The 144,179-nt window shown below is 43.1% G+C and overlaps 1 long non-coding RNA gene across 1 annotated transcript; it reads right to left on the bottom strand.

The window, feature by feature from the left end:
* Positions 1–35,013: 35,013 nt before the first annotated feature.
* LOC131184072 (uncharacterized) lies at positions 35,014–102,160 on the bottom strand. Its single transcript, XR_009151907.1, has 4 exons — positions 101,954–102,160; positions 98,232–98,361; positions 64,881–65,147; positions 35,014–36,299 (listed from the first exon to the last, which is right to left on the bottom strand). It is a non-coding gene; the product is annotated as an uncharacterized LOC131184072 (long non-coding RNA).
* Positions 102,161–144,179: the final 42,019 nt, after the last annotated feature.

Raw genomic sequence — 144,179 nt, 5'->3', positions numbered from 1 at the left:
TCTACCATAAAATGTTGGGGAATTCCAAGGGCCATGTCTGAATTTGGGACTCCAGATTGACCGCTCCTGTTCTTCATTTTATTCCTTTGTAAACCTCTACTCTGTTAGATCCACCAGTTACACTCTGCTGTTAAACAAAAATGCTACACCCATAACCTTATTATAATAAATCATGTTCCATATCTGAGCTGAAATCAGCTGGATTTTCCCTAGAGTTTCTTTTAGGATGCTCCTTAGAACTTCAAAGCAAAATTGGATGGTCTTAGTGCAGCCGTAATATAGAGCCAGTCTCATCCAGTATTTCTCAACCTTGCCAATTTTAAGTTATATGGACTTTAGTTCCCAGAATTCCCCAATCAGCCATGCAAAAGTCACCACTCCCTGGAATTAAGTTCATCTTCACTTTCCATGATTCCACGATAAGTAGACTCTACAGAGTCAGAAATAAAGCAAATTTACTGGTACTAAAATCTGCGTCAAGAACAAGAAAATTTTATTAGCAAAATATTTTAGGTTAAGACAACTCAACCAGATGTTAATTTGAGCTCAGCAAATGCTACTGGCAGTAATTTATTAAGTTCAGAAACAGGCTTTTCCTGCATCTGGTTCATAACTTGGTGGTTGTGAGAATTCAAAATCCTTTCCAGATTTTACTTCTTAGTTATTACCCTGGATCATGTTCGCACCAGAGTTAGGAAATCAAACACTGCATGTATGCCATTTTGGCTGCTCATCAACCTACTCAGAAATAGGCCCGTTTCTTCTGTGTGAATGTAAAGAAAAGCATTCACTTGCGAATAATTAGTGAATTGCTCATAACTGAGGTCATTTCTCTTTCAAGTCAGAGCTAAAGGTTCACAGGAAAAGCTGGAACACAATGTCTTCAAGTTTTCCAAATCTGTAGGCTTTTAAAAAAAATTTTTTTTAAAGTATGTTCTGGATAAGGAACTAACTGAACTGAACACAAAGTTGTCTATCACCCATGCTTGTAGAGGTCTGTTTCAGACCAAAAGGCTTATCAGCTCCAACATCCACATGAGCCAATTTGTTCCCCCAGTGATTCGAAAGAAAGACAGGATGGAAATAGTTTTCTATTACCGTTCTTGTATTGCAGTTTACCGTACTAAACCGCAATAACAGAATGACAAGAGTTAGAAGGGACCTTGGAGGTCTTTTAGTCCAACCTCTTCTTAAAAATTTCCAGTGTTGGAGCCTTCACAACTTCTGGAGGCAAGTTGTTCCGCTGGTGAATTGTTCTCACTGTCAAGAAATTTCTCCTTTGTTCTAAGTTGCTTCTCTTCTTGATTGGTTTCCATCTATTGCTTCTTTTCTTGCCTTCAGGCGTTTGGGCGAATAGGTTGACCCCTCTTCTTTGTGGCAGCCTCTTAATACATGGGCTTAACACAGGGGTGAAATCCAGCAGGTTCTTACAGGTTCTGGAGAACCGGCAGCGGAAATTTTGAGTAGTTTGGAGAACTGGCCCAGAGTGGGGTGGAAATGGAGATTTTGCAATATCCTTCTCCTAGGAGTGGAGTGGGAATGGAGATTTTGCAGTATCCTTCCCCTGCCATGCCCACCAAGCCATGCTCACCAAGCCACGCCCACAGAACCAGTAGTAAAAAAAATTGGATTTCACCATTGGCTTAACATATATAATACAGTTAGTATGGCGTTGATATTGCTTATTGCACGAACTCAACCATTATAGTTTTCTGGTTGGTGAAGCTTTGGATTATGGCTTAGTGTACTGCATTCAACTAACCAAAGCTAAGCAAGCATCAATTAATATATCTGATCCTAATAGTTTTCTTTCATTATTGATGAAAGCTGTTGGGGTTAGAATAGATCTATTAAATGACGGTTACTTAATCACAATGGTTTCATCAATAATGGAAGGGATCAGAGGTGGGTTTCAGCAGGTTCTCACCAGTTCTGGACAGTTTTGATTAGTTCAGAGAACCGTTAGTAAAAATTTTGACTGGCCCCACCCCCATCTATTCTCTGCCTCCCGAGTCCCAGCTGATCTGGAGGAAATGGGGATTTTGTAGTAACCTTCCTCTGCCACGTCTACCAAGCCACGCTACACCCACCATGCCACACCCACAGAACTGGTAGTAAAAAAATTTGAAACCCACCCCTGGAAGGGATGAGCTGCCACTCTCTTTTAAGGGATGAAATGGAATGCTGGGGGTTTCTTAAATCCAATACTGATGCTAGATCACGATGGAAGTCTAAAGCAAGACCATCTTTTCATCAACTTCAGCTGATAAGCCTAAATAACAAAAGGTTCCAATTCAGCTGATTTATTGCTCGTCAGCTAACAGTCAGCACCCAATTGGCACGAAATAAGAGTTAATAGAATTCAAGAGGGTTTAAATATAGACCCTTTGTGGGAATGCAATGACTCCAGGCTCATTCCTCTCTTGATGCCACCTCCAGCTTTGCCTGTCCTTTTCCTAGAAGTGTACAAGAAATGATGGAAACAGGGAAGATTTGTAAAGATCTATAGAGCAGGGGTCTCCAGCCTTGGTTTCTTTAAGACTTGTGGACTTCAACTCCCAGAGTCCCTTAGCCAGCAAAGCTGGCTGCGGAACTCTGGGAGTTGAAGTCCACAAGTCTTAAAGGGACCAAGGTTGGAGACCCCTGCTATAGAGGTTTGGTGAAGGTCAAAAAGAATTACAATACGGTTTAGAACAATCTCTGAATCAAGCTATTCCTTTTAAAAAAAATTGCTTTTAGTGTTTTGTAAACCTGTTGCAAGGTGTCCAAATTAGATAAATGTGGATTACATTCATCCTGTTTTCCATCCACTTTCATGTTCTAGTTAACGGGATTGCAAAAACCCTGGGGAAAGCTATTATTTTTACATGGGAGGGAAAAAATCAAGGTTACTCCTGCTGTGTTCTTGGAACAAAATTTTTACCCGCTTCGGTTTTTTTAAAAAAAAGATAACTATTGCATTATTAGCAGTTATTCTTTGACCTCTTCCTTTCTGACACTTTTAGCCCTTTTATTTGATGGCCTTTAAAACAACTTCGGTTGCATGCAAAGGGATTATTGGAACAGTCACTTAATATTTATAACCATAGAGTTATTAGCTGTTAAAGTGCACGCAAGGGCCATTGTGTTTTTTTGTTTTTAATTTAAAAAGGGAAGGTTAAAGAGGGATGTCTGTTTTTCATAATTGTACTGGGCTCCCAAGACAGCTGTTCAGCCATCTTGAAAATCAATGTTTTCACGACCTTTGACCTCTCTCTTCCTGTTGAGTGTCTCTCCTACAGGTTGTTCCTTGGATGGAAACAAAGCAAATATATAACAGTAGAGAGGCCAGGGTTAATGTCTTTAACAAGATAATGTTACTTAAGGGAACCGTAAAGCAAATCATTTCAAAAATTCCAGTTGGTCCTTGAAAATCTAAGGGATATGATGAAACCATATGTGTGTTCCTTGCCCCCCTCCCCAACCCACCTCCAAGTTCCTGACCAGCAATTGGAGGGCCAGGAGGGGGGCTAATTTGGACCTACACATATCAAGCTGACAGTTACAGAGAAACCGTTCAAGGTCATTACTCAACACACAGGGTGCCGTTTGATGCTTCGGTTAGGAGAAACACATGTAGCAAGCTTTGCTTTCAAAAGCAAGGAGTTGAGATATAGAAGGGTTGAAGCAAATTCCTTTCCCACAAACCAGCCCTGATGACACTTCCAAGGAAGCAGGAGTTGCGGGAGAACCCAAAAAAGCTACTGCTAGCAGATCTCCAGGGCCCCATCTCAAGAACTAAGAGGAGATAAAGCAGTAGAATCAGTGGTGGGATTCAGCCAGTTCGCACTACTTCAGGAGAACCGGTTGTTAACTTTCTGAGCAGTTTGGCAAACTGGTTGTTGGAAGAAATCATTAGGGCAGAGAACCGGTTGTTAAATTACTTGAATCCTACCACTGAGTAGAATCCGCTGGGGTCTCCAACAGCTTAGTCCCATCTGCTGCCTCACTGTTAACTCCTGTTTTCGTAGCTGGCTGACGATTTCTGGGAGTTGAGGTCCACACGTTGCCAAGGTTGGACATCCCTGATCTAGCCTAGCTAGTCTTACCACCGTGGCGTGGCCTTCATCTAGGAAGTTGCACATTATTTCCCCTTAACGCTTACAACCCCCCACCCCAAAATTGCTCGCACAACGGCTTCATTTTTTCCTTCTTGGGCAGCTCTGCTTTTCTCTTTTCCATGCCTTATAAGGTCTGATCATAACCCGCTCGGAGCAGGTTTCCTACTGAACTGGCAGGAAGTTGCTAACCCCACCAGTTTCAAGAATGCTTGTGACATAAGCCACCTGTGGAATGCCACCACATTCCGTGCTCCCCCCACCCCCCACTGCAATGAAGTTTTACACCATTTTAAAAGAGCCATAAAACTCTCAAGCTCCGATAAACCTGAATTTATCTAAAGCGAACTAGAGGTTGTTCCATGGAAGAACTTTAATAACAGCATGCCCCAAGTGAACAATTCGGACATAGATCATTCTTTGGGTCTCCATTTCTATTTGGGCAGCTCTTCCAACGCCCAAATACATTCCTTAATCCAGCAAACAAAACAAAACAAAATCTTGTTTAGGATTGTGCAACTTTAAGATGAGTGGGCTTCAGCTCAATTGAACCTGCATGCTGGCTGGGGAATTCTGGGAGGTGAAGTCCACACATGGTAGAGCTGCCAAGGTTGAGGAATTCTTCTTTAGAACCTCACTCCAGATGTGGAGACTCCAACTCCCAGCATTCTCAGTGATGAGCTGGGGAATCCTGGGAATTAAATTCCACTCAACTGGGGAACATACAAATCAATAATGATTTCTCTTTTTGTTGTTGTTAGCTGCGAAGTTGTGTCTGACCCATCGTGACCCCATGGACAATGTTCCTCCAGGCTTCCTGTCCTCTACCATCCTCTGGAGTCCATTTAAGCTCACACCTACTGCTTCAGTGATTCCATCCAGCCACCTCATTCTCTGCCATCCCTTTCTTCTTTTGCCCTCAATCTTTCCCAGCATTAGGCTCTTCTCCAGGGAGTCCTTCCTTCTCATTAGGTGGCCAAAGTATTTGAGTTTCCTCTTCAGGATCTGGCCTTCTAAAGAGCAGTCAGGGTTGATCTCCTCTAGGACTGAGCAGTTGGATCACCTTGCAGTCCAAGGGACTCGCAGGAGTCTTCTCCAACACCAGAGTTCAAAGGCCTCAATTCTTTGGTGCTCAGCCTTTCTTATGGTCCAACTTTCACAGCCATACATTGCAACTGGGAAAACCATTGCCTTGACTATCTGCACTTATGTTAGAGGAAATTTGCAAAAGGAAGAAGGTAGACCTCTCCAAACCTCCTAGTTCACAATTATTTACCAGTGACAAATGCTGGTCTGTGACCATCACAAAAATTATCTTTCTAACCAGTGGCAACCACAACATGTGTCTCCCCAAATGTTCTACTGCTAAAAGGAAGAAAACCTGAGATGACCAAGAATGGATATTTATCTAGAAGAACTAGGGCTTACCTCAGGGCTGATACCCAAAATAAACTTTGAAATTGAGTTATTGAATCTGAGATCTGTGTCTTTACATTTCAGGGAATATTGTCTTCTAGAAAGAAGCCTGAAATTTGCCCAATTTTGATTTAAAGGCTCCACCTTTTAAACACTTCAGATTTCAAGGCTAAGGCGAAGTCCATACTTAACCTGGAATATTAGATGGGAAGACTGTTAGATCTATTAGAGATTATGCGATAGCTCTCCTAATTGAAAAGAGGAAATAGAGGTACTCATGATAATAATAAATAATCTGAAACGGACATGATATCACCTATAGCAGCTTCTCAGTTCTTTTTTTTAAAGAAGCAGAAATCTAAAAACAGAAATTAAAATAAAGCTAATCTTAGATATTTTGTTCCCCTTCATGCCTTGGGGAATAAAAAAAAAATAATTTCCAACAGGAAGCCTTTGATTTCTATGTGTTCAGAAAGTTTGTCACGAAGAAACAGTTCCAGTCCCTTATAATTAACATGAAGGAGAGACGGATCATTAGAAACCCCTCTGATTTCAGAGACCCTAAAGAGTTCCCACCATGGATTGGACGGGATCTTCACCTGACTGATCAAGTGAATCATCATTTCAGTAATAATTCAAGAATGAGATGGACTTTATATTTTGATTAGTTCTTATTTTCTTTTTTAAAGGTTTCAATAAATTTTTTAGATGGTTGAATGGATGGAGATAGATATAGATAGATGGTGATGATGGACATACAGGTATGTAGATGTTATATAGATAGATGACAAGCTAATTAACTTTCAAAGGAGGTGAGCTTATTATTTTTAATTATTTATTTTATTAATTTATTTGTCAATCATATATAAGATAACAGGTAAAAGCATAAACATGATTTGGATACATGAAAAGAATAAGTAAAAAAGGAATATTAGGACAGGGACGGTAGGCATGCGGGTGCACTTATGCACGCCCCTTAAAGACATCTTAGGAATGGGGTGAGGTCAACAGTAGACAGTTTAAGCTTAAAGTTTTGGGGGTTTGGGGAAGAAACCACAGAGCCAGGTAGTACATTCCAGGTATTGACCACTCCGTTGCTGAAGTCATATTTTCTGCAATCGAGTTTGGAGCGGTTTACCTTGAGTTTGTATCTATTATTTGCTCGTTTATTGTTGAGGTTGAAGCTGAAGTAGTCATTGACAGGTAGGACATTGTGGTAGATAATTTTATGTACTATGCTTAGGTCAGACTGAAGTCTGCATAGTTCTAAGTTGACTAAGCCCAAAATTTGGAGTCTGGTGGCATAAGGTATTTTATTGTGGGTAGAGGAATGGAGGACTCTTCTTGTGAAATATCTCTGGACTTTCTCGATTGTATTAAGGTCTGATATGCAGTGTGCGTTCCAGACAAATGAGCTGTATTCAAGAACTGGTCTAGCAAATGTTTTGTATGCTTTAGTTAGTAGTACAATATTACAAGAGAAGAAGCTATGCAAGATTAGGTTCACAACTCTTAGTGCCTTTTTGGTGATGTTGTTACAGTGGGCTCTGGCACTTAGATCTTTAGAAATGAGTACTCCAAGGTCCTTGACAGAGTGAGGGTCATCTACAAGGTCATGTCCGTCTAATTTGTATTTTATGTTTTGATTTTTTTTTCCACCAATGTGTAAGACAGAGCATTTGTGGATTGAGATTTGAGGTTGCCACTTTTTTATACCAATCTGACATATAGTCAAGGTCTTTTTGAAGGGTAGTTGCATTGTCTGTGGTATTGAATAGCTTAACATCGTCTGCAAAGAGAACACAGTAGCTTTTAATATGATCGCAAAGATCATTTGTGTATAGTATGAAGAGTGTTGGACCTAAAACGCTGCCTTGGGGAACACCACTATTAACAGGTACAGGATTTGATAGAGCGCTTCCTATTTTGACCACTTGTTGCCTGTTTGACAGGAAGGCAGCTATCCATTTATGTAGGAGTCCAGAAATGCCATAGGATTTTAGTTTTAGAAGTAATTTGTCATGTACCACTGAATCAAAAGCTTTACAGAAGTCTATGTAAACTGCATCTATTGCTTTGCCCTGATCGAGATGTGTAGTCCATATGTTTTTGCAATGTAGTAGTTGTAGATTACAGGATATTTTTTTTTCTGAAACCAAATTGTTTGATAGAAAGTAGGTTGTTTGTCTCTAGGTACGGGGTAATAGATTGGTTAATGATTGATTCCATGACTTTGCAGGTGACGCAGCATAAAGAGATTGGTCTGGAATTTTCAACTAGGCTAGAGTCTCCCTTTTTGAAGATAGGTATGACCTTGGCTTGTGACCATTGGTAGGGCAAAGGGCTGGTAGTGAAAGATTTTTCAAAAACAATTTTGAAAATTTTTCGAAAACTTGGTGACCACGTGTTGATTAAATGACAAAAGCAACTAGAACAAAATAGATCGTTTGGATTACTGCAGAATCGGCCCTTGAAAAGCCGTAATGGAAAATGTTGCTCAAGCCAACACTCACTCAGACAAAAGCAAAATCAGAAAAGAAAGAAATTGGAGATTTGCTGTCCATTTTTACCCGGTTGGCAAATGTAGGAGACAGCTTCTCACTTGTCCTCTGAGGTGAGCAGGTCTCCTGTAGAGTTGTGTACAGTTCATAGAACATAGATTTTAAATTGGAGGGGAAGGCTTTGCATTCCTGCTTCCTTAAAGCCATGAAGCTGACTGGGTGGCCTCAGAGCATCCAGCATAAGGAAGCTCTGAAAGGAATGGAGGGGCTATCGAGTGTAAACATTAAAATGAGGAGGAAAGGAAGGAGAAAGAGGATATGGTGTGTGTGTATATGTATATGTGTATATATATATATATATATATATATATTTGTTTTCTGAGGTTTTCACGGGTGTTTGTATATAGGTCTTTGGTTGTTCGGGTTTTCTCCCGTGTAAAATTGGAAGTGTCTTGGCGACGTTTCGACGAAGTCTCATTCGTCATCTTCAGGCTTCAGCTTCGTGCTTCTGGGAGCAAAAGCACGAAGCTGAAGCCTGAAGATGACGAATGAGACTTCGTCGAAACGTCGCCAAGACACTTCCAATTTTACACGGGAGAAAACCCGAACAACCAAAGACCTATATATATATATATATATATATATATATATGAGAGAGAGAGAAGGAGAAGAAAGAAAGAGAAGGAGAAGGAGAAGGAGGAGAGGAGGAGCAGGAGGAAGAAAGGGAAGGATAGGGATGAGGAGGAGGAGGAGGAGGAGGAGGAGGAGGAGGAGGAGGAGGAGGAGGAGGAGGAGGAGGATACTGTGTGTGAATTGTATTTTGGAGAACATCAAGTATGTGCTCAATAATGTATATAATGAAATGCATTCCCCACCCCCACCCCACTCTTCCCCAAGCGAGACTGTGTTTATTTCCACATGATCAAGTCCCCCCCCCCTTTTTTTTCTTTTTCTACTTTATGCTTTCATGAATGGGAACATTTTTCTCTCCCTGCAAGCATCATGAATGGCTCTGGGCACAAATTTCCTTGGAAAACTAGCATGGCAGACTTTCTGCTTTTTTGCACATTCCCTGCGAGGGTTGAGAAAACCTGAACTGAGCAGAGCAACCAGGCAATTCAACCCCCTGTTTCTTCTTCTTCTTCTTTTAACCAGCATGCAATGTCTGTAACGTGTTGGGAAAGGGCTGGGCTCTTCCCGCCTGGCCACAACCTTCATTCTGAAGTTTTGTTTTGGGTGGAGTTATGCCCAGGTGCCAATGTATAACATACATTTGGTTACATCTAAAGCTGACAACAATAACCTACAAAGAGAAACAAAAGTACAAAGACCTGTAAATAGAAATAGCGATAGGATAGGATAGGATAGGATAGGATAGGATAAGAATAGAATAAGAATAGAATAAGAATAAGAATAAGATGGAATGGGATAGAATAGAATAGAATAGAATAGAATAGAATAGAATAGAATAGAATAGAATAGAAATAAGAATAGGATAGGATAGGATAGGATAGGATAGGATAGGATAAGAATAGAATAAGAATAAGAATAAGATGGAATGGGATAGAATAGAATAGAATAGAATAGAATAGAATAGAATAGAATAGAATAGAATAGAATAGAATAAGAATAGAATAAGAATAGAATAAAAATAAGAATAGGATAGGATAGGATAGGATAGGATAAGAATAAATAAGAATAGAATAAGAATAAGAATAAGATGGAATGGGATAGAATAGAATAGAATAGAATAGAATAGAATAGAATAGAATAGAATAGAATAGAATAGAATAGAATAAGAATAGAATAAGAATAGAATAAAAATAAGAATAGGATAGGATAGGATAGGATAGGATAGGATAGGATAGGATAGGATAGGATAGGATAAGAATAAATAAGAATAGAATAAGAATAAGAATAAGATGGAATGGGATAGAATAGAATAGAATAGAATAGAATAGAATAGAATAGAATAAGAATAGAATAAGAATAGAATAAAAATAAGAATAGGATAGGATAGGATAGGATAGGATAGGATAGGATAAGAATAAATAAGAATAGAATAAGAATAAGAATAAGATGGAATGGAATAGAATAGAATAGAATAGAATAGAATAGAATAGAATAGAATAGAATAAGAATAGAATAAGAATAGAATAAAAATAAGAATAGGATAGGATAGGATAGGATAGGATAGGATAGGATAGGATAGGATAAGAATAAATAAGAATAGAATAAGAATAAGAATAAGATGGAATGGGATAGAATAGAATAGAATAGAATAGAATAGAATAGAATAGAATAGAATAGAATAGAATAAGAATAGAATAAAAATAAGAATAGGATAGGATAGGATAAGAATAGAATAAGAATAAGAATAAGAATAAGAATAAGAATAAGAATAAGAATAAGATGGAATGGGATAGAATAGAATAGAATAGAATAGAATAGAATAGAATAGAATAGAATAGAATAGAATAGAATAGAAAAGAAAAGAAAATTCAACGTGGGCCTTTATTCTGAGAACCAAAAGAAGGTATCACAATATTGAAGAAAAATCCCCCTTCGCCCCCCCCCCAAATATTTGAGATCCGAAGGAAGTTCTCAAATGAACTGGCAACTCTGAATTCCCTGAGGATTCAGCACCCTGAAAGGCTAAATAATGTTACTATCTGCTAGGAAGTAACCCTGGGATAAGGCAGGGACCTGCTTAAATTGTTTAGGGACCATATTGTATTGAAATTGGGGTGGAGGTAACAACTTTATTCCCCTTGTATGAGTAATGCATTGAACTTCTTTAAAAATCTAGGAATACACACACACACATACAAACACACACACACGCATACACATACATGTACACATATATTTAGAGATACGTTCCCAAACTGGTGATGCTAAAGATAGCTGCCACTGTAACTTGATATATAGCATTGATTGAACCTTGGCAAATACCTAGAAAACTATTGTATGCAGTAACAAAACGCATCTGTTTCTTTTCACCTTCAATTATTTCAGTTGCTCAGTAACCCGCCCGCCCCTTCCTCCCCCCCAAAATGTAATTTGGCTAGAAATTTCTGAAGAGGTCACACAAAAGATAAGCTTCAATTGAAAAGAGGGAACTCCCTTTAAAATAAAATTTAAAAAATCAGATTTATTGTAGCGGCGCACCGTTGAGTGCCAGTATGGTAAAATAATAATATGGATGGTTCACATCCATCAAAGAGAGAGAATAGAATAAAATATTTGCAAAATAAAAAAAATAAAAAATAAAAGGTGGCAAGCACAATGGAGTGACAGGTCTCCCTCTCCCTGGCCAAGACTTTGGTTGAGCCATTGTGACCGGACTACCTGTATTTTGATCTTTATCTGAAGAGTGATTCTGCCTGGAGGATCTCTCCTCCTCCTCCTTTCCTTTTTTCCATTATTTTTTTCCTTCTCCTTCTCCTCCTCTCCTTCTCCTCCTCTTCTTCTTCTCCTCCTCATCTTCTCCTCCTCCTCCTCCTCCTCCTCTCCTCTTCCTCCACTTCTTCTCCTCCTCCTCCTCCTCTTCTTCTTCTCCTCTTCCTCCTGCTCTTCTTCTTCTCCTCCTCCTCCTCTCCTCCTCCTCCTCCTCCTCCTCCTCTTCTTCTTCCCATCCTCCTCCTCCTCCTCCTCCTCCTCCTCCTTGTCCTACTCCCTCTCCCCTCCTCTTCTCCTTCTCCTTCTCCTTCTCCTTCTCCTCCTCCTCTTCCTTCTCCTCCTCTTCTTCTCCTCCTCATCTTCTCCTCCTCCTCCTCCTCCTCCTCTCCTCTTCCTCCACTTCTTCTCCTCTCCTCTTCCTCCACTTCTTCTCCTCCTCCTCCTCTTCTTCTTCTTCTCCTCTTCCTCTTCCTCTTCTTCTTCTCCTCCTCCTCCTCTCCTCCTCCTCCTCCTCCTCCTCCTCCTCCTCCTCCTCCTCTTCTTCTTCATCCTCCTCCTCCTCTCCTCCTCCTCCTCCTCCTTGTCCTACTCCCCTCTCCCTTCTCCTCTTCTCCCTCTCCCTCTCTTTCTCCTTCTCCTCCTCCTCTTCCTTCTCCTCCTCTTCTTCTCCTCCTCATCTTCTCCTCCTCCTCCTCCTCTCCTCTTCCTCCACTTCTTCTCCTCCTCCTCTTCTTCTTCTCCTCCTCCTTCTCTTTCTCCCTCCTCCTCCTCCTCTCCTCCTTCTCCTCCTCCTCCTCCTCCTCCTTCTCTCCCTCCCCCTCCTCCTCTCCTCCTCCTCCTCCTCCTTGTCCTACTCCCCTCTCCCCCCTCCTCTTCTCCTTCTCCTTCTCCTTCTCCTTCTCCTCCTCCTCTTCCTTCTCCTCCTCCTCCTTTTTTTTACTTTTCCTTGCCCTATAGATGACCTTGAGAGCTCCATGTTGCCTTTGGTGGGGGATAGGAAAGGTCTATGCAATCTTCCAGCGCTGTCATCCTTAACTCTGATGAGCACTTAAACATAAATAAAAACAGCTTTTCTCTCCTGACTCGTCCTAACAAGGCCTAGCTGGGCCTCCTCTTAATCTGGGGGATTTCTGAAGCTTTTAGTTCTAACTAAAGTAATTTGTAAGACCGTCTGTGATGCTGCCAACTCCGTGGTGACTGAAGTTTTTTGGTGGGTTCCCAGCCAGCTAATTAAAACCACGGGTTGGAAGAAACCATTCAAATGGAGGTGTGTGTGTGTGTTTGTGTGTGTCAGCATACACACACACGTGCGAGCATCAGGAAAAGAAATCTCTTTGAATCGCACGTTGACGAAATTGTTTCCAAAACTGCATTTTGGAAGGACTTAACATTGGCAGGCGGATCCTGAGAACCACAATGCAGGATAACACAATCCTTACCCATGCCAAAAACGGACACCCTACCTTGTAAAGGACGGGGAATCTGCTCCCCAGCCGGAGCAGAAATGTCAGCCTTTTCAAATTCTCTGAGGCAGTAAAAATGAGCAAAATGCAAATGTTCTTCTCTTTTTTACACTGGCCAAATCTATTAATTGTTTGTCACAGGAAACTCAAGATTAGACCCAGAAAGAAAAGGTTAACGATGGATTAAGGATGTATGATTAATTCAAATTCCAAAATTAAGCAATCCTGAAAAGCTTTATGGGATTTCGGACTAATTCAGATGACTGGACGGCAAGGTTGGGTTGGGTTTGAACCCAACAAATAGACCTTATATGATAATTGCAACAAAGCTGACAGAGGCTGTATAACTTATGTGAATGAACAAATGAGCATGCCCAACTTCTCAAAAATAATAATAATACCGGTGTATTTTTTTTTTCTTTTCCCTCCCACTTTCCAACCACAGTCCGCCAAGTTGTGGTAGATAGCTAAAGATGATTGTTTTCTTCAGCCAAAAGAATGCTTTTAAAAGTAGGGGGGGGGAAAAGCCTCTGACGATCACGCAGCTCAGTTGGGATCGTCAGAGCCTTTTAAAAGCATTTTTTCTACAACCTCTTCAGCCGAAGAGGTTGTAGAAAAAATGATTTTAAAAGGCTCTGACGATCCCAGCCAAGTTGCCTGATCATCACAGGCTTTTAAAAGCATTTGTTTACAACCCCTTTGGCTCAAGAGGTTGTAGTAAAAATGCTTTTAAAAGTAAAAAAAAAAAAAACCGGTTGGCCACTCCCACCCAGTCGCATTACCTCCCCTACCAAGCCATGCCGACAGAACCGGTAGTAACAAATTTTACATTTCACTACTGCACAGATGCCTCTCAGCTCATTTTCAGATTGTCACTGTGATTCAAATCAGGACTGGATCAGTCCTTCACCCACCCATGGATAGTCATCCATGTGCAGAGAAGACCATATAAGATGATTAAGGGCTTTGACACTAAAACATATGAAGAACGGTTGGCTAGTTTAATGAAAAGACGCACTAGATAGAGGCATGATAGCAGTGTTCCAATATTTGAGGGGCTGCCACAGAGAAAAGGAGGTCAACCTATTTTCCAAAGCATGAGAAGGAAGACGAGAAGTAAGATGGACTTCCAATGCAAGATGGAATGTTTGTATTAAAAGAAAATTTAAATATATATATTTAAGCAAGACAAGAAGCAATGGATAGTAACTAATCAAGGAAAGAATCAACCTTGAAGTAAGGAGAACAGTGAGAACAATAAACCAGTAGAACACCTTGCTTCCTGAAGTTGTGGTTGCTCCATCACTGGAAGCCTTTAAGAAGGGACCGGACAGCCATTAGTCTGGAATGATATAGGGCAGGGGTGTCCAAACTTGGCAACTTTAAGACTTGTGGATTTCAACTCCCAGAATTCTGGCTGAAGAATTCTGGGAGTTGAAGTCACAAGTCTTAAAGTTGCCAAGTTTGGACACCCCTGATATAGGGTCTCCTGCTTGAGCTGGGGATTAGACTAGAACAGGGGTCTCCAACCTTGACAGCTTTAAGACTTGTGGACTTCAACTCCCAGTATTCTGGGAGTTGAAGTCCATAAGTCTTAAAGTTGCCAAGGTTGGAGACGCCTGGACTAGAAGACCGCCAAGGTCCCTTCCAACTCTATTATTCTGCATTCTGCACTCTGTTCTGTATTCTTCCAACTTGAGTGGTCTTTTTCTGTTCTGCACGGTAGGTGGACAGGAAGAAGTGAGAAGACTGGAGGAAGACACCAACTCAGACCATGGTTGAAATATGATCATCGGAAGCTTTCCAGGTTAAATGGTAGAAGTTTCTCCAGCCTCCAATGCAGATGCTGGAGACCAGATTCAGAACTTTTTGCATACACACCAGATATTCTATCCCTGAGCTAAGCTGTTACTTCTCCTTAGTAAGCCAACTCAGTTTTTTCTATATAAGAGACACAAGATCCACAGTGGGGAACAGCAACAGGAATGTTGTTAAACGGCCGTGCAAACTCTTGTTGCCTTTAAAACGAATGTGAGCTAATGACGAAATGAAACACAAATATATAATCCATGCAACGTGATTCATTCCCATCCTGCGGAACACATGTTTAAACAGATGTCTGCTAAATGGAAAGTACAACAGAGTTTAAGGGATTATTTAAAGCAGCAGCATCGAAAAGGTGGGGAGCGAAGCATTTGGGTGGAGGGCTGTGAAGAGTTGAAGGGAATGATTTATTGACCTTCTGCTTAGGTTGGTGTCTTCCATCTGTCTTTGGGGCTGGCAAAACGGCGTCGCCTCTTCAGCTCAGTTCTTGACGAGGATGAGGTGAGATGCTCTGCTGCTTCTTCCTCCATGCAGGAAGATAAGAGAGAGGCAAACAACCAGTAGTGAAATCCAATTTTTTTTTTACTACCGGTTCTGTGGGCGTGGCTTGGTGGGCGTGGCAGGGGAAGGATGCTGCAAAATCCCCATTCCCTCCCCACTCCTGGGGGAAGGATACTGCAAAATCAAGACGCAAGGGGAACATGCCCAAGCTCCTTTGCAGAAACGCGAGTGGCCAAAGGCTACTTGAATGATTTTCTCTCGGCGTTCTTATTCAGGAGGGACACTGAGCGGACTTATCTCTGGACAAAATGTGGTCTCGGATGTCATGAAAGGGCAGCGAATTGTTTGCGACTCAGTTGGCGGGAGCTGCATTGTTATTGCTGGGGAAAAGGAAGGGCACTTCGGCTGCCAAAATCACTTGGCTGACTTTAGCCATGATGCATTTGGTCAGTGTGTTATCCTTGAATTCTTCCTTCCTTCCTTCCTTCCTTCCTTCCTTTTTTTCTTCCTCTCTTCCTTCCTCTCTTTCTACTTCCTCCCTCTCTCCTTTCTCAATTTCCTTCCTTCCTTCCTTCCTTCCTTCCTTCCTTCCTTCCTTCCTTCCTTCCTCCCTTCTTTCTTTCTGGAACTGCCTTCCTTCCTTCCTCCCTCCCTCCCTTCTTTTCTTCCTCTCTTCCTTCCTCTCTTTCTACTTCCTCCCTCTCTCCTTTCTCAACTTCCTTCCTTCCTTCCTTCCTTCCTTCTTTCTTTCTTTCTGGAACTGCCTTCCTTCCTCCCTCCCTCCCTCCCTCCCTTCTTTTCTTCCTCTCTTCCTTCCTCTCTTTCTACTTCCTCCCTCTCTCCTTTCTCAACTTCCTTCCTTCCTTCCTTCTTTCTTTCTGGAACTGCCTTCCTCCCTCCCTCCCTCCCTCCCTTCTTTTCTTCCTCTCTTCCTTCCTCTCTTTCTACTTCCTCCCTCTCTCCTTTCTCAACTTCCTTCCTTCCTTCCTTCCATCCTTCCTTCCTTCCATCCTTCCTTCCTTCCTTCCTTCCTTCCTTCCTTCCTTCCTTCCTTCCTTCCTTCCTTCCTGTTTCCCTGCCTGTTTTCCTGTCCTCCTTTCTTCCCTCCCTCCCTCCCTTCTCCCTTTCTCTCTTCCTTTTCTCTTTCCCATATCTACCCAAACTCTTGGAGATAAACATTGATTTTTATGAACCATATTTTATTTCAGAAAGAGGTGATAAGCTTCCTCTTCATCTGGACACTTCAGCGCTGTCCATACAATCAAAGTCAGCTTAAGTGAATGGGGACCCTCACCATCAAGAAGGGGGGGGGACCCATAAAGTGTATCTCAGCCGTTCAGATGGACGTTGTTGATTGATTGATTGATGATTAATTAATTAATGAATTAATTAATTAGCAGCTGTTATTGCCAGAGGCAAACTCCTAGCAAATCTTCCCTCCCCATCCCAAGGTGCATGCAAACAAAACAATCCCTTGCACACGAACCTTAGTTCCACTGCCTAAAATAATAACTCAACCTTCTGCCAGGGGGAAACAGCACTTCCTGCGAGTGTTTCAACTCAACAGGCTCCCAAAAATAGCCCAGAGACTCTTCGCACCTGCACTGTTCCACATTTCCTTGCTCACAACAAGGAGATTAATGGATTCCATTCAGAGTAGACCTTTTGTGACCCCATTTGGGAAGAGGGGGGATCCTCAGGAAATAGTTTGCGAATCCAGATCTTGATAAACGCTTGATTCTTTGCGATATATTCCAAATGTAGGATCCTACAAAAAAAAAAAAAATGAAAGGGCTTTCCGTGTTTCTCGAAGGTGCAATCAGATATTCTGAGTGGTGTGTCTACAACGACTCACCATGGCCAACTTGCCATGGTCAACATGGCCAACTCATGCTGGGCAACTCATATCTTTCCCATATCTACCCGAACTCTTGGAGATAAATATTGATTTTTATGAACCATATTTTATTTCAGAAAGAGGTGATAAGCTTCTTCTTCATCTGGACACTTCAGTGCTGTCCATACAATCAAAGTCAGCTTAAGTGAATGGGAACTTGCCATAGTCAACTCGCCCTGAGCAATTCACCGTGGCCATCTCACCACAGCCACTTGCCTTGGTCAACTCACCATGGCCAATTCATCATAGCCAACTCATGCTGGCCAACTCACCATGGACAACTTGCTGCAGGTGCAAAAGTTAACTAGTATCGAAGAAACAGTGGAATAGAATCATTTAAGAAAGGATGCCAAAGGAGGGACAAAATGAAATGTGAATGACTGAAATTAAAAAAAAAATTAAAATTATTTTCAATAATTGAATTGTTCAATTGTCTCATAGCAAGTTGGCCATGGCTAGTTGGCTGCGGTGAGTTGGCCATTCCCTTCTGAGTGGGGGCAATGGATTGTAGAAGACTCTGAAGACCAGAAAAGAAAGGGATGGTGTTGGTCGAGCTCTTCTGCACAAAACAAGTCATGAAACCCTTAATGCCACTTAATGTGAACCAGGATAGGTCTGTCATAACTTCAAAGGTTGCTAAGAGGTCACTCGTAAGGGGCCGGAATAGCTCAGGCTGGTAAAGCCTGTTATTAAGAACACAAAGCCTGCAATTACTGCAGGTTCAAGCCCGGCCCAAGGTTGACTCAGCCTTCCATCCTTTATAAGGTAGGTAAAATGAGGACCCAGATTGTTGGGGGGGCAATAAGTTGACTTTGTAAAAATATACAAATAGAATGAGACTATTGCCTTATACACTGTAAGCCGCCCTGAGTCTTCGGAGAAGGGCGGGGTATAAATGTAAACAAAAAAAAAGTCAAGGACTGTTTGTAAAGGTGTTTGTGCAAGGAAGGTAGCAAAGAGACGGGCTGGGACCATAGGTGATGCCTGTAAAAGGATTCATGGGTTTTAGCACTGATGATGTTACCTAGTTAGGTAATGAAACATCTGCAAGAAAACAACCAAGGTCACACAGCACCAAGGACCCCACAATCATGGTTTATGTAGTCACCATGTTAACCTTTTTGATCCTCCTTCAAATGCCCCAGCAAAAGGTGTGTCAGAACTGTGAGGATCAATGTTTGGTTATATTAAACCTAGATGTCCTTCATCTGAGACACTGTCTCCAAAGGAGAAAGCACATTGTCCTGTTTCGGGCTCAGTTCAGAAATCCTCTCCTTTTCTTGAGACAACCAAGCTCTTCCACTTTTGTCTACTGCTATGATTTTAAACATCCCTTCTATGCCTGCCTGGTATATATACATCCATTTATTCAACTGTACGTCTCTGTTAATGTTACACTTTATTAGCTTATGGTTTTGTTTCACCAACCTGTTAACCATTCAGTGGGAACGTAGAGGTGTACTTTTTTTAAAAAAAAATGTAAGAAATAAATAACGCTAAAAAAGAAAACAAACTAAAAGGAACTTGGGCAAAGCCCCCGCTGAAGTGGTTGAAAATAAAAAGAAGGCTTTTGAGGCAATTGGCAAGACTCCCTTGCCCCCAAAATGCTTGTTTTGGAAAATGTGGCTGAGGTCCACCACAGATCTTGAAGGCCGATGGGCTGGGAATTAAGTCTGCCACCAATGGAAACTATTTTGGAAACAGCAATATCTGGAGCTAAAAAGGAGAACTTCACAGCTGTCTTGACTAAGGAAGTCCAAAGCACCTTCTGGGATGATGGACATTTTAGATCAGGGGTCTCCAACCTTGGCAACTTTAAGACTTGTGGACTTCAACTCTCAGAATTCCTCAGTCAGCTTTGCTGGCTGAGGAACTCTGGGAGTTGAAGTCCACAAGTCTTAAAGTTGCCAAGGTTGGAGACCCCTGTTTTAGATCATCCTCCAACTATCCAAGCTGGCTGTTGGATTTTTCCAAATGGGAACATCTATAAGGATTCCCCACAAAACCCCTCCTTTCTTGGATATGTTGCTCTGTGTGATTTCACAGAGGGAAGTATGAACAGCAATCAACATGGGAGGCCTCTTTTAATTCAAAATTTAATTTAAGGAGCAAGTCAGCTGTTGTTTGGAAGATGCAGACCAGAGGTCCAGAACAGAGCGCAATATATTTGGAGATACAGCCATCTTAGGGTTGATTACCCCCCACCCATCCTTAACTACTTTTAAAAAATCTTTGGATTGAAAAATAACATGGATGGGAAGTTGAAAGCCTTCTTTAAGCTTAGTCTTTGTTTCCATGAATTCCTCAGGGATCCATGTTGACATTCTTGGAAAATAACAAGGGTTGAGTAAAACACTGGCCAGCGCTTTGTCGAGAAGTGTGTCCATCCAGCCAAGAAAACAAAATCTAAAAGTAAGTTGAGATATTAAAATATATCCTGGGAAACAAGAGTGTGCACTTTTTTCCTTAGCTTATGGCATAGAGTGCATGGATTGTAGTAGTAAAAATATATAAAAGGAGCACACAATACTGTGGTACATGTATGATGGAAATATGTAGTCAATTTTGTAAGGTATGAGACTGTGCAATCCAGATAAATCTCTGAATCGGTCTTCTGGTTGTTGTGTTTTGTGATTAGCCACATCTACCAGAGAAATAAATCTGTGAACAGATGAATTCTTCCCATGGCAGCCAATTCTAAGAAAGTGTCTGGGACAGGGCTTCAAAACTGGCCAAGCCCATCAATGAAAATGGCCATGGAGCGTCTCAATCATCCAAGTCATGGTTGTCCCAAAAACTGGACTTTTTTTTTCTTTAAAAACAACTGAAGACAAACACAACTCAACCGTTGGGTTGTCTGGTGTCATATTGGATATCACTATTGTTGGATCATCAGTTTAAAACTTAAGCAAAAGGGCCCCCAGACCCCGAAAATAAGTCTGTCCAACTTCTGAAAAAGTATGAGTCATTGCTTAGAAGTGGAAAAATTTGGCCCATAATGGGGCAATGGAGCCAAGAGCAAAGTCTCCACCCCTCAAAGGCCTAACTAAATATTTCTCACTAATTATGAAGTCTAAAGGAGATGGAATTAAAGATTGTTTTGCAGTTGAAAGCATCATTTGCAAAGGATAAACTAGCTTCTCCCAACCGGATGCCTGCCTCTTCTTATTTATTATGAGTTTGTTACTCTTCATGCCAAGCTAAATATGTATAATTAAGTTTAGGAGGCAGGGGCCTATTTAAAAATAAATAAATAAAGGCACACTTGAGTTTTAGATAAATACAGTAGAACCGTTTCTTGATACATTAAAAACAAGTGGTAATTAGGGGGTTGATAAAGCCACGTCAACTTACAGTAAAAACAAAGCACAGGTGATAACTGAGGAATTTGTTTATGTTTTGAAAATTGATTTATGAATATGATACAAGCTAGAACAGGTTCATTCAACATAAAAAGGAAGGAAGGAAGGAAGGGAGGGAGGGAGGGAGGGAGGGAGGGAGGGAGGAAAAGAAAAAAGGGAAGGGAAGGGAAGAAAGAAAGTTGCAGGGAACAATTTTGGGTACGCAGCTCTGTTCTTCATTTCACATCTTCTCTTTGATTAAATCTGACCTACTGAAATTAGGAACAGCAAATATAGGAATTTGTCTCCATTGTTAAGGTGAGATTTCACAAAATGTTGTTTACAGGCCAAGTAGAAATAGAGTGGGATAAGGCCACACTGAAGAGGGGGAAATCACACTTCCGTAACTAAACGCCAGAAACAGATCCTGAACATGGGGTTGCAGTTTCAAACACAGGCTCAATGCTTTACAATCTGGATGCCCTTCAGTTCAAGCCATGATGGCAAACGTCAAGGTTACCAAAAGAACAGACATTCATGGCACTGAAACTAGGTTTGACCCAGAGACAATTTGCCAGGCAGTTACGGATGTAGGCCTGGTGAGGATGTTATATCTGCTCACCAGAATATTTGCTCATAGAATAGAATAGAATAGAATTTTTTATTGGCCAAGTGTGATTGGACACACAAGGAATTTGTCTTGGTGCATACGCTCTCAGTGTACATAAAAGAAAAGATACGTTCATCAAGGTACAACATTTACAACACAAATGATGGTCAATATATCAATATAAATCATAAGGATTGCCAGCAACAAAGTTACAGTCATACAGTCATAAATGGAAAGAGATTGGTGATGGGAACGATGAGAAGATTAATAGTGCAGATTTAGTAAATAGTTTGACAGTGTTGAGGGAATTATTTGTTTAGCAGAGTGATGGCCTTCGGGAAAAAACTGTTCTTGTGTCTAGGTGTGCAGTGCTCTGTAGCGTCATTTTGAGGGGAGGAGTTGAAACAGTTTATGTCCAGGATGTGAGGGATCTGCAAATATTTTCACAGCCCTCTTCTTGATTCGTGCAGTATACAGGTCCTCAATGGAAGGCAGGTTGGTAGCAATTATTTTTTCTGCAGTTCTAATTATCCTCTGAAGTTTGTCTTTCTTGTTGGGTTGCAGAACCAAACCAGACAGTTATAGAGGTGCAAATGAATATTTGCTTATCAGAATAGAGTTGGAAGGCACCTTGGAGGTCTTCTACTGCAGGAAATCCTATATCATTTGAGACAAGTGGCTGTCCGTCTCTTCTTAAAAACCTCCAGTGATGGAGCGCCCACAACTTTTCTGGAGGCAACTGGTCCACTGGTTGATTGTTTTAACTGTCAAGAACTTTCTTCTTAATTCCAGGTTGTTTCTCTCCTTGATGAGTTTCCAACCCTTGTTTCTTGTCCTGCCTTCTGCTGCTTTGGAGAATAGGTTGACCCCCCCCCCTCTTCTTTGGGGCAGCCCCTCAAATACTGGAATACTGCTATCATGTCACCCATTACGGTCAAATCTTCTCCTTGGGACCCCGACTGTCATTCCAAGGTCATAATCATTGGGTGGCAGACCACCTAATGGTCTCGGTTTAGAGGAGATTCTCACAAAAGCCCAATTTTCCATTCTGATTTGCCAGTTGTATATTTTCAAAGTTCAATTTCAAGACATATCAGGAGGCAAAGGAAGGCCCACCAAAACAATCCTACAATGATTGAGCGGGTCCAACCTTCTTGCAAGGGATTGTTTAAATGGAATGGCTACAAATGGGGTGCGGCAACCTTGAACAACAGCATCCTATTTTTAGGATGGTGAACAAAACACAACCCTTTGTTACAGTTCCACACTTGCTGTGATTAATAGCCGTTTATAATAGCCCAATGCCAATTATTCACAAATTGGTCGTAATTCCCTTTCAAAGCTAGTAACCACATGTGTTCCACCTCTGATGAGCTGGGATGGAACCCACATGTTCCTCTTGGGGGGGGGGAATTGAAATTGGGCTCAGTTCAGTAACTAAGTACAGATCTAAACTTTATCGGCCTTTTGTACTATAAACCACATTTTGGGTTACTTCGTCTTGTGTATCTCCTTGGGATTTAAAGAGTTGTCTCCTTCAAACAGTAACCCTCTCCAATTAAAACTGTGATGCTTGTACAGCACAGATGGATGTGGTCTGATGCCAAGAGAGAGGGAGGTATGGACTTCTCAGAAGCTCTAAACATCCTCAACTGTGACATTTAAGGGCAACTTATTAACATAACATAACATAACATAACATAACATAACATAACATAACATAACATAACATAACATAACATAACATAACATAACATAACATAACATAACATAACATAACATAACATAATAAAAGAGTTGGAAGGGACCTTGGAGGTCTTCTAGTCCAACCCCCTGCCCAGGCAGGAAACTCTACACCATTTCAGACAGATGGTTATCCAATATTTTCTTAAAAATTTCCAGTGTTGGAGCATTCACAACTTCTGCAGGCAAGTTGTTCCACTTATTGATTGTTCTAACTGTCAGGAAATTCCTCCTTAGTTCTAAGTTGCTTCTCTCCTTGACATGAAGACAGATGAGACAGAACTGAGGTATGTTGGCTGGGTGTAGAACCAGGGTTTGATGGGAAGCATGCCCCAACGTCAATTATTTATTGACATTCTGCTTAGCTTGGTGTCTTCCATCTCTCTTTGTGGCTGGCAAAATGGTGTCATCTCTTCAGCTCAGTTCTTGATGAGGATGAGGTGGGATGTTCTGCTGCTTCTTCCTCCATGTAGGAAGATAAGAGAGAGACAACCAACCAGTGGTGAAATCCAATTTTTTTTTTTTACTACTGGTTCTGTGGGCATCGCTTGGTGGGTGTGGTGTGGCTTGAGGGGTGTGGCTTAGTGGGCGTGGCAGGGGAAGGATATTGCAAAATCTCCATTCCCACCCCACTCTGGGGCCAGTCAGAGGTGGTATTTGCCAGTCCTCCGAACTAGTCAAAATTTCCGCTACCTGTTCTCCAAAACCTGTCAGAACCTACTGGATTCTGCCCAACGTAGCTGTACAATACCAATTAGAGGGAGGTGTATCTGTTGAATGAAAAATGATAAGTGATACGTCTCAATATATACAGATTGTTCTCAACTAACAACAGTTCGTTTAGTGACCGATTGAAGTTGCAACAGCACTGGAAAAAAAAAGGATTTGGGACCGTTGTTTCACACTTATGACTGTTGCAGCATCCTCATGGTCGTGCGGTCAAAATTCAGATGCATGGCAACAGGCTCATATTTATGATGGTTGGACTGCCCCGGGGTCATGGGATCCCTTTTTGTGACCTTTTGACAAGCAAAACCAGTGGAGAAGTCAGATTCACTTAACAACCATAACTTAATAACTGCAGTGATCCACTTGACAACTGTCTCACAACAGAACTTTTGGGCTCAATTACAGTCGTAAGTTGAGGATGATCTGTAATATGGTTTTTTGACTCTGGAAAGTAATGGCGTGCAGCTCCAGAGGGGCCCAACGTGAGCACCAGCAAAGAGACTGATGATGATGCCAGTCCCGCTACCGCCAGCACTGCCGTGGGAAAGGCCCAGGCTCCTTCCAGAAAGCCGGAACCTGTTGTGACTCCAGCCCCCGAACCTGGCCCCATGCCTGAAAGTGACTCCAAGAGTGAGGGGGAAGGGCCGGTAAGGCTTACCTCGGGAGCACCGATTCCTTTGGCTTGGCTCCAGGAACCAGAACCAGGCCAGTTGGAGGATGTAATGAGGCCGTCATCCCCTGATTCCTCCCTTCCCCAGGCTACGCCTTCAGACCCAGCTGATAATAATAATCAAGTTTGGCTTGACCCGTGCTTCAGAAGATTAGAGAGGCGGCGTCATCAAAAGGAAGGGTGGGCAGGAGCCCTTCCCCACAGGATATATAAGGAGCTTTGGGACTGCTCTCACTCCACGGGAAGCAAAAGTTTAGCTGATCCGTTTCAAAAAGAGCTGAAAGTCTTGCTACATGAGTCATTTGCTTGAACTTTGGCAGGCAGCTGCGATTTCTCTGCCAGGACTGATAAGAGCCGTGAATCCACTGGCTGAAGGCCAGCTCGTGGGTCTGAAGTGGAGTAGGAGACAGAACAGAACCGGTGGCCACCCTTCTCCTGGCTCGTTGCTGTTGCTGCCCCCACCGCTGCGACGGAGGCCACCATGACATCGAGGCCGTGATGGCTGTCGCCCCTCCTTTCCTCTCAAGGTTCCCCTTCCCATCGAAACGAATGGCCCGTGTCTGTCCCATGACATCCAGCTAGAAAAAGTTCTAAAAGAACCATGATTGGGTCAACAGAGGTAACCTTGATGGTCAAAATATGCAAAGATCAACAGAGACAAAGATGTTCGTTTTGCGGAAAAAAGATTTCGAAGAGTTTCACGATGTGCTTTTTTTTTTCTTTTCCCTCTCAACTCGATCCCTGTTTCCGAACTTGAAAACAAAGTAGATTTGGCTGGAAGCTGGTGACATTTTTCTCTTCGACAGCTGAAGGAAGTGTGCTGACCACCAGTCAGGATATCTGGAAATTGGCAGATCCTTTCCCTTCCTTGATTTTCCTCCGCCGAAAGTCAGTTGTTTACTCTACAAAAACCGATTCCTCCTTGACAAGTATCCTACCTAGAGAAGCAATTGGCTTGACTAACCGGAGATATTCCTACAGAGAGAAATCTCTGGTTTTCTTCTAGGGGAATGTTTGAGTTGTACCTTCCCTGCCGGAATTGAGCAGCGATGGCAATATTAATTCTGTGCGTAGATGCTCACGTGTGTGTTTAGAACAGAACAACTGGTTGACCATGCAACGTACAGACCGTTTTAGAGAATCAGTAATGCTGGAGAGAAATTCTAAGCTAATCATGAAGTTATATGGTCCTAATAGTAGCTGCGTGGCAAACAACTTAACTGCAGCAGGAATAAACTTACTCTTCAGAGACAAAAACATACGTCTGAGTAGTGAATGCCGTTCTCTGTACAGTAGTGGCCAAAATTGTGGAGACCTTTTGGGAAAAGTATATTTCTGAGGTTTGATGGCTAATAACACCATATTTTTTTTGGAGTTTTAAGATAATCCTATTCCATTGCTGGAATAGCCTGGGAATAACCCAGATCTTAACCCAATTGAAAATCTATGGAGCCGACTATATAAACTTGTTCGTCAGAAGTGACCCAGCAATAAAACCCAGTTTATAGAAGCCATCCTTCAATCTTGGTTTCACATGATAACAGCTGCAGAACTAAAAGACTTGGTTCACTCCATGGGAAGACGTTGTAAGGCCGTAATTCATGCTAAAGGTTATCCAACTAAGTATTAACTGACATAGTGATCATTTTTGTATATTTCATTTTTCTATGGTGATAATTTTTGTATATCTCGTTTTTTCTATGTTTCACTTTTCTTCTTTATACTGCAACTGCTATTCTAATAGCAAATCCTTCATAAAAGTTAGTGCACTACATTCTTGATTAAATGGGGCCTCTTGTGGCTCAGACTGTTAAGACAGTCTGTTATTAACAGCAGCTGCCTGCAATTACTGCAGGTTCTAGTCCCACCAGGTCCAAGGTTGACTCAGCCTTCCATCCTTTATAAGGTAGGTAAAATGAGGACCCAGATTGTTGGGGGGGGCAATAAGTTGACTTTGTATATAAATATACAAATAGGATGAAGACTATTGCTAACATAGTGTAAGCCGCCCTGAGTCTTCGGAGAATGGTGGGATATAAATGTAAATAAAAAAAAAAGATCTTTCCATTGATATATAATTTTATGGTACTACTCCCCAAAAAAGTGGTGTTATTAGCTAGTTTTAGAAAATACACTTTTCCCAAAAGGTTTCCACAGTTTTGACCGCTTCTGCATGTTATGAGATCCAAACAGATATTTTGAATGTAAATCCGGTTCAAGTTCAGCAGCTGTCCTTTTGGGTGAACAGTTTACCGCCTGTGTGAACCACTTTTACATACACCCAACCTTTCCTACTAGGCTTGACAATCATTTAACTTCATCGGGCTCCAACAACAGATTGGCCGCAGCCTATAGAATCTGGTGGCAAAAAATCTGGCTCGATGCAAACTCAAACCACCAGTCAGCAGTTGCTTCCTTGCGCTAATTGCCATTACACAGTGTCTTTCAGCAGCTCAGTGTAAACACAGCAGGGGCACTGGCTTGTATCTCTTGCGCCACTAATAAAACTCATCTCCTTCCCAGAACTGATTATCTGACGGTGGTCGACCGCTTTCCAAATTGTTGACTCTCTTAGAGAGTTATCACGCTGGGCTTTCAAGGCATTCAAGAAAGAGAGAGCGAGAGAATGAAAGAAAGGCAAGCAGACACTTTGAGAAGACACATCAGTGTCTTCCAAAGGGTCTTTAGGATCATTCAATCCCCAGCTGATTAAATCACTTACAAGAAGCAACGGTTGCTTATACGTCACGGAAATGGATCACCCACTTTCAACGGCTTGAGTGCGACTCGTCTCATCCACCCATTTCTTTTCTCTCTCTTTTTTGATTTTTTTTTTTTTGAATTTTATACACAAACAAACATTTAATACATCAGTCATTCCTTCCATGTGACATCTCGGTGTTTTCTCCATGACTTCATCTTTTTGTTGTTTCTTCTGTCTTCATTTTCAAGGGTGTCGCGAAATCCTTCTGAACCGATCGGGGCAGTCATATCCAGAGAGGGCAAAGATACAAGCCGAGAAAAACAGAGAATCCTTATAACTTTAATTGAGCCTGGGATTATGGTCGTAAAGTCATTGTGGTTGAAAGCTGAGGCATCACGTGACTGAACCTGAATCATTTTTGGGATTATTATTTTTTTTGCAGTGGTCCTTAAGCGAACACCACAGTCATTAAGCAAACGCTTCAGTTTTCTCTTTAATGGAGATCTCGTCCAGCTTCATTCCTCTTATGAATTGGGTGCTGGTAGAAATTGTCTATTCGGGCTGGAGTCCCGAATAGGAGACTCCATTGGAGTCAAAAGGTTGGATTGAATTTGGGAATCAGAAGACCTCCAGAACAATATCAACCCACCCACATATACACACCCCTACACACAATCTATCCAAGAGCTCCGTTCCATGAAACTCTTAACATTTTGGCTTTGCAAAAGACTGTTCTTTTTCTCTCTCTCCTCAAAATGCATCTTTTTATATGTCTTTTTCAGCCACTGGTGAACTTAGAATTCAGTTTCCAGTTCATACACCAGAGCATCAGCATTATCGTTTTAGGAATGTGTTCATCTGCTTTTAGAATTTATAATTGCATTCAAGTTTTGTTTTTTTTAAAATATATGTTTATCTAATTCTCAAAGAGCGGCCGGATAGTTTTCTTGGCAAAGTTTTTCAAAAGTGGTTGGCCATTTCTAGTTTTCTAGGGCTGAGAGAGGGGGAATGGCTTGAGATCACCCATCTGGCTTTGTGCTTACAACTTAGAGTCCCCAGGTTTTCATCTTGGTGCCTTCACTACCCCATCATGCTGGCTGGCTCTCTATTCAAATGTTACTGTCACTCTGAAGCAAACCTGGCTGAAGCTATCTTGTGCTGCCTCATAGTTGCCGTGAACTCTGAGCGGGGGAAGGGAGGGGAACTAGATAGTCAAAACAAAAAGTTTTCTTGTGGGAATCAAGGTCATCCCAACAGGTGGCAGTTGAAGGAGGGGAGGAGTGACCAAGCAAGCCTGCCAGCTACTTTCATTGGACAATGTGACTGGGGACATCCAAGGAGGGAAATATTTGCTCTTTTAATTAGCGGGAAACTGCAGGAACTTTTAGAGTTGGCTTTCACTGGCTGAGCCAATATGATGTATCCGATAAACATGTTCTTTGAGGAATTGACCTGCCTCAAAGTTCTGATTTTTGCAAATGCGCTACATGGCATTTCCATGCGTTACATGGAACATTGACAGTTCCATGCAATCAGATGGAGATTTTTACCTCCTCTTTTCTCCTAGTCCCACCTACTCCTTGGAGGAAACTCCCAGTTCCCCCACACAGAGGCCAGAAAAACTCCCTCCTGACCTTGTCCAACAAACCTCAATCAAAGTTAAATCACTCCATCAAAAACACTCCTCCACCAAAGACCCCACTGGAAGACCAGAAAAACTTGTCCAACACATCTCCAGCAAAGCTAAATTGCTCCATCAAAAACTCTCCTCCACTGAAGACAATAGATTCATGGCTAGGTTTTCCTCTCCCAGGCATAGGCTTCACCTTTCAATTACCATCTTCGCTGCAGAGAGGACTACAAAGGGAGTTCGCTGCATGAACCATTCGCTGGCCTGAGAGGAGGCCAAGAAGCCGCTCAAAATGCCTTCTGCTTTCCAACCACAAGTTTATGAATCCCAGAACGTTCATCGGCTCAGGTCAGACCGAGAGCTTGGCTGAAATCTCAGTCCAACATTTTTCTCTGTCAGGCAACAGAAAGCAGTACAAAGCATCCAGCTGTTCGCCCTCAGCATGCAGGCCCCTTAATTAAAACAGTGGAAAATTAGATAACTTCACAGATTCATCACTGCCACCACGAGCTGTCAAAAAGGAAGGAAAGAAAGAAAGAAACTGGGGGGGGGGACCAAAAGAAAAGAAAAGGCAAACCTTTAGCGTTACCACCCAGGTTCTTGTTTATATTGGTAAGTAGTTGTCTCCACGTCGTGGGTATGAGACGTTTTATCTTTTTGTTAGCGTTTGAACCTTATTCATGCAATATTTTTTTTAAAAAAAATCTGGGCCCAGAAACAAGGGAAGGAAAGGAAGGGAAGGGAAGGAGGAAAAAAGGGAAAGGAAAAAGAAGAGAAAAAAGGAAAGGAAAGGAAAGGAAAGGAAAGGAAAGGAAAGGAAAGGAAAGGAAAGGAAAGGAAAGGAGGAAAAAAGGGAAGGGAGAGAAAAAAGGAAAGGAAAGGAAAAGAGGAAAGGAGGAAAAAGGGGGAGAAGGAAGAGAAAAAAGGGAAGGGAGAAGGAAAGGAAAGGAAAGAAAAGAAAAGGAAGAAAAGAAGAAGGAAAGGAAAGGAAGAAAAGAAGAAGGGAAGGGAAGGAAAGCAAATGAAAGGAAAGGGAAGGGAAGGAAAAGAAAGGAAAAGAAAGGGAGGAGAGGAGAGGAGAGGAGAAGGGAAGGGAAGAGAAGAGAAGAGAAGAGAAGAGAAGAGAAGAGAAGAGAAGAGAAGAGAAGAGAAGAGAAGGAAAGGAAAGACCCTTCTCCACTGCTATTTAAAGAAATAAGTCTTTATTTGCTAGGGTAACTTTCTCTGTTAGAGAATTCAGGTATAATTTGTCCTTCTAGACCAATGATATTAATATTGTCTTTGGAGGTCTTCATGTCCCCAAAAACTGCCAAAAACAAAAACAAAAAAAGCACCAAGGAAGCCTTTCACTTTTACACTTCTGATATATAACAATATCCACAGATTTTCCCCCTTTCCTATTTTTAATCCATTGAAGGCTGGAAACTTCCTTTCATAACTCAACTTTAGGGGGTTCTGCAGGATCTTAAATCAGTACTGTGTGTCCCTGGGAGAATGACTATGCATGGGAAGCTGTCTTGGGCAAAAGTCTGCAAGAGTGAAATAGTTTGTGTGTTTGTTATTGTGTGTTTGTGTGTGTAACGTTGATGTATTTGGGCTACCACAACATTTGGTGGACAACAGCAGCTTTTGAAAGATGAAGATCCTGTTCCATTTAGAAGGTAGGTGGTTTCCCAACATCTAAGTGTTGCAATATCGAAGGGGCTGCCATAAATAAGAATGGGTCAATTTATTCTCCAAAGCACCTGAAGGCAGGGCAAGAAACAATGGTTGGAAACTAATCAAGGAAGAAGCAACCTAGAACTAAGGAGAAATTTCCTGACAGTCAGAACAATTAACCAGTGGAACAACTTGCCTCCAGAAGTTGTAGGTGCTCCATTACTGGAGGTTTTCAAGAGAAGATTGGACAGCCCTTTGTCTGAAATAGCATAGGGTCTCCTGCTTGAGCAGGGGGATAGACTAGAAGACCTCCAAGGTGGTTCCTTCCAATTCTGTTATTCTGTTATTCTTCTAGTAAACAGGACCCAATCCTACCCTTTTGTTCTCTGGTATGGCAAATGAGTAAGATTTCCTCCACATATACACCATTTTTGACCAGAGACCCAAAAGGTAAAGGCATTAAGCGCTTCTGACCTAGGTTGCCTTCTAAATCTTAGCTATTCCTTTGTACTTTTGACAGTCATTTTTACATGCCAAGCGTGTTTCTTTGAAGTCCCTTCCTGCCTTTGTAATGTGGCTTCCGTTGTGGGGGTAAGGGGAGCAATGGAAGCCTTTCTAGATCTGAAAAAGACACTTTCTGGCATCCAGTACACGTTAGATATATTCCATGGACCTTCAAGTTTCACTGGGGCTCATTGTCATTGTTGTTTTCAGTGATTGTTTTCTTCTGAAGCCTTTGAAGGCTTCTGGAGACTTCATCTCAACCACCTTTGGGATTGCCCATCTGGAAAATGCTAATTTAAACCACAACGAAAATGCAGACGGGGAAAACACGCAATGACTTTGTGTCCCTCACCGTGAACCTTTGATACTTGGAAATAACCTTACCTCACAAAAATCTCTCCCAATACTTTAACAACGGAAGGTCTCTGTTAGATCCGATGATGGAAGAGACGGACACAGCTCCTTCAGTAACAACAGCTCTTTATTAGTAGACCAGTACAACCCAACAGAGTGCTAGTCTGGCAGCGTCCTCTTTTATAGAGGGCTGCCAGACGGCTGAACCAATGAGCTTTAAAGTATTTTCCCGACTTTTTGGAGGACCTGAGTGAAAACTATAGCACACTCCTTTTATGGTACATAACAGATCTCCTGCTCAAGCCCAGATCTTGTAAACCAGCACTCAGGAACAGGGTCTTCTTTGGTGTGGCCCCCGCTGTGTACCGAACAAGCTTCCCCTTGAGATAAAGCAACAGGGGACCTCCTAATAATTTGTATTTATTTACCTTCGTGTTTGAGACCTCACGCAGCAGGTATCCTCACCTCTATTCACACCTGTTGATTTATTTCTTCAGTCTGGTACACTTGTATTTTTTAAACCGAATGTAAGGTATGTAAATAGGGAACTCTGTCTGGCCACGTGTGAAGAATTCAGACGAAGAAACAAACCGCAGGCCCCATTTGCCAACGAGAAAAGACTGAGTTTTCAGCAAACAGTTCTGCTTTCCTTTCGGGGTTTTTTTTAATCTCCGTTTGTCTTGCATGAGGTTTGTTTGCTTTGCAGCCGCATTGCAGAGAAGTGATTCGGCAAGGCCTTGATGGACTTCACTTTATTTTATCTAATTCAACAAGTGCATGGCTTTTTGTTTAAAAAAAAACAAACACCCACAGAGGATTAACGTAGAGATTAGAATAAAATGGAATTATAGGTTATGTGCCATTCTCTTCCTCTCTCTCTCTCTCTTTCTCTTTCTTTTAAATCAACTTTCACTGTGCAACAACCTGACAAGACAGGATTACTAGTGGGTTGGGAAACCATACCATATTGCAGAATACTGAGAAAAAAAATGAATTGCAAAAAAAAAAAAGTACATATATTTAACATCCCTATTTGCAACCTCCTGGAAAAGAAATATAGTATTCCAGTATTCGTGCACATACATACACATTCATTCTCATTCTCTCTCTTTCTCCCTCCCTCCTTCCCTCCCTCCCTCCCTCCCTCCCTCCCCCCCCCACACACAGAGTATATCTGGGAATATTTAGAGTATTCATCCCAGTGGTGGGTTTCAAAAATTTTTACTACCGGTTCTGTGGGTGTGGCTTGGTGGGCATGGCATGGCTTGATGGGCATGGCAGGGGAAGGATACTGTAAAATCTCCATTACCTCCCCAATCCAGGGGAAGGTTACTGCAAAATCCCCATTGCCTCCCAATCAGCTGGGACTCGGGAGGCAGAGAATAGATGGGGATGGGGCCAGTCAGAATTTTTACTACCGGTTCTCCAAATTACTCAAAATTTCCGCTACCGGTTCTCCAGAACTGGTCAGAACCTGCTGAAACCCACCTCTGATTCATCCTCAGCTAGACACCTTAGAGTAATTGAACAGAGAAATCGCATGCAAAAAATAGAACTCAACCTCTTCCTAAAATTTTTACCTTTTCCCAATTCTGACAGTGTCTGTGCTTTCTGAACGGTTTATCCATTACCATGAAGAATTTAGAGGGGCCTGGAGTTTATGTGAAGCCCAAACAATCTTTTGTGTTTTATCAGATTTTGAAGACAAATAGAATGCCACCAGAATTAAGAATGCAGAAAAACTTGAATCTCACTTTTCCTCCTTATTTTACTCATAAATATTCATCCAGAATGAAAAAAAAGACAAGGTTTATTCCTATCTGGACAATCCATCATGCATTACATGGAGATCGAGATAAACCAAACGGGTATTTGGCAAAAAGATGCCTTCGAGTTGCATAACAAAGCCATTTCCAGAACACCTAACCAACACAGCTGAAGGAATTGCTGTCTCCAGGTATACGAACATCAACTTGAGAGATATTGAAGGACTAGATGATGCTACCAACACCCTTTCCTCTCTTCCAAGCAAGCTGAGAGCTTGGAAGACGTTAGACATAATCTGGAACTGTGTTTCTCAACCTTGATCACTTGAAGAAGTATGGACTTCGCTTCCCAGAACTCAGGCTGACAGGGGAATTCCGGGAGTTGAAGTCCACACATCTCCAAGCTGCCAAGGTTGGGAAGCACCAGTCTGAAAAGAGCTGGCAAATACTCCTGAGTAGGGGGGCAGGAATTCTGCAGCACCATGGAGAGCTCCTAATGGATGCTATCGAAACCAGATTGACACCCAATACAAGGGATCCCTTTTATTCCCTGCAGACCCCTGGGGGAATCCCCAGGTCAGCCCTGTCCCTTAAGTGAAGCTCAGATGAAGGCCAACAAACCCCACAATTATAATAGAGAGAGCTAGAATATGTGAGAGGTAGGTGATGGATCCAGCAAGCTCTTGCAGGATCGGGTGATTTAGGGACCAGGGATCAGGCTTCTGCCTCTGCCTTTGCCTTTATAGGTGACCAAGTCATCTTAAGTGAGGGAACAAATGTGCAGGGCCCAAGGATCAAACTGGAGTCACAATAGCTACAGAGGCATTTCAACTTGCAACCCCAGCAAGGCTAGGCTACATATATCACGTATGACGGCATACATCAGCCCACCCAGCTTCCCTACAGACCTGCCTGCTTGAAAGAATGTCATGCTTTTGGGCTGCAACGAGACAGTAATCCTTTCTGGCAGGAAGCCCTGACCACCACACCCATCGCCATAAACCCTGATACGATGCGAAGGCTGAGCAACCAGATTGAGTTCAGGAGGTGAGACTGTGCAGAGAGGACAAGCCCCCCCAAAGGGTCAGGAAGGCCATGAGATGAGGATCCTGTAGGGCCACTTCCTCCAAACTAGCCTCTTCCCAATGTTCTGGGTCTTCAAATGTCAGGAAGCCATAATGGAAAATCAAGGAAGGGAAGGAGGGAGGGAGAAAGGGAGGGAAGGAGGAAGGAAGGAAGGAAGGATGGAAGGAAGGAAGGAAGGAAGGAAGGAAGGGGAAGGGAAAGGAAGGAAGGAGAGAGAGAAGTGGAGGGAGAAAGGAAGAAAGGAAGATAGAAGAAGAGGGAGGGAGGGAAGAGGGAGGGAGGGAGGGAGGGAGGGAGGGAGGAAGGAAGGAAGGAAGGAAGGAAGGAAGGAAGGAAGGAAGGAAGGAAGGAAGGAAGGCTCAATCCACCAGCCAGTCAGTGAAATGTGAAGAACTAATATGGGAAGTTAGAGGTGGAAAAAATGAGTCAAGGAAGGATCCTCTAAAGGGCAGGAGAGCAAAGCAAACAACTGAGAAACCTGTTCCTCCCTCAAGACATTCCCAGTCAAAAAGCAAAACAAAACAAAACCCCGAACCCTGAGCTCCATGTTCCAACTCAAACCTTCCTTATCACAACACCTCCCTGCACGGCATTTGCATCCCAGCCCTTCCCTGAATTAATCCAGGGATTAATAATTCTAAGCACCCTCCCTGAAAAAAACAGCCCTCCCCAAACAAATCCCAAATTGCTTAGGACTCTTCTCAAAGTCAAGCCCCCTCCCCCATGCAACCTCTTGAAAGATATTTGCTTCATCCCTGGAAGTCCATGCCCAGCGAGGTTCTGTTGTTGACCTGGGGGAGAAAAAAGGGAAAATAACACTGCAGTTCAACCAGGATGTTTTCCTCCCCTTTTCCTCGCAGGCCCCTAATCCAGGCATTGACAGGAGCCTTCCCCGGGGCAGCTGTTTGTCCTCTTTGCGTCAGACGTTTGATCGATGCTCCAGCATGGATCCTGCCGCCTTTGACAACCGAAAAGCTGCCTGCCGATTGACAAACGAGGTGGTGGCTGACAAATTGAAGTGTAGCCTTGACGTTTAGTGTCAACCTTCCGAGCCCAGCAGATAAAAATAGAAACTTCTGGGGGGGCAGGAGGGTGGGGGTGGGGGGTAGATTGGATTCAAAATGTCTGTGCCTGCAATTTGAAAGGGTGGCCCCCTTTTCCACACCCACCCACCCACCAGCTTTTCCAAAACCTTTTCAACTGAGCCTTGGGGGCAAGATGGAGGTGATGTTCTACAGGTTGATTCATCTCCCTGGGATGCAGAGAAGATCGACGTGCGTAGGTGGCTTCGCTTGCTTTTGGGACAGTAGAAGTAGAGTCTCAGTTTTGGGACATGGGAGAGCAAAGTGCAAAAATCTAAGAAAGAGATAGGACATCTACAAGCCCCCACATTATTTCAAAGCAAGAGTAATTCTGCACAGCAGCATTGAAGCTGCAGCCCCAAAACAGGCTTACAGGTTGTTCTCAACTTATAACCATTGGTTTAGTTACACCACAGTTGCAACAGCCTTGAAAAAGGGGGCGTTACAACCAGTCCTTGCACTTATGACCATCCCAGCAACCCCCATGTGATCAAAATTTGGGTGCTCGGCAATTGGCATGCATTGACGATGGTTGCAGGATCCTGGGATCACGTGATCATCATTTGCAATTTTCCCAGCCACTTTCTAACAAGCAGTCAATGGGGTTAACTGATGTTCTGTCTGCCCTACCTTTTTGAAAAAATGAAGTGGGTTGGGCTTTGACTTTAACATGCCTTTAATACCTCTGGCAACTTTTGGACCATAAGAACAGTTCTGCTTGATCAGCTCAACGCTCATCCTATTCCTTTAGTTCAGGGGTCTCCAAACTTGACCACTTTGTGGACTTCAATTCCCAAAATTCCCCAGCCAGCTCTCTTTTCCCCCCACCCACTTTGCTAAAGTCAAGATATATTATGCTTACTGCATACCCACCATCTATTAAGTAAGTTACCATGCATGGTTGGCTGGAGAATTCTGGGAGTTGAAGTCCACCCATCTTACAGCTGGCAAGGATGGAAAATACTGCTCTAGCCAATCGGGTGCCTCTCAATGTTTGCAAATAATAGACAGACCTACTACCCCTCACCTACCCCTACCCAAAAGGTACTTGGAGTAGGCATTCCCAGCCTGGATACCACACTGTGTTTCCTAAATCAGTTGCTCTTGGCAAATTTGCCTTCTGTGAATTGATCCATCTTTCTTTCTGAGCCATTCGAGTTCACAGGTATCCACAAGCGATATGCAACTAAACATCCATTTTCTCAGAAGATGAGAGGTCTCTTTGCAGGTATTATTTTACAGCAGGGTTGATCTTTGGAACTCTCTGCCCCTAGAAACCCTGGCAAACACAACAGTGGCGGCTGTTTTTCTTTTGGCTATCTGCAAAAAAAAAAAAAAAGATAATTAAAAATTCCTTGGATTTTCTTGCATTTTGGAACAGAATCCAATGGAGATCATCTATATCTGGAACCAGAGGATTAGCTCAGCATTTTTACTCAGCAAAATTCTCTTCATTCCTCTTGCCCTGAACAGAAAGCGAAGCACTGCAGAGGGTGCCAATAGCTCTGGCAACGTTCATGCCCTTTTCAGCAATTGGCCTTTAATTGTGAATGCACTGGAAAAATACTATAAACATGTGGGCCTAGTTTAGAAAGATGCTGAGATTAGGGAAAAGCTATTAGACCGAAGGGATAACCCGTTTCGGGTTTCATTGCACAGCCGAATTTTGTGTTTAGCTGCCGCAATCAACATACCAGATAAAGGCCCAAACAAATCTAAGACAGACCAGATCCAAGGAGCCCACATGGAAAGCCCATATCGGAAACTGTCCCTGGAAACTTAAGGGCTAGAAGCATGCGTTGATTTAAACGAAAAGTGGCACTGATGGGAATATGGCATTGGGCAAGAGACCCGGGTCACAGGGTCCTGTATGAACACAAATTTGGTTTCTCCAAATCGGTGGCGTTTGGAAACCTCAGAATTCCTCCAGGGAATTCAGACCGTGAGGTTTTTGGGAGGGGAAACCCTTGACATCTGGAGGACATCCAGGTTAGGAAGGCCCTTGACTTACAATCATTCGTTTAGGGACTCCTTAAAATTATTACGGCGCTAGAAAAAGTGGTGTACCATTGGTCTTTGTAGTTACAACTGTGGCAGCATCCCCCGGTCACGTTTTTAACATTCAGGTACTTAGCAACTGACATGTACTTATGACGGTTGCAGTGTCCCAGGGAAATGGGATCACCATTTATCACCTTCCCAGCTGGCTTCCAACAAGCAAAGACAATGAGGGAAGCCCTTATATACCACTTTACAGTGCTTTTACAGCCCTCTCTAAGTGGTTTACAGAGTCAGCCCCTTGCCCCCAACAATCTGGGTCCTCATTTTACTGACCTCAGAAGGATGGAAGGCTGAATCAACCTTGAGCCGGTTAGGATTGAACTCCTGGCCCTGGGCAGAGCTAGCTTGCAATATGGCATTCTTACCGGGAAGGAAGGAAGGAAGGAAGGAAGGAAGGAAGGAAGGAAAATAGCATTTAGACTTATATACCACTTTACAGTGCTTTTACAGCCCTCTCTAAGTGGTTTACAGAGTCAGCCTCTTGCCCCCAACAATCTGGGTCCTCATTTTATCAACCTCGGAAGGATAGAAGCAGAGGTGGGTTTTAGCAGGTGCTGACCAGTTCTGGAGAACCTGTAGTGGAAATTTTGACTAGTTCGGAGAACTGGTAGTAAAAATTCTGACTGGCCTCACCCCCATCTATTCTCTGCCTCCCAAGTCCCAGCTGATCGGGAGGAAACGGGGATTTTGCAGTAACCTTCCCCTGGAGTGGGGTGGGAATGGAGATTTTACAGTATCCTTCCCCTGCCACGCCCACCAAGCCATGCTATGCCCACTAATACACACCCACAGAACCAGTAGTAAAAATTTTTGAAACCCACCACTGGATGGAAGGCTGAGTCAACCCTGAGATAGTGAGATTTGAACTGCCAAATTGCAGGCAGCTGGCAGTCAGCAGAAGAAGCCTGCAGTACTGCACTCTAACCACTGCGCCACTGCAGCACAAGATATAAGATATAGAAAATAAATGCATCTTGTCTTCAACATCAGAGACAGATGTGACCGGTTGCTTTTCTGCCCCCCTCCTCCCCTCTCGGCAACCCTTCCCATCCCAGCAACCACTGGCTGGAGCCCCTTGGGGGAACCTGGGCACCGGGGAGCCCTGAACTAAAATTTGAACCTCATAGGAAAACGTGCAGTGCCTTGAAACTGAACCCAGGGTGAATTCCTCTAAACGGGCTAGCCCACATGATGCCAGACATACAAGCATCATCAAGACCGGATGATGTCTAGGCAAAAAAAAAAAGAAAAGCCCAGCTTTTGTCTTCATGCTTCAAGAGTTGCTTGTTCAACAGCCCTCACTCCTGGCCCTTGTTCACCTCTGACGTCTGACAAGTAAGTACAAGTCTACACCAGAATCAACAGAGGGTGCTGCTGTTCCTGGGCGAAGTTCACGGTGCTTGACCACTGGCTGAGAAAACTATGCGGCATGCGAAGACGCCTCTTTGCCAGGTGCAGCTTGGAAAATGCCATCCCACTAGTTCGCCATGCCACCGACACCCAGCAGCTGCATTCAAAAGAATGGGTTTTCTTTTGGTCAAAGATTGGCCTTTGCACAATGTTGGAAGAACGCAAAGATGCCCTCCGATGAAATAGAATAGAATAGAATAGAATAGAATAGAATAGAATAGAATAGAATAGAATAGAATAGAATAGAATAGAATAGAATAGAATAGAATAGAATTTTTTTATTGGCCAAGTGTGAGTGGACACACAAGGAATTTGTCTTGGTGCAGATGCTCTCAGTGTACATAAAAGAAAAGATACCTTCATCAAGGTACAACATTTACAACACAATTGATGGTCAATATATCAATATAAATCATAAGGATTGCCAGCAACAAAGTTACAGTCATACAGTCATAAGTGGAAAGAGATTGGTGATGGGAACGATGAGAAGATTAATAGTAGTGCAGATTTAGTAAATAGTTTGACAGTGTTGAGGGAATTATTTGTTTAGCAGAGTGATGGCATTCAGGAAAAAACTGTTTTTGTGTCTAGTTGTTCTGGTGTGCAGTGCTCTATACCGTCGTTTTGAGGATAGGAGTTGAAACAGTTTATGTCCTGGATGTGAGGGATCTGCAAATATTTTCACAGCCCTCTTCTTGATTCATGCAGTATACAGGTCCTCAATGGAAGGCAGGTTGGTAGCCATTATTTTTTCTGCAGTTCTAATTATCCTCTGAAGTCTGTGTTTTTCTTGTTGAGTTGCAGAACCGAACCAGACAGTTATAGAGGTGCAAATGACAGACTCAATAATTCATAATTTAATAACTTAATTTAATTAATTTAATAACGATTAAAAAAAAATTTTGCGCTGAAATGGGCAAACCTACATTGGAATTGAAAGGAATGACAGACTTGGAGTATTACGTATCGTGGGAGAAATGTTCGTACAAATGGATTGAAAACAGAAAAATAAAGCAAGACTCAGACATAGTAGAATTAGGTGAAATAAAATATATAGAGTATAAGAATTTCGTAGTGATATGCTCCCAGGGAGCCGCTATCGCCATGGGGGCGCCATGAATATCTGCGCTGGGTCTGGCGCTGATGCGCCATTTCTGGGGCGTCTGGTGCGCATGCGCAGTTGCAGGTCGGATTTCCGGGGGAGCCGCGGGCGAAAAAGATTGGGAACCTCTGATATAGAGTATAAGAATTTCGTAGTGATATGTCATGTAAAGGGGGATGCAGTGGCTCAGTGGCTAAGACACTGAGCTTGTCGATCGAAAGGTTGGCAGTTCAGCGGTTCGAATCCCTGGTGCTGCCGTGTAACGGGGTGAGCTCCCGTTCCTTGTCCCAGCTTCTGCCAACCTAGCAGTTTGAAAGCACATAAAAAATGCAAGTAGAAAATAGGGACCACCTTTGATGGGAAGGGAACAGCATTCCGTGCGCCTTTGGTGTTGAGTCATGCCAGCCACATGACCACGGAGACGTCTTCGGACAGCGCTGGCTCTTCGGCTTTGAAACGGAGATGAGCACCGCCCACTAGAGTCGGGAACGACTAGCACATATGTGCGAGGGGAACCTTTACCTTTACCTTTATGTCGTGTAAATGGTCACAGTCTTGCCGAAAAAAAATTTTTTGTTGTATTTTTGTATTTATGTGTTTGGTTTTTGTTTGTTTGTTTAAAAATCAATAAAATATTATAATAATAATAATAATAATAATAATAATAATAATAATAATAATAATAATAATAATAATAATAATAATAATAATAATAATAATAATAATAGAATGGATTTTCTGTTGAAGTGCAGCGGAATGAAGCATTCCTAGAAGGAAGAATGTGCTTTTGGAAATGGGCTGCTTCAGGAAATCTTGTTTGGAGGCGATCCTGGTTTTTAGTGAGAGGTTTTCCTTGTTCTTTTGTGGCTTAATCGAGATTAGGAGGGGTCCTTGGTGGTCTCTGAGCTTGGTTGCCTTCTTGCGGATGTTTCTAGCACATCTAGCACTGTTGATGTTACCTTGTTGGGAAATGAAACATCCGCAAGATCGCCAGGCTCAGAAAGCACCAATATTTGTAGCTCAGCTTTGTTCAAACCTGAGCTACAAATATTCTCTTTTAATAATCCAGAGTACTTTGGTCACTTTTGTACCTGGTTCAAATTGTAAAGGGTATGATCCAGGGGAGAAATCTACTTACCTTCCTTACCGACTTGGAAGTATGCATGTTCATCCCATGCGCAGAAGGTAAAAACCACATTATTTCCTGGTTTAAACCAGGAGGTAATGACACCCAGGTGGGTGGGCAGAGCTTTGCTCCACCATCGCTTCTGGATTGCCGAACTGCCGGCCGTGATAGCTACTGGATCATGCAATCCGGTCTGATCCGGTAGCATTTCACCCCTGGTATGATCCAAAGAAACACATTTTGATTTAATTTATCTTGGAATGCAACTAAAACAAAAGAAGGGGTGAATTAAGTAGCTCATTCCATGCGCAGAAGGTAAAAACCACATTATTTCCTGGTTTAAACCAGGAGGTAATGGCACCCAGGCGGGTGGGCAGAGCTTTGCTCCACCATCACTTCTGGATTGCCAAACTGCCGGCCGTGATAGCTACTGGATCATGCAATCCGGTCTGATCCGGTAGCATTTCACCCCTGGTATGATCCAAAGAAACACATTTTGATTTAATTTATCTTGGAATGCAACTAAAACAAAAGAAGGGGTGAATTAAGTAGCTCATTACTGATCATTTAGGTCCTCTGCAGATGCGTATTTTGTAATCATCCTCTTTGGGGACATTAAACATTTCATCTTCTGGAGGTGCCTGCAGTTTTTGGCTGAAACGTTGAGTTAATGTTTCCTGCTGCTACTTGCAATGGGAAAAATGGGAAAATGTGTTTCAAGGACAAACCAGAGAACTGTTTTGGGCCATGAGAGTCATTTCCAGATGGAATCTGCATGAGTTTGTTTCTCTTCAGTCACTTGATCTACTGGAAACTGTAGAGGAGGAAAGAGGTTGGGGAGATGACCTCATCTTGGAGACCTCTCTTGGCTGCACTAAGTCAATGGAAGAAGGAGAAGAGGACCATGCCAAGTGGGTGGGCTGTCCCACCGATTGCTGGTTGGGACAGCCAGAGGGAGGATCTGAGTGATAAGGCTGAGGACCTCTGAATCATCTTCTCCAAAGCTAGATCATGCTTGGTAGTGTCCTATTTATCATGAAATGATTGTCAACATTTTTATTTAAGGGCAGGATGAAGCACATATGGTCACGTCTAAGCCAAGTTATATTTGGAACCTTTGCTCTACAAGGCAGTTCTTTTTTTTTAAACTTTTTTATTGTTTTATTGTGATACACAATCTGACAAACACACAACATACAACATATAAATATCTCCTATTTTTAAACAATGTTTCTTAGTGGTCTTTCACTTTTATACCTTTCCCCCATATCTCACTTATTATTTTATTTTCTTTATTTTCCCATTTTCTTTATTTACATTAAAATATCTAATACTACTAGCTTAACTTTTCTAGATTCTTTTATATTTATTACTCACATATTGTACATTTCTAATTTCTCTCCTTTATTTTTTTCCCTTTATTTCTAGTCTCAAGCCATTCATACCATTTGTTCCAGACTGTATAATAATCTGTCTCTTCTTTCTCTTTAATTTCTTGTGTTAACTTGTCCATTTCGGCACATTCTAAAACGTTCCCTATCACTTCTTCACCTGTTGGTGTCTTTTCCTGTTTCCAATTTTGTGGCTATAAGGCAGTTCTTGAGTTACAACCATAATGGGGCCTGCCCATAGCAGTCCTAAGTCATAAAGGTTGTTAAACAGATTGGTCATGTGACCAAGCCATTTTTAGCCCTCTCTCTCTCTCTCTTTTTGCAGCGGTTGTTACATGAACTTGGCTGTCGTAAAAAAGTTCATTGAACGCTGCAGTCATTAAGCAAACCCACCGTTTGTCATGGCACGGTTTTGACATAAACTGGAAGTAAGTGCCAATTTTTGATAAAACCATCGTAAAACCTCTCGCCTGACTGCAGGACACTGCAAACAACCACAAATGTTACCGTGTGGTTGAGTGTTGGAACTTAGATCCAGGTGGCACATTCCTTTTTTTGGGTCCATCGTAACTTTGAATAGTCGCTAAGCAACTGGTCATAGATCAAAGATTATCTGTACCCAAACGGAAAAAAAACCACAGGTTAGTCAGGTAGGTATATACACACATATATTTCTTTTAGTAAAGTTTGATAGCCCATGTTTAAGTAATGGAATAGAATAGAATTTTTTTTTTTAGTGGCCAAGTGTGATTGGACACACAAGGAATTTGTCTTGGTGCATATGCTCTCAGTGTACATAAAAGAAAAGATACCTTCATCAAGGTACAACATTTACAACACAATTGATGGTCAATATATCAATATAAATCATAAGGATTGCCAGCAACAAGTTATAGTCATACAGTCATAAATGGAAAGAGATTGGTGATGGGAACTATGAGAAGATTAATAGTAGTGCAGATTCAGTAAATAGTTTGACAGTGTTGATGGAATTATTTGTTTAGCAGAGTGATGGCGTTCGGGGAAAAAACTGTTCTTGTGTCTAGTTGTTCTGGTGTGCAGTGCTCTATAGCGTCGTTTTGAGGGTAGGAGTTGAAACAGTTTATGTCCAGGATGCGAAATATTTTCACGGCCCTCTTCTTGATTCGTGCAGTATGGTGCTCTGATTCAGCGCTGGGGGAGGGGTATGTTTTGGCTAGCAAATAAAATCAGCTGAAATAAAATAGGTAAATAAATAAAATCCTCCCCCTCCCAATCTTAATCTATATATATAAAAGCAAAATCCACTCATGCCGTAATCACGAAATCTCCAGAACCATAAAGCCTACAAACTTGAAATTTGCCACGTATGTTCCTCTTAGCTTCTAGGTGCTCACTAAGAAAGGATTTTTCGAAATGACCATCAGATCATTAGTGTTTCCTATATTATTATAACATGGTCTGATGCTAAGGAGTTCTACTCCCCCTCCCCACCTGAAACGAACTCTGTTCCAACTGCCAGTTGTTTTATATTAACACACTCTGACACTACCCCTTTGCTAAACGAGGCGTGGGTGTGGCTAGCGCATGACTTATCTGGCCTGCGGCCTGAGACACTCTACTCCCCCTCCCCCTCTGTTCCAACTGCCATTTGCCTTATATTAATACGCTCTGGTGCTACAGAGTTACACATTCTACATTAAGTTTAAGGTGTAAGTGTCAATTTATCACGCCCGATCACATAGTTTCGTAGCAAAGCATGGGCGTCCAGCTTGTATATTTATAAAACAGAAACAGAAAGGGAAGAAGAGAGGAAAGAAGGGATGATAGAAAAAGCCTTGATATTTTTTAGCATTCAGGACATTTTCTAATTCTAGTATGCGCTCTTGTGAGCTTTAGCAGATCAAAACACATCTATCAACGTGCCCGCACTCATGTTCTTAAGCACAGATCGTAAAAGGCCAGACAAGTTAGTCCTTTGTGACTGCCAATAGACGGGCGCTAAGAAAAGTTAAGAGAGTTGGTTGACCAAAGAGGAAATTGACAATTGTGCCATCCATGAATTGTAGCTAGAAATCTTAAGATTTCACCCTTGGTCTTCTCCATTTCTGGAGTCCTTGCTTTGGAAGCAGAGTCACTCCTGGAAACTGCAAACAAAATCTTTCTTGCCAGAAGATATGAAGTCAGAGTTTTTATAAACAAGAGCTGTCTATTTTAAGAATCCAGCAATGGCTCCACAAAGTAGTAACGCATTAATATTGCATTATTAGAGTAACAATTTCCCCAGGCAGATGTTCTTCATTTATTTATCATAACGACCCCCCCTCCCACAAAAGGGCTGGTTGATTAGACATGGACAGAACAATGTAAAAACATATTCAGATTATTGCTGTTGTCGAATCTGGAGCCGGGTGCAATCAATTGATTAGCTTGACAGTAACCAAGGATGCCTTTTAAAATAAAAATGGAATGATGAGAAGATAATTCTTTCATAAAAAGCCGCTATGTCACCCAGTGACAGTTTTTCCTCCCAGTTGAGGTCACCGTGGTTGGATAGACATAGCTGAGATTTTTAAAAATATCTATGGATGATCAAATAAGCTTAACGCCCAGCCCAGAAATGTGACACTCTATGGGTCCTTTTGAAGGACCTACTCAACTTCAAAGCAGAGAAGCATGCTTAATTCTATGGTGGTTTCGTGGAAATTCTGCCAGCCGTGTATGTATTTGAGATCTCAAAGAAGATTTACTGAATCAGGAAGCCAATCTAAAGAAGCAAATTCTGAGAGAAGGGTGAGGATGCTAAGAGCACCGCTGGCCGCCAGCTGAAACCGAGTGAGTCCTGAGATTGGAGCGAGATTAACATTGTGTCGTTAGATACAATAAATGATAAATTCCTGACTGGAATTTATCAATCTTCCCAACAGCTTCATTTGCAGAAGCAGCTAGCAATGGAAGGGTGGCCTTCTTTGTAGGTTCCTTTGGATTCTACATGGAGGCCAGGGTGAGGAAAAAATCAGTGGCGAAATCCAATTTTTTTTTTTACCACCAGTTCTGCGGGTGTGGCTTTGTGGGTGTGGTTTTGTGGGTGTGGCAGGGGAAGGGTACTGCAAATTCTCCATTCCCACCCCACTCCTGGGGGAAGGATACTGCAAAATCTCCATTCCCACCCCACTCCTGGGGGAAGGATACTGCAAAATCTCCATTCCCACCCCACTCCTGGGGGAAGGATACTGCAAAATCTCCATTCCCACCCCACTCCTGGGGGAAGGATACTGCAAAATCTCCATTCCCACCCCACTCCTGGGGGAAGGATACTGCAAAATCTCCATTCCCACCCCACTCCTGGGGGAAGGATATTGCAAAATCTCCATTCCCACCCCGCTCCTGGGGGAAGGATACTGCAAAATCTCCATTCCCACCCCACCCCTGGGGGAAAGATATTGCAAAATCTCCATTCCCACCCCGCTCCTGGGGGAAGGATACTGCAAAATCTCCATTCCCATCCCACCCCTGGGGGAAGGATATTGCAAAATCTCCATTCCCACCCCGCTCCTGGGGGAAGGATACTGCAAAATCTCCATTCCCACCCCACTCCTGGGGGAAGGATACTGCAAAATCTCCATTCCCACCCCACTCCGGGGCCAGCCAGAGGTGGTATTTGCCGGTTCTCTGAACTATTCAAAATTTCCGTTACCGGTTCTGTAGAACCTGCTGGATTTTTCCCCTGAAAAAAAATATCCCCCATAGGTAATCTTGTTCTCCTGTTTTAAGAGCGCATTGCCAAAACAGTCCAGTTTGCATCATTGCTGCCTATAACAACTGGCTGGCAGGCTCTGCCGAATGGATAGCCAAGACTTGTTAAGTAGCTGCTGGGTTGCAATCCAGAACCCTGGGCTGGAATCTCTTGGCAATCCGACTTCCCCATAGCCTCTTCTTGGCTCAGGGCCTGCCTTCTACAAATGTTCTCAATCGCTTGCTTTCACGGCCATTAAAGAAATCAAGAACTTTTTTCCCCTCCTCCTCCTTTAAAAAAAAAACAAAAAACACCAGAATCAGAACTCCGAAAGGAAATGCAAATTTAGATCAGGGTCAGAGGCATACAAGGGCTCTGTAACTCCAGCTTCCTTTGATGGAAAGTCTTGAGAATTTTCCAAGGAACTGAAAAGCCGAGACTTGAAGCTGAATGCTAGGAGAGTCTCTCTCTCTCTCTCTCTCTCTCTCTCTCTCTCTCTCATCCCCCTGGTTGTTTCTTGAGGCTTGTCGAGGGCACCAAGGAGGACAATTATCTGCCCAAAGGACATGTTCTAATTTAGAAGCCTAGAGTATCTACTTAAATCGTGAGGAGCTGGAGTCTGCTGGACAGCTTAAATACCTGCTTTTCCTGCTTCTCACCTTAGATAACCTTTGTCTTCAAACTGGAATTGGACAAAGCTGCTGGACGCAGTGAGAAGTTTGAAGCCACGTTGCAATTCTGCTGCTTAACAAGGATGTTTCTCCCCTGCCCGTTTTTCTACTATACATATTCCATGCAGTCAAATACAAACACCATCATTTCATTTTATTTTCTAAGAGGGTGGAAACAAAGCTTCAAGTTTCTCATAGAAGAAAGAGGAGGAGGAGGAGGAGGAGGAGGAGGAGGAGGAGGAGGAGGAGGAGGAGGAGGAGGAGGAGGAGGAGGAGGAGGAGGAAAGGCCAAGAATATGTGGGGAAGATAGATAGATAGATGATAGACGTTAGATAGGTAGGTAAGTAGGTAGACAGATAGATAATAGTTGATAGAAGATAGATAGACAGATGATAGATAGATAGATAGATAGATAGATAGATAGATAGATAGATAGATAGATAGATAGATAGATAGATAGATAGATGATAGTTGATAATAGATAGATAGATAGATAGATAGATAGATAGATAGATAGATAGATAGATAGATAGATAGATAGATAGATAGATAGATAGATAGATGATAGACAGACAGACAGATAGCTGACAGATAGATGATAGTTGATAGAAGATAGGTAGATGATAGATGATAGAAGATCATCAATAGATGATAGATAGATAGATAGATAGATAGATAGATAGATAGATAGATAGATAGATAGATAGATAGATAGATAGATAGATAGGTAGATAGGTAGATAGATGATAGTTGATAATTGATAGATAGATAGATATGGATGGGCGGACAGAGATGAGAGAGAGATGAGAGAGAGAGAAGAGAGATATGAGGATGTTGATCTTGGAAAGGAAAACATTTCTTCCTGATATCCTTCTATTAAAGAAAAAGGTTCCAGAAATCACCTTAAACACTAGATAAATATCTACTTTGAAGCTGGTTTTCCCCATCTATGTACCTCCAGTTGTCTTTGGAAGAGGGCTAGCTGGTAGGAGAAATCACCTTCCTTGATAAACTCCCATTGGCTGAATTTGTACAACACACTCAGCCCCAAACAAGCCCAATTCCTTTTCGCTTCACATCCTGCCTGACCCAGCCAAAGTCCTTTCTGAAGGTTAAAAGCCGATGTCCCCTGAAATTTACCCCCAACTCTGGAATTTTGTCTCCTCCTTTTGAGTCCCCGTTTCACACAAAAAAAACATTAAGCGAGCAGGAGCCTAGAATCGCGTTGAACTCCTCTTACAATCTCTTGGCGATTTTGAACTTCAGAGCAGCCCAGCTGGGTTTGCCAGCCCCACCAAACCACAAACCATAGCTAATAAATCACAATGGTTGACCTTAGACAACATGCTAAGCCAAAACAAGCAAACCACATCACATGGAACAATCCGGTCCCCACAGCAGACGACGACATGATGCGGTTCGGTTGGCTTTCAAGTTGTTGGCGCAATGTTTGGCCGGGGTTTTGAATTCTTTAGGATCCCTTTTATTGTCCTGAATGATGTTCGCGATTGCTTTTAACTTCAGCATCTGCCTTTCACCTAGACTCTGCCTAGATGGAGGACAGCAGAGAAACTTCATAATGAAATAGAAATAAACCCTGACTCACACAGCCTTACTATCCCATTCGACTTAGAACAGTTCATTTAGTGACGGTTCACACTTATGACCGTTGCAGCATCCCCCCCGGTCAAGTGATTTCGGATGCCTGGCAATTGGTTCATACTTAGGACGGTTGCTGTGTCCCAGGGTCATGTGATCCGCTTTTGCAACCTTCTGACAAGCAAAGTCAACGGGGGAAACTGGATTCACTTAGCGAACATGTGACCAATTTAACAACTAATTTAATAACAATGCACCAAGACAAATTCCTTGAGTGTCCAATCACACTTGGCCAATAAAAAATTCAATTCTATTCTATTCTATTCTATTCTATTCTATTCTATTCTATTCTATTCTATTCTATTCTATTCCATTCCATTCCATTCCATTCTATTCGAATTCTTTTCTATTCTAAGTGATTCTAAGTTTGTTAAGTGACTCGCTTAACAAACATGGCAAGAAAAGTCGTAAAACGGGGCCAAAACTCACTGAACAACTTGCCTCGCTTAACAACATAAATTCTAGGCTCCGTTGTGGTTGTAAGTCGAGGACTATCTGTACTGCCTTAAGTTTTAAAGAGGAGGGATGTTACTAAAATAGAAGATTTAGTTTGAATGGAAAAGGAGCTAACATGATAATGCTTTAAAATGGAATAAACGTTGGAGAACTCTCTGGGGGGCTATTAACCGTGCCTTGAAAATTGAAATTTCCAACTCCAGAAACAGTATATCTTTAATAGAAGAAATATGATTCCAATGTGTTTATTGCATAAATTTATAGTTAGGCAGGAAATCCTCCACGAGTGAAAACCATCTATCTCTGCAATGCCAGAAACGTGGGCCTTGGGAGGAGAGCTGGGATTTCCTTCTGTCTTCATTCTTTCCAACTCACTTTAATCAAGCTTCTATTTTCTCTTCTTTCTTTCTTTCTTTTTATTAATTTCCTTTCCTTTTCTTTTCGCCAAAAGAACCCCCGGGGTGGCTTGAGTTTTATTTTTCTTTCAGACAGCGCTTTGCACCAAAAAAGAAAGAAAAGAAAAGAAAAGAAAAGAAAGGAACAAGAAGAAAAGAAAGCAACAGCTTCCTTTCATGCATGCATCTGTGACAATTTGTTGAGCGGGTATCAAAAAGAATTTAAAAAAATAAATTAAAAAAAGCCCATCGGCGCTCCAGGGCTGCTCCGTAGCCTGCCAAGTTCATGGTATGAACTGGATATTTTGAGCCAAAGTCTTACGCATCGTGTCATCAAGGGATCACGTTTACAAATAAGATTAAGAAGTGATATAAAATCACTCTAAAGGGAGATAACTCACTCGCTGGCACAGAGCTAAAGACCGAATTGATCTCTTGGCATCGGCGAGCTCGTTGCCATCTGCCAATAACACCCAGCAATTAGTCAGAATTCTGGTACATGGTGTTTCTTTGCCAGCATCCTCACGAAATCAGGCTCTGCTCCTCTTACAAAGCCAACTTAACCCCTGTGGGGGCGGGCAGTTCGTTCAGAGGCTGGGTGGGGAAAACATGCAATGGAAAAATGGGTAGGAGCTTTTGGTGTAAAACAAAGGAGCCAGATTTTTTTTTTATCATTTTGCTAGCAGAAAAGGCCCTGTCACTTGTTCTCGTACACAATTACACATACGTACTGTAGGAGAAGAGCTGGCACAGCTGGGGCAGAGTTAAGCAAGTCATCAGCTTAGAGTCATTCCATTCCCGCAAGCAACACAAGTCCAATCCGTCTTGAATTCTGTTGAATCTTATCTGGAGCCAATTTAGCATTGAAGTTTAGTTGAGAAGAACTGGGACAGCGAGGGGCGGAGTTAAGTGGGACATCAGCTTACAGTCATTACGTTCCCACAAGCAATATAAATCCAATCCCTCTTGAATTCCGTTGAACCTTATCTGAAGCCAACTTGGTATTGAAGTTTCATTGACCAGATTCCTGTGTATAGAGCAATAAACCTTCTGAACTGCAACGTAATGTATAGTCCTGATCCTTTGCGCCTGACCCCAAAAAGACAAATACTATGGCTTGTGACGTCATTGGGTTGAGATGGAATCCCAAAAGATGGAAGTTAGCTTCATTTAATTGGATTGTTGTTATTTGCAGTCATGAAGTAAAGGTCTCTCTCTCTCTCTCTCTCTCTCTCTCTCTCTCTCTCTCTCTCTCTCTCATCCATATCTATCTATCTATCTATCTATCTACCTATCTATCTATCTATCTATCTATCTATCTATCTATCTATCTACCTACCTACCTACCCATCCATCCATCTATCCATCCATCCATCCATCCATCCATTCATCCATCCATCTCTCCGTCCGTCCGTCCATCCACCCATCCACCTACCCATCCACCCACCCACCCATCCACCCATCCCTCCCTCCCTCCCTCCATCATCTATCTATCTCAGGGGTGTCAAACTCGATTTCATTCAGGGCTGCATCAGGGTTGTGTTTGACCTCAGGGGGCCGGGGTGGGCATGGCCAGGTGGGTGTGACCAGCTCAATGTCACTCATCTCAGGGGCGCCTGTGGAGGCCCAAGAGCTCTGCCAGTGAAAACAAGCTTCTGAGCTCTGTTTTCAGCTGCAACAGCCTCCTGCAACCCTCTGCCAGTGAAAATGGCCACACGCAGCCCTCCCAAGCTCAGTTTTTAGCTGGCAGAGGCACCACGGGATGGCCTTTTGCTGTTTCCAGGGCGGCCCAGCAGGCCAGATCTAAGCACCCTGCAGGTCAGATCCAGCCCCCAGGCCTTGAGTTTGACACTCCTGATCTATCTGGTTGTTAGGAGTTGAATAGGACTTCATGATTTCCACTTAGAAAAAGCTTCCTAAGCAACAAATCTAAGCTGCAAGACCACAGAACTTGCTATTCCTTCTTTCTTTTTCTCTCTTGCTTCTAAAACACTTTCCCCCACACACCCCAAAAAAATTCCACCATTACATTTTGGTTACCCACAGTGCCACCTGCTGTCTGGACCATCACTCAGGCTCTTTCAAATGGTGCTGCCATCCATCCCATTGTGTGTAGTGTTATAGAGAGCCTCAATCGTGTGTCGGAATGCCATGGTATTTTGACTGCAGTTTTGTTTTCAGAATTCAAAGCTTCCTGGGAGTTGGAACAATTTGGCGTAAGGACAGGATGGCGAGAGGGTACTCTTTCCCCCCCCCCCATATCCTCTCTTTCCGTGGTGTCATTTTCATCTCTACCTCCTTTCATCCAGAGGAACAAACAGGGAAAGATGCTCACCCCTCATTACGTCCACGAAGACTCAATCATCCAGGCCAAAGGTGTCCAAAGCTGACCTATTGACAAGCCATTTTGGGGAGAACGCCTGAAGTTGGTGTGGCAAGGGTTGGTTCCTTGCCGGGGTGAAATGCTCCCGGTTCGGACCGGATCATGTGATCCGGTAGCAATGGCGGCGGATGGTTCAGAGAACCGGTAGCAAAAATCCCTAGCCCCCCCGCCCATGCCCAGCTGAGCTACGTGATCATCAGAGGTGTTTTTTTTTTAAACTTTTAAAAGCATTTTTTCTTCGGCCGATAATGATGATCGCATGGCTCAGCTGGGATCGTCAGAACCTTTAAAATGCATTTTTTTCTACAACCTTTTCAGCCAAAGAAGTTGTAAAAAAATGCTTTTAAAAGGCTTTGACGATCCCAGCTGAGTTGCCTGATCGTCAGAGGCTTTTTTTTTCTTTTAAAGGCAAAAAAAAAAAGTTTTTAAAAGACTACAAAAGCCTCCAACAACCAGGGCAACTCTGCTGGGGATCATCAGAGCCTTTTAAAAGCAATTTTTAAGAACCTCTTCGGCTGAAGAGGTTGTAGAAAAAATGCTTTTAAAAGTAAAAAAAAAAAAAGTGAAAATTTGAGTTCGAGAAGATGGACTGTAATTTGAGAAATGGACTTATGAAATTTGAAGGAATATACAAGTGGGGAAAAAAAATTGAATTTGAGAAGATGGATTAATTTTAAAAATGGATTGTAAGAAGAAGTAATATGTGAAGTTGGTATTGCTTCTTTTCTTTTTTTCTTTTTATTATTCTTTCCTATCTCTTTATTTTTATTGTGAGGGGATCTAAAGTTTTAAATTTTTAAAGGTGGGAGGTTATGTATATTTTGTATACTTTAGCTTGTGATTGTTGGTCATAATACCCGGTATTTGCTCTGGGAAGTCTGGGGGAAGGGGAGGAGGGGAAGGGGGAAATGATACATGGATTGATTATTAATGTACAGTAATTTTGAAGATATGAAAATAAAATTTAAAATGATATTGGGGATGCTCGATTGCCATTTCAGAAAGAAAAGGAGAGAGAGTAGAAGGAGGAAGAAAGTAGGTAGGAAAGAGTAGAGAAGGAGGAGGGAATAAGAAGGTTAGATAGGGTAAGAAGGGAGGAGTGGAGAAGGAGGAGAGGAAGTAGTTAAGTGAAGGAGATGAAGGATGTGAAAGTAGTAGAGGGTAGAGAGGGAGGTTGTGAAGAAAGGAAGTGGCAATCGGGCAGGCCTGAATCAGTAATAAATGAAAATTAATGATTAATGATGGATAATAGTTTGCACATAAATATGATGTTGGGAAATGGAAATAAAAATTATTTATAACAAAAGTAAAAAAAAAAGTTGGTCACACCCACCCAGTTACATTACCCCCCCACCAAGCCACGCCCACAGAACCGGTAGTAACAAATTTTACATTTCACCCCAGTTGGTACTTTCCAACGACTGCCTGCCTAATTTATTTTTTTACCCTGGTGAACGTAGTTGCTCGGATGAGCAACGAAATGTCTCAGATGAACGAAGTTTGATCCAGTTGCCACGATTCAACCTTTAGACTTGCTCGCCCCTTGAAACTCTGTGAGTGGAAAAGCCATTGGAGGTGAACTGAAGCCAAAGGAACAAGAGAGAAAGGATCTGCTCACAAGCAAACACATGTACACACACCCATTCATGCACAACCTTTGCCAATTTCTGTCCAGATTATTTAGAGCTTTCCAAAGAAGAAAAACCTGAAATGAAGGTTGTTTTGACTGGTATCGATTGTTGCCTATTGCTGGTAATCACAGCAACCTATTACTTGCCTTGTCTTTAGAGCTGTTTAATCCCCAAGCCATACAATCCTGGTCCCGTTCCATCATCTTTTACAGTACAAGGACACCTCCCAAAATTTTATCAGGTTTTGATGAATCATTCACTTCTTTACATTTTTTTAAAAAATTGCAGACGATGGAGAAGCATGGAAGGGCCAAAGTCTAAATAAGTAAGTAAGAAGATGGAGACCTTCCTAATTTTTCTTTCTTTCTTCTTTTTTGGTTAATCCCAGAATCTTTTGTGATTTTTATTTCTCCTGCGTTTGAAAGAAAAAGCCGAGGCAGATGTCAGAATGAGCTTAGGAAATAATAAAATACATGCATTATATTATAAAAAAATTTAAAAAAAAACCACAGGAGGAGAACATCTGAACCCTGCCAACTAGGTTGTTCAAGGCATTGCAAAACCTCGGCCTTGTTAGCTTGCAGAACTGGCCTGCGACACTTTCTTCTTTGGCCTATGACTCCAAGGCGGTAGAGATTCCTTGTGAATAATGAAGTGGGAAGGTCAAGAGAAGGGTAGCAAATGAAAGGTGGGACATAAAAGCCAGCAAGGGATGACCTCACTTCTTGGAGCTCTCTAGAAATGAGGGGTTGGTGGGGCCCGAAAGTGAGGAAGAACCCGGCTAGAACAAAGATTGCATCAGACTTGGCTTTCTTCTTCTTAAAAGAATCAAAGTGTTGGTGATTTGGAACAGAGCAGAATAGAATAGAATAGAATAGAATAGAATAGAATAGAATAGAATAGAATAGAATAGAATAGAATAGAATAGAATAGAATAGAATTTTTATTGGCCAAGTGTGATTGGACACACAAGGATTTGTCTTTGGTGCAGATGCTCTCAGAGTACATAAAAGAAAAGATGCATTCATCAAGAATCATATGGTACAACAATGATAGTCATAGGGTACAAATAAGCAATCGGGAAACAATCAATATCAGTATAAATTGTAAGGATACAAGCAACAAAGTTACAGTCATAAATGGAAGGAGATGGGCGATGGGAACGATGAGAAGTAGTGCAGACTTAGTAACTAGTTTGACAGTGTTGAGGGAATTATTTGTTTAGCAGCGTGATGGCGTTCAGGAAAAAACTGTTCTTGTGTCTGGTTGTTCTGGTGTGCAGTCCTCTATAGCATCATTTTGAGGGTAGGAGTTGAAACAGTTTATGTCCAGGATGCAAGGGGTCTATAAATATTTTCACAGCCCTCTTTTTGACTCGTGCAGTATACAGGTCCTCAATGGAAGGCAGGTTGGTAGCCATTGTTTTTTCTGCAGTTCTAATTATCTTCTGAAGTTTGTGTTTGTCTTGTTGGGTTGCAGAACCAAACCAGACAGTTATAGAGGTGCAGATAACAGACTCAATAATTCCTCTGTAGAATGTGAAGCTGTAAGGTCAAAGGGAGGAAAGAGAAGAAGGATCCCACAAAACCTGGAAGCCCACAGAAGGTAGAACTTCAGGGATATCTCCTAGAAGAATCCTGCTCCTTATCCAATAGTACAAATGATGAATGGAAACTTTTCTATATTTCTTAATGATTTCCATATTCATTCATACATTAAGCAGAAGAACAAAGATCTTGTCCCAAAGATTCCTTGAGGTCATCAAAGGATATAAATCCTTCCATCCTCCATCCATTTAGTCAGAACTGAAGAAGCTTCCTGGATGAGAAGCAAAATGCCTCCAAGGAAAAACAAAGTCCAGTTGTCTTTTGGAAAAGTGCATTTGGATCAACCATGACCCGGATGGCTGAGACTCTCCATAGACATGAACTCAACCATTAGCACTCTGTGCATGGAGAATTTTGAAAGTCCAAGCACGCATGATACCCCAGCCAGGTCCCACCTACCCCAATATAGTAGAGAAGACTTGGGTTTCAGTTAATCCAAAAGACTTTGAGGGGTCTTGGGTCTTTTTGTCTGACACAAAAACTAGATTTCTGTTTTTTGTTCAACGTGTCACCGAAGTCTTCTGAGAGATTCTTGGAGATGAGCTGGTTCTTGATGGACTTAGCCAATGCATTTGAGAGGGGAAAGATGATCTCAAGTCTGTCCAGGGCATCAACTTCAGCTTGGCATCAATATTTCTGCCACCAAAAACCCTTTTCCAAAGCTTCAGTAGATTGTTTTCATCTCGTAATCATGGCCAATTATACCCCAACCTCATTAGCTCTGCCTTCCTCCAGTTCAATGCATAAACATTCTGCAAATTAGCAATCAGCATAAAGCTGGCTTTGGGGAGGGATCATCCGATACAGCGCAGACACAGATGGACGTGCATCCTTCAAAACAAACATACCTGTGGACCATCACACGTGAATTTCTTCCATACTTTTCTCCCGTAGTTGGAATGACTCAAATAACAGCCCCAGAGGGCTGCACAATTGGGCACTTTGGGAAGAGAATAGCTGAAGTGGCAATACTATAAGATGCTTTCCGTGAAAATAAGATGCTTCTTTCTTAGAATAGATATACAACATCAGATTGCATTTTAAGAATACTCATATGAATTCAACAAAACAGAATTAGGGAACTAAAAGTTCCTTTTGCTGGGATCCTTATCTTTCTTTTAAAAGGTCAAATTTAGTAACTAAACTCTCTTCTAATTTCTTTTTGTCCCCATCCCCATCGCCCTCCACCTCCCTCTTCCCCCCTCCTCTTCTTATCCTCCTCCTCCAGGAAATCCTTGTGGTTTTTCTATTTTAATATGCATTAAAATGTGTATTAAAACTGATCTACTTGTTCAATGATAGAGGAATTTATTTCCCCACGTAATGCAACTCTTAAGGTGATAAGGGACCTTATTATGTCCAGTTAAAAAAAATAGAATAACAGAGTTGGAAGGGGCCTTGGAGGTCTTCTAGTCCAACCCCCTGCTTAGGCAGGATACCCTACACCACTTTTTATCCAACATCTTCTTAAAAACTTCCAGTGTTGGAGCATTTGCAACTTCTGGAGGCAAGGTCCAGCAATGATGGCTCGCCAAGTTGCTTCGGGGGTAATAAATCTGTTGGTCTTTCTGGTATCACAACCTTGTGGTCGCTGAAGCTTTGGATGAAAACAGAAGCAGGTTTGATGTTGAGTATCTCTGCAGTCCTGAAAATTTTAGCTGGTCACTGTTATTGAGAGAACAAACTGCCCTACTAAATATTGCTTGTGGATAAAAATTACCTTTTCCACTTGATACCATCACAACTTCATCAAAAGGGACCTGAGGTACTATCCTCCTCAAAAAAAAATAAAAAAAAACACACAAAACCTAGCAGTCTCCAAGGCACCTCCTCAAACTGTGGTCTTTTTCAGGATTCTGTCCTTGTAAATCAGGGGTCTCCAACCTTGGTCCCTTTAAGACTTGTGGACTTCAACTCCCAGAGTCCCTCAGCCGGCAAAGCTGGCTGAGGAACTCTGGGAGTTGAAGTCCACAAGTCTTAAAGGGACCAAGGTTGGAGACCCCTGCTCTAATTCCTTGCAGTTCAACCCTTATCACTGGGCCTAGATTTCAAAAAGGAAAAAAAAAAGAGAGAGAAAGAGACAGATTCTTGGAAAAGAGATCCATGGGCAAATACGAGCACGTCCCTGCCCAACGCCCAGGTTCTTCCAGTGGTGAAATGTAAAATTTGGTACTACCGGTTCTGTGGGCGTGGCTTGGTGGGGGTGGGGGTAATGTGACTGGGGTGTGTGTATGCTTTTAAAAGCATATCTCTCTTTTTTTTTTTTGCCTTTTAAAGAAAAAAAAAAGCCTCTGACGATCAGGCAACTCAGCTGGGATTGTCAGAGGAGCCTTTTAAAAGCCTTTTAAAAGCATTTCGGCCGAAGAGGTTGTAGAAAAAATGCTTTTAAAAGCCTCTGACGATCCCTGCTGAGCTGCGCGATCTTCAGAGGCTTTCTTTTTTACTTTTAAAAGCATATCTCTCTTTTTTTTTTTTGCCTTTTAAAGAAAAAAAAAAGCCTCTGACGATCAGGCAACTCAGCTGGGATTGTCAGAGGAGCCTTTTAAAAGCCTTTTAAAAGCATTTCGGCCGAAGAGGTTGTAGAAAAAATGCTTTTAAAAGCCTCTGACGATCCCTGCTGAGCTGCGCGATCTTCAGAGGCTTTCTTTTTTTTTTACTTTTAAAAGCATTTTTTTGGCCGAAGAAAAAAATGCTTTTAAAAGCAAACAAAAAACAAAAAACACTTCTGATGATCGTGTGGCTCAGCTGGGCATGGGGGTGGGGCAGGGATTTTTGCTACCAGTTCTCTGAACCATCCGCCGCGTGATCCAGTCCGAACCGGGAGCATTTCACCCCTGGGTCCTTCCCCTCGCGCTTTGTCTGTGGTCCTTATAGAAGTTTCCTCTACAAGCCAAGATGGAGATTCCCACCCTGTCCAAAGAAGAGAGCAGGACGGGATGTTTGCAAATCGTTCTCTGGACGTCCTCGCTGCTCAGATCTGCAGGCGTGCTAATCGTGGTGATGCCAGCATGCTCTGCTTCGGCACCTCTCGGCATGCTGCTTTAAGTAGCCTTTCGTATGCTTCCAGCTCTTTCATCCCATCTATTTGTCTAAACTTTCCCATCTTGCAGAGAAGTTTTGATTCTTTAGGGTTGTGGTTGTTGTTGGGAGTTGTTTTGGGTTTTTTTGTTTTTTTGGCCTCGGGAGGAAATGACTGTCCTTTATGGAAACTTTCCTGCAGAAGCCAATAAAAGCTGACTGGGAGGGGAGGGGGAGAGAGACAGGGGGAAGTGGGGCGGGGGAGAGAAAGGGCTGCACATGCAACTTTACAAAATGGTTCAAAGCAGTGGTGAAATCTAAATTTTTTTACTACCGGTTCTGTGGGTGTGGCTTGGTGGGCGTGGCAGGGGAAGGATACTGCAAAATCTCCATTCCCACCTGGGGGAAGGATGTTGCAAAATCTCCATGCCCACCCCACTCTGGGGCCAGCCAGAGGTGGTATTTGCGAGTTCTCCAAACTACTCAAAGTTTCCACTACTGGTTTTCCAGAACCTGACAGAGCCTGCTAAATTTCACCCCAGGTTCAAAGCCGCCCTTGCCCTGGCATTCTGTTTTTTTTTGGAGGATAATGGAGGATGGGGATATATATATGTTCTCTGCCATAATGACCAGCTAAATAGGCGTGGCTTGGTGGTCATGTGACCATGTGGGCATGGCCAACTCAACGTCACTCACGTCGATGAGCGCTTCACCTTAGCTGTTAAAACGTAACAAGGGCTAACCAGAGAGGCAGTTTCTGTAAGAGGGCAATAAAGATGAGGCTAGAAATAACACCAGAATGTTTCCTTCCTGCCTTCCTTACAGGATTAGCCCTGTAAAGTGGAAAAAAAATAAAATAAGATTTCTTCCAATAACTAGTTCTCCAAACTGCTTAGAAAGTTAACAACCAGTTCTCCCGAATAGGTGCGAACTGGCTGAATCCCACCACTCTGTGTGTGTTTATGTGTGTGTGTGTGTGTGTGTATTCATTTTGCATGATACGATTGCAAGATTTGAAAAGAAGGAAGGAAGGGGGCGAGGGGCAGTTGATTTGTACAAAGCGGCTTGCAGACTTTGGATGTTAACATATACACTGAAGAATGAAAGCTGCTCAGATTTTCAAAGAAGAAGAGGAATGCTGAATGCCGCACTGTGCCTAAATGGATCTAAAACTAAATCGTCTTACTGCAATTGTAAAAGCAAACAATAATGAGACGGGCCAGACTTCAAGCATCTTGAGTATCCACCTGCCTTCCTTATAGTCTGGAAAGACATGGAAAGTGGAAACTCAATCAACCGCTCAGCTTCTGGGCCGGAGTCAAGAATGGCGTCTCTGAATCACGCTGCGTTTAGTTCTAATCATGGTTAGGCTGAGCTCCCTACGCATTTGCACAAAGCCGTGATTGGTTTAACCATAGTTGCCTGGTTCTGCACAGCGCAGTGAACAATAAACCATGCTTTGACAAGCCAAAAGGGTTGGCTGCACCCCCACAATGCCAGACTAATTCTAAGCAAACTGTGAGACCCAGCGTGCCTTAGGATTTGCCTTTTGTTGATCCATCTTTATATCATTTCCAGTCTGTTTTGAAGCTTCGGGATTGGATGAACCATCCAAGATTTATTGTTTTAAGTCATTCCTTAATCTTTTTTTAAAGAAATCAAAGAACCCTGCATATTTAAACTTCGGTTACTCTCTTCCTAACCTGCCAGTTTTGAGAACAAATCTATTTTTCCCCCCATTAATGAAAGGAAGCGAAGTTATTCCCTGCTCGTTTTATGCAAAACTATCGTGGCATGTCCTGGAATCCAGCTTGTATTTTGGAAAGGCAGATCCTGTTAGAGTGACTGCCTTCTGCTGATGGGCAAAAACTTGGTGATCTTTCAGTTGTGGTATGCAAAGCCAAACACAAACCAGCATTTTCCACCATGGTTGTAATTTTGGCCTGTAATTTTATCACTCAAATCTAAATCCACTTCAGAAACACCATAAACTAATTGTCACTGTATAAACTTAAACTTTGCGAGCGGTTTTGAAGAGTGATTTAATAAAAGGAAAATAAAAAACAAATGTGAGCTGCTTTGGGTTTTTTTGGCAGAACAGAAAATAGCCAAATATTCCTTACAACTGTTCTGCGTTTGATTGCAGATATCCAGCATTTAAAACTCTGTAAAATCCAGCAGGATTCACTTATGTTTGGACACAGAGTTCACTTATTCAACATTAAGCCACCATATGTTGATTGATTGCTTCTTTCTTTCTTTCTTTCTTTCTCTCTCTCTCTCTCTCTTGCTTTCTTTCTCTTTTTTCTTTCTTTTTCTCTTTCTTTCTTTTTCTTTCTCTCTCTCTCTCTGTCTCTCTCATCCTTCCTTCATTTCTTTGTTTCTTCCTCTCTTCCTTTCTCTCTTCCTCTCTTTCTATTTCCCTTCCTCCCTCTATCCTTTCTCAACTTCCTTCTTTCCACCCTCCCTTCTTTCTGGAACTGCCTTCCTTTCTTCCTCTCTCCCTCCCTTCTTTTCTTCCTCTCTTCCTTCCTCTCTTTCTACTTTCTCCCTCTCTCCTTTCTCAACTTCCTTCCTTCCTCCCTTCTTTCTTTCTGGAACTTCCTTCCTTCCTTCCTTCCTTCCTTCCTTCCCTCCCTCCCTCCCTCCCTCCCTCCCTCCCTCCCTCCCTCCCACAGCAATGTGTCAGTTCAAATTTGCATGCCACAGAGATACCAATTTCTTAATGCTGGGCGAATATTTATCGCTCCACATTAACACTACGGATTGTTGTTTTGGTTACTCAGCTCTGCTTTCCGCTTGCAAAACTTCCAGCCTTCAAAGCCCATTCGAAGTTTATGTTAGACAATAATCTGAACAACTACCAGTTAGCCTGCTTCGCTTCATTCATATTAAGAAACAATATACAGAGGATATAGAGTGATTAGTTCTGTTTACGCTGAAGAAAAGGGGCTTGAATAGGCGGTAAAAGGCCCAGCGCAGCAGAAGCATCAGCCAGCTTCTGGTAATTCACTTATGAATGAAAATTGTTTTTATTATTTTTCTTTCTTTCTTGTTTCTTTTTGCAAAACTTCTAAGCTCCAGCAAATCTAGGCATGTCAAACAATTGCCATTTCTTACTAACAGTCTGCTGAGCAGTAAATAACAAGAACAAAAGCCATGAACAAATTCTTTTCTTCCAGTGGATTTGTTTTTTAGATCTACTCATAAAAATTAACAGGGGATATAAAGGGAAGCAGGTTCGGGCTCTTTCTGAGGATAAATATTGGATGGAGACCATGAATGAAACAACAACAGAGCAGATGAAACCAAAATCCTTTAACCTCCAGACATGAGGGAAGCCCAGGATGGTCTCCTGCAGACTTCTATCCAGGGTTAAGCAGCAAATGAGTCTGGGTTGTAACCAATGCTAAGGTCTCCTGTATAGAAGAAGGTGCATCAGAGCGACAGTAGGCAGAGTTAAATGTAAGAGGTGGAGCCAATTATTCCTTTCCTTCACTAACCCACAGCTGCCAGAAGATTGAGGGATGGATGGTCACCATAGGACCACCCATAATAAAATAGCTTTTGACTCTTGCTGGTTCTCAAAAATCTCCCATTTGGAAGCTAATTGTGAGCACAAAAATAGGGATTTGCCACACATACACTATTTAACATAACATAACATAACATAACATCAGAGTTGGAAGGGACCTTGGAGGCCTTCTAGTCCAACCCCCTGCCCAGGCAGGAAACCCTACACCATCTCAGTCAGATGGTTATCCAACATTTTCTTAAAAATTTCAAAGGCTTCAGTCAAAAAATGCTAAAAAGTAAGTTTAAAAAAAAGCACGGGTTACGTATGAAGGAGCTTCTTTGGTTCATCATTCAGTTTGTCAAATAGACAAACAGCCATTCACAAATTTTGCATTTATTCGATCGCCAGTCTTCTTTGAGCTGTCAAAAATTGGAAATGATCGAGCGCCAGCAACATTCCAAGAAGAACTCTCACTTCTTTCTTCTTACGGTTCTTCCATGCCAGGTTCTTACAACCACCATCTCTCATTCCTGGTTCATTTAAGATGGGTTGGGCGGAAGATAACAGAAGAGACTCTACACCAGGGGTGAAATCCAGCAGGTTCTGGAGAACCGGTAGTGGAGATTTTGAGCATTTCGGAGCACCGGCAAATGCCACCTCTGGCTGGCCCCACATTGGGGTGGGAATGGAGATTTCGCAATATCCTTCCCCTGCTACGCCCACCAAGCCACACCACAGCCACCAAGCCACACCACAGCCACCAAGCCACGCCCACAGAACCAGTAGTAAAAAACTTTGCATTTCACCACTGCTTTGGAGGTCTTTTAGTCCAGCCCCCTGCTTAAGCAGGAGACCCTATTCCGTTTCAGACAAATAACTGTCCAATCTCTGCTTGACAACCTCCAGTGATGGAGCACCTACAAGTTCTGGAGGCGAGACCTTCCACTGATTGATTGTTTTAATTGTCAGGAACTTTCTCCTTAGTCCTAGGTTGGTTCTCTCCTTGATTAGTTTCCATCCGTTGCTTCTTGCCCTGTCTTCTGGTGCTTTTCATTTACTTATTTATATTTTTTAATTTATTTGTCAATCATATATAAGATAACAGGTAAAAGTATAAATATAATTTGGATACATGAAAAGAGTAAGTAAAAAGGACAGGGACGGTAGGCACGTTGGTGCGCTTATGCAGGCCACTTACAGACCTCTTAGGAATAGGGTGAGGTCAACAGTAGACAGTCTAAGATAAAGTTTTGGGGGTTTGGGGAAGAAACCACAAAGTCAGGTAGTGCATTCCAGGCATTGACCACTCTGTTACTGAAGTCATATTTTCTGCAAACGAGTTTGGAGCGGTTTATCATGAGTTTGTATCTATTATTTGCTCCTGTATTGTTGTGGTCACAGGACACGGTGGCTCAGGGGCTAGGACGTTTAGCTTGTCGATCGAAAGGTCGGCAGCTCAGCGGTTCGATCCCTAGTGCTGCCTTGTAACAGGGTGAGCTCCCATCACTTGTCCCAGGTTCTGCCAACCTAGCAGTTCGAAAGCAAGTAAAAAATGCAAGTAGAAAAAATAGGGACCACCTTTGGTGGGAAGGGAACAGCGTTCCATGCACCATTGGCGTTGAGTCATGCCGGCCACATGACCACGGAGAGATCTTCGGACAGCGCTGGCTCTTTGGCTTTGAAACGGAGATGAGCACTGCCCCCCCCCCCGGAGTCGGCAACGACTAGCACGTATGTGCGAGGGGAACCTTTACCTTTACTATTGTTGTGGCTGAAGCTGAAGTAGTCTTCGGCAGGTAGGACATTGTGGTAGATAATTTTATGTACTATGCTTAGGTCAGGTCCTATGCTTAGTACTAAGCTTAGGTACTATGCTTTGGAGAATAGGTTGGGGCAGCCCCTGAGATATTGAAACACTGGTATCGTATCAAGATATTCCTGCTGGATTGTATTTCCCTTCCCCCTGCCCTGCCCTGCCATCTCCAAGGTAGTTAGTTTTCTTAAATCAGCAGCTGAGAACCATCGGTTTGGTGCCTCCTTGTAGCAAGGAAGCACATACCAGGTGGTCTCTGTCAGAGACTCCTGATTTATGCTCCTTCGCTCTCTCTCGTGCTGCTTTTATTTAGTTAGCGAGAGTTTAGCAGTCCAAAGGTCATGGACCCCTCAAGTCACCAGTGTTTTTGCTGCTGAAAGGGAACAATGTCTTTATAAGGAGAAGGAGGAAACACGAAGGGAGAGCTGGGAGAGGTTGAAGGCATGTAGGCAGGCCGCTAATTCTCGTCTCCACAAAGTGGAGGGTTTGGGGTTCAGAAAATGGGTGGCATTCTCCCCATCCTAACCTCTTGGGAACCTTAAGCTGTTGTCCTCCGTGGTTGCATCTGTTTTTATGGCCATCCTTTAGTCCAATGGTGGAATTCAAATTTATTTTTACTACCGGTTCTATGGGTGTGGCTTGGTGGGCGTGGCAGGAGAAGGATACTGCAAAATCCCCATTCTCACCCCACTCCAGGGGAAGGATACTGCAAAATCCCCATTCCCAACCCACTCCTGGGGGAAGGATATTCCAAAATCCCCATTCCCAACACACTCCAGGGGAAGGATATTGCAAAATCCCCATTCCCAACACTCCAGGGGAAGGATACTGCAAAATCCCCATTCCCTCCCCATTCCAAGGGAAGGATACTGCAAAATCTCCATTCCCACCCTACTCCAGGGGAAGGATACTGCAAAATCTCCATTCCCAACACACTCCAGGGGAAGGATATTGCAAAATCCCCATTCCCAACACTCCAGGGGAAGGATACTGCAAAATCCCCGTTCCCTCCCCATTCCAAGGGAAGGATACTGCAAAATCTCCATTCCCACCCTACTCCAGGGGAAGGATACTGCAAAATCTCCATTCCCAACCCACTCCAGGGGAAGGATACTGCAAAATACCCATTCCGAACACACTCCAGGGGAAGGATACTGCAAAATCTCCATTCCCACCCTACTCCAGGGGAAGGTTATTGCAAAATCTCCATTCCCTCCCCACTCCAGGGGAAAGATGTTGCAAAATTTCCATTCCCACCCCACTCTGGGGCCAGCCAGAGGTGGTATTTGCCAGTTCTCCAAACTACTCAAAATTTCCGCTATTGGTTCTCCAGAACTTGTCAGAACCTGCTGAATAGCACCTCTGCTTTAGTCCATCCAAGGGCCGCTTCAACTGGGCATTGTCTATCTCAAGGAGCTTTTTGACATCTTCTACCTTGATCTTCAGATCTCATCCCAGCGGAACCAACCTCAGCAGGCTATCAGAGTCTGGTTATCCAGGGAAATTGGCAGTTTGTGCAAGATAACAAGTAGATATGGAAACATGGGGAGCTTCTAAAATGGACACAATCAAAACAAAAAAATCCCCCCCCCCAAAAAAAGAGAGTTTATGTTGGAAGACTACAACTTACATCTGACTTGCATCAGTAAGAAAGCTAATAATATTCCCTGCCAACGTTCAGAAGAGAGGAAGAAAGAAGATCTTTGAAGCAATTTACTCAAATATCCTTGTGTTATTTAGGTTAAGTTAATCTCTTTCCATCTGATTTTCTCTCCTAATCCTGTATTTTATTTTATTTTTTCCTCATTATGCTTTGTTGTTTTTAACTTGAAGCAATGGGTTTTGTGTTCAGGTAAGACTTCAGAAGGTCCTGGAATTAGTTTGGCTAACATTTGACAAATAAGTTATACCAGAAAATATCACCCCCCCACCCCCAAATTCTTACTTTTGGGCTTCCATCTCTTCTTGCAGAAACCACTGGCATCCATTGTCCAGCGATGATGCCTTTCGGTGTTTTTCTTTCCTTGCAGGATTAAATTAGAGGCTCCCTGACGGTGGCTGAGAAGCCAAGCTTTCTTTAGGTGACCTCGGCAGAATTATTTGTAGCTCAAATGACAAGCCAATGCAGCAATTAAGTCTATTTAGCAAGAAGAGGTGAAAGGTCAAATGGTCCAGCAAAACCCGCCTCCGATGCTTACCTGGGTCACCAAGCCTGCAAAAAGCAAAAAGAAAAGAAAAGAAAAAGAATTTGGGATTAGGGAGATGTCCCAAAGGTGCTTTTTCAAGAGGCAACTGGATTTTCTGGGGTTTTTTTTTCTTTGAAGATGTTTCGCTTCTCATTCAAGAAGCTTCTTCAGCTCTGACAAGATAGTGGGAATGGAAGGATTCTCTGACCACCATCTAACCATTATTTCCGTTTAAAGTTATTGTAGAAACTCACGCTTTCCAAAGGCGAGGTATATCATGATGGGTCTTTAACGATTTTAACGATTTTAAAAATATTATTTTGTTTGTTTGTTTGTTTGTTTGTTTGTTTGTTTGTTTACATTTATACCCCGCCCTTCTCTGAAGACTCAGGGCGGCTTACAGTGTATAGGGCAATAGTCTCATTCTATTTGTATATTTTTACAAAGTCAACTTATTGCCCCCCCAACAATCTGGGTCCTCATTTTACCTACCTTATAAAGGATGGAAGGCTGAGTCAACCTTGGGCCGGGCTTGAACCTGCAATAATTGCAGGCTTTGTGTTCTTAATAACAGGCTTTACCAGCCTGAGCTATCCGGCTAAATAAATATTTGACATATGCCTGGATATTCCAATTACATGGGTTTAGGAAAAGGAAATTAGAATTGTTTTGCCAATATTCCCAAGGCTCCAAATTCAGGAAAGTTTGAACTGAAGTCATAATACTGAATGTGAAGGAAAAGCAACACCAGTAACAATGGTCTGTAGAGATTCTCAGCCATCCAGGTCATGGTTATTCCAAAGGTGCTTTTTCAAGAGGGCAACTGGACTTTCTGGTTTTTCTTTAAAGATGTTTTGCTTCTCATCTAAGAAGCTTCTTCAGCTCTGACAGGATAGTGGAGAATGGAAGGATTGTCTGACCACTATCCTGTCAGAGCTGAAGAAGCTTCTTAGATGAGAAGCAAAACATCTTCAAAGAAAAACCAGAAAGCCCAGCTGCCCTCTTGAAAAAGCACCTTTGGGACAACCATGACCTGGAATGATGGAGAATCTCCATAGATGATCATGGAAATGGTTTTACAATAACCTGACAGAGCCTGGTCAACAGATCTCTTCTGTAGCAACTGGAAAAGTCTCTGAGTCTATTACCTTCCGACAGTTGGGCATGATCTATTGGATTGATGCCATTTTAGAACATTGATTTATTATCATTTACACAGCTTGTCAGCTATTTCTGATGGACTTTTCTCCTGGAAGGTCAGATGGAAGGTAATTATGACCAATAAATAAATACCCCTCCCCTCATTAATGCCCAAGAACAAACATGCCTGTTATTTCAGCTTAATTATTTTTCGGTCACACATCACTTTTTCCAGTGATGTGTCTTTGAACGGTCACTAAATGAATTGTTGTAAGTCAAGGACTACCTGGATTCTGGAGACCTCGCTGGCTATGGTGGCCTTGAAAGGCTGTTAAAAGGAAAGACAACACCAGGAGTTTGTCCAAACGTTCACTGTGAATTCTATCCACAGCCGTTTTCCATGTGTCTCCTGGCCACGTTAAGATGCAAGGATTGGTTTGGATCAAACGATGGAGATTAAAAGATAAATCTATTACACAGAGTTCCGCTTTTTTCAGTCTTCGGTAACTGAAACCAATTAATAATGGCTCTCGGCCTCGAAGCTCCGCTGGGATTCATGTCAGTTTTCTTCACCCTCTAAGCTGGAACCTCCATCAGCAATTTGATAAATGGAACCTACGAGCAAAAGATTCCTGAGCCACCAGAACTAATCAAATTGATCTTCCCAGGTTCAGTGAGTGTAGGTATTTTAAAAAAAGAAAAGAAAGAAAAGAAATTTAGCAGTGTTTTCAGAATCAAAGAATCAAATCCCAGATCAGGAGGAGTGGTGATAAGGAGAAGGACGATAGAGAGACCAATACCAGATGCTGACTCGATTTGCTGGGAAGTTGTTTCTTAAATCAAATTTAAAGAGATGACTTGATGTCTGGGGTGGTAGCTTTGCTCTGTGAAATATATGTGTGTGTGTATGTGTGTGTGTGTGTGTGTGTGTGTGTGTGTGTGTGTAGGTCTTTGGTTATTCGGGTTTTCTCCCGCGTAAAATTGGAAGTGTCTTGGCGACGTTTCAACGAAGTCTCATTCATCATCTTCGTGCGAAGCTGAAGCCTGAAGATGACGAATGAGACTTCGTCGAAACGTCGCCAAGACACTTCAATTTTTCGGGAGAAACCCAATAACCAAAGACCTAAATACAAACACCCGCGAAACCCTCAGAAAATATATATATATATATATATATATATATATATATATATATATATATATATATATATATATATATATATATATATATATATATATATATATATATATATATATATAAATAATTTTCTTCATCCTCCTTTGCCCTGTGCAGAAACTCGATGAAGATGGGGAAGTCCATTTTGGATGAAACAGCGATCAATACGTTATGTTACAGTTTGAATCCAGATCTTTCAAAGTAGTTTGCAATGGTCTTCATCTAGCATATTTGAAGTGCAGTCACTTAAGATTTAAAACAACAACAACTGGAAAATCCATGGCTCTGTTGCTGAAGATTATAGCTCTCCCTTTTCCCAGAATTTGATTCAGATTGAAAAGTCTTCTAAACTGGTGGGTCATCACTGCAACTATTCTTGGACTGAGAACAAAAATGGGCTGGAAATCGTTTCCGTAAGTTCTAGGTGAATTTTCCATCTTTCCATTTTTCCATTTTTCTACCAACTGTGAGTTACAAACAAACAAACAAACAAACAAACAAACAAACAAACAAACAAATAAATAAATAAATAAATAAATAAATAAATGGGGATCCTGTAGCAAAATCTTCAGTTGCTCTTTTTTAAAAAAAATAGCAGGGGAAAGGGAATTAATTAATATGTTTCTGTGATTCTGTGAGCAAATGTTTCTTATTCTTCTATACAGCAGATATGTATTGTTTTTAATGAAACAGGGTAAGGTAAGGTTAAGATAAGGGAGGGGAAGGGAGGGGAGGGAAGAGGAGAAGGGAAGGGAAGGGAAGGGTAGGAAAGGAAGGAAAGGAAAAGAGGACAGGAGAGGAGAGGAGAGGAGAGGGGAGGGGAGAGAAGAGAAGAGAAGAGAAGAGAAGAGAAGAGAAGAGAAGAGAAGAGAAGAGAAGAGAAGAGAAGAGAAGAGAAGAGAAGAGAAGAGAAGAGAGAAGGCAACAGTAATTCTTTTGGCATTAGCAGCCTTCTCTTGCTTAGATGCAAAACTTGTGACTTCAAACTCTTGGATGGCTTGGTGTGGAGACCACAGATCTAAATTTAAATCTTCATTTGCTTGAGTTTCTTTTCTCCCTTTTTAAAATAGGGATGGGAACCATTCCATTTCATATTGTTTCAGCAAACGTGGAGAATTTTGCCTCAGGAAAAAGTATCAGGGAAAAAGCCAATTGTGCTGTTTCCTTTCAAAGTGCAAACGGAGCCAAATCCCAGCCAGATTGGAGGTGTCCAGCAACCCTGTTGCATAAGGGAGGAAGCTGACGAAGACGTTGCCCGGATCCGGTTCTTAATTCAGTCCAAATGCTCAAAGTTCCAGATTCCCGATCTTAAGGAAACATGAGGGAGAGGGGAGGCGGGGAGAAAAATGAAAGAAACCTTCAAACGTCTTCTGAGAATTGGGGATCATTTCAGATAAACCCTTTGGAGACCTCAGCCAGGAGTTGAACCAGGTATGGTCACAGGAAGTGAAGGCATAAGATGGGTGGGCCACCATTTTAGTGACATTAAAACCATTTTATGATTTTAAAGAAGTGTCCCGCACAGGACTGAACCCTGTCCTAGTAAGACCACTGTAAGTAAGTTATGGGAACCCACCATTGAAAGCTCTGGCTGATGGCTTAACTGCCAACTATGGACTCATCTGACTAAGCTTTATGGAATAAACCAATATGTCAGCAACCTCTAGTTTAGCAAAATGAGTCATCTTGGTGTAAGACTCCTGAGATTAATCAGCAATATCTCTTTGCTCTTCATCTCTTCATATCTAGGCTATCTCTTCTTCCCTAAAAGTTGCTAGTTCTGTATCTTTAAAAAAAGTCACACATCCAAAATTTGCTTAGGTAAACCAGGGCATATCTGACCCAAAGATATTTGGGCTGGTGAAGTAAAGCAGACGAGCATCTGCTCTTCAATTCCAAGCTGTAGGAATCAAAACAGTGAGTCCAAGATCCAACTATCAACAGAACTACTATGACTTAGAGTGGTCATTAATATGCACGATTACCCTTTAATTCACACTAGTTTACAACAGGGGTGAAATGCTCCCGGATCAGACCGGATCACACGATCCGGTAGCAATTGTGCCTGGTGGTTCGGTGATCCGGTAGCAATGGCAGAGCAAATCTCCACCCACCCGCCTGGGTGTCATTACTTCCTGGTTTTAACCAGAAAGTAATGTGTTTTTTACCCTAACCCTAACTGAACTGGTAAGGAAGGTAAATAGATTTCACCCCTGGTTTACAAGCTGTGCCCTAAAGAACATTCTAACTAGATGTTGTATTACACAATTAGATCAACCATATTTGTTTTGGCTTAGTTTGCTGAACGAAGCTATTTGTCATGATTTGTAAACCATGATTGATGTCTGAATGTGTAAACAATGGTGATTTCCTCACAAATCATAGGAAAAGGGGATGAGTGATCCAGATTGCAAAAACCTCTTTTTTTCTGTGATACTCTGAGGCTCACCTTAGCCCAACATTTCCATTTTTTTTTCAACCCATGGAAGAGAAAAAAACAACCAGAACAAACTTTTTCTACCATATTGCTGGAGGTGGAGTCGCTGCATTTAGAGGCCCATCAGGCACTTCCAGCTGCCAAGATCACAAGCTGTGGGTCCCTTGGTGGCACTGAGCTGCTTCAAGGACGCCCGAAGCACAGGAGGAAGTTGTGGCCGCTGGCTGAAGGACTAAGGCATTGTGAGGCCCTGAGTCACTGCTGTCGCTGGTTGGCAATGAGTTTATAAAACAGCCATTTCCTTTTCTAGCTGACCTTTGGTTTCCTCTGGAACCTGGGACCGACCTGCCCCAAAGCGAGCCCTCTGCTGAGGGAAGCCCCTCACCCCAAGTCGTCCCTCCTGCCATACACTGTGGAGGTCTTTGGGGAGGAAAGACATCATTGGGGCTGAGCCAAAAGGAAGAGTTGTGGAAGTTGAAAAAAGGTCAAGAAGCAGCAAGAGAGAGTCACAGAGGAGAGTAATTTGAGGTGGATTACGGCAAAAGAGCTATAAAATGTTTAGGAAACTGGGGCTGGGCTCTGTCATCTCACAAAGCCACAATTGCTTTAACCATGATAGATTGAAGAAATCTTAAGTGCCTGGGGTTCATATATCACACGAAACCATAAAACAGAGGCTGCCAACTACAAGGACTAGATCTGACCAACCAAAACAAGCCAAAAACCAGATAGTTTATGATCCTAACCCTTATATTTAACAGGCTTGTTTGCCTTCCTAACTCATGGAATCAGATGACAAATTAAAGACATTCTAGGTTTTTTTTTATTTGTCTTCAGTGATGTCACTATAGATGTGACTTCTGATTGGCTGTGGCTTTTGTGAGATCAATACGCCCATTAGAGTCCATGATCTCTAATCCCTTGGAATTCCTCCTTTGGAAAATAGGAATCCTAATTGATAATATTTTGAGGGCAGACAGTGGCTCTTACAGAATATTGTGTGAATATGTGGATATAGCGTGAATATTGTAGAATATATGTGGCCACAACATTGTGTGGCCTAGAATCTCTATTGGCCACCCCTGTACTAAGCCACACAGAATGTTGTGTGGCCTAGAACAGATCTCAGAATTCTTGACTTTACATCATTCTTGATTGTGATTATGATTATTGCATTATTGATTATGACTTGGATCTACAGTATTGTCTATCTGGGTCTTTGCGACACAGCAAACGTTGTGAAACCTATTGTTGTGGGACTGTAAATCAGAGTTGCATCCCCGGTAGAGGTCAGAAACATTTCTTGGGTGGTCTAGGCCAGGGGTCATAACATAACATAACATAACAACAGAGTTGGAAGGGACCTTGGAGGCCTTCTAGTCCAACCCCCTGCCCAGGCAGGAAACCCTACACCATCTCAGTCAGATGGTTATCCAATATTTTCTTAAAAATTTCCAGTGTTGGAGCATTCACAACTTCTGAAGGCAAGTCGTTCCACTAATTAATTGTTCTAACTGTCAGGAAATTTCTCCTTAGTTCTAAGTTGCTTCTTTCTTTGATCAGTTTCCACCCATTGCTTCTTGTTCTACCCTCAGGTGCTTTGGAGAACAGCCCGACTCCCTCTTCTTTGTGGCAGCCCCTGAGATATTGGAACACAGCTATCATGTCTCCCCTAGTCCTTCTTTTTATTAAACTAGACATACCCAGTTCCTGCAACCGTTCTTCATATGTTTTAGCCTCCAGTCCCCTAATCATCTTTGTTGCTCTTCTCTGCACTCTTTCTAGAGTCTCAACATCTTTTTTACATCGTGGCGACCAAAACTGGATGCAATATTCCAAGTGTGGTTATAAAGTGGTACTAACACTTCACGTGATCTTGATTCTATCCCTCTGTTTGCAAAGTCTGCAAACTTGGCTGAGGAACTCTGGGAGTTGAAGTCCACAAGTCTTAAAAGAGCCAAATTTGCAGACCCCTGGTCTAGGCAACAACTCTTTTTCACACATCTCCTATCTAATAAATCTGATCAAGACACGTTGGCCTACTTTGGCCTTGATCTTCTGGATCGAACCTAAAATTCCAGCCATTCCAGCTTAATTTTATCCTTGGTTGTCAAAAGTTCAAATGCTAGTCAAATTCTGACTTCCTCCTCTTTCTCTTTATTTGTTCCCCCTTGAGATAGATGGTCTTGGTTTTTCTGCCTGACAAGGTTTTAAACTCCTTTTGGATTTTTTATTTTTTGCCCGTAGGTTGTGATGTCAAAGTTTGTGACCTCATTTCCTTTCTGAAGACGTGGGGGGAGGGAGGGCCACCTGAGTCAATGCATCATGACATGATCAAGCAAAACAAATGTATGATGCAGTCGATGTTGCCAGATTCCTGATTTTGGAGTGAGGACCCCATGACGTCATTGTGGGACATCACTGTGGTCCCTACCAGATCTTTGCAGTCTTGAGAAATTTCCTCAGGATTTAAGGAGACCTGAGGAGGATGCAGACAGGCTGTTCATAACTCCACTTGCTCATTTGGTAATGATGATAAACCACAAAAGCTGACCCAACTTTGCCCCAAAATTCTGCTTGGAAAAGCAAAATCTGAGAGGAATTGCTTTTCCACAAATAGAAGGACGTGACCTAAAAGTTTGCCCTATAAACTCTGGACACATAAGTAATATTAAAAAAAAACACCAAAAAAAACCCCAAAACAGGCAGGTAAATCAGTACAAAGTTTTGCCTATACAGCAAATGCCTCCTGCCTTCTCAGGAAGATGGAAAAACCATCCAACTGTTGTGAAAACTAACCACAGATAGTCTCAGTCTCAATCTCTCTCTTTCTCTCTCTCTCCCCCTCCCCTCTTCCTCTCTCCCTCTCTCTCCCTCCCTCCCTCTCTCTCTCTCTCACACACACACACACAGACACACACGCAAAATTTGATTTTGCAGAAAAGGCAAGAATTTGGAGGACCAGCTGTGACATTGGCCTCATCAAAGTCTCTTACATTTGGGGAAACTGTTTTGGATCCAGTGGGGAAGCAGATCCCAAATGACCTGCCCATTTTTCATTTTTTCAAGAGATCTGGACTGATTTGGCTGTTTCTGTTTCAAAAGGGAGGGTGGGAGGGTGGGAGGGGTGCATGGGAACATGCAGCCTATGAGATTTCTTGATTCTCATTTGTAACTGTGGAATAAGAATTGGAGACCAATAATTCTCTGTGTGTGTGTGTGTGTGTGTGTGTGTGTGTGTGTGTGTGTGTGTGTGAGAGAGAGAGAGAGAGAGAGAGAGAGAGAGAGAGAGAGAGAGAGAAAGAGGGATAGAATAGATTAGATAGATAGATAGATAGATAGATAGATAGATAATAGAAAGAAAGAAAGAAAGAAAGATATGTAGATAGATAGATATAGATAGATAGATAGATAGATAGATAGATAGATAGATAGATAGATAGATAGATAGATGATAGATGATAGATAGATAGATAGATAGATAGATAGATAGATAGATAGATAGATAGATAGATAGATAGATAGATAGATAATGGACAGATAATGGATTGATAGAGACAGACAGATAGATAGAGTGACAGAAAGAGACAGAGAGAGAGAGAGACCATAGATTGTCTTCCGTTTTAAGCACCAGCCATCTTTTTTCTGGTCTTTTGCAAGACAAAGATCTTTGGCCAGATTAACTGATTCATCATGAGGTTCTGTGCCAGGAAGGGAACAGAAAGCCCACAACCGTGGAAAATTCCCCCCTCCCCCTCCCTGCCAGGGACCTATCAAGCAGCGATCCCGAGCTCTTTGCAGGCCCTTGAAGAACTGCAGATGGGAGAGGCTGGGGCTGGAATTCGGCCTGGCGTTGCCCCCAGAGCAGTAGTTGAGGCGCCCGGTGTTAGGATGATGGAAAGCTCACTCCTTCGCTTGCCCTGAAAGGTCACCCCCAAAACACCTTCCTGCCCTTTAAGGCTGGGTGGCTTTCCTGGCTCAGCTACGGCACTGATCTGCATGCCCAAATTTGCTTCCATAGCCTTCACCGCTGGCCCCCAAAACCAGGGCAAGTTTCAGGCTAACTACCTTGGAGATGCAGGGCAGGGGCAAGGGAAATACAATCCATTAGGAATATCTTGATACAATACCAGTGTTTCAATATCTCCTGACCATGAGACCATTAACCAGTTGACCGGCTTGCCTCCAGAAGTTGTGAGTGCTCCAACACTGGAAGCTTTTAAGAAGAGACTGGACAACCATTTGTCTAGAATGGTATAGTTTCCTTCTTGAGCAAGGGGTCCCTTCCAGCATCTCCGTTATTTTGTTATCCTGTTATTCTGTTCTAAGGACAGAATACCTATAGGTCTACATCTTGAATGTAGCATCCATCATCATATGAATCACAATAATTAATAACAATAAATCATTGTTATTTATAACCTACCCCCACCCCCGTCCAGCCTTAACTGAGTTCCATTTAGGAGTGGCGCTTAAGTCAAGACCGATGGGGAAAGTCTTGATTGATCAAATTTGTACATTGGCCATCTCACTTTCTAAGCGAGGCTGGGCCGTTTTACGAGTAAAAACAAAAACAAAAAAAAACCCTGTTATGCGATCTATCCCTGGCATTCGAAGCGTCCAGAAACAAAGGAAGGCCATGTTTGCAAAAAAAAATTATTTATTTATTTATTTATTCAAATTTTTATACCGCCCTATCTCCCAAAGGACTCAGGGCGGTGTATAGCCAAATAAAAACATAAGAATAATACAAATAAAAACAACAATTAAAAAACTTATTAATTAGGCCGAAATTAAAATATCACTAAAATAGTATAAAACCCCATTAAAACTAAATTTAAAACTAAAAACCCTAGGCTAGCCCTGCGCAAATAAATAGATGTGTCTTAAGCTCGCGGCGGAAGGTTCGGAGGTCGGGAAGTTGGCGAAGTCCTGGGGGAAGCTCGTTCCAGAGGGTGGGAGCCCCCACAGAGAAGGCCCTTCCCCTGGGTGTCGCCAGTCGGCACTGCCTGGCGGACGGCACCTTAAGGAGTCCCTCTCTGTGAGAGCGCACGGGTCGGTGGGAGGCATTCGGTGGCAGTAGCCGGTCCCGTAAGTAACCCGGCCCTATGCCATGGAGCGCTTTAAAGATAGTGATCAAAACCTTGAATATAAAAATTTAGGAAGACCGTTTCTGCAATTTCTTCTCTGCCCAGGAAAAAAAGAAGAAAAGAAGAAAGAAAACCTGTACTCTTAGCGGGCAGAGTAGAAGTGTCGTTCGTGTGTGTGTGTGTGTGTGTGTGTGTGTGTGTTGCGTGCAATGTCAGTGCAGTCTGGCCCCTGTGTGGTCTGGGGAGGGGGGTTGCGTGTGTGGTCTCCCTTCAGCCCTGCTCATCTGTCCAAAGGCTGCTAACTGCCTGCTGAATGATCACAATTGTTTACTTTAGCTCTTTCTGCACCAGAAGAGTTCGCATCGCTGTCGTCCACCAGCTGGGCTGACTCAGGACCCAAAGTAGGACAGGGGAAGGCAAAAAAAGAGAGGAGGGAGGAAGGGGGAGGCTCTGCGGGTGTGTGTGTGTGTGTGTGTGTGTGTGTGTGTGTGTGTGTGAGAGAGAGAGAGAGAGAGAGAGAGAACCAGACCAACAGACAGAGATTCAGATGTTCCTAATGGACGAGGAGCATGGCTAGATCCTACCAACCAGGCTACATTGACCCATAAATCAAGATCCAACAGTTTATAGGTCTTTCGCCTTCCATCATTCTTCCACTCCCACCCACCCCCTTCCTCTCTCTCTCCCTCACTCTCTCTGGCAGCCCCTCGCTCCAGCAGAGCCGGCCCATAAATTTCCAGTGCTGAGTGCTGGCAGAGAGAGTTTTCATGTTCCTGACAGTGGCAATAAAAATATGCAGATGGATCCAGGCAGGGGAGGGGAAGGTGCATCTGGGGATCGTCTTGTTCTATGGGTGGGCAAGTTGGCGGCAGGGAACATGGCGCATCTGGGCTCCTCTGCAGGCGTGTGTGCGTGCATGGGCGCATGAGACCCAGGAGGGCGGGTTGGGGGGCTTTGTCTGGTGATAACAGCCATGCACATCTGGGTCATCTGTAAAAGCCAGGCTGCATAACTAGCCATGCAAACCGGCGACGGGTACCCTGTTTTTAGCTTCTCTTGACCTGCTTTTGTGCCTCGATGACGATTTTTTAACTGACAAATATTTTGTGGCTCCATCTAGGTGTCCTGTCACCGTTCTGAGAGGCTCAACTCCATCAGGATACAGCTGGAAGGGACCTTGGAGGTCTTCTAGCCCAACTCCTTGCTCAAGCAGGAGACCCTAAATAGATACAAGTGGCTGCCCAGTCTCTTAAAATTTTTCCAGTGATGAAGCACCCACAAGTTCTTGTGGCAAGCCGTTCCAATGATTAATAGTTCTGACTCTTAGAGAGTTTTTCCATAATTCCAGGTTGCTTCTCTCCTTCATTAGTTCCCATCCATTGTTTTTCGGTGCTTTGAAAAATAAGTTTAACCCAAGGTGCTCAATAGTCAATGGAATAAAATAATACTCAACCATTGTCAAGGAATCTCATAAGAAATAGAGTTGATTCAATGGGGAAAAAAGAGGCTTAAAAACATACTCTTGGTCACAAGAGCTAAAATAATTAAAAAGTTTATAATTCAATTTGAATTTTGGACATCCAGTCCTGATCTATTGTGCAGATGAGCCAGGTAGACTGCAACAGTCAGGTGGCTCATTCCTTGATCTCAATTCAATATCCTGGAACACCTTAAATATTAGCAGATCCATTGTGGTTTCCCCAATGACTTAAATCCTTGGAATTAATGGTAGAAAGAAATTCCTCCCAAACGGGAGGGAGGGAAGGAAGGAAGGAAGGAGGAAGGAAGATGGAAGGAAGGAGGGAAAAGAAGGAAGAAAGGAAGATGTAAGGAAGGAAGGAAGGAAGGAAGGAAGATGGATGGAAGGAAGGAAGGAAGGAAGATAGAAGGAAGGAGGGAAAAGAAGGAAGAAAGGAAGATGGATGGAAGGAAGGAAGGAAGGGAGGGAGGGAGGGAGGGAGGAAGATCGATGGAAGGAAGGAAGGAAGGAAGGAAGGAAGGAAGGAAGGAAGGAAGGAAGGAAGGAAGGAAGGAAGGAAGGAAGATGGAAGGAAGGAGGGAAAAGAAGGAAGAAAGAAAGAAAGATAGAAGGAAGGAAGGAAGGAAGGAAGGAAGGAAGGAAGGAAGGAAGGAAGGAAGGAAGGAAGGAAGGAAGGAGGAAGGAAGGAGGGATGGATTGTTTGGGGGGAAAAATCTTCAATTAGCAGAACACTTATTTGAGGGCAACACTTGGCCATTAGGTAAGATTCAGAAGCGAAAAAAAACCCAAAATACCAAACCACCCCTTGCAAACGAGACAGTCTTGAGGGCCCAGCCCAAGGAATGGACAATTTTCTTTCCAAACTACTTCCAAGTCACCAATGTAATGCTATGTTTTGGGCCCCCAGGGTAAGTCAGTCTCTGAAATTTGGTAAGCAAGACCAACGTCAGAGTCTCAGAGGGCATGATGTCAGTCCCAAGGTTATCTAATTTGCCTGCAGAAAAGGAAATAGACTCGGAGGACCCAGGTCTCTTTGCAAATTGGGGTAATGCTTTCGCGGGCGCCAGCCTCTATACCTCGAAATAAGTCTTCTGACCCTTAAAATTAACCTCTGACGGCCGAGGTCAACCCAGGTTAAAAGTACACCACAGCCCATGGCTTATTCATGATGGGTTCATCTCACAAAAAACGAAACACGCTTGAGATGTTCAGGGATTTTCCCTTGTTTTAATTTTAATTTTGTGGGCATTTTCCTCCCCATTCTGCCCACCACCCTCCCAACGCCAAATGTCTGTCTCAGATCTGTGCAATCTGGCTTTGTCAGAATGTAAAACTAAATTCTGGGTGATTTTTTTAAAAAAATAATTAAGCATCAAACCAGAATTTTGTCAGGACTAGGGGCAGGGGTAATATTTCCCACGTTTATTTGATTTGCCTTGACTTTAGAATACCTTTTTATCAGTTTTGGGATACTGAAAGCAACCAACTAGCCCCTGAGTCAATCCAGAATGTTTTCCTTTCCATGCTTCCCTGCCTTTCTAAGATCAAAAGTGTTTTATTTCACCACTTCATCCCCTAAAACCCTAAAGGAAAATTGGACGCATCCCCTCATCTTAAAAATTAACTCAGGGACAATGGAGAGGATTCTCCAAACTTTATTTCCAGCCGAATATAATGTGGGGTAGGTAAAACTCCAGCTCCATAATTCTTAATCCGAGCAAGGAACTGATGGTAGAAATCACTCTGCAGTGAAGCTAAGGTACGATTGATGTCTAAATGTTAAATCTCAATTAAACCAGTGAACTGTTTCTGACCTGAGTCATTATATACAAATGTCAGTAACTTTTTTTTTTTTTTAAAAAGAGAAATGCAACTGATGAACAATAGCTGTTAAGATGCCGTCTGTGAATCTATGGAGGTCCAGCTTTCATAAACTGGAGTTTGGAATTGCCTCGTCTTGCTCTATTTCTTTCCTTCTTTCCTTTCCTTCCTCCCTCCCTCCCTTCTTTCTTCCTCCCTCCCTCCTCTACTTCATTCCCTACCCCTTCCCCTTCCCATTCCTTCCTTCCTTCTTTTCTTCCTCCCTTCCTCCTTCCCACCCTCCCATTCTTCCTTCCCTTCCTCTCCCTCCCTCCTTCCTTCCTTTTCTCCCTCCCTTCTTTCTTTCTTCCTCCCTCCCTCCTCTCCTTTGTTCCCTTCCCCTTCCTTCCTTCCTTCCTTCCTTCCTTCCTTCCTTCCCTTCTTCCTCCCTCCCTTCCTTCCCTTCCTTCGTCTTCCCTTCCTTCCTCCCCTTCTTTCTCCCTTCCTTCCTTCCTTCCTCCCTCTCTTTCTTTCTTCCTTCCCTCCCTTCCTTTCTTCCTCCATTGCAATGAGGATGGTTTAAAAACTTCTCTTGACTTTTCCCAATGATTCCAAAGGAGCTTTTTCTCCCCATCCCCACCAAAAAAAAAACCCCTCCCTTTCCAAAGGACCTGTATCTCCCATCACCACCACCCTGATATTCTGGGTTTCTCTTTCAGCCCATTTATGAAGCAGTCCTTCTCCGCCACACATTGCCTCTTTTCTTATGAGTTGCATTTAAATCTGAGGTCAATAATGGGAATAAAGAACCATAAAGCAGTTCATAAAGGGAGACATTATCCAGAAACTCTAGGTCATAATACATTATGCATAACAGGAATTTGCACTGCACGGGAGGAGGGGGCAGTTTAAAAGAAAGGGGGCTATTTTGGCTCCTGCATAGGATACTACATCAGTGTTCAGCTGCTGCAACAATAAATATTGGCCTGAACCTTGGCTTTGAGTTCCCTTGCAGTCAATCTGCCCCTCAGCCAGCATTCAGTCAAACCATCCATAGAATGTTTTCAAGCCATAACTGAGCGGATTTGAAATGATTACTTCAAAAGAGGATGTAGAATTAGCAAAATTCTTCCAATCCAAACCAAACTCAGTTGTATTTTAACAAGCCAGTGGAATTATCCGGATCTGGGCTGGCTTGGAAAAAACAACAATGGATGGAAACTAATCAAGAAGAGAACCAACTGAGGAGGAATTTCTTGACAGTGAGGACAATGAATCGATGGAACGACTTGCCTCCAGAAGTTGTAGATGATCCAACACTGGAAGTTTTAAGAAGATGCTGGATAACCATTTGCCTGAAGTGGTGTAGGGTTTCCTGCCTCCTCCTTTTCCTTCTCCTTCTCCTCCTCCTACCAGGACTTTTTCTATACACTACTGTAGCTCTTAGACAGAGGTGGGTTTCAGTAGGTTCTGACCAGTTCTGGAGAACTGGTAGCAGAAATTTTGAGTCATTCAGAGAACCGGTAGTAAAAATTCTGACTGCCCCCGCCCCCATCTATTCTCTGCCTCCCGAGTCTCAACTGATTGGGAGAAAATGGGGATTTTGCAATAACCTTCCCCTGGAGTGGGGAGGGAATGGAGATTTTACAGTATCCTTCCCCTGCCACGCCCACCAAGCCATGCCACACCCACCAAGCCATGCCCACAGAACTGGTAGTAAACATTTTTGAAACCCACCACTCCCCCTGAGCATCACAGCCCTGGCACTGAGGGGTCAGCCCAGGTGGGTAGAGAAGTGACAAAGTAGCCTTCAGGAAAAGAATTTTCCTTCTGGTGCTTTGAGAACTCTCTCTGATTGGTTTAATGGTGCAACTATAATAATAGATCACATAAAGTTGTCCTTGTTCAATGCCCCCAGGCTTGTTCCCAACCAAACCAAAACCAGATGTTTATGATGACTTAATGTGCCCAGCGTCTCAGCCCTGAGGGCTGAATCTCTTCAATCCAAGCTACTCAGATGGGGAAAAGGGATACCTTTAAAAAAAAAAGGTGGGGGGAGTATATATCTTCAAAACAACTCCATGAAGTAAATAAGGGAATGAGAGGCCCGTTTTGTGTTTTACACTAAGCTGTGATTTGCTTAAACTGCATACATTCCCAGTCAGAGCTGAAGAAGCTTCTTGGATGAGAAGCGAAACGTCTTCAAAGAAAAACCAGAAAGTCCAGTTGCCTCTTGAAAAAATGCCTTTGGGACAACCATGACCTGGAGGATGGAGAATCTCCCTAGACAGGGTGGAAGGGACCCCAACCAGTGGTGGGATTCAAGTAATTTAACAACCAGTTCTCTGCCCTAATGATTTCTTCCAACAACCAGTTTGCCAAACTGCTCAGAAAGTTAACAACCGGTTCTCCTCAAAGTGGTGTGAACTGGCTGAATCCAACCACTGGACCAACGGTGCTTTTCCAAAAGGCAACTGGATTTTCTGTTTTTTCTTTGAAGACATTTCAGTCAGAGCTGAAAAAGCTTCTGGGATGAGAAGCGAAACGTCTTCAAAGAAAAACCAGAAAGTCCAGTTGCCTCTTGAAAAAAAGCACCTTTGGAGCAACCATAAATGTGGATGACTGAGAATCTCCTTAGACATTTGCTTAAACTGCAGTTTGTTGAATAACCTCCTTCCCAGACATGAGGCTGAGCCATCAACCATGGCTTATCAACTTTTATGGCCAGATTCACCCAACACGCTACATCAACACCACCCTAACCATTTTTATAGCTTAGGACCTTGTTCCAAACCCAGCCATGCCTTCGTCATTAATCAAGATCTATCTTCATCAATCAAGATCTAGCACACAATCCATTATACTAACACCAGAGAGTTTTCTGGGGGATTCAGGCATACCTTCTTTTATTGGGCTTCACTTTATCGTGTTTGCAAAGATTGTGGGGTGTGTGTTTTTTAACAAGGCCCTCCACCAGCAAAAAAAAAAAAAAGATTATGACTCACTTAAAACTCAGGTGACGATTAGCATTTTTTTAATCATCAAAACTTGCTAGTCTTTTTTTAACTAAGATATGTACTGTACTTGTTTTAGACGTAATGCTACTGCACACTTAATAGACTGCACAGTATTGTAAACAAAGCTTTTATTTGCCATGGAAAATGGAAAAATTCATGTGACTTGCTCTATAGCGATATTCATTTTATGGCATTCGTCTGGAAATGAACCCATAGTATCTGTGATATTATAATGCCTGTATTATTGTGCCGATTAAGGGACATCCATTTGCAACCCAAAGAAAGATTGGGGTAATATACATTCGTTTTTTTAAAAAAAAATACTTTTTATTAAACAGTTTGTCTTTAAAAACAACACAAAAAACAATCACACATATATAAAAACAAAACACATCAAGACATAACGTATTGAACATTACATAACATTAATGATAATTTTACAGCATTCCGTATCGACATACGAATTTTGCTTTTGAAGCTCTCTATTCGATCATTTCTATTTATTGCTCAGTAGTAGGATAAGCACATTACTCCAACATATATATTATAATAGTCATTGTTCTTATCTACACATCTTTTTATTTAATGTTGTTCAGTTACTTTAAGTTTCATTAGTATTAAGTTAAACATTTCGTGTTCTGGTTTCTATTTTTGAGCCAACTATACATTTTATTCCATATTTCATAATATTCTGAATCCTCTCTCTCTTTCAGCTCCATAGTCATTTTATCCATCTCTGGGGTAATATACACTCATATTCACCTTTTTAAAAAAATCAAATTAATCTTCAACATATTATCTTTGCTTTGGAAAATGAGAAGTTTCTGTTTCAGATCTTTTTCTTTACAGAGGTAAATACAGAAAGCCAGTTTTAAAATAAATGGTCGAATCCTTCCCTTTGGAAGCCAAGTTCCCATCTCACTTCAGTGTCTTGTCTAGAGTTTCATACTGCATTATTTTAAAAAAGGGGACGAGGGAAATCCGTGCCAATTTTGTTGACACTCGGAGCATTTAAATTGCTTGTATGGATATTATTATTACTATTTTTTACGACCATACAAGATAGCTTCGTTTATGTCTCTCTTATGGCCTCAATCTATTAACCTTTATGGATACATTGCTAAACTTGAGGATTATCGATAATCCAATTATACTAAACAGGGCAGGTTGTAAAAAGGAGCTTAAGAGGAAGTCACCCTGAAGTTGAAGATTGAATTACATAGGGAGGTTTCAGGGCCCATTTGGGTGTTGGAGTTAAGAAACGGCATCTTACATTGTGATGTCTCGGAGTTTTCTGCGGATCCCTCTCCTGTCTTCCATATTTCCCAGCAAGTGGGGAGGGCGGGGTGTTTGCAGGTAGAAAATCCAGTGAGAAGTTAGATTAAGGAGAGAAGCAACCTAAAACCAAGGAGAAATTTCCTGGCAGGGAGAACAATTAACCAGTGGAACGACTTGCCTCCAGAAGTTGTGAACATTGGAAGTTTTTAAAAAGATGTTGGATAACCATTTGTCTGAAATGTTATAGGGTTTCCTGCCTAAGCAGGGGGTTCAGAGGCGGGTTTCAGCAGGTTCTGACCAGTTCTGGAGAACTGGTAGCAGAAATTTTGAGTAGTTCAGAGAACCGGTAAATACCACCTCTGACTGGCCCCGCCCCCATCTATTCGCTGCCTCCTGAGTCCCAGCGGATCAGCAGGAAATGGGGATTTTGCAGTAACCTTCCCCTGGAGTGGGGTGGGAATGGGGATTTTACAGTATCCTTCCCCTGCCAGGCCCACCAAGCCACGCCCACCAAGCCACGCCACGCCCACCAAGCCACACCCACAGAACCGAGAGTAAACAAAATTGAATCCCACCACTGAGGGTGTTGGACTAGAAGACCTCTAACGCCCCTTTCAACTCTGTTATTCTTTTCTATTCTAGATCAGGGTAAGGAGGAGAAATCACTGCGAACAATTTGGAAGTAATCGAAACGAGAAATCGAAGCAGGCGAAGGATGCTGCCTATCTTCTTTACCTGGAGGTAGAGGAAAAATGTGCACCCTTTGGTGAAGGGAGACCCTTGAATGGGGGAGGGGTGGGTCAAGGGGATGCAAGGCTTATAGCAGCCACCTGGACTTTTTTTGACCATACCCTGATGATGCATCAGGAAACCAAGTTGCTCACGGTGGAGTATTCATTTTTAGCTTCGCAACAATCCTGTTTAGGAAGGATGGCCAGCCCAGGGTTAACAGACTGGATTTACTTATTATTAAATTGTACGCCAGCTGATTCCCACAGACTTATAATAATAACGAATAATAACAATTCATTAAACTTGTACACTGTGCCGTGAAATGTATAGCTCTGTAATTAGAATGTTCTCTCTAAGGTCTCATCAGTGGATGGATTCAATTGCCTCAGTGAATCAGGTTGAATAATTCTTCTTCTTCTTCTTCTTCTTCTTCTTCTTCTTCTTCTTCTTCTTCTTCTTCTTCTTCTTCTTCTTCTTCTTCTTCTCCTCCTCCTCCTCCTTCTCCTCCTCCTCTATCTTCTCCTCCTCCGCTTCTTCTTCTCCTCCTCCTCTTCTTCTTCTTCTCTGCCTCCTCCTCCTCTTCTTCTTCTTCTCCTCCTCCTCTTCCTCCTTTCCCCTGAGAAATAAGCCCTCCTTCATCATCCTGTTCTCTCTAATCCTTTCAATTTCTGCAGAAAGGGAACGGAGAGAAAGCCAGGCCATGATGAATGATTTTTCCTGCCGGCTGCAAGACGCCAGGTGCCCCCCAGTGCCAAGCTGGCAACCGTGACTTTCTCGCAAGGCTTTGTGCACTTATATGGTGAGAATATGCCCACTATTCCTGACATGATCTCAGCTTCTGTGCATTAACACACCAGTCCTCCAAAGCTTACAAGGGAAGCGGAGCTGTGATGGAATTGTTAGAAGGGCATGTGACTTCCATCCGATCCATGTCCTCATAGGTTACCTCCTCCTTCTTGGAAATAACGACAAGCCCATCAGTGCACATATCGGTAAGGGAGAGAGAGAGAGAAATCCATTCAGATTCTGCCCACATTCCTACAGCAACGGAACGAATGCCTCGGATGCCTCCAGAATGTGTAAGAAGGAATCTAATTACTATTGGCCTGGGAGGGGGCAGCAGGGGTGGGAGATCTGTCCTTTCCAAGGATCAGCAAAGATATTTCATTGCCTCTGAGTAACCGTGATGCATCTCACTTGCCCCTCAAGGCCACAGCATCCCTTGAGTGGAAAGAAAGAGTTGCTCGTTAAACATGCATTTGGGGAATGTATCTAAACTGGGCCCTCAGTCAGCCAGCATGTACCAATAATAACCGAAAGACCCTCCAGAATTAAGCAACGGTTCGACACAGCATGAAATGATTAATTTCTCTGATCACAGGCTCTGGGAAACCGTGGATCGGCTTTGACTTAGTCACGGCTCTTAACTCCGTTGCCAAGATCAGAAAACTATAGCCAGGAGAATTGGAAGGCCAGGTTCAAACCACATTCAAACTTTTGTCAAATTTCCGCTTCCTCTAGGGAAGATCTGTCGGCTTTCTATCCAGATCCAGAGAGCTCAATGCCACCAGGATTAAGCTCAGTCAATGTTCAACCTATTTTTATTCATTTACTTTATACACATACATCCCAGAGATGGGTTTCAGGAGGTTCTGACCAGTTGTGGAGAACCGGTAGTGGAAATTTTGAGTAGTTCGGAGAACCGGTAGTAAAAATTCTGACTGGCCCCACCCTCCATCTATTCTCCGCCTCCCGAGTCCCAGCTGATCAGGAGGAAATGGGGATTTTGCAGTAACCTTCCCCTGGAGTGGGGTGGGAATGAAGATTTTACGGTATCCTTCCTCTGCCATGGTCACCAAGCCACGCCCACAGAACCGGCAGTAAAAAAATTTGAAACCCACCACTGATGCATCCACGTATTTAACACCCTGCCTTTAGACTCAAGCAAATTCGAAATGTACCTCAATGGATCTTCACTATGATAATTTAGTTTAAAATGCAAAATCAACCTCTATTACCCACTTAGGCTTTGTGGGAACAATTTGCATCGCTTCCTAGGATGTTCTTTTGGTTTTATTTGGTTTTTTATATATATATATATATATATTTGTTTTCTGAGGTTTTCACGGGTGTTAGTATATAGGTCTTTGGTTTTATTTGGTTTTATATATATATTTCTTTCCAACCTAGAGGACTGATGATGTTACCTACAGTAGTGGGTTTCAAATTTTACTACCGGTTCTCCAGAACTGGTCAGAACCTGCTGAAACCCACCACTGATGCATCCACGTATTTAACACCCTGCCTTTAGACTCAAGCAAATTCGAAATGTACCTCAATGGATCTTCACTATGATAATTTAGTTTAAAATGCAAAATCAACCTCTATTACCCACTTAGGCTTTGTGGGAACAATTTGCATCACTTCCTAGGATGTTCTTTTGGTTTTATATATATATATATATATATATATATATATATATATATATATATATATATATATATATATATTTCTTTCCAACCTAGAGGACTGATGATGACTGGTCAGAACCTGCTGAAACCCCCTCTAGTTAGGTAATGAAATATCTTCAAGCCAACAACTAAAGACCTATATTTATATATATATATATATATATATATATATATATATATATATATATATATATATATATATATATATATATATATTTCTTTCCAACCTAGAGGACTGATGATGACGTTGCCTACTCAGGTAACGAAATGTTTGCAAGCCAACAACCAAGTGCGGAGAGCTCCAAGGGCCCTACAGTTCTTCTCCATTCTGCAAACCCCGTTTCCTTCTAGTACTGATGATAATGACCTACAGTAGTGGGTTTCAAATTTTTTTACTACCAGTTCTGTGGGTGTGGCTTGGTGGGCGTGGCATGGTTTGGTGGGGTGGCTTGGTGGACGGGGAAGGGGAAGGATACTGTAAAGTCTCCATTCCCTCCCCAATCCAAGGGAAGGTTACTGCAAAATCCCCATTTCCTCCCAATCAGCGGGGAGGCAGAGAATAGATGGGGGAGGGACCAATTAGAGGTGGCATTTATTGGTTCCCGAACTACTCAAAATTTCCACTACCGGTTCTCCAGAACTGGTCAGAACCTGCTGAAACCCACCTCTAGTTAGGTAATGAAATATCTGCAAGCCAACAACTAAGCTCAGAGAGCACCATGCACCCCACAATCCCCCTTCTCCTCTTCTCCTCCTCCTCCTCCTCCTCTTCAAACACTCCACTCCCTTCTAGCACTGCTGATCTTACCTAGTCAGGTAATGAAATATCTGACTAGGTAACTATCAAGCTCAGACGGCTCCAAAGACTCCATGAATAAATGTATAAATAAATCACTTCTAATTTCCTTCGGGCCTTTCCCACTTTTTCTGGAGACAGGCCTGCCTGTCAGCACTCCCACCCCTGCCCTTCTAAGCGCTTATGGGTTTTTCCAGCTGGTTTTTCCGTGGTCTCTAAAATCATTTTTTCTCCTGCCATGCCGCTTAGAAGGCAGGGTTCAAGGCATCCAAATATGCAGAACTGAAACGCTTTTTAAGACATTCCAGTTTTTAAAAAAAGAAAAAAAGAAAAAGAAACTTCAGTAGATAAAACGCAATGTTTACTTTGAAAAGCTAAAGAACAAAGGAGCTCATCAAGGCTCATCAAAGCTGGGAGAACAGCTGATTAAAAACCAAGTCTGGCCACATAAAATTTCATTCTCTTTGGGAATCTACCAGATATATTCCACTTGGTAGATCCAAAGCCTGTCAAAAACAGGAAACTTTCTCTTGTTTCTGTTTCTGTTTAACGTGCTAAAATCCAGGGGTGAAATGCTCCCGGTTCGGACCGGATTGCCCGATCCAGTAACGATGGTGGCGGGTGGTTTGGAGAACCAGTAGCAAAAATCCCTGCTCCCCCCACCCCGTGCCCAGCTGAGCCATGTGATCATCAGGGGGTGTTTTTTTTTTTACTTTTAAAAGCATTTTTTTTCGGCCAGAAAAATGCTTTTAAAAATTAAAAAAAAAACCACTGATGATCGCACAGCTCAGCTGGGATCATCAGAGCCTTTCAAAAGCATTTTTTCTACAACCTCTTCGGCTAAAAAGGTTGTAAAAACATGCTTTTAAAAGGTTCTGACGATCACAGCTGAGTTGCCTGATTGTCAGAAGCTTTTTTTCTTTTAAAAGCAAAAAAAAAAAAGCTTTTAAAAGTTAAAAAAAAAAAGTTGGCCACACCCACCCAGTCACATTATTATTTTTTTATTTGCATTTATATCCCGCCCTTCTCCGAAGACTCAGGGTGGCTTACAATGGGTTAAGCAATAGTCTTCATTCTATTTGTATATTATATACAAAGTCAACTTGTATTGCCCCCCCCAACAATCTGGGTCCTCATTTTACCTACCTTATAAAGAATGGAAGGTTGAGTCAACCTTGGGCCTGGTGGGACTAGAACCTGCAGTAATTGCAGGCAGCTGGTGTTAATAACAAACTGCATTAGCAGCCTGAGCCACAGAGGCCCTCACCAAGCCATGCCCACAGAACCGGTAGTAACCAATTTTACATTTCACCCCTGCTAAAATCCCTACGTTAGATCTTCACACCAGAAGGTCCGTGAACTTGTGGTTCTCCAAATGCGTTAGCACCAAAACTCCCAATTATTTAATTAATTTTATGTATTGGAATTTGTCAAATAAAAACGAGAACAAGAGTAAGAAAATAAAACACTGATGATCGCACAGCTCAGCTGGGATCATCAGAGCCTTTTAAAAGCATTTTTTCTACAACCTCTTGGGCAAAAAAGGTTGAAAAAACATGCTTTTAAAAGGTTCTGACGATCACAGCTGAGTTGCCTGATTGTCAGAAGCTTTTTTTCTTTTAAAAGCAAAAAAAAAGCTTTTAAAAGTTAAAAAAAAAAGTTGGCCACACCCACCCAGTCACATTATTTTTTTTTAATTTGCATTTATATCCTGCCCTTCTCCGAAGACTCAGGGTGGCTTACAATGGGTTAAGCAATAGTCTTCATTCTATTTGTATATTATATACAAAGTCAACTTGTATTGCCCCCCCCAACAATCTGGGTCCTCATTTTACCTACCTTATAAAGAATGGAAGGTTGAGTCAACCTTGGGCCTGGTGGGACTAGAACCTGCAGTAATTGCAGGCAGCTGGTGTTAATAACAAACTGCATTAGCAGCCTGAGCCACAGAGGCCCTCACCAAGCCATGCCCACAGAACCGGTAGTAACCAATTTTACATTTCACCCCTGCTAAAATCCTCGTTAGATCTTCACACCAGAAGGTCCGTGAACTTGTGGTTCTCCAAATGCGTTAGCACCAAAACTCCCAATTATTTAATTAATTTTATGTATTGGAATTTGTCAAATAAAAACGAGAACAAGAGTAAGAAAATAAAACCACTGATGATCGCACAGCTCAGCTGGGATCATCAGAGCCTTTTAAAAGCATTTTTTCTACAACCTCTTCGGCTAAAAAGGTTGTAAAAACATGCTTTTAAAAGGTTCTGACGATCACAGCTGAGTTGCCTGATTGTCAGAAGCTTTTTTTCTTTTAAAAGCAAAAAAAAAGCTTTTAAAAGTTAAAAAAAAAAGTTGGCCACACCCACCCAGTCACATTATTTTTTTTTAATTTGCATTTATATCCTGCCCTTCTCCGAAGACTCAGGGTGGCTTACAATGGGTTAAGCAATAGTCTTCATTCTATTTGTATATTATATACAAAGTCAACTTGTATTGCCCCCCCAACAATCTGGGTCCTCATTTTACCTACCTTATAAAGGATGGGAGGCTGAGTCAACCTTGGGCCTGGTGGGACTAGAACCTGCAGTAATTGCAGGCAACTGGTGTTAATAACAGACTGCATTAGCAGCCTGAGCCACAGAGGCCCTCACCAAGCCATGCCCACAGAACCGGTAGTAACCAATTTTACATTTCACCCCTGCTAAAATCCCTACGTTAGATCTTCACACCAGAAGGTCCGTGAACTTGTGGTTCTCCAAATGCGTTAGCACCAAAACTCCCAATTATTTAATTAATTTTATGTATTGGAATTTGTCAAATAAAAACGAGAACAAGAGTAAGAAAATAAAAACACAACAGGGAAGATAGGCACTTATGCACGCCTCCTCTACTGATCACTTAAGTATGAAGTAAGTAATTGCCATATAGGACATCTCTAAGAACTATGGCACCCATACCTTGATCCACGCACAGATGGGATCTAGAGTCTCGTGCAGCCCCAGACAAGGTTTTCATGAAAAAAAATACAAGGAGGGAAACCTTTCTACAATTAATCACATTTTTCAATCTGGCAAGTGGCAAAGCCTTTTTTCTTTTTTAGATAACCACAACAAAACCCTAAGCTTTGTTAGATGAGGACTAGAGTCATAAACAGACCGAAATGCTTTTCGTTTACAGCCTTAGGGGGAAGATATTTGCGGCGAAGAAAGAATCAGCCACCCACCGTCCTTGCTGCGGTATAAAAATCCTGCGGTTGCTTCTAAGAGAGAGAGAGAGAGACAAGCAGGCAAATTAAAAGATTCCACAGTCCAGAAACGAAATTCCCCGATTGTTGCTTTTCATTTTCAACGGAACATTTACTGGAGTTTCCTTTTCACCCAGCTGCCTGAAATAGGGTTTTAATTTAACATCCCCCTAGCAGTTTTTCTGCCCTTCAGCCTTCTCGTTTTCAAATAATTAGCCGGGAGTTCTTGATTTTTATTTTTCCAGACTGACTATTTTTATCTACCTGGGGACCTATAATTCAGTTGAAAATTTCCCTGCCCACTCCCCAGTGAAATGCATCGGACTTGGCAAAGCCCCCCACACATTCCAGCAGGGGTTAAGAGGCAGCGGGGTGGGAGAGACGGGCAGAGAGGAAGGTGGCCAACTCGCACCAGGCTAGTGGCTGTCACTTATTAATCTCCCAGGGACCAATAATTACAGTGTTGGCTGCCAACCAACCATTTCTGGGCCCACAGTTACTGGGAGCGATGATCAATCTTGTCAAGGCAGACAAATAATTGGCATTGTCTCTTTGGCAGCTGCCCCACTGAAACACCAAGCTTTGCCTGAGGTGGATAGGAATCCTGTGATGGACATTTCCAGACAGATGCTGGAAGAACTTGGGGCTCTTCTCGATGTTCAAATTACATGGGATTTGGAGACTCAGTTGCCTTCTCACCTTTTGTGCTCTCCTTCCCTTAATGACGGAAGGCTTGTGAGTTGGGGGTTTGGCCATCTAGCATCTGTTCGAGGGGTCAAAGCCCTTCTGGTTGAATCTCTCTCTACTGTAGGTTGGTGACTGAGTGCCTGACACACTTAAGTCTCCAAGCCTGCATTGCTCTGTCTGTTCCAGATGTTTCGGAGAAATCTGTTTTTCACAGTTAGAGCTGGCCTCCATCTCTTTGGGACAAGTGCTTGGAGGAGAAGGGGAAGGAGAAGGAGAAGGAGAAGGAGAAGGAGAAGGAGAAGGAGAAGGAGAAGGAGAAGGAGAAGGAGAAGGAGAAGGAGAAGGAGAAGGAGAGAAAAATAATGGGAAAAAGGAAAGGAGGAGAAGGAGGAGGAAGAGGAGGAGAAGGAGAGAAAAATAATGGGAAAAAGGAAAGGAGGAAAGAAGGAGAGGGGGAAGGGGAAGGGGAAGGAGGAGAAGGAGAAGGAAGAGAAGGAAAATAATGGGGAAAAGGAAAGGAGGAAAGAAGGAGAAGGAGAAGGAGAGGGAGAAGGAGAAGGAGAAGGAGAAGGAGAAGGAGAAGGAGAAGGAGAAGGAGAAGGAGAAGGAGAAGGAGAGAAAAATAATGGGAAAAAGGAAAGGAGGAGAAGGAGGAGGAAGAGAAGGAGAGAAAAATAAGGGGAAAAAGGAAAGAAGGAAAGAAGGAGAGGGGGAAGGGGAAGGGGAAGGAGGAGAAGGAGAAGGAAGAGAAGGAAAATAATGGGGAAAAGGAAAGGAGGAAAGAAGGAGAGGGGGAGGGGAAGGAGGAGAAGGAGAAGGAAGAGAAGGAAAATAATGGGGAAAAGGAAAGGAGGAGGAGGAGGAGGAAGAGGAGGAGAAGGAGAGAAAAATAATGGGAAAAAGGAAAGGAGGAAAGAAGGAGAGGGGGAAGGAGAAGGAGGAGAAGGAGAAGGAGAAGGAAGAGAAGGAAAATAATGGGGAAAAGGAAAGGAGGAAAGAAGGAGAAGGAGGAGAAGAAGGTGGGCCATTTGTGTATGTCCTCATAAAGATGCCTACAAGTTCAGTTGGATCTCTGGTGAATCCATGGATGTGTTCTTGTAATTCACTTGGCAATAATACAAAATGGATTTGTGATTACTTTCTTCCAGGATTTTTTTTTTCCAGCCTAGCTTTGCTATTTTGTGAGGGTCTCCCAGTCAAATATGAACCAAGCAGAGCCTCAGATCTGCCTCCCTTTTTAAGATCATTCAAGGTTAGTTAACTACTATTCCAGAGCTGGGCAAGATCAAAGCATAACTCCATACACAAGAACTTTCCTTAGTAAGAAGCAAGAGTCCTAAACTTGCTTTCTTCTAGAATATTTTTGTTTCTTGTTGGGCCATCCTAATCAAACTCCGAATTTAACATAACATAACATAACATCAGAGTTGGAAGGGACCTTGGAGGCCTTCTAGTCCAACCCCCTGCCCAGGCAGGAAACCCTACACCATCTCAGTCAGATGGTTATCCAACATTTTCTTAAAAATTTCCAGTGTTGGAGCATTCACAACTTCTGAAGGCAAGTCGTTCCACTTATTAATTGTTCTAACTGTCAGGAAATTTCTCCTTAGTTCTAAGTTGCTTCTTTCTTTGATCAGTTTCCACCCATTGCTTCTTGTTCTACCCTCAGGTGCTTTGGAGAACAGCCCGACTCCCTCTTCTCTGTGGCAACCCCTGAGATATTGGAACACAGCTATCATGTCTCCCCTAGTCCTTCTTTTCCTTAAACTAGACATACCCGGTTCCTGCAACCGTTCTTCATATGTTTTAGCCTCCAGTCCCCTAATCATCTTTGTTGCTCTTCTCTGCACTCTTTCTAGAGTCTCAACATCTTTTTTACATCGTGGCGACCAAAACTGGATGCAATATTCCAAGTGTGGCCTTACCAAGGCATTATAAAGTGGTACTAGCACTTCACGTGATCTTGATTCTATCCCTCTGTTTATGCAGCCCAGAACTGTGTTGGCTTTTTTAACAGCTGCTTCACACTGCTGGCTCATATCTAAATGGTTGTCCACTAGGACTCCAAGATCCCTCTCACAGGTACTACTATTGAGCAAGGTACCACATATACGGTACTGGTGCATTTTGTTTTTTTGGCCTAAATGTAGAATCTTAGTCGGTAGAAATTTAGTCGGTTTCTCATCCAAAAACTATCTAGGGCTTGTTAGTTTTCTCCGAATTAGCCAAACCTGGTTAGCTATTAATCTATTTTAGTTACCCCAGGCCCATAGGTATTGATAATCAGTCTGGTAAGATTTGCTTTTGAAGAAATGCCCCCAGCAAGTATGAATAAAAAAGAACCAATAAACACCCTATTCTCCAATTCTCCCCTGCAGGTTTTTGAGAAGAAACTCCCCCGATTTCAAACAAAATTCCATTATATGGATTTCTTATGCCCAAGTGTCCATAAACATTTTGAGGTAAAGCAGGGGTGTCAATTTTAAGAGCTGTGGACTTCAACTCCTAGAATTCCCCAGCCAGCCATTCTGACTAGGGAATTCTGAGTGTTGAAGTCCACCAGTCTTAAAATGGCCAAGTTTGGAGAGCCCTGATGTAAAACGCTAGCTATAACCACACAATCGAACCCATCCTCTCAACTTCGGCTCATGGCAGTCCCCAGACCTCTCCATGCCCCGAACGGCATGTGTACAAAATCGCCAAAAAATTATACATGCACACACACACACCCCTAAAGAATGAAGAGTGGATTCTTAGCCAAGTAAGGACCCAGAACTCAAAACCAGGGAGGTAATTTTGGAAACGTTTCCTCTGTCTTCCTCATTGCATCAGTTCAGTGACGTACGTAGCCGAAACATGCCTGCAACTTTTAGTGTTCTTTTCTGTTCCAGAAGAAAACCCTCCCTTTTTTTTCCTGGGTTTTTTTTTTTTTGCACAGTTTCCCAACGGTTTTAAAGCCACTTATGCAGTCCTGTAGGGATTTACAAGAGGCAAACAAATTAAATCCCCCAAACAAAGTCCCTTGCAAAGATTAAATTAACCGTAATGATGTCTTCCTTTTACATTCTCTCTCTCTCTCTCTCTCTCTTTTCTTTTCTCTCTCTCTCTCTCTCTCTTTTCTTCTCTCTTTTCTCTCTGTATCTGTCTCTCTCTTTTTCTCTTTTTTCTTCTCTCTCTCTCTTTTTCTCTTTTCTGTCTCTCTCTCCCTTTTTTCTTTTTTCTTCGCTCTCTCTCTCTCTCCCTCCCTCCCTCTCTCTCTCTCTCTCTCTCGCTCTTTTTTCTTTTCTCTCTCTCTCTCTGTTTCTCTCTCTGTATCGCTCTCTCTTTTTTCTTCTCTCTCTCTCTCTCTCTTTCTTCTCTCTTTCCTCTCTGTATCTCTGTGTCTCTCTTTTTCTTTTTTCTTCTATCTCTCTCTTTTTTTCTCTTTTCTGTCTCTCTCTCCCTTTTTTCTCTTTTCTCTTCTCTCTCTCTCTCTCTCTCTCTCACACACACACACACACACACAGAGGGAAGGAGGGAGGGAGGGAGGGAGGGAGAAAAGGTGCACACTCCTCTCCCAAATCTGCAGAACCAGAAACGCCAATGTCAAACAAGCTTAAAGGCGACCCTTATCTATCCATCTTCTTCCAGATTTATGTGATAGCCTAACACTTCATCATTGACCGAAACGGATATGAGTCCATTTACTGCAAAAGTGTTCAGGAATGATAGGAAGAATGTCATTTCTCAAGAAAAGGGATGAGTGTCTTTTGCTCCCCACAACACCATCAGGAGAATTAGTAATTTGAGAAATCTCAGCTTTGCAAAGAGGCCAATATGATGACCAGACCCTGGACGCCATCTCGGCCAAAGGGGCCCAGCCCATGATGAAGCAGCCTCTGCTCATTACAATTATGGCCAGGAGCTAATTAAAGGCCAGGATATGTTGCAGGTGGGAGGGGAGAGGATTGCTTTCTGAGCATGAATGTTGCCTGGTTCTTTTTCCCCCCTACTCCTTTGCTCTGAGTTTCGTACCTCCTGACACAGACGCTTTCTCAAAGGCAGAGGCAAGCAGCTCGCATCCTTTGGGTCAGCCTTGATTCTAATTTCTAAATTCAGTTTAAACTGGATTCAAACTTTCTAGAAAGAGCTGTTTTTTCCAACAGAAGAGAAAGTTTGTAACTCAGGGTTGAACTTGGTGCGCTCTGAGCTTGGTGGCTCTCTTGCAGATGTTTCATGACCCATCTAAGTAACATCATCAGGGCTAGAAGGGAGTGGGGTTTAGGAGGAGGAGGATTATGGAGTCCTTGGTGTGCTCTGAGCTTGGTCACTCTCTTAAAGATGTCTCATGACCCATCTAGGTAACATCATCAATGCTAAAAGGGAGTGGGGTTTAGGAGGAGGAGGACTATGGAGTCCTCTCTGAGCTTGGTGGCTTTCTTGCAGATATTTCATAACCCAAATTAGGTAAAATCATCAGTACTACCATAGTAAAGAGTGGTGCTTGCTCTGATTTTATGTACTAGTGGCCTGCCCTGTTAATGTTGGTAGAAGAAGTCCTGGTGTTTCCTTGATTGGGCTGTTGCAAACCCCACTTCCTACTAGCATTGATGACGTTACCTAGTTTGGTAATGAATGTAGATGAATGTAGATGAATGTAGATGACACAACAGTGATCGGTCTCATTCGAGACAATGACGAATCCGCATATAGACGAGAGGTTGAACGATTAGCCTTGTGGTGCAACCAAAACAATCTGGAACTGAACACACTCAAAACCGTAGAAATGGTGGTAGACTTTAGGAGAAACCTTTCCATACTTCCACCTCTCACAATACTTGACAACACAGTATCAACAGTAGAAACCTTCAAATTTCTAGGTTCTACCATATCTCAAGACAGCTAACATCAAAAACATCATTAAAAAAGGACAACAAAGAATGTTCTTTCTGCGCCAACTCAGTAAGCTCAAACTGCCCAAGGAGCTGCTGATTCAGTTCTACAGAGGAATGATTGAGTCTGTCATCTGCACCTCCATAACTGTCTGGTTCGGTTCTGCAACCAACAAGAAAAACACAGACTTCAGAGGATAATTAGAACTGCAGAAAAAATAATTGCTACCAACCTGCCTTCCATTGAGGACCTGTATACTGCACGAGTCAAAAAGAGGGCCATGAAAATATTTGCAGATCCCTCGCATCCTGGACATAAACTGTTTCAATTCCTACCCTCAAAACGACACTATAGAGCACTGCACACCAGAACAACTAGACACAAGAACAGTTTTTTCCCGAAGGCCATCACTCTGCTAAACAAATAATTCCCTCAACACTGTCAGACTATTTACTGAATCTGCACTACTATTAATCGTTTCATAGTTCCCATCACCAATCTCTTTCCACTTATGACTATGACTATAACTTGTTGCTGGCAATCCTTATGATTTATATTGATATATTGACCATCAATTGTGTTGTAAATGTTGTACCTTGATGAACGTATATTTTCTCTTATGTACACTGAGAGCATATGCACCAAGACAAATTCCTTGTGTGCCCAATCACACTTGGCCAATAAAAAATTCTATTCTATTCTATTCTATTCTAATGAAACATCGGCAAGAAAAGAACCAAGCTCAGAGAGTACCAAGAGCTGTCTTTGCCCACCTGGAAATTTGGGGGTGAAGAAAGGGGTGCCAAGAAACGTTAAGGAAAATACGTTCCCATATCAAGAGTATCTGCAGTAAAGGTCAAAAAGCCTAGATGATGATCGCAGCCATGGGATGAAAGCCTCTCCCCTTTTTTACATGCCTTGAATATGTGGCACACATGAGAAAGGCAGCAGGGCTTTAATTGGGTGGGCCTCTTGACTTTTTGGACACCCCACCTCCAACCTACAAAGTGCTATCCCAAACCCATACATCATTCTTTGATCTTCAAGACTTTTAGAAGATCTTTTCCACCTTGGTGGCCTGCGTCCTGTGTTGAACAAGGACTCTAAATTAGTGCCTAAATTTTACTGATTGACAGAAAGAACGTGTCCTACGGCTTGGACAGGTAGAGTTGAAGACCATCTAAGTGTCTCAAACTAGGGAAAAAACTCAGCAAATGTGACTAAATTAATTTGCTGAGTTTTTCCCCAATTTAAGGCACTCAGAAGGTCTTCAGCTCTAGCTCTCCAAGCCGTAAGGCACGATCTTTCCGTCAATCGGTAAAATGTCTCAAGATCTTGGCATTTGAAAGGTTGGACTTCTTCAGCCAGTGACATGATGGCCTTCAATGCGCATCATCAACTACGTTTAGATACCGAAGTCCTACACTTCTAGAAGTTTCCAGGTTGGGGGAGGCTCACGTAGCTAGTCATTAATGGCTTTTCTATTGCCCATCTTTATGTGATTTCCCCAGAAGTTGGGAATTTATGATACTACTTGACATTCTCTCCAGCAATCCTCATAACTTTGTGAATTAACGTAATAGAGTCCATCAGAATTCCAACTGGGATGAAAAGAGAGAATTTTATAGGGATGTGTGGGCGATCGTCAAGAAGTTACTTTCGAGAAACATGACTAATTGCACCCAGCTTTTCTTCATGTGTCATGCAAAGACCGATTATTGCTTTGTTTTGCAGGTTGTTTGTTCTCGAACAGGATGTTAGTTTGGTTGCTAAGCTCAGGAAGTCACTGTGGGGTGAAACAACCCTACGCCAGTGTTTCCAAAACCCAAGTAAATGATAAAATTGGGTAAATGTGGCTTTTCTTTGGGAAAAAGACGCACGGACCCCTGATCCAATCACAACAGGGACTCTTAGATAAGGACATTCTGATTAAGTGGTTTTGGGTAATGAAAGAAACGGTTTGGGAAACTCAGTCCTATACCCTCAAGCAGTTATACCACGGGTGTCAAACTCAAAGCCCGAGGACTAGATCCGGCCCACAGGGTGCTTAGATCTGGCCCACTGGCCAACACTGGAAACAGTGAAGAACCGGCCCGCGGTGCCTCTGCCAGCAAAAACAGAGGTTGGGAGGTCTGTATGCGCCCCTCCCAAGCTCGGTTTTCGGCTGTGATGGCTTCCCCGAGTTCCGTTTTCACTGGCAGAGGGCTGCAGGAGGCCATTGTGGCTGAAAAACGGAGCCTCAATGAGTGATGTTGAGCTGGCCAGACCCACCCCGGGTCCCCTGAGGTCAAACACAACCCTGATGTGGCCCTCAATGAAACTTGATTAAGTTTGACACCCCTGAGTCATACAGATCGAATGCAATACCCAGTACCTGCTTAATAGAACACTAGCTGACATGTCATATTATGATTTCATTTTCTCCCCCTCCCATTATTTCATTGATAAGGCCACCCCCTTGCAAAGCACTCAAGACACTAGAGACAAAGAGGATTTAAAACATCTCAGAACAATTAAAATAAAAATGGAAAACTCAGCAGGTTCCGCAATAGCTGAAAACCCTACAGCATTCCTTATTTATTCATTCATTCATTCATGTATATTCCGCCTTTATTATTTTTTACAAACAACTCAAAGCTGCAAAGATACCCAGCATACCTTCCTCCTCTTATTTTTCCCCACAACAACAATCCTGTGAGGTGGGTTGGGCTGAGAAAGAGTCACCCAGACGCCTTTCATGCCTAAGGAGGGACTAGAACTCACCGTCTCCTGGCAATTGGCAAGCAACATCAACGGGGAAGCCAGATTCACTGTGTTACTAACTTAACAACTGCAATGATTCACTTAATAGCGGCAGCGAGCAAGGTCATAAAATGGAGCACAACTCACTTAACCAATGTCCGGTTTAGCAGCAGAACGTTTAGGGTCAGTTGTGGCCTTAAGTCAAGGACGGTCTGTGGGACCAATTTTCTTCATTACGTCTGGCTCTCAGGTCTCAGCAAGCAGCCTTTTTCTGCACCTTTCCAAGATCAAAAAAAAAAAAAAAAGTCGCCTGCTTGGGAAATGAAATATTCTTCATTCTTAGCAAAACATTGCCTTATCTTTAAGGCCAACCTAAGCTCAGAGGCATACTAAAACCAGAAGCAGATTTATTATCATAATGAATGTGAGAATCCGGCAACCACATGACACCCACAATTACATTAGATTACCCCTAACATTAACTGGCAGCCTATATATTTAAAAAGTAAATATTTAAAGTTCCCTGCCTCTAATCTTATATATTATGTATTTTAAATCTCGCCAAGTTCACAATCGGAACAATGGACTCACACCTGAAGGCAAGCAGGGAGGATAATTTCTGGGGACGCAAACGGTTCGGACTGACGAAATGGCATTCGGGGCAGAACCTTGGCTGTTTGGAACTGGGGAGCACATCTGAAAATTACAAACAGCCATAGATGCCCAGGGCAAGCTGCAAAGTTCTCCTGGGCATCACAAGCTCATCGTCCACACGTTAGAAATGTTCTGGAGAAATGTTCTTTCCTGTTTCCTGTGCCCTTTTTAAGGCAGGTTTGCCACACTGAGTTACTTGTAAAAAAATTAATAAAGGCACTTTATTAATAATGAAGGACTACTAGTGCCGATAATGTTACCTAGTTTTGGTAATGAAACCTCTGCAAGAAAGCCACCAAGCTGAGAGAGCACTAAGGGGGTGCTTTCAGCCCTGGGCTACAAATATTCTCCTTTATTGATAACGAAAGCCGGATAAAATATCACTTCCTGTTGGCCTTGGTAGCCATTCCAACATTAGACTTCTAGGCAGGTTGTCCTCAGTTTGTGTCAAAATGGCACACCGTACAAAGACAAAGGGTTGGGAGTCCCATCATCGTAAACCACAACCAACCCAAATCATTTTAGCCCGATCAGTAGTTGTGCTGTGTGAATGCAGCCCCCATCAGTGTCTGCCTGTTCTCCCCTTCTCAACTCAAACTCTTCCCAACTTAAACCTCTCCCAACTGACTTCATGCTATCTCCAAGTTCCCCCCTTCTACACAGCAACAATGGGGAAGGGGGTTTTACCCCTTCCTTCTTTTTTTGGGGTGGGGGTAGTGGATTACAAATCTCTAATAACACTTCAGAATAAACACACTAGCACCTTTCTTTTAAAATTCATCAGAATTTTTCTTGAAAATAAAAATACACTTTAAAAAAAAAAGTTTTCAGCGGAGGACTTCCTAGGAGTGTCTGTAGGAAGATAGAAGTTAACTAATGATTTAAAATATCTTTTCTGCGGCGTAAGGAGGGTCACAAAACCAGAAAGACATCCCTCATTTCTAAGATTTAGCTTCAGACATTTCCAAAGTCTAGCAGAAATAACACCAGGAAAAATCGAAGGACTCTGAACCACTCCAGCAAAGCAGAATATAAAGCTACTAAACAAATAAGATAAATAAAAATGAGGGGAAAACTGTATAAGAACTCTAAAAGGGGAAAGACTTCCAAAATTAAGAGGAAAGGAACAAAGCTCATCTCTACAACAATATCTTGTTCGAAATCCTACGTGATTTCCCCCCCACCCCCCACTGATTCTTAAAGTGTGAAGTATACCACAACTTGGCCTCTCCCATGGTTGTGAGTGTTTTAAAGAATCTGTTGGATTTATTTTGGGTTTTAATCAAAATCTGACTTTAGAATGTGGTCTCTTTGACCCTCGTATCAGCTTTCTTGGGTAGCAAAGAGTAAAAGTTTAGTCTCGTAGCGTGGAGAATATCTCCTTTTCATTAGGGGAACTGTTTATTAGTCTTCAGTTCACTCTCTGATTTATCGATTTAAGCTTCTCCAGAATGATCAACCGCATCGCACAACACACTAGTGTTTCTGTCATGGGTTTTCCTCTGAAGTGTTTACGATATTTTTGATTTACACCTTCCAGGTGTTCCTTTGGAAAATATCACCCGCATTTCATTTACACGTGTGTGTGTGTGTGTGTGTGTGTGTGTGTGTGTGTGTGTGTGTGTGTGTGTGTGTGTGTATTTGTGGATGCCGTTAAACTTCCACATTTGTAGAAATTTGACATTCCAAAGCCTGCTGGTTCAGTAGAGAAGAAATTGGGTGGGTGGGAAGTGTCATCCCTTGACTTTTAAAAACGCAAGCTAATTGATTGGTTGTATTAGTTAAATCCTTAAACTGCATATTTTAGATTAGAAGAAGTTGCACAGAGCTTCCAAGAAACAGGGCAGGCTTTGGGGAAAAGATCTGGGGCTGATAACTTAAAGATTTTTGAAAGAAAGAAGCATTTGTCAGCCTATGGCATTATTTTACTGCCTTTTTACATTCAGTTTTAAAAAAAACAACAACCCGCCATCATTCTCCAGTTTAGTTCATCTATAAATCTGGATATATTCATATATATTAAAAAAAAAAAACCACACACAAAAATTTGTCACATGGATACTGGCCAAATTTGTTATTATTGGCTAGCTATTATTTCGTTTGGTGGTTTGTTTTTGTCACGGCTAGACAAATTTGTTAGGATAAGATGAAAGACTGGAGAGAAGAAAACCCCAAGGCTAGAGATAGCGTCTATCCCTTGGAAAATTCAAAGAAACCAAGAATATTTTATAAATGTTAAGTACCGTATAAATATTTTAAATAAATAAATACAAATTATGTTCTGGAACTGCACTGCAAAAAAACTACATGCTGCTAATTTTGGACAGATCAGGAAAAGGAAGGGAAGGGAAGGGAAGGGAAGGGAAGGGAAGGGAAGGAAAGGAAAGGAAAGGAAAGGAAAGGAAAGGAAAGGAAAGGAAAGGAAAGGAAAGGAAAGGAAGGTAGAAGAAGAAGGGAAGGAAAGGAAAGGAAAGGAAAGTAGAAGGAGAGAAGGGAAGGAAAGGAAAGGAAAGGAAAGGAAAGGAAAGGAAAGGAAAGGAAAGGAAAGGAAGAAAAGAAGAAGGAAAGGAAAGGAAAGGAAATGAAAGGAAAGGAAAGGAAAGGAAAGGAAAGGAAAGGAAAGGAAAGGAAAGGAAAGGAAAGGAAAGGAAAGGAAAGGAAAGGAAAGGAAAGGGATTTATTTAAGATCAGCAATGCAGTCACAATAATTTTCCTCTTTTTTCCCCCCCCTTTTTAATCTGAATCCTGAGTTTATTGCTTGGCTAACTCCAATCAGTCCCGCAAGGAAACAGGGTTATCCAATATTTTGGATCAGAGGCTCTTATTGAGTGAACATGTAATTTGAACGGAAAAGCTATTAATATCACGGAAGAAGCAGGAAAGGGGGGGAAACCTTGCCAGTTGCCAATGCATGTTAAATGGGTAGATTAGCTGTCTTACATTTTTCCCCCCCTTTTTCTTTCTTTCTTACTTTTTTTTAACATATAAACATCTGAAAGCCGTTTCCTGTTTGGAGGTGGGGAGGTGGGGGGGGAAACTAGGTGGATGACCTCAGGGAAACTTTTTACAAAAAGCAACAAATGTGAATTGAATATTGTGGGTTGGAGAGACAAGAGGCACACTTGGTGGTCTTGTTACATTATATAGATGGGAGAGAGAAAGAGAGAGAATGAGCCGGTCCAGGAATGGATGGAAATACAAAAATAAACCTTTACCTTCTAAACATTCCAGAAGGACATGGCCAATTTTTCCTCAGCTCTGGGAACCGTTAGGCGCTGTCACTGCAGACACAACCTGGGCTTGAACTAGCCACTTTGACCGAGTCCGAAACGAAGGCTTTTCAATCCAACGGCTCTCTTTCCTAACTTCGGCATGTGGGTTGACCTCCCGGCTGTGGTATCCGAGCACCAAAGCCGGCTCATGGCGTCTAGATCTCCGCCACATCGTACAACTTTGCACCAAGGGGGTGGGGGTGGGGGGGAGAATTGCTAAGCAAAGCAAATGCGTTCCCATTTGTGGAAGGGAAGTCAACAGCCAGCCTGAGCGCGCCAGAGGGAGTTATATCTAATAATAAGCCCAAACAACAGCTGTGACACATTGTTGATTATAGCTTTTCACAATCGGGCCCGTATTTTGGCACTGGACCTTCACGAGACGGGTTTGAAACATTGCGACTGGACTCGGTTGTTACCCCGTTGAGAAAAAGCAAATGCCAGGCCCCTGGTTCTGAGAGAGGATAGCGAGAGAGCCGGATGTTCCCTAAATGTTGGGTTCACAGCAGTCTGGGTTAGGAAGGGTAGGGAGCAGCGTCGGTGCTGTTTGATTACAGAGCTGAATCAAGGAGGGAGAAGATAATCTGGTGTCATCACTAACTCTACGTTCTCTGCTGTCCAAAACTATTACATCAAACTCTTTCCAAGGATATTCCGTTCATATATGTTATTCTATCGCAGCAAAGGTCTTTCGACAGCACAGGCGAGGGAGTAAGAGCAGGCTGCAGACTGTGCTCGTGTTCTGTTTTTGAGTTTCATCGTTTCCGAACTGAGTGAGCAATTTGAGAATATTTATTTACTGGTTTAACACGGCCCAGTTTTTTGGCTGTTGGAGGTTTGCTCTGCATTTCCACAAGTGGCAAATTCAAGACCAGGGTGGAAGGCTGCCACCCAGGGTCTCACTCAACAATATAAGCAAAGAGACCCATAAATGCAACCACTTCTTGCTTTGGGAGTAGGTGAAGTAAGTGTATTTTCGTGGGAAGAATCCTTAAGACCCTAAAGTCAGGAGTTTGGAGACACGTATGCACTGTTGTACGTGCAACATTGTGGTTGAAGTCCACTTTTGAAGTCAACAAATCCCTCTGATGCGAAATGCCTAATCCCAGTTTTCTTTGAGGATGTGCAAATAAGAAGCTTCTGGATGGGATCAGTATGAGTACAGAAGGACAGAGATGGAAGCAATTCGTCATATCTTACATGGGTTCTGTGGCACTGCCTTTGTAGAAGACACACCTGGACCTCCCCACTTCTCAGGTGCTGATAATCAGCCACAATATGGGGAGTTGGGATGACAATTCTACATAAACAGTTCCTGGCAGTGGTGGGTTGCCCACGGTTCGGTCCGGTTCTTGCAAACCGGTAGTAAAACCGCGGGCAGGCTCCACCCACCCACCCGGATGTTGTCACCCCTGGTTCCTGTTACAAAACTATTGTGTTACTTTATGCCACTCGGCAGAGGGAAGAGGGAAGAGGGAAGATTTGCTATTTGTATTTTGCAAGATTTGTGCTAGGATATGTGTGGCATTTGCAAAGAGGACATTCAAAAAATGTAAGATATCCTTTTGGATGTTAAGCGGTACACAAAAAATTCATGAAAATTATTTAGAGCAGCCTATTTGTTGTAAAAAAAAAAAGTTTGCAGATTTAGGCCGAATTGCTAAGAAAACTGTTTATGTTTGAGAAAGGCATACAAGATTACACTTTAATTTAGAAACTGGCATAGGAATGGACAAATTAGGAACTCGGGAAATACATAAACGGGAAGAACCTGAAGCTGCCGGATGGATGCACCATTTATCTGAGCTTCCTAAATTATCCCAACTCTACCAGCTTAGATTGAAGGGTAGAATTAGTTGCAATTTGTTGGAAGGATGTTTTTCATAGAGATATGGATTGTTTGTAATTTATGGTGCTTTATCTTCCTGCATTTTGGAAGAAGCTACCTAGAAATAGAAGCTAGAAGCTACCTCAAAATTCTACCCCTTTTCTCCTCCGAGGGTCCGTTTGTGACACTAAGTAAATCCATTATTCTCTCCTGCATTCCTTAGCGGGAAGCCCCGGATTACAGAGACTTGCTGCTAATGGGCTGGCTTTAATAAAGCCAGCTGCTCTCTCAGCTCTTGTCATTACTACGAGGTGGAGCAACAGGATGCAAAAAGGGGGGAAAACCCCCCACAAAAAACAACCACGGGTAATTAATAAAATTAAGTGACTTGGTGTTTAGCATTTGTTTGCTTTGTAGTATGAGCGTCTCCCATCCTCTGAAAGTTTGGACCAACTTATTATGGGATGTTTGACATGACAGGTTAATGCGAACACCTCTAAAGCTGGATTTTTGCTAGTAGTCATCTGTGCTGGGCCTGCTTTGTCCAAGAAATCTGAGCTCTGGGAGAATAAAAGGCCTTATTTTATTTTTTTTCCCAAGGCCCCCCACTGTAACACAAGAACAAGCCAGCAGTTCTCCCTTCCAAAGTTCATTTGGACACGAACGGTAGAAAAAGCTTGGAGTCGCATCAAGAGATGGAGACAAATCTGGGAAGCTTTCTACAAACCATAAGCACTAAGGGCTCCTTTTTATGTTTGGCATCTGTTGCTCTGTTCTAAACAAACAAATAAAAGCCTCCGCCAAAGTGACTCAGATTCTGTGGCCAGGAAACCTGGATTGTGCAACCTGCACAAATGATGCAAAAGGCCCTACACTTTGCATTGAATCTCTGTTGTGGCAAAACGTTCAAGCCTGTAGTTGGGTCTTTGCCGTTTCTGTTCCGAATTTGCACCTTGCTAGTCATGGAAAGGGACAAGACATTGCAGCCAATGCTTATCTTGTTGGATTTTGATGCGGGCACGCTAAGCACATTTGATATAGCAGGGGTCTCCCAACTTGGCAACTTGTGGACTTCAGCTCCCAGAATTCCCCAGTCAGTCATGTACTCCTGCTTGTTCGGGGTGGGTTGACTAGACCAGGGGTCTCCAACCTTGGCAACTTTAAGCCTGGAGGACTTCAACTCCCAGAATTCCCCAGCTAGCTTTGCCTCCAAGGTCATCCTGTGATTTTGTTCCAGGGGCTGTGCCTTGGTTGAAGTAAGTTTCAAATACAAAAGTGAGTGAAGTTTGAGTATTTTCTTAGGAGAGTCAGGCAAATAGGCCTTCACCAGGCCTATTCACCAACATTTTAAAATGTTCAGTTATGTTTTTTGTTGATATTTATCTTTTAGCAGTTCAAAGTGGTGGACAACTGAAGCTCCTATCAATTCACCCCAGCACCAGCCTTAAAAGCGGGTTTCAGCTAAATGGGAATGACTAACTCAAAAGTGCAGAAAACTCAGTAACCATAACAGAGTTAGAAGGAACCTTGGAGGTCATCTAGCTCAATCCCCTGCTTTTGCAGGAGACCTGTGTTTTTTTCTGACAAATGGCTATCCAGTCTCTTCTTAAAAGCCACCCGTGATGGGGCACTTACAACTTCCAAAGGCAATTTGTTCCCACAGTTTTCACTTTCAGGAATTTTCTCCTTAGTTTTAGGTTGCTTCTCTCCTTGGTTAGTTTCTACCCATTGCTTCTTGTCCTGCCTACATTAATTCTGTGGTGAATGGATTTGATTCTGGATTTGTTAACCACTATACCAAAGAAGCTGTGGAACGTATTAGGAAAGTAGAAGTGGTTTTGGGATGCAGAACGATAAAGAAAAAAAAATAGAAGACTCACTGTTCCAAGTTCCACAAGTAAACTAATAGGCAAGGTTGCCTAAACAGATTTTCGGATTCAGATTCTGAAATTAGTTGCATGGAAGGACAGTTAATAGATTTTCCTTCCTATATTTGCAGAGTTTTAGCTCCTCTCTATGTGCCAGCAGCTTCTCCTAATTTATTGAAACCATGGTCCTTGTTGAGAGCTTAGAAGTAATAAAATATAAGTTTCGGTTAAAAGAAAATTAAAAGCAGGAGTTTTATTTTAAGAAAAGGACGTTCCCTCCATTTGCTAGTCTGCCATATGAAAATTCACAGGTTCTTTGTTTTCTCCTAGAACAGGGAAGAAAAACAAAGTAAGTGACGGATGACCTGTAGCCCCCAAAATTTTTACTCAGAAAAGAGGCAGAAAATCTGAGATCCCCCCAAAAAAATCTAAGCAGAACCAGAACAGATTGTTCTTGATTATGAGGTACTTCATAAAGTCACAATGACCTAACGCTGAAGTTCATGACAAAAAAAATGCTATTTCATCCAGAACCGTGTCTGATTCCCAATCTGCAATTGCAGAGAATCTTCCCAGAAGTCATTGCAAAACTAACGAAGGATTCTGGCAAACAGCTGTCCAGTTGTGAGCAAAGTAACAGAAAACCACTGCTTTGATTTCTTGGGTTGGCCTATGGAAACCACATAAGGAGATAGTCAACTCTAGGTCTTTCCCCTAAGTAATTTACACCATGAGAACCTACTGACAATCCCAAAAAATGAACATGGGACCAACTTTGGCAAATAATAAATTTTTCCGGTAGAGTAACCAATCATGTGCTGCCCTTCTTAAATTCCATCCCATCATCTTAAACCCAACATCTCTTCTTGTATGACCAGCCAAGGTCAGAAGCAAGAGAAGAGCTCCACTTTGATATCCTACAGACCATCACAAAAAAAGAAAGACACCAAATTTGACCAAAAAATTAAGTTTTCCAGTAGGGTAGCCAGCTAGTTGATGTTTTCTTAAATTCATCCCATTATCTAAACCCAACGTCTCTTCTTGTATCACCACCCAAGGTCAGAAGTAAGAGAAGAGCTCCACTTTGAGATCCTACAGACCATCACAAAAAAAGAAAGACACCAAATTTGACCAAAAAATTAAGTTTTCTAGTAGGGTAGCCAGCTAGTTGATGTTTTCTTAAATTCATCCCATCATCTAAACCCAACGTCTCTTCTTGTATGACCACACAAGGTCAGAAGCAAGAGAAGGGCTCCCCTTTGGTGGCCCTTTTCATTAAACTCCAGCGGCAACATCCATGTTGTTCTTTTTGATCCTGACAAACCCAAGACAGACCTTGAACTAAAACGGATCAAACTTCTATCGCCACATGCCGGCTTTCTCATCCGCATTTTCCTGCAGAACGTGTTTATCTTCTAAGAAATAAAGAGCTACTAATTTTAGCTGCCCCAAAAAATGGACATCTGCTTGCCTTGGGTAAATGTTGGAAAAGATAAGGAGGGCACCGATTATGTAATCTAATTATGGCATCCTAGGAGATCAAAGAGAGAGCTGTATACATATGCCAAGTTTGATGGAAACGTTATTGGTGTTCGCTTCCGCTTTGCTAAGTATGTGTTCCATTGATAGGAGAAACTTGCCCGGGCCGTGAAAGAGAAGTCAACGTCATCTGTTTGTGCCACTTGATTTCTATGGTCTCAGAAGTTGTTTTTTTTTTCCCAGATAGATGAACCCCTGTCTCCTGCACATTTCAGCTCTTGCCAAGAGAAGATGGCAGAAGTTCAAAAAGTGTTTTGTACAAAAAAAAATATGTGCAATGGAAATTAGATGGTGGTCGATAACCATCTTTACATTCCCATGACTAAGCACCACCATTTCAATGTTTAGAACAGAGTCAAAAAATGATAGATTGCAACCCCACCTGAAATGGTTTTTCATTGTCTTTACTTCCACCTTTTGGTCCTGTAGACCAAGAAGCAAACATCCCAAAGGTTGTGACGCAATTGTCTTCTGTTATGTTTTGGAAGTAGATATTTCCAGAACATCTAAAGGAACTCCAGCAGAAGAATGCAGTTGGCCAGCCAGTGAATCACGTGGCCCAAGGATTGGCTTTAGGACTAAAATACTCAAGAAGGCCCCAACTTTTACAACTTTGAGGGTTGAGAACCATTTCTATAGTCCTAGTAACACATTCAGAGGAATCTACTCTGGCTTCCACAAATGTTACTGAGAACATCATGCTGTCCTTTACAGAGGACCTCAAGGTCCCTTCATCGGTGGGCTTCAAATTTTTATACTACTGGTTCTGTGGGCATGGCTTGGTGGGCATGGCAGGGGAAGGATACTGTAAAATCCCTTTTTTGCTCCCGATCAGCTGGGGATTGGGAAGCAGAGAATAGATGGGGGTGGGGCCAGTCAGTCAAATTTTTAGTACTGGTTCTCTGAAGTACGCAAAATTTCTGCTACCAGTTCGCTAGAACTGGTCAGAACCTGCTGAAACCCACCTCTGCATCCCTTCCAACATGAAGATGTGGGCTAGAGGAAAAGCTAGGCACGCCGGGTCTGGAATGAGGAAAAAATGGGAGATAGCTCAAAAAGAAGGAATTGTGAGATTAATTGAAATGTAATTTAGGGTTTTTTTAAGTGATTGTCCAAGACTGATCAACAGCCTAACACAAAAGCAATGTAGAAAGTCTCTTGCTTGGGCGGTGTGTGTGTGTGTAGACTAGATCAGGGGTCTCAACCTTGACAACTTTAAGACTTGTGGACTTGTGGACAACCTTGACAACTTTAAGACTTGTGGACTTCAACTCCAAAGCTGGCTGAGGAACTCTGGGAGTTGAAGGCCACAAGTCCTAAAGTTGTTAAAGTTGGAGACCCCTGGACTAGATGACCTACAAGGTCCCTTCCAACCCAATCTCTCAGCTAAGGAATTTGTTGTGTCCCAGTGCTTCTCTGCCAGTGACCCTCAAATGTTCTTCAGCAATTTAAGAAGTTAGGGATCCTTCCTAGAGAACCTTCACACCTAGAAAAATGTATACAGGGCAAGTCCTAGCCTACTGCATGAGCAGATTCATCTCCAACCTTCTCGCATCCAAGACACAATTTCCAAAGAGCCAAAGAAGGCGTTGCTGTGGAAATGCACATGCAACTGAAATTTGAAATAGAATCAACTGTAGAAGTTATGTCTACCAGCCCTTTCTCTAAACTTTGCAATTTTGATACATGGTTGTATTTGCATGTATCATAAATAGTATATAAATGATACATATTCTATATGCAACCCGTTTCTCGGTTTCCAAAGAAGACCAAGGCTACGTTAAGTAGTAAAAGTCAAACTTTTTTTGCAAGCGAGTTTGTTTCTAACATGAAAACGACTTTGAGGCCGCAGGCAGCAAGAAGCAGCTCTTTATTCTGTGTGTGTGTGTGTGTGTGTGTGTGTGTGTGTGTGTGTGTGTGTGTGTGTGAGAGAGAGAGAGAGAGAGAGAGAGAGAGAGAAGGGAAATAATTGGAAGGAACTCGCCATGAAACTGTTCTCTTTTCTGTAACACTTGTAAGGTTAAAAGGATAAAGATCCATCAATTTGTACAGCCTGACCTTGTCATTCTGCTTTTCATCTGGATTCAGATGTGCGGGATTAACCTGGGGGGGGGTTGTGCTGACACTGATTTAAAAGCTGTGTTGTGGGCACCTCCCAGCAAATTACATTAATTGGGATCTTTAATCTGAGAAGGAGGAAGGAGGGGAAGGGCCCTTATCGGGGCATGTAGCATATGATAAACAGATGTCTCTTAATACAGATAAATATGAAAAGCAGCGTTTATGCTCCTAGCTCTGCAAGTCAAGCATTTTATTAGCTAGCGAGGCCGAGGGGATTTCGTGGCATCCCAACCAGCTTTGCATGGCCATCATCGAGGGGAGAAAATTTGGGAAGATGGGGAGCTCTCAAATAAGTCCGGGAGGGGGGAGGGTTGGTGGCTCAGGGCTGCTCAGATAAAATGCAATCATGCCGAAGAGTCTGGAGTGGTTAGGAAGTTTCCATTACAATGTTTAGAAAAGGAAGGCGATCCTTGTGGACTTACACACACACACACACACACACACATTGGGGGGTGAGCACTCTTTACAATAAAGATAGATATAGATGATAGATAGATAGATAGATAGATAGATAGATAGATAGATAGATAGATAGATAGATAGATAGATAGATGATGGACGGACAGACAGACAGACAGATAGATGATAAGAGGAGAGAGACAGACAGAGACAGAGATGATGGATGGATGGATGGATGGATGGATGGATGGATGATAGATAGATAGATAGATAGATAGATAGATAGATAGATAGATAGATAGATAGACAGACAGACAGACAGACAGACAGACAGATAGACAGGGACAGAGATGATGGATGGATTGATGGATGGATGGATGGAGAGAGAGAGAGAGAGAGATGATAGATAGATAGATAGATAGATAGATAGATAGATAGATAGATAGATAGATAGATAGATAGATAGATAGATAGATAGATAGATAGATAGATAGATAGATAGATACAGAGCTATATAGAAAGGACTAAGATAACTTTCCTGATCAGCAATTAAATATTTTGGGACCAGAAGATGGGTAAGGCAGGAGAAGTTAGAAACAGATCGTTTATTTTGGAACGGAGAGTAGAAGGCCTGGGCAGGTGGGCAAGATCTAGAGGTTGAGGTCTCTGGATGTTCAAACTCCAAGACTGTTATGTGCAGATATTGTAGGAAGATAATCGTGTTGGTCTCTGCTAGTAAAAAAATAAATAAATAATAAAAAGCAGTAATTAGGGAGAGCCGTTTCCAATTAACCCGTTTAAAAAGCCTCTCAATCTTTATGTCCAGTTCCCCCCCCTACCTCCCAACACCTCCCAAGAGATTTCCAGTCGAAAAAGCCTCTTTTTCTTTTTCCAAAGCAATGCTAAAATAGATTGCATTATCTTGCAGATGAAAGCAAGCTGGACGTGGGAAGGAGGAAAGTGATGGGATGTTCTTTTTTTTTAAAAAAAAATGAGGGGGGTACTAAGTGGATATAAGGAGAGAAGAAAAATTATCGCATTGTAAGAAATCTCTTGACCTTTTCTTGCAGTCACTGGGAGGGAAAATCTTTGGGTCAGGAATACTAGGAAGCTGAGTTTCTGACCAAAATAAACTCACCACCACAAGTCCTCAATGTTAAGCAAAAGGATTTTAAAATTAAAACAGCTTCCTGATAGAACTTTAATTCTAGCATCAAAGAAGCAACTTAGAACTAAGGAGAAATTTCCTGACAGAACAATTAATAAGTGGAACGACTTGCCTGCAGAAGTTGTGAATGCTCCAACACTGGAAATTTTTAAGAAAATGTTGGATAACCATCTGTCTGAGATGGTGTAGGGTTTCCTGCCTGGGCAGGGGGTTGGACTAGAAGACCTCCAAGGTCCCTTCCAACTCTGTTGTTATTATTATTATAATCAGAAAGCTGGAATGGCTGTCCCCAGCTTTGAGTCTACCCCGGCCATTCGTCTCGTGAGGGGCATTTGATGGAAGAACACTGCCTTCCCTCAGAGAAGCCTCCATTTGGAGTCTAAATTGTTAGGGCTGAGTTATTAAGTTTTTCCTTCGGTATGAATTAGGCTTAATTTACCCCGCTATAAAAACTGGATAATATAACCAGCTATCCTGGAGTGGTTTCAAACAAGGTTATTATTGTCCAATCATCTATCATCAATCATCAACTAATCATCAATCATCAACTATTAATCTTCTCATCGTTCCCATCACCAATCTCTTTCCACTTATGACTGTATGACTGTAACTTTGTTGCTGGCAATCCTTATGATTTATATTGATATATTGACCATCAATTGTGTTGCAAATGTTGTACCTTGATGAACGTATCTTTTCTTTTATGTACACTGAGAGCGTATGCACCAAGACAAATTCCTTGTGTGTCCAATCACACTTGGCCAATAAAGAATTCTGTTCTATTCTATTCTATCCTGCCTCATTCCCAGATGTTTATGGCAAGATCCAAATGATGTACGCCATTTGCAATTCTCCAGAACACTCGATCATTAATATAACCCCTCTTCCTCCTCCTCTTCCTCTTCCTCCTTCTGCTTCTCCTCCTCCTCTTCCTCCTCCTTCAACGCTCTCTCCAGCCTCCTTTTCCATCTCTTCCTCCTCCCCTTCCTTTTTCTGTTCCTCCTCCCTCCCTGTCTGCCTCCTCCTTTTCCTTCTCTTTCTTCCTCCTTCTCCTTCTCCTTCTCCTTCTCCTACCAGGACTTTTGCTATACACTACTGTAGCTCTGTGGCAGAGGTGGGTCTCGGCAGGTTCTGAGGTGGTATTTACCAGTTGTCCGAACTGCTCAAAATTTCTATTACCGGTTCTCCAGAACCTGCCAGAACCTGCTGGATTTCACCCCTGGTTGAGCCTGATGCAAAAGTGACACCCCAATCCTCTTTCTGTGTTTTGGAACCCATCTCATTCCTCTTCCTTTCCGTGACCCTGAGTGTCCGAGCTGAATCTGCTTTTTATTAAGAGAGGAACTGTGTTATTTTGGGATCCCCGATTCGATGCAAAGGCTTTTCCCAAGCGAGACCGAGAGGGAAAGATGCTATTTTTGGGATGCTTCAGAACTAGACCTTCTCTTCCCACAATCACCATCAGTGACCAAGTCAAAATCCACGGACATCAGCCAAATAAATTAATTTTATTATCTTGATGCACATTTCATTGGAGCTTTTTCAAGGTGGAATAGGGATTCCAGTTCCAGAATAGGATACCGGTTCTGTGGGTGTGGTTTGGTGGGTATGGTATGGCATGGCATGGTGGGCATGGCAGAGGAAGGATACTGTAAAATCTCCATTCCCTCCCCAAACCAGGGGAAGGTTACTGCAAAATCCCTATTTCCTCCTAATCAGCTGGGACTCGGGAGGCAGAGAATAGAGGGGGGTGGGGCCAGTCAGAATTTTTACTACCGGTTGTCCGAACTACTCAAAATTTCTGCTACCGGTTCTTTAGAACTGGTCAGAACCTCCTGAAACCCACCTCTGGATGAAAGACAGCTGGATTTGGCAGCTGGAATACAAGTTTGACTGGACTCCAAATTTTTCGGCGAGTGATACACTGAGTTCGACCTTCTCCAGATCTTCTATTGGAGATATTTTTGCCCCCCACACACCACAGCACTTCCTTCTCTCTCTCCCCTACACACACCACATCAAATTCAAAAAGGTAGTTTATTTTATATCCTATTATCCCAAGCTTAGGAAAGCCCAAGCAACAATTTATAAACTCTGAGCTCCATTCTCGCCGCAAAACGAAGGACATTCGAGCTGAAGCCAAGCTAAATCTTTAAATGGTGTAAGAGGCTTTGGGGTGGGGAGTTGGGGGGGGGGTTGTCCCTTTTTCCTTTTGCCCAGCTGACAGTAGGTTTACAGTTTATAATCTGGCCTTTGTAAAAGCATTTGTCAGCCTGTATATTTCATTTTAAACCTCGACCACCCGTGAGCACACCAATGGGCAAGATGTCTCTCTTTCCCTCGCACCAACAGCCCATTTGCTGGCTGCAAAAGATCAGGATTTAGTCACAACGGCAAAATTTCTTGGCACTATCTCACTCACATCTTCTGCAAGGAGAGAGAGGCGGGGAGGGGGTCAGTGGGGCCTTTGTTTATGCCAAGCCAGTCCTCCACTCTAAATTTGGAAATTTGGGTAGGCTAGTCTTTGGCTCCTAGCAAAGATGCTGTTGGCAAGACAACCTCAATGCCCACCCGCCAAAATGAGTCAGTCAGTCTGTCTTCTTTCTGTCTCTCTCGCTCTTTCTCTCTCTCTCTCACACACACACACACACTCATTTATCTATCTCTATCATCTATCTATCCCCCTCTCTCTTTATCTATCTCTATATTTCCTTCCATCTATCTATCCATCTATCTATCCATCTATCATCTATCTCCCCCCTCTCTTTATTTATCTCTATATTTCCACCCACCCACCTATCTATCTATCTATCTATCTATCTATCTATCTATCTATCTATCTATCTATCTACTAATATATCTATCTCTATCTTTCTTTCTATCTATCTCTATCATCTATTTATCTCTATCATCTATCTGCCCCTCTCTTTATTTATCTTTATATTTCCTTCCTTCCTTCCATTTATCTATCTATCTATCTACTAATATATCTATCTATCTATCTGTCTATCTATCTATCTACTAATATATCTATCTATCTATCTATCTATCTATCTCTATCATCTATCTATCTCTATCATCTATCTCCCCCCTCTCTCTTTATTTATATTTCCTTTCTTTCATCTATCTATCTATCTATCTATCTATCTATCTATCTATCTATCTATCTATCTATCTATCTCTAATTTCTATTTCTCTATCTCTTTTTAATTTTGTTAAAGGGAAAAGCAAAGTAATAGAGGTAGCCCAAAATCCTCATGACACTCCCTGATCTGGGGCCAGATCTAATCCAACCTGATTCAAGGACAAATGATCACAGTTGACTCTAGGCCTGTACTTGCCTGCATCCAACTGGTCAGGTATCTGCATCATTGGAAGTGAGGTCAAAATTGCATTAATAATATTTTCCACAAATTTGCAAATGGGCCGTTGTTGTTTTCAAGCTGGACGGGGAAACATTCAGGACCTATTTTAGTTTCCCTTCCCTAGGAATGTTGGACCTCTAACAGGCCACGGAAAGTATGTGGGGAAAAAGGGGGAAAGTGTTAAAATGGGAAAGATTCTTTGGAATGATGGTAGACCCAGTTTTGCACATACTTTTTTTCCCCTTGCCTCCCATTACAATGTTATCTCTTTCCCTCCAACATTTAAAAGGGAGGAAATCGCATAGTTTGAAACTTTTAAAGCTAGCAATAAACCCACAGAGTCTCTCTAGCTAGCCCCCTTTGCTTCCTTGCTTCAAAATTTATTAACTGGGAAGTCCATCTAAGAGATAAAGCTAAGACCATAGTGCTTTTTTCCACATCAAAAATAGATCATGAATGAAATGGTATTTTTATCTACCGCTCGCATTGTGAAGAGACATGGTACAGTGAGTGCCTTTTGAAGCTCCAACTTTCTCTTAAGCAGGGATGGCCAGAAAGTTGGGCAAGAGCTAATGTGGTTTTGCAATATTTTTTTTTAGAATAGAATAGAATAGAATTTTTTATTGGCCAAGTGTGATTGGACACACAAGGAATTTGTCTTTGGTGCATATGCTCTCAGTGTACATAAAAGAAAAGATACCTTCATCAAGATACAATACTTACAACACTTAATGATAGTCATGGGATACAAATTTAACACTTAATGATACAACACTTAATGATAGTCATAGGCTACAAATAAACAATCAGGAAACAATCAATATCAGTATAAATCATAAGGATACAGAGATTTTAATCTCTGAATATCAATAATATACTTGCTTTAAGGCCATTTCTTACCACCGTGTCCTGCAGGAGTTACTAAATGATAACTCTTAATAGAATTGGGAAAGGAAAAGAAATATTGGATGAATTTTTACCTAGTGCAGTCATGGAATAAAAGGCTGAGTAAAATATGGGAAGGAAGGAAGGAAGGAAGGAAGGAAGGAAGGAAGGAAGGAAGGAAGGAAGGAAGGAAAAATATGAATAATTGCAAGGAAAGATGGCAATGCTCCAAGATATATAAGAACACATTTTATCTCCTATTCCATAACTGTTTTGTAAAATTCCAAGTTTTAACAGGTTTGCAGAATGTATGCTTAGCACATAGTCAGGGAATGAAATTCCCATCAACGGGGAAAGATCAGAGCTGTTCCACTGGTTAATCGTTCTCACTGTCAGGAAATTTCTCCTTCATGGCCTTTCCCTCTTAGAGGTACAGGATAGTGCCCACCTGGGCAGATTATTCTTGCAACTGATACTGTAAAACCTCATTTTTGCTTGTTATCACTGACCACCCAGGCTGGCCGTGTCCTCACTAGTTTGCAAAGAGGGTGAGGATTAGCTATGGAAAGCCCAGAAAATAAGGACATTATCCAGAAACGCAGCCGCCTTTTCAACTGCACTTCATCCTGACAATGGGCTCATTGTCAGCTCAATTTCTGAAACATTCCTTGAGCCCCTTCGGAATGAGGCTACCGATCAGAAGCCACCAGATTTGGAGACCGGGAGTGTTGAAAACAAAAGTCATATATGCCGGCCACCTTTTTAAAAAAAAAAAAAAAACTTGTCTACAAGACCCTCCCAATTCTAATCACAACACAAGTCTAACCATGAGGATAAGATTTCAGGGCAAGGGGTGGGAGGGGGGGCTTTCCTTTCGTTTCCTTGCGAATTAAATTAATTGCAAGAGAAAACAGCAAGAAAAAGGGAACTTGCAGGAAGGGTGGGAGAGAGACCTGATAAAGGAGCATTGACTGAGATGTTCCGCTGAGGTCGGTCCAGATTGCGAATTATTTTTTTTCCCCTCCCGATTTTTTATGGAGAGCCGTGCAATCGGGTTGGTCTCTGGCTAAAAGCTCCCCCTTTTTAAAAATAAAATAAAATAAAACAGGACAGCATCCATTTTTAACTTCGCTGGATGCGCCACGGATTCCGACAGATGCTGTTTAGACAGCCTGAATCTGGTGGGTGGTCACGCCAAAGAGACCATCGTGGTAGAGTTTATAATAAGCCAGCAGCCTAAATGGACTGTTTAAGGCAAGGGGAAGCTTGAGTAAAATGATAACATGTAAATTATGGAAGAAGGGAAGGGAAGGGGTCCTTCTCCCTACAGAAGGGGGCATTTCCCCCCCAACTCCAAATTAACAAGGGATTGCAAATCGCAATACGTTGTTCAGGCAGAAATCAGCATCCAGGACGGGCAGATCAAAACGCGCCCCCCCACTCCGGATAATGTCAACATACAAAGGGTGCTGCTAAAAAGGAGGAAAAAAACCCAAGATTTAACCCGAATATTTAAAGAGTGGGCCCTGCATCGCGGGTGAGGAACAGACATGCTTTTGATGGCACCCCGCACCATCTTGTTAGCTGGAAAGCTAATATTTGAACGTTTGTGCTTCACTGCAGAAGGGCAGTTTAAAAAAAAATAAAAAGAAGGCCTGGTGACTAAAACATATGAAGAACGGCTGCAGGATTTGGGGATGGCCAGTCTAGAGAAAAGAAGGATATGGGGAGGGGGGGGACATGATAGCAGTATTCCAATATTTGAGAAGCTGCCACAAAGAAGAAGGGGGTCCACTTATTTTGCAAAGCACCAGAAGGCAGGACAAGAAACAACAGATGGAAACTAATCAAGGAGAGAAGCAACCTGGAATTAAAGAGAAACTTGCTGATAGTGAGGGACAATTAACCAGTGGAACAGAAGTTGCCTCCAGAAATCGTGGGCGCTCCATTACTGGAAGATTTAAGAGACTGGACAGTCACTTATCTGGAATAGTATAGGTTCTCCTGCTTGAGCTCTGTTCCAGCTCTGTTCTGATTGAGTTTGGTGCATGAAAAGAAACACCACCCTTTTGAGGTGGGCCAGCGAGCCTGGGGCCAGGGAGGGCTTAGAGAGAGGCTCTGTTTTAAACAGTGTCAAGTTATAGGGTGGTTGTGTGGGCTAGTTTTCCCAGGGTGAAATGTGGGACTGGGGAGGAAGCGCTATGCTTCACTTCAGACCTCCTAGGATTTGTTAGGGGGCTTTGATATCTAAGAGCTATACCGGTGCATCTTCAGTCCCAAACGTGGAGGGAAAGACCACGCATATATGGGTTTGATTAAAAGTCCCTCTCTCCTTTCAGCCCAGCAAAACGTTTTACTCAAATTAAAAAGAGAGAAAGAAACTTGGTGGGGGGGGGAATAATAATAATAATGAGGCAATAAGATTCTGCAGAGGAAACGTCTTTGAGCAAGAGTGGAAGAGTTGGGTAAGAGCGAGAGACAAACTAGATTATAGATAGGTCTTCAAAAACAAGGACGGGCTCCAGAAATGGTAATTTGTCAAGACTTAAACCCTTGAAGTGGTATCGTTAAATTTGTTTCATGGCAAGGAATAAAAATGGCTCTTTTGGGAAGGTGGGGTGTCTCATGTTTGACTAAAACTGAAATGGATCGGTTCAAAATTTAAGAGTCATATTAATTTTTTAAAAAAAATTTACCTGGAAGGGTTGTCTCTCAATTTGCTTTTTGGATGAGTGTGTGGGTGGTTTTTGTTTTTTTTTTACTGTAGACTTTGATCCTCCAGGAGCAGCTTTCTGACAAGATGCAAGGAAGGGGCTGTGCTGTGAAAGGAACAATTAAGGAACCATGAGCCCTCCAGTTGCTGCTGGAAGACCGCTGCTCCCCTCGGTTCCACTCAGCATGTCTGGGAATTTACGACGATTTCATCCATTTGCAGATTCCCTTTTCCTGCAGATCCTCCAACCTCCGCTGCCTCCGTTGTTTTTGTTCTGCATTTTCCCACGTTATTGGTACCTTTCTAGAATTAAATAAACCTCAGAAGAAACGTAAGGCATGGATCTTGTACTTCAAGAGGGTTTGCCGACTGAGGTTCTATTGCTAATAATATCCCACAGCTTCAACAGGGAGTCAAATGCCATTAAAATGCAGGCAGCAAAATATCCTTTTGGGCCTTTTTCTTGGACAGAAATGTGTAGGAGAACAATTCTTCGCTTATCAGGCCGCCTGGAAGGCGAGTTCTTCCACCAGTCATTAAGAACTGGGGGGGGGGGGTTTCCTTCGACTAATTAGCTGGCTGCAGCCGAAATTATTATCCGGTCCTTCACGCAGACCCCCACAGGACAAGCTTCTTCAATTAAACGTATCAACAAATATTGGGAGATAGCTTGATATGAAATGATCTTGCTGTCTGGGCCTGAACTTTGCAGTTCAAATGTCACCCTGGGCTAATTGGATTATTCTGCATTTCTCTCCCCAAAGGGGCTTTGCAGTCGTTGGGGCCCCCCAAAATCCCAGGGGTGCTTTTTCCCCAAGAGAAGAAGGAGGCCTTCTCCTCCCCCTACTTTGCAGGTAGGGCCCCCTTTTTCTTCTCTTTGGGGGGGGAAAAGGAGGCTATCATAATCTCCATTTTTCTTCTGTCTGCTTCTTGCTTCTGGTATGATAAGGACGGGTCTCTCCTTTTGCTGGTGACTCCACTTTTAATTAGCTCCAGATGCAGCCTAATTAGGCCGTCTGCAGCACAAGCATCGCTCCATTGTCACTTGTGTGTTTCTCCCCGCTGCTCCCATCCTCTAGGCAAACAGAGAAGGGCGGAGGTGTAGCCTTTCAGAAGCCACACGGGTGCTGGTTCCTCTCGTAGCAAGAGGGGCCTTCTGGGCAAAGGAGCCCAGCAACTGCAGACATTCAAAGAATTATGAAATGTGTGGTTGGTTGGTATACGATTTGTAGCGATGTGGGGAGTGTTCAAAGACCCAGTAGGCTGCTAGAGAAGAAGTAGTCTTCCTTGTCCTTCATCTTACACCAGGATGGTCCAGATGTCAGCCGATATTAGGAAGCACCCATAAGTCACCTATCCTTCAACACGTCTACTTTCAAGGGCTTCTTCAGATGCCTCAGGCAAGTCCTTCTCTAAGATTTATCTTCTTAATCAGCTGATAGAAAGGAAAAATCTGAAAAAATTGATTGGTTGGGCTGAGCAAGAACAGGAACATTTAACTATTCAACTTCTGGAGAAGTGAAATCTTGGTGACTCATCTCTTTTAATCGTCCATCTTCAGCTGAGAGAAAATTCTGGTTGGCCCCAAATAATCCACACACACCCCCTCAGACAAAAAAAGAAGAAGAAATTTCAGAGCAAAGTGGAAAGGGAGGTCTCTAATAAATTTTCAATTTTGATTCTCATCAGACACAAGAGCCAAATATATATCTCAATGGATACGGATGAATAGAAATCAATTTTGGAAGAAGGAGCAAGAGAGTCTACAGACAGGCATCTGGTTTTCATTAAAGGTGGACCACAAATCCAAGCATTAGAAATAATTGGGGGTCTCCCAGAAGCTGCGAATGTGCAGCAAAATCCAGGAAAGCAACGTAAGTGAAAGTGGAGTGGAATTACACCGACTCATTTCCAACGACAAATTTCCCAAAGGTAGGTCTAACTAATAGGGTAAAAGGATCCTGCAGGAACCATGTTTTTTCAGAAGCCAAGGACAATTCCATAGTCTTGTTCATTTTTCATCACAGTTGTGTGCTAATCACATTGGGCTACAAGCATACAAAGATGAGGGAGTCAAGCTATTCTCCAAAGCACCTGAGGGCAGGACGAGAAGCAACGGATGGAAACCAATCAAGGAGAGATTCAACCTGGAAATAAGGAGAAATTTTCCAGCAGTGAGAACAATCAACCCATGGAACAGAAGTTGCCTTCAGAAATTGTGGTGCTCCAACACTGGAGGTTTTTAAGAAGAGATTGGACAACCATTTGTCTGAAATGGTATAGGGTTTCCTGCCTGAGAAGGGGGTTGGACTAGAAGACCTCCAAGGTCCCTGTTATTCGGTACTCCACAGTCGCTGCATCCTTCCATATAAGAATGATGTTTTTCAGATCTTCCTGAAATATTTGGCGCTGGGTTTTCTTTGGCCTTCCTCATTTTCCCCAATCGCCTGGTGGTACCCCATTGATTGAGGTTTTTGTGGGATGTTGCTCACTCAGGTGGAGCACATGTACCAGCAAAGCGCATTCTTCCTTCTGTCACTATCTCAGAGAAAATTCAGGAACTACTTTCCTCGTACCATTTCCTCGTTGATGACATGGTCTTTATATTTTTATTTTTTCTTTATGTCAGAAGCACCGAAATGCTTCCGTAGCGAGAGGATTTGCCGGTGTCATCACTGCTGTCCAGGGAATGGGGGCCATGTTTCTTCAGAATCCAAGGACAATTCCATAGTCTTGTTCATTTTTTCATCATGTCCTGTGCTAAATTGGGGGTATTACTTGGAACCCTGACACTAAGCACATTGGGCTACAGGTGTACAATGATGAGGGGATCAAGCTATTCTCCAAAGCACCAGAAGGCAGGGCAAGAAGCAACGGATGGAAACTAATCAAGGAGAGATTCAACCTGGAAATAAGGAGAAATTTTCCAGCAGTGAGAACAATCAACCCATGGAACAGAAGTTGCCTTCAGAAGTTGTGGAAGCTTCATCACTGGAGGCTTTTAAGAAGAGATTGGACTGCCATTTGTCAGAGATGGTGTAGGGTCTCCTGCTTGGGTGCGGGGTTGGACTAGATGACCTACAAGGTCCCTTCCAACTCTGTTAATCCTCTCATGTCCCCATAAAATTGCCCACCGAAGTGGTATTCAATTTATCTACTCATGGTCACCTGCTTTCAAACTGTTGGGTCAACAAGAGCTGGAGCGTGGGACAGGAGCTCACCCCTTTCCCGTGACAGTACTGGGTCTCGAACGTGAGTCTGATTATCAGCAGCCCAGCATTCTAACTTTGTGATCCACCACGCTCCCAACGGCCCTGACACAACGTTGTTGAAATGCAGTGGGATTTCGAGAGGACTTGTTCCTTTTTTAGCTGAGCAGAAACCCCTTGGAGCATGGCACATGGCACATGGAGCATGCTTGAAGGCATGTAAACAACCATCCACGTACAAACACAGAACAGGGAAATTATTCTAATTATTCAAGTGGTGAGCATAGGACCTTGGGACGCTGCATCCATCATAGACACGTACCAATTGCCAGGCACCCTAATTTTAATTATGATGCAGTGACGGTCATATGTGCAAGGATCAGCCCTAAGTCGCTTTCTTCAGTGTCGTCTAAAACATCTTCGGGCGGTCGCTAAACAAACGGTTGTAAGTCGAAGACTGCCTGTGGCTCTGCAAACACATGGATAGATAGTTATTTCTTTGCCAGAATTACACGCTCCCTCCTCCTCTTCCGGTTCTTTTATGACCTCCATTATTGTTGTTTTTGTTAATGCTGCTGCTATTATTGTTTTTTAATTTATTTGTTTTATTTTCCCAAGGTGGGCAGGATGAAAATTGTACTGTAAACATGTTGCAGTGAAAGAGAAAAGGAGGAAAAAATATCTTTGGAGGCTGAAGAGTTTATTCCTGCTTCTCTGCACACACACACACACACACACACACACACACACACACACACACACCCTTTGAAGCTCCTTTATCAACGGGGGTAAATAGAATTCTTGCTGCCCCCAGCTGGACTGATGTGGAACTGATCCATGTTTTCAGCCGCCAGATTCCTGTCAAGCCAAAGCCATCGGCTGTTATTGTTGGCTGCCAAATGCAGGCGTGGATGTAACCAAGCTTCTTGCAGTCACATTAGAAAAGACCTGACCCGTTTCCAAAAGCATGGCCTTCCTTCCACGTCCCCCCCAACCCCCCCCCAACCCCCCCCCAAACCAGGTGCTACGAACTGCCCCCAAATGTAAACCGAACGAAAAACAGAGAGCTGGGTCCTTCCACATTCAATTTATTACCCAAAAGGTTTGATTCCCTCAGAAACAGGATATGCAAGCAACTTTGCAAAAGATTTGTAAGGATGAGGACAGAGCAAGCGAAGCGTATCACTTCGGGGCGGTCTTCTTAACCAGGGTTAAAGGGGACGTGTGAATGAGCCCCTGCAGAGTGATCGCTTTTGGCAGAATATTGCTCAAGACCAAGAAGAGCATCTCCAGCCAAATTTGCTTTCCTTCCAGCAGGTTAAAAATATAAGAACAGGGGAAAGGGCTTCATCCAACGTCCAACCAGAAGGATGGGTCAAGGTAGGACGGTCAAGCTGACCATCAGCCAAAGCTTTGAAGGTCTAGCTAGGACATGAACCTGGGATTTTGGTCTGATTCTTTCTTAATGAGCTACCTAAGTTGGTCCCCGCTCCAGACACAGACACACACACAAATAGAAGCAAAGAGTCTTAATCAGGGGTGAAATCTACTTACCTTCCTTACCGGCTCGGAAGCGCATGCAGACCTTCTGTGCACATGCAGAAGGTTAAAAAACACATTACTTCCTGGTTAAAACCAGGAAGTAATGACACCTGGGCAAGTGGGTGGAGCTTTGCTCTTCCATCACTATTGGATCGCCGAACTACCGGCCACGATTGCTACCGGATCACACGATCCGGTCCGATCCGGTAGCATCTCACCCCTGGTCTTAATCCTTAATCTGACAGGCAGGAAGTTTACAAATTTGGTCATTCACCGATGCTCATTTCCAGAGATGGAGAGAAGAAAGGATGAAGTGCGATCTCCTCAGCAAATATCCTTTGTGTATATAAGAATTTCCTTTTTCTGGGGGAGTTTAAGAGCCCCAGATTGGCCCAACATGATGACAGCCATGGGCCAAGCTCCAAAGGGAGAGTGGATTTTACCTGGAGAGCTGCTGAAAGCCTTCGAGAATCAAGACCGGTTGGTGATTAATGTCTTTCTCTCTGCTTCAGCTTTTCCAAGACCCTCGGGATCCTTTGTTTCTATTGGCGGGCCGTGAGTTTGGCAACGGAACCCACCACTCGTGCTATTCATTAGCAAACCAGCTTGTCTTGGAAGGAGAAGAGAAGGAGCGGAGACCAAACTCCGTAGGGTAAAATTAAGACTTGCAGGGAAGGTTGAAGTGATGTATAGAGAGAAGGGATGAAACAGCCAGTGGATGAATGCACAGAATGCCAGTGATGGGAATGTCATTCGGAGGTGATCCATGTCACAGGCGGCTTTTGCTGATGGACAACCTTTGGCCTTTGACCTCCCAATCCTGGCCTGGCCTGGTCAGAGGAAACCTCTATTGCTCCTTACTCTGAGGTTGCTCAGCTGTTTTCAATTCCAGCTCCATAGTTGTTTCCAGTAAAGGAGGATGTTTTAGCTCGGGGTTGAACGATGGGGTCCTCTCTGAGCTTGGTGGTTTCCTTGCAGAGGTTTCATGACCCAATTAGGTAATAGCATCAGTGCTAGAAGGGAGTGGGGTATGTGGAGAGGAGGAGGAGGAGGAGGAGGAGGAGGAGAAGGAGAAGGAGGAGGAGGGGGGGAATAATGTAGGATCCTTGGTGCTCTCTGAGCTTGGTGGTTTTCTTGCAGACATTTCATGACCCAACTAGGTAATAGCTTCAGTGCTAGAAGAGAGTTGGGTATGTGGAGAGGAGGAGGACGAGGAACAACGTATGGTCCTTGATGATCTCTGAGCTTATTGGTTTTCTTGCAGACCTTTCATGACCCAAAGTAGGTAATATCATCAGTGCTGTTGCCATTGTTGTTTATCAAGCAAGATGCTACAGATACAAGAAGAGAGAATGAGAAGCAGTCTGATGTGGGGGGGTGGCTTGTTGGAGAAACCTCTAAATGACGTTTCTTCGAGTTCCTAGCTTGGGGTCCTTCACCTCCATCAGCATCTGGATATAAGTCTGGGGTCTGGCGTTTCAACGACCTGTAGAAATGCTGGGGAACTCTATGTTGGCAACCATCGTTTCTCAAAAGCTTTTGAGCTTCCAATTAGTCATGATGAGAAAACTTTTTGGGATGCCCAAAGCGAAGGCTCCCTGAAGGGACCAGGATCATTTCAACCTTAGTACCATTATCATCTTCTAAGCAGAGGACAGATTCTTTTATTTGAGTCGGGAGCTGGGCGGCATGAACTATTTCCCGTTCTTGTATTTATTTGATCTGCTCCAGTGCTGTTTTTGTTCCCTGCGGAGATCCTGAAACCGGCAAAGCTTGACTGCCATCGAGAGTGGTGGGCTGACTTCATCCCTGACTGGAGGGTGGTCCATTTCCCAGGGGTCAGGTTTGAGGTCATGGAGAGGGCAGCTGGGGGAAAAGATTGTCTTGGGGCAGCGCCTGTCATACCTGCCGCTAATCAAAGACACAAGGCAGCTGGATCAAGAGCTGTCAGGTTTTAACTCTGCAGAGCATGGATTGGTCAATCCAGACATACCCGTCCAGTTGGAGATAATGCTGGACACATTATCCAAAAATCAGGCCAGGTTTGCAAAACTTTCCACAATGATATAAAATGACTTTTGCCAGACCAATTCTCAAATACAGCTCATCTGTCTGGAACCTGCACTGCATATGGGACATTAAACAATCGAACAAGTCCAGAGATATTTCACGAAAAGAGTCCTCCACTCCTTTCCTCGCAACAAAAGACCTTATGCCACCAGGCTCGAAATTCTGGGCTTAGACAATGTAGAACTTCGACGTCTTCGGTCCGACATAAGCATAGTACATAAAATCATCTGCTACAATGTCTTACCAGCCAATGAGTACTTCAGGCTTCAACCAAAACAATACAGGAGCACACAATAGATTTAAACTCATGGTAAACCGATCCAAACTAGACTGCAGAAAATACGACTTCAGTAACAGAGTTGTCAACGCCTGGAATGCACTACCTGACTTTGTGGTTTCTTCCCCAAACCCCCAAAACTTTAACCTTAGACTGTCTACTGTTGACTTCACCCCATTCCTAAGATGTCTTTAAGGGGCGTGCATAAGCGCACCAGCGTGGCTACCATCCCAGTCCTAATGTTTTCTTTTATTCACATCCTTTACATGGATTTATAATTAAGTTTACACTTGTATCTGTCATAAAATACATGCTAGACGAAATAAATAAAATATGGAAATTCACTTTAATTTCTAGATCTGTGTTTCTGGAATGGACCAGTTCTGACTTCTCTGTGGAGCTCTTTCAAGTTGCCAAGCAAACTCCAGTACAGGTCATCCTCAACTTACAACCATGAGCTGCATCCAAACTTTCTGTTGCTAAGCAAGACTGTTGTTAAGTGAATTTTGCCCCATTTTATGACCTGTCTTCCAACAGTTGTTAAGTAAATAACTGTGGTGATTTTTAAGTTATTAACACGGATGTTAAGTGAATCTGGCTTCCCCATTGACCCAGATTGTTGTGGGGAGGGCAAGAGGCTGATTCTGTAAACCTCTTAGAGAGGGCTGTAAAGCACTGTGAAGCGGCATATAAGTCTAAGGGCTATTGCTATTGCTAAAAGAGGATCACGTAACCCCAGGATACTGGAACATCATAAATATGAGTCGGTTGCCAAGTGTCTGAATTTTGATCAGTGGCCACAGGGATGCTGCAATGGTCACAAATGTGAAACACGGTCATAAATCACTTTTTTCAATGCTGTTGTAATTTTGAACAGTCACTAAATTAATTGTTGTAAGTCAAGGACTACCTGTACTATTGCTGAGAACCTGAAGGCCATTTTATGTATCTGAGCAGTGGCTCTCTCTGGGCAAAGTTCCCATGTTTGACCTGCTGTCTTCAAGTTGTGACCCAGGCCCAAGTAGTTATTGCCAGACACAATCAGTCCGAAACAAACATATTTTATTAGAACAGCTGAGAACTACTTCCTTCTCAGCTTAGTCCAAATTAAGTCCAAAACAAAGTCCTTCAGAAAAAGTCCTTTGGCCTTATCACAAACCTTTGTCTTCTTTGGCACCCTGCCAAAGGCTTTTCTTGGCAAGAACCCCATGAAGTTCAGAAACAGGAGACAAGAAACAATTGCAGCAACGTTGCTTTCCTACAAAGAGCCCAACAGCTCGTTGCTGCTCTTATAAGCCTTATGGGAGGAGCCAATCAACTTCTGGCCTTACTCCTGAGTCGTCCTTTTTGCTTTAGCTGCTCTTGCCTTCTGGCAGCTCTTTGCATGGGTGCAATAGGAACAGGCTCCTCCTGTTCCTCTGCCTCTCTGCTGTCTGCCTCTGGAGGCTCCGGAGTCCACACATCGCTCCCAGATGGCCTTGGCCCCATCTCTGCCTCCGATGCAGAGCCCTTGTCTGGGCCTTCCCCTGACTCCAGGACTGGCCCATGGTCCTCCCCAGTCTCCTCACTGTCTGACTCTGCTGCTAGCTCCACAGGCTGCTGGCAGACCACAACAGCACCATAGCCAACTCGCCATGACCAACTCGTCACGGCTAACTCGCCACAGCCCATGTTGTGAGCCCACTTGCCATGGCCAACTCGTTGCAAGACAACCCGCCACGGCCATCTCACCACAGGACAACTCGGTGTGGGACAAGAGTTACACTAACATCAAAGACGTTACTATTTCATCAGGCAGGACTAGCCTAAGTATATTTTAATGTGTATTTTAACTGTATTTTAATGGGGTTTTAAGTCGGTCTTTGACCGTTTTAGTTGATGGCCTTGTTAATATTTGTTTTTAAATTCTTTTAAATTTGCTATTTATTTGTTGTATTTTAAGATGGCTGTACACCGCCTTGAGTCCTTCGGGAGAAGGGCGGTATAAAAGTTTAATTATAAATAAAAGAAATAAAGAAATAAAGAAATGGCGGGATAAAATCATTAAAGAAAGGATGCAAAAGAACGAAATGGGAACGGCAAAAATGAAAATATTTTTTAATTTATTTTAAATAATTAAATAGAGTGGTTAAATTGTCCCACCGTTGGCTGCAATGAGTTGGCCATGGTGAGTTGGCTGCAGCGAGTTGTCCCATTCCCCCATAGGAGATGCTGTCTTCTCATAATTATCACCATCACTGTTCTGTCCCCCCTTTGCCTCCGTCCGAACGATGGCTTAATTAGCCGGCACTATCAGTTCTGGCAGCAAACTAGCGAGCGTCTGCCAAGTGTCTCTTTTATCTCCCTCAACGCCGATGAGTCACCCAGGAACAAACAGTACTTCAGCTCTTAGTTAAGCAGTTAATTTACCTGCTACAAAGAGGCACAGCAGCTCTTGCTGCCTTTATATCCTGTGGGGTGTGGCTCCATGACTCAGCACTTCCTAGGCCTGCCCCACCCCTGCTTCTGTTGTTCCTGCTTCTCCTGCCTATGAAACCTAGGGTCCAGCCAGGCCTGATTGCCATCAGCTGGGTCTGGAGGAGTGGCCTGGGGGGTGGGAAGAGTCAGGGGATGGAGGCCTCATTATCTCTTCCACCTGGCCTGCCTCTGGCTCATGGAGCTGAGCCAGGGAAGCCAGTACTCCCGAGGTAAATCCTGACGGCCCTTCCGCCTCACTTTCCAAGTCACTTTCTGGCAGGAGGCCCGGCTCGGGGGGGTGGGGGGGGGTGCAGACACAACAATCACCATGTTTGATTCAGAGAAAAGGCAGCTCTTCACAAGGAAATAACCCCCCCAAAAAAACTCTCAGCCCCCTCCTCACTAACCCATATCGGGTCCATAAAAACAAAGTTGTCCAACTCCTCATTTCGAGATGTGGCAGTGGGATCGGAGCAAAGATTTTTGACCTTCTCCTACAACCCAAACCTGCCAAAGCTGCTTATTCAGATTCCTTCCTGTGGCCATAAATCCACAGTTGTGTCACCTCACAACCATCTGTCAGCCAGAAAGGAAGGGAGGAGGAGTGTAATTTTCGGCAGTAAATTTGGGGCAGAACAAGCACTAATGGCCTAAAATTACCAAAGAAAAACATTGGGCTAAATAGTAGGAAGCACTTTATAACGGGGCCGGGTCAGGAAGACAATGGGGATCTCCAGGCTGGAGAAGACACGTGATCTGGCCACAGGCGAGGCGAGGATGCAGAGGGAAGAGGAACGCACCAGTAGAGTTTCTTCCTCTTGGGGTGGCTTTGAAGGCAGAAGCAGACTAGGGTGGAGGGTGGAGGCCTCGGGCACCTGCAAGGATTGAAGGACTTCGTGATCTGCAGTTTTTTTTCAGGTCAAGAGCTGCCCGCAACTTTGGGTCGCCTTCATGGCTGAGACAAAAAGAACAAGAGTGCCCTTAAGAAAACACAACAAGCCCTCGACTTACAGCCAGAATTGGGACTGCAATTGATAAGTAAGGCAGTTGTTGAGTAAGTGAGTGGCACCCAATTTTATGACCTCTTTTGCGGAGAAATAGAGGGAGGGAGGAGGGGGGAGATGGAAGGAAGGAAGGGAAGAAGGAAGAGGGAGAGTGGGGGACGGAGGAAGGAAGGAAGGGAAGAAGGAAGAGGGAGGAGGAGGGAAGAAGGAAGAGGAGGAGGGAAGAAGGAAGAGGAGGAGGAAGAAGGAAGAGGAGGAGGAGGAAGGCAGTAAATTTGGGGCAGAACAAGCACTAATGGCCTAAAATTACCAAAGAAAAACATTGGGCTAAATAGTAGGAAGCACTTTATAACGGGGCCGGGTCAGGAAGACAATGGGGATCTCCAGGCTGGAGAAGACACGTGATCTGGCCACAGGCGAGGCGAGGATGCAGAGGGAAGAGGAACGCACCAGCAGAGTTTCTTCCTCTTGGGGTGGCTTTGAAGGCAGAAGCAGACTAGGGTGGAGGGTGGAGGCCTCGGGCACCTGCAAGGATTGAAGGACTTCATGATCTGCAGTATTTTTTCAGGTCAAGAGCTGCCCGCAACTTTGGGTCGCCTTCATGGCTGAGACAAAAGGAAACATGATGACATCTGAACTGTTAGGGGCTGCCCCAAAGAAGAGGGGGTCAACCTTTCCTCCAAAGCACCTGAGGGCAGGACAAGAAGCAACAGTTGGAAACCAGTCAAGGACAGAAGCTGCCTAGAACTAAGGAGAAATTTCCTGACAGTGAGAACAATTAACCGGTAGAACAACTCGCCACAAGAAGTTGTGAGTGCTCCATCACTGGAGGTTTTCAAGAAGAGACTTCAAGAACAGAATATTCTGTTCTTCAAGTTCGAAGAAGCCTAATCTGAAGATGCAAAGTGGCAGACCATGGCTATGGCAGTTGCTAAGAATATCAACCCAACGGAGCACCCGTGTTCAAGGGCCGCATACCTCTAAGCACCAAGTCGGAGAACAGTTTAAACCAGGGGTCTCCAACCTTGGCAACTTTAAAACTTGTGGCCTTCGACTCCCAGAGTTCCTCAGCCAGCAAAGCTGGCTGATGAACTCTGGGAGTCGAAGTCCACAAGTCTTAAAGTTGCCAAGGTCGGAGACCCCTGGTTTAAACCTCACATTCTACTTCAGGAATTTTCTCCCGAGACCTCTGGTTGGCCATGCTTGGAAACAGGATGTTGGGTTAGATCCAGCAGGACCTTCCTGGTTGTCCTTGTGGAGCCCATCCATCTTGTCCACAGCAGGCAGCAGCAGCGGCAGTAGTTCTAACCTGAGACCTGGCTTGGTCTGGGGAAAAAAAATAACACAACCCACACAGTCTCGCTGCAGAAATAAAAGAGTTTTAAGTAGCTCTGGCGTTTGTCTACCCCCAGTGCTTGACAGGGGTCCCCAGGGAAAGGGCTTTTGAGAAGTTTGACATTGGAATATGTTGCTGGGGAAGAGGTGTTTATCGCTTGTACAGTAATTCACTTAGCTTTGAAAGCCACAAGTGGTGTTTTGAATGGCAAGCAGCAAAGCCGAGGCTGCGAATAAATGGCCTTGATTTATCAAGACTCAGCGAACATGGGAAATTGCCCAAGCAGCAGGCCAAAATGCGGTTCTTGGTTAATGCAAGAGTTTGAAACTTTTTTTTTTACGACCAAAATATATATATTGCATTAACAGAGGGATACAATCAAGATCAAGGGAGGTACTAATACCATTCTATAAAGCCTTAGTAAGACCACACCTAGAGTACTGCATCCAGTTTTGGTCACCACACAGTAAAAAAGATGTCGAGACTCTAGAAAGAGTGCAGAGAAGAGCAACCAAGATGATTAGAAGACTGGAGGCTAAAAAAACCAATGAACAGTTGCAGGAACTGGGCATGGCTGGTCTAGTGAAGAGAAGGACCAGGGGAAACACAATAGCAGTCTTCCAATATTTGAGGGGCTGCCACAGAGAGGAGGGGGTCGAGCTATTTTTCAAGGCACCTGAAGGCCAGACAAGGAATAATGGATGGAAACTGATCAAGGAGAGATTCAACCTAGAAATAAGGAGAAATTTTCTGACAACGAGAACAATCAACCCATAGAACAGAAATGGCCTTCGGAAGCTGTGGGAGCTTCATCACTGGAGGCCTTCAAGAAGAGATTGGACTGCCATTTGTTGGAAATGGTGTAGGGTCTCCTGCTTGGATGGGGGGTTGGACTAGAAGACCTACAAGGTCCCATCCAACTTTGTTAATCTAATCTAATCTAATCTAATCTAGATAGATAGATAGATAGATAGATAGATAGATAGATAGATAGATAGATAGATAGATAGATTCATAAATGCTACGATGGGGAAACAAGGAAGGGAAGCTGGGAAGACAGGCTGGTGAATCCATTTTTATTTATTTAATTTAGTAAATTTGTCTATTTCAAGTCCTCAACTTATGACCACAAAGAATTTATGTTGCTAAGCAAGGGAGTCATTAAGTGAATGCTACCCAATTTTACCGCCTTTTTTTTGTAACAGTTATTAAGCAAATCACTGCAGCTGTTAAGCGAATCATGGTCAGTAAGTGAATTCAGCTTCCCCCATTGACTTTGCTTGTCAGAAGCCATCTGGAAAGTCACCAATGGTTGATCACGTGACCCCGGGATGCTGCAACCGTTGTAAATACACATCGGTTGTGAGTGCCTGAATTTTGATCACGTGACCCTGAAGATGCTGCCCTGGTCAGAGGTGTGAGGACCAGTCCTAAGTCAGCCCCGTTCTAACTTCAAACGCTTAAAACAGATGGGACTTTAGGGACTGTAGCATTCACCTTCTTCTCCAGATCTTCTTTCGTTCCTCAAAAATAACAGGATGAGCTCAAGAACGTAAACTTTGCTGACTTTGCAATCTTTCCTCCGGGCATGGCACGCCTTTCTGGATTCTTCATGGCTGCTACAATGGTTTTCTGTCCGCTCCTCTTCTTCACCCCTGTGGTGCACTCCAGAGCCCCTTAGAGCAAAGAGTCAGAAGAAGAAGACAGATAAGCCTGAGATGAATGATTCCAGCCCAATGTTTACATATCCCGGTGGAGTTGCGTGGTCTTGCCAGACCAAACCAGTTTCCACACCCAAGCTTGGAGGTATCTCAACCCAACAAGGCAGGGTGGGGATGGCGGGTGGTGGTGGGGAGAAGCAGAGCGAGACGAATTCCGCGTGAAGGTGGAATTTCTTTCTAGTCCAGGGTGGGTAACTACGTGACAAGAGAGGTACTAAGACCCATCTCATCTCCTCCTTTTCCAGTGAAATCATCAACTCAGCTTGGATGAGGCTTGGATGGGGTGAAATGTCACCCGTATTCATTGCCAATGTCTGCAAGAAAACAACCAAGCCCAGAGAGTACCAAGGACTCCCCAATCCTCCTCCTCCTCCTCCTCCTCCCACCCACCGCCCACCCACAAATTCCACTCTCTTCTAGCACTGATGATGTTACCTGGTTTGGGTCATGACACCTCTGCAAGAAAACAACCAAGCTCAGAGAGTACCCTTCATTTCAACCCCGAGCTACAAAGATTCTCCTTTATAGTTCTTTAGTTAATGAAGATAGAGCTAATGGTGGCTACCAAACAGGATGGCTCTCCTCCAAGACTACCGGTATAACTAGCCCACCTTCCTGTAACTAGATCAGCAATTGGGGGAGGGGAGTACAGAGGCATTTCTGCTGCTCAAGGACTGCCAGTCTGAATCCAGCATACCAGACTGGATGGTCTGCATGCAAGTAAGATGACTCACAAGACACAATTAAGAATTGAGTCAAGCTATTTCCTGCTAATCTCACCAATCACACCAAGGATAATACCAGCCGTTGGGAGAAATATTGGTGCAATTTCACACCATCCCATAGTTCGAATGTAATGAGCTACAAATGAGGGAGAACTTAAACAGTAGCTAAAAACACAAGGACCAGTAATGTCAGTTAGGGCAGTGGTGAAATCTGAACCGGTTTGCTACAGGTTCACTAGCCGTGCATGCACACCAAACATGTGCTGCATGCGCATACTCAGTGCGCAACAAATGCATGCTGCATGTGTGTGTGCCAAACACATGCTGCACATACATGCGCCAAATGAAAGTTTGGTCCCTATTTTTCTACCTGCATTTCTTTATGTGCTTTCGAACTAGGTTGGCAGAAGCTGGGACAAGTAACAGGAGCTCACCCCATTCCACGGCATTAGGGATTCGAACCGCTGAACTGCCAACCTTTAAATCGACAAACTCAGCGTCTTTAGCCACTGAGCCACCGCGTCCCTTTAAGGAATCTGTGTAAGCATGTAATTCTCAAAGGAGTCTATTAAGACATATAGAAAAGGTCTAAGAAACCAGCAGAAATCCTTTCTAAAGGACGCAATATATCTATCCAAAGCTGCCTTAGCAGCCCTTATCAGGAGAGACCTTACAAGCAGATTTAAAGACACAACCTTGGAGCAGGACCTGGGTGACCTCTTCAGGAGAACAATTCCTAGCTGTCTCTCCTCCAAGCCGTCTGTCATCATGCTAAGTTAGCACCGCCCTATACACAGCATAATCCCCAACATCTCTTGGCAAAACCCGTGACACGGATCGTAATTTATTATTTCAATTACATGCCCCCTTTTTTCTGTTTTGCTTTGTTTCCACCTCGCCTCCGGGAGCCATTTTTCATCAGGCAGGCAGTTGCCTTGGGAAGGAGAAAGGACCAAGGAAAGTTTTAAATTCGGCAAACACCCGGCTGAGCTCACCAGGATTCCCAAACTGCGGCTGTGACCAGTGAAGCCTATCGCTACAGCTCCTGTGATCCGTGCAGGAGGATTAAAAAGTTACTTCGTTTTACTTGTGTCGCTTCACCTAGACTTTTCCAATCGGACTTTTTTAAAAACAAAACAAAACACCATTCACACGGCCATTTCAGGAAGTGGTCAGAGAAGGACAAGCCTCTTCGTGAAAGAGTCCTGTGGGAGAGGTCCCTGCCGCTGAGTGTTTCTGAGAAGAAGACAACCCATTCTGCAGAGAAGTTCAGCATCTCATAGGTGTTTGAAGGATCGCCCTCAGCCCTCAACCTGTTCACACAGTGTATATTGGAGGTGGTGACTTTTTGAGAGCTTTATGCAATGAAATTTCATTCAAAGTGACAATAAAGTTCTCTTCTCTTCTACTCTACTCTACTCTACTCTACTCTACTCTACTCTACTCTACTCTACTCTACTCTATTCTCTTGTATTCTATTCTACTCTACTCTACTCTATTCTAGAAATGTCTCCAAGAAAACAACCAAGCACCAAACAGTTGTGCAAACCCAGTTGGGAGATCCCAAAATGCAAGGAGATCAGAAATAGGAGAACTTCTCCCAGGTTCCAGCAGGATTTCAATCCCCTCTGAGGCTTTGAAGAATCTCAACAAGTCCAGAGGTCCAAGACCTCAATCCTGGCCAGGGAAAGGAGCTCCTCACCGGGTACACAGTGTGCTGCCATTGGTGCAGATGTGGTAGAGGCTGAGCTGGAGGTTGTCATCCTCGGCTATTCTATTCTATTCTATTCTATTCTATTCTATTCTATTCTATTCCATTCCATCCCATCCCATCCCATCCCATCCCATCCCATTAAAGGAGAAATCAAACAGGAACGCTAATTTATGATTAGCGTTCCTCTGGCCACTGGTGAAAACAAAATATTGACATTCACTCACATCAATATATGTATGTATGTATCTTTGTATGTATCTGTGATCTGTCTCTGGCAGCAACCACAGATATGAGTTGAGATCTTCTGTAACTTTACGAGAACAACCTACCTAGATCACACCTCTTTAAAAGCCAACAAATGTGAAGACCGCCATTTACAGGTATCTCCCCCCTCCACTTCACTTGCTCATATTTCACATCTATTTTGAAGGACCCCAAGAATTCCATCTGTTGCATTCTTCAATTTGTTTTCAAGTTTCTGTCCCCATTCTGGTTGAAAAGCACATCCATCTTGTAAAGACCACAGTCTACAAAAAAAAAAAAAAAGATTAGCTCAAGGGAGTGACTTTAGGGGAGACTTATTTACACCAGCAAGCAATCTCTGCAAGTCCCTGAAGCAGGAAACCCATAATATCCTGCAAATTTCCTTCTGGACCAGGGAAGGGACGACAAACGAAAATCAAGACACTTGGTAGGGAAGATACATCAGAACGTTTTGCGGTTCTTCAATTTCCCTCTTGGGATTTCTTCTTGACTGGCATTGCCACTCCAGTCTCCTTTTCAAGGCAGCTGCTCCTGAAAAGCGAGGAAAGGAGAACAATGAAGGCTGAGCTTTTTGACTGGCCTTTCATTCTCCAGATGGATTTCCACTCAGAAGGCACCCAACCACAGGTCTCTGTCGCAGACACGTCTCTGGCCATTTCCGTGGGCGACATGGGAAGCAGCAGAGTTACGTAAAGCCCCAGCTGCGGAAGCCACAGGGAAGGCCGGGATCGCTTTGAAATGTTGAAAAAACACATTCAGCCATTGTAAAATGTTAGGTCAGAAAGATAGGCAGGGGTTGAAAATATGATTTTATGGTTCCTGGAAAAGAATGGAGATTAGGTCCTATGCACGCAGTTCTTGAGCTATCTTAAGTAACCTTCTTTCTTAAAACATACATAGCGAGCTTTTGGTGTGTCCCCCCCACACACACATGATGTTTATTTAATAAGAACAGGTCATTCTTTTGGGTGAGATTCATTAGTTTTCACTCACCTTACCTGGCTTTGTCTTCTTCCAAAACAAGCTTCAAGAGGCATCATGGTTCACCTTCACCTCTAAGTTTTGCTGTTTTTTTCTTCACACCTTTCTTTTTGTGGGTACCAGGGGTGAAATCCAGCAGGTTCTGGAGAACTGGTAGCGAAGATTTTGAGTAGTTCGGAGAACTGGCGAATGCCACTTCTGGCTGGCCCCAGAGTGGGGTAGGAATGGGGATTTTGCAATATCCTTCCCCCAGGAATGGGGTGGGAATGGGGATTTTGCAATATCCTTCCCCCAAAAGTGGAGTGGGAATGGGGATTTTGCAATATCCTTGCCCCAGGAGTGGGGTTGGAATGGGGATTTTGCAGTATCCTTTCCCTGCCATGCCCACCAAGCCACACCACACCCACCAAGCCACGCCCACAGAACCGGTAGTAAAAAAAATTGGATTTCCCCACTGGTGGGTACGCAAAGGAGAAAAGAAGCCAGGAAGGTCATGCATAGAAAACGAAGTTGAGAAAGATATATCCACGGAGGTCCTCCTTCAAACATTTACACAAACTCTCCAGGGGTAATTGGCACAATTCAAGAGCACATTTATGGGACCATTTAAGTACAGAAGTGAGGGATGGACCCATAGGGATGTTTCCTTTGTTTTTGTTCTAAAGCAATCTCTTCGGCAACGACTGTTTTAGGTATTATAACCAACATACAAGTCTTTGGAGTCCTTGGTACTTTCTGAGTTTGGTTCTTTGCTTGCAGATGTTTCATTACCCAAGTAGATAACATCATCAGGGCAAATCAACCTGACATGTTCACAAAAGGAAGATTTTTATAATCCCGGACAACAAAGACAAATAATGCTAAGTAGAATATACTGTACTTTTTCAGAATCTGATTATCTTTTTCTCCTCCTCCACCACCTCCTCCTCTTCCTCCCCGCCTCTTCTTCCTCCCCCTCCCCTTCCCCCTCCTCCTCCTCAGGAGATGCTCCAGGCCTGAGAAGAGACTTGCCAACATTCAAAGAAAACTAGCCAGATGTGCCGAGACTCGGACAGCGGTTCCACCACCATCTGTCACCGGGACAGAATGACAGTTCACACCAAGTATTTGCTCCCTCCAAATGATAAGTAAATAGAGACCCGGCTGAACCTTTAACACATCTCCTCTTATGAATCTCTCTGGGAATCGCTTTTCCCTCAACTGTTTCTTTTGGCTTGGCCTCCAAATAGTTTTGTCTGAACTTCAGCAGTGAAGTCCTGTCCTTCGCTCCCTGACTGGCAACTGCAGAGGCTTCTCCAATTCTCCTGAGCAACGTGTTAAAGTAGAGCAGAAATTGAACAAGATGTTCCCATATGAATGCTCCTCCTCTGGAACCACTTATGGTGGGTTGTCTAAACATTGGGGATGAAGCAGCAAAATGAAGCATGGGTAATGTTGGGGGTGGGGAAGCTAGGAAATATGTTCACTGGAGGAAGCAGGTTTGTCCATCTTCCAGGGGTTGCCATGTCTAGAATCTATAGCATCACTGTCTTTATGGCTTCCAACTTCCCCTCTTCTATAGTGGCCTGCAAGGAGACACACTGAACGGTGCTCTCTAACCTTGATGGCTTATAGATGTTTCTTGACCCAGCTAGATAATATCATCAGTGGTAGAAGGGAGTGAGGTATGTGGGGTGGGGGAGGAGGAGGAGGAGGAGGAGGAGGAGGAGGAGGAGGAGGAGGAGGAGGAGGAGGAATAATGTAGGGTCCTTGATGCTTTCTGAGCTTGGTGATTTCCTTGCAGATGTTTCATGACCCAACTAGGTAATATCATCAGTGCTAGAAGGGAGTGAAGTATATGGGGAGGGGGAAGAGGACAACGAGGACGACTGTGGGGTACTTGGTTTTATTTGAGCTTGGTTGTTTTCTTACAGATGTTTCTTGACCCAACTAGGCAATAGCATCAGTGCGAAAAGGAAATGGGGTATGCAGAAAGGAGGAGGAGGAGTAAGGTAGGGCCCTTGATGCTCTCTGAGCTTGGTGGTTTTCTTGCAGATGTTTCATGACCCAAAGTAGGTAATGTCATTGGTACTAGAAGGGAGTGGGGTAGGTGGAGAGGAGGAGGAGGATCAGTACTAGAAAAGAGGAGAGGGGGGAGGGGGGAGGGGGGAGGAGGAGGACTGTGGGGTCTTTGGTGGTCTCTGGGCTTGGTTGTTTTCTTGCAGGTGTTTCTTGACGCAACTAGATAACGTCTTTACTTCTTCAGAAATGAGGTCTTAACGAACATTGAAAGAAAAACTCAAAATCAACCTGGTTGACCCTTTCAAATATACCCCCATAATGGCATTTGGGGAAGACCTTAGAAAACTGAGCTGAAAGATGCTGCCACGGAATCGGTCAGATAAGAAGCTGCATAGCCCACAGCTGCAAAGTGGGTGGAGAAAGAAAGTCAGAAAGAAACCCTCCCTCGGGTTTTTTTTGGGGGGGGGCTGTAAAGGAGACAGCAGGAGAATTGGGATTTCAGTCTTGCGAGATTCTGTTAATGTCACTTTGCCATAGAAATAGCTTATTTGATCACGTTTCCTATCTGGTCTACCGGCAAAAGGTTGACACGCCCTTCCCACAAATACATTTAGAGTGCAGCTGCCTTTGAATGCAGGTGCAACTTACAGAACCTGAAGTTATGCTTACAACTTCTACTTTGACTGTAGTCAAAGGGTATCAAAGGAAACAGAGACGGGTCCAAATCAGTGGTGGGTTTCAAAAAATTTTACTACCAGTTCTGTGGGTGTGGCTTGGTGGGTGTGGCAGGAGAAGGATACTGTGAAATCTCCATTCCCACCCCACTCCAGGGGAAGGATACTGCAAAATCCCCATTTCCTCCCAATCAGATGGGACTCGGGAGGCAGAGAATAGATGGGGTGGGGCCAGTCAGAGGTGGTGTTTACTAGTTCTCCGAACTACTCAAAATTTCCACTACCGGTTCTTCCGAACTGGTAAGAACCCCACCTCTGATACACCCAGACCAATGGTGAGTTTCAAATTTTTTTACTACTGGTTCTGTGGGTGTGGCTTGGAGGGCGTAGCAGGGGAAGGATACTATAAAATCTCCCTTCCCTCCCCACTCCAGGGGAAGGTTACTGCAAAATCCCCATTTCCTCCCAATCAGATGGGAATTGGGAGGCAATGGGGTGGGGCCAGTCAGAGGTGGTGTTTACTGGTTCTCCGAACTACTCAAAATTTCCACTACCGGTTCTCCAGAACTGGTCAGAACCTCCTGAAACCCACCTCTGGTCCAAATGATATGGAACAAGATGTAGCAACCGTGTCCAAAAACAGGAGATAGCTGTTGATGAACTCTCCGAAGACATCTTGTTGGCTGTTGTGAGATGGAAAACGTAAATGTATCTGTGGTAAAATCCAGATTTTACCACAGATGGTCGCGTGGTCTTATCGCGGCTTCTGCAAATCGCTTGCTTGCATTCTGCAACCACAGCAAAACATTCAGTTTGTTATCCTTGTTCATCAGTTTGTCCTTTTTTTTAATTTTAGATTCAAAGACCCAACCATTTAGAGGATAAGAGGAGGAAGAAAACGCTGGCAGTCTGGGAACTCGGTAAACTTCAAAGGCAGGGATCGCAGCCACTGTGCTCTTATCTGGAAAGTCAGAGGAGCCAAATAAGTAATCCGCTTTCTTTAGATCTAATAGCGCGTTGTGCCAAATCTCAGCTTCAGAATATACATTTTCCTTCCCATCCGGAAAATACGTTTCGTTATGCTTTTCACTGCCATTACTCCTTAATGTTTTCTTGGTACATTATAGAAATTGAGTTCCCCAGAACCTCGGGCGTGTAGAATTTCAAACCTCAACAGGCACTAGCGAGTGGTGGGTTTGGCAGGAAAAGCTAGAGATAAGTACGGCTTGAAATGCCGTTTTGCCAGGGGAAATCAGCACATTTGGAGAACCCGAGGCTCTGGCACCAAACGGCGAAGAGACAAGGATAAGCTGGAGCAGCCCAGAGGGGGAGAAAAAACCCAACATTCCTTTCCCGATAAACAGGTAGGGTTCAGAAGTTGGCCTAGCGGGATACAGAAAGCCTCGATTCGGTTTTCTCTTTCCCAACTGGGTCTGGATCCCTTCCAGGTCCTTATTAGAGAAGGGTCTTTCGGCCAAACAAACGAACAGAAGTTGCTTTCTGAGCGAGGCTTGTCCTAGAGCTTTGGGCCAGCTGAAGTACTCCATCCTTCTCCAATTACTCTGCAGAAAGGAACCCTTGAAAGAAATTCAGTCGGTTGCTGGGCAATGTTTCGGAAACCCCCGACAGGCAGTAAATACCTACCAAGAATGGGCTTTTTCAGCTCCTGAGTTAAAATGCGTCCCCTCCACCCTCATCCCCCCCCCCTCAAAATGGAGTTTATGGGGAGACGGGGAACAAGCCATCCATACAAAGGGGGGAGGGAAGAGAGAGGAAATATCATATGCTACAGAGAGGCATGTAATATTTGCATTATAAATACGGTACGTGATGGGTTTCTTCAACGGGACAGCAATATAATGTAATGTTACGTTATATTATTTTTGTTATGTTATGGGTCTTTATGAGTATTTCTCTCCATACCTCCCTCTCTCTCTCTCTCTCTCTCTCTCTCTCTCTCTCTCTCTCCTTCCCTCCCTCCCTTCCCCCTCCTCTCTTTCTCTCCTTTGCCAAATATTGACATGTGGTTCAGTCATAACACTGAACGTGTAATGTGGTTTATGTGTTTGGGGCTTCGGGTGGTGGATGAACTCACCATGATGGCTTAGCTTGAAGTGGGAGTTGACAACTGTGGTTTCAACAAGCCATGATTTAAACATCAACAACAACAAAAGATACTGGGGTTGGGTTAGGAGTGAATTCAGCCTTGGAACAGAGGTAACAGTAATAGAGTCGAAAGGGAGCTTAGCAACTGTGGCAAGAAAAGTCGCAAAATGGGGCAAAACTCACTTAACGAATGTCTCACTCAACAACCGAAATTTGGGGCTGCATGGTGGTCGTTGAGTCAAGGGCTACCCATACAACTGTGGCAGCTACTAAATTCAATATCCTAACACTGAATAAAATCTTATTTCTGATTTCAAGCCAAGTTCACCACTGAGAGAGATCACCGATGAAGGTTTTACTGAGCTGGAAGCTCAAACTAGACTAGACAGATCTTCTGGCATTCCACTTGCCAACCATTTTTGTAGATTAAAATCTGTGATCTTCATCTACTTCTTCAAGAACTTGGCCATTGGTGAGCGACTCAAGCTCTGGAACAGTCAACAGCATCCTGTTTTAGTCAAAACGTACTGTTGAGTGGAGACTGGAAATAATCCTTGAAACCAAGGAGATGCTTGGTTCCCAAACACCATCCTGGTCAAAATCAGGATCCTATCGCTGGATTGAGCGTTCTTATTTGGCCCTGCCATGTTTACAAAGTCCTCTATCTGAGCATTTCTTGTTAGGCCAAGTCTGTCTGGAAAAGTAAAGAGTCTGCCCACCGTGGCTTCTCCAGAGCCTGTTTGTGAAAGCAACCTGCAGAATCTCTAGGCGCTTGAAGGAAAGCAGACTCTTGGATCCAACCCAACCTCAAGGCATCAAAGGGCATAGACTAGCTTTCCTCTAACAAGTCAACCTTGGTGAGTTTTGAAGGGAAACAAGGCAGCCTTTGGCCAGCTCTCCATTTCCTTCTGTTTTCACATTTAGGCCCCCATGCAACACGTGCACACTTTAGGTTGAAATGAGACGAGAAATAATGCTAAGAGTTTCTTGGGGGTGGGAAGGAAAGAGACGATCCTCTCGTGAGGGAATTTATTGGTCAAAGGCATTAATGGGGTTTTTGAGGAAAGAGCAAAGCCACCAGGTCGGAAGTTGTGAACTCCCAGATTCTGGTGGGGCTCCAGTTTTTGTAGCAAAGGCCATTTTTTACAACTCGGTGACCTTTCCCCTCTCCTGGGGAACATATCCTCTTTATCTCTTCCATGGATTCTTCTGGTTTCTATCCTTCCTGTTCAAGGACCACAGTTAACGCTAGAGGGGCAGATAATGGGACTCTGCTTCTTCAGCTGTGCAAAGGGGATATTTGGGGGGGGTCATGTGGGTGCTCCATTTTTTTTTTTTAGGATCCTGTGGACGAAAGGCTTTCAATGACCCTGATACAAAGAAGAGGTCTTCTCCCATCTACTTACAGATTGACAGTGTTGGAAGGGACCTTGTAGGTCCATCTAGTATAACCCCCCCACCCAAGCAGTAGACCCTACACCATTTCTGACAAATGACAGTCCAATCTCTGATTGAAAGCTTCCAGTGATGAAGCTCCCACAATTTCTGAAGACAATCTGTTCCGTTGATTGATTGTTCTCACTGTCAGAAAAATTATCCTTATTTCTAAGTTGAATCTCTCCTTGATCAGTTTCCATCCATTATTCCTTGTCTGGCCTTCGGGGTGGTTTGGAAAATATCTTAACCCCCTCTGCTCTGTGGCAGCTCCTCAAATATTGGAAGACTGCTATCATGTCTCCCCTGGTCCTTCTCTTCACTAGACTAGCCATGGTTAGTTCCTGCAACCGTTCTTCGTATGTTTTAGTCTCTAGTCCCCTCATCATCCTGGTTGCTCTTCTTTGCACTCTTTCTAGAGTCTCAACATCTTTTTTACAGTGCGTTGACCAAAACTGGATGCAGTACTCTAGGTGTAGTCTTACTAAGGCTTTATAGAGTGGCATTAGTACCTCCCTTGATCTTCATTGTATCCCTCTGCTAATGCAGTTTAGGATTGCATTGGCTTTTTTAACAATTTGAATTGTCTTCCTATTTATCTTCATCGTCAGAATTACAGGACTGGTTCCTGTACCGTAACAACACTTTATGACGAAGCACAAGGAAAATAAGGAGAAGGTGAAGCATAAAGAGAAGCCTTAGGAGTATCTCAGATTCTATCCATCCAACAGACCGACCGTGTGTGTTTGCAATGCAGGCCTATCATTCAATAATAGTCATAAAATGTAGCAGTTGAGGTTCTTCAAGGCAGATGTCATTCTTAATTTGTTATCATCCTCACCATCCTTCTTGCAATCCATGCTTTTACTCTCTTCCTGCTTTGTTCCTCTGAAATGAAGGGAGAGGAACTTTGATCTTTGTCTGAAAGTGCTGTAGGGCCACAACCCACTGTTTCTCATAGCCTCCTTCCTCTACTTGGAATGTGCTGGCATTCTTCTCTTAATCGCTTGAACCAAGGTTGGCCTTTTCCTCCAAGCCTGCAAAGTCCGCCATGATCTTTTCCTCTAGAGACCATGGGGGCACATTCCCCAGGATGTGGACAGTCGTAAAACCTTCCTATCTTCCCCAACTGAAAGAAGCAGCTGGGAGGATCTCAGTGGAATCAAAGTGCCTGCACTAATCTGTTAGCTCTGCTGTGTGTCAAAGCACCTTCTTGCAGTCATTCAGGACTCAAACTCATCGTGTCATTTCATTCTGCAAAATAGAGTCTACGTGGAAATGGGAGGAGGAGGAGGAGAGAGATGAGAGAGGAGGAGGAGGAGGAGGAAAAGGAGGAGGAGGAAGAGGAGGAAGAGGAGGAGAAGAAGAAGAAGAAGAAGAAGAAGAAGAAGAAGAGGAAGAGGAAGAGGAAGAGGAAGAGGAAGAGGAAGAGCAGGGGCAGGGGAGGGGAGGGGAGGAGGAGGGAGGGGAGGGGAGAAGAAGAAGAAGAAGAAGAAGAAGAAGAAGAAGAAGAAGAAGAAGAAGAAGAAGAAGAAGAAGAAGAAGAAGAAGAGGAGGAGGAGGAGGAGGAGGAGGAGGAGGAGGAGGAGGAGGAGGAGGAGGAGGAGGAGGAGTCAGACTTCTCAGGATAGTTATTTGATGCTAATATAATTAACGTGAGATAGAACACAAAGTCGGTTCTTTCTGCAGCGAATTTATTTTCTTTGCTTCCTTCTCCTCCTAGCCCATATTTTGTGTGCCTTCTCCTACTTTTACTTTAATCCATGAGCAAAGCCAACGCCACCTGCCAGTAGTTTCAATTCTGTTCAGCAGAGGGAGGCAGATCCTTGGAAATTAACCTTGGTGCTATTGCCTTTCAGAGCTACAAAGATAAACGGAGACCATTCTGAGCTAATGCTCTCCAGAATACCTTGCAAATGTCTGTCTCTTCTGAGAGGCCATTCAAGGACAAGATTGGCTGAATATCTTCATTTTGAGCAGCCACTCAAATTGTTCCGTCTGTCTACTACTGTCCTTACAAAGCAATTCTAGGAGCTGGTCCATCAGCCAGAATTGCAGTTCACAGCAGCAGGATTTCAAAACAATGTTGGTTCCTTGTTCACAGTCGTAAAATTCTGCATATCCTTTTGTTGAGGCAGAAGGCTTTAATATAGTTCCTGGATGGATGGACAGGAGACTGTGAGTTCGATCCTAGGTAGCAGCAGATATTTCTCTCTCTGGGCACAATGAGCAAATATCTGCTGTGAACTCTGCATTGGCGACAGGAAGGACATCCGGTCAGTAAACACTCAGCTCCATTCAGTTGCCCCAACTCCATCCCGATGCAAGAGATTATGGGGTCATTAAAAGACCAAAAAAAATGGAGGAACAGACAGATGGATAATGTACCATCAAGACATTTTTGACTCCTAGGGACCATATAGATTTTCTCCATGACAATCTATTCCTAACATGGTCCATTGAGCTGAGATCATGCATTTAGTTTCTCTCCCATTTTTCCCGAAGAACAATTTCATAGCATTTACTCCTCCCCATAACAACAATCCTGTGGTATAGGGCTAAGAGAGATGATTGGTCAAAATCACTCCTGAGGTTCTACGACCGAAGCTGGATTTGACTTGGGCTTACGTGGTCCAAAATCACAAAACGATGTCTTGCTTATTTTGGCCATGTCATGTAAGGGAATTCACTGGAGAAAGCAATTACGTTGGGAAGAGTTAGTGGTAAAAGGAAAACAGGTTGTCGTGTCCCACTCCTCCGCTGACGGC

This window comes from Ahaetulla prasina, chromosome 12, assembly GCF_028640845.1.
Source record: "Ahaetulla prasina isolate Xishuangbanna chromosome 12, ASM2864084v1, whole genome shotgun sequence".
NCBI classification, from domain to species: domain Eukaryota; kingdom Metazoa; phylum Chordata; class Lepidosauria; order Squamata; family Colubridae; genus Ahaetulla; species Ahaetulla prasina.
The sequence above is the reverse complement of the archived record's forward strand: the minus strand, read 5'-3'. Positions and strand labels throughout refer to the sequence as shown.